Source organism: Crocodylus siamensis, chromosome 1, assembly GCF_052110815.1.
Source record: "Crocodylus siamensis isolate JL-2025a chromosome 1, ASM5211081v1, whole genome shotgun sequence".
NCBI classification, from domain to species: domain Eukaryota; kingdom Metazoa; phylum Chordata; order Crocodylia; family Crocodylidae; genus Crocodylus; species Crocodylus siamensis.
In genome coordinates this window covers 218,450,316-218,594,494 of record NC_143395.1, presented here as the reverse complement: position 1 = coordinate 218,594,494, position 144,179 = coordinate 218,450,316, and the positions used below count along the sequence as shown (strand labels likewise).

Sequence of the window (144,179 nt, the reverse complement as noted above, 5' to 3'; positions counted from 1 at the left end):
GCCCTGTCCTCCGAGCGCTACCTGTTGAGCTTTTGTGTTGCATATTCCAAGTCTTCCTTTTCTAGCTTCTATGTAGCAAAGCCCTGTTTCTGTGTTCTAATGGCAGCTTACCAAGGTCTGTTGTTCCCAGGTCAGGATTTTGAACATCCAGGTCTGTGCTCCTGAATACTAGCTGTAACAGGGGACTCTGCTTGAGAAAATAAACTACAGTGAGTTACATACCAGAGATGGACACAGGACTCGTGGTGCAGCCTATTCCACCGGTTCACTTGGTGAGCTGTTTCAAAGTCATCCGGAATCATCCATGCAAAAGACAGCGCTAAGTGGTCAGCCCGACCAGAATGACCTATAAAAGAGGTAACACTGGAGAGTGTCACTGCCTCATGAAGGGACAGTTGGGCAGCCATGTGGGTTGCAAACAGTCTAAATGGAGGGATAAAAGCAAATTGAGATTGATGGTGCCATAGACAACATGGCCATGTGATAGCAAAACAACTGACGGTGAGGCACCAGGAATGGGGCAAGAGAAGGGAAGGGGAATGAGGGTGTGTAGAAGCACCTGTGCCTATCCCAAGAGGCACATCTTAATGTTTCCACAGGATCTTTTAAAGTCTCAGTTCTTTTATGAGTGGACAGTGTGCTCCTAGCATTGTAGAACTGGAACTGGGGGTAAGGGCAACCACTCTCACCTGCCACAACTTGATCTTCACAACTTGGAAGAAAGGTCTTAGCCCCCGTGGGTGCTGTCCTTAAGTCAGCCCTGCCACCATCTTTTGGGGCTCCACCTTCCCTACACCCCACTTAATGCCAACCTTCTAGATCTCCAATAGGTGTTCCAGGCACATAGACTATGATTTTATATCGTGCCTTCTGAGGTAGGTAATGTATATAAACCAAAAATAATACGTAAGTCAAGTATCACTCTGGGACTTAGTCCCTTTTCACAGTCCTCTAGCCTAGAGTTGGACCACCCAGGTCCTTGCCTTGCAAGACTCTTTTGTACTTTAGAGTTCGCAGTAAGAACGGCCCCCTGTGAACCACATCGGTCTACATATCCCTCCCGGGGCTTCCAGACTTCACTTTCAGTCCTCTGGTCTCCTTGGGTCAGGCTGCTTTTAACTCGTGTGTAGGGTTCCTGCCCTTTAAGTGCTGGCAGCACGCACTTATAAAGGGTGACCATGCCCATGCTGGGGTTTCCCCAGTGCTCGTCTTTTCCTTCAGCACCACTGCTCCACTGCCTCACACTGACTTGGCAGGTCAGGTCTTTCTCATCACAGGGTGATATAAAGACGCCCTTCTGAGCCCTGCTACATAAGCATCCACAGTAGTATGGAGAGACATTGATGACTGGGGGACAGGGGTCCCTGTAGGAACTCCTGAGGACCCAGCTATGGGTCACTCGAGGATGTGGGAGTGAGCTGCTTCCCTGCTGAGGTCACAGGGAATTGACAGCAGAACAAACGTTCTGAAACTGCAAGCTGGGTGAAGGGTTCACAGCCACCAAAACAGCAAAATCTCTGAGACTTGAGTTGGTCGGGCATGGACAGGGTATGAGGGGTGGGGGAGTCCTGCAGTGGAGGTTAGCACACCAGGTACTTATCATCATACATGGGGTGGCTGTTCCATTTTTGGTACATTCTTTTCTGCCTTCAAGGCATGGAAGGGGAGTCCGAAAAGAGGACAGCAGCTAACAGGACCACTAAAGGTCAGCAAGGTGCCCTATAACACTAACCTATGAAGATCCCAGTCTCTTCCTATTGCTACCCTCTTAGCTTCCACATATTGGTGTTCCTGCCCCTGAAAATCCTCCTCCATGTTCCTGAATCCCACCATCTGTGTATGCAGGACCCTGCTTCCATGCAGCTATGTTTGAGTGTCCATGGCTATGTTCCAACCTGCATGTATTCATCCCTGTGTTTGCTTGTTCCAGCATGTGGGTATATAAAAGTCCTTGTTTGCGTGTTCCTTTGTCTCTGTTTTGAATGCACACTTCTGGCATCCTAGTATTTTGGCTTGAGTTCCACTATATAAGGATATCCATGTCTGTGTTCTAGCATCTGTGCCTCCACTGACAAAATCCAATGTCTGAGTCTTCAGGTCTAGTTGACACAGGTCTGTGTTCTCATATCAGTCCCTTTCCAGACCCCTACTGTAGTGTCCAAATGTGTTCAGGTCCCTGGTCCAGTGTCCACGTATCCTTATTTTAGGTTCCTGCCTCCAGTATCTGCATATCCAGGTGTGTATTTCTCTACTACAGTGATGGCATTGACTATCAAAGACCACATTTCCTATGTACCAACATTGACTATTCAGTTCCATGTTTCCACGCTCCAATATCTGTATTGAGTTTGTTTCTCCATGTTCCAGCATCCAGGTATATCCATGTCCAAGTACCAGCATGGGAAAATCTCCAGGTCTGTTTTTCTGTGTTTCTGGCTCTGAATGCCCTGGTCTAATTCTCAGCATCTAAGTATTTGGTCCCTCTTTCTGTTTCCATTGTGTGTATAGACAGTGCCACGTTTGTGAGTTCTTGCATATGAGTCTGTTTTTGTGTGCTCCATCATCCTGAGGCTTCAAAGCCACAATCCAGTGCCTGAATAGCTAGTTCCACACCCAACCTTCTGAATGTCCACTTTCACTTTTCTGTACTTAGACCTTGATGTTCAGAGTCTCAAACTCCTAAGTCAAAGATTTTGAGTATCCAGGTCCCAGTTCCAGCATCCAAGAAGTCTTGGGAACAATACATGATGTAGGAATGACTTTGGCGCTGCTACTTGCCTCCTAAATGTAAACATTAAGATCATTATGGCAGACAAGAAAAGGAGGTGAAGCAGAGACTATGGAAGATTGTGATAGGTGGCTCTGGCCCCGGTCTGGATAGGCTCATAGGCTAGAACAGGGTCCTGAACAGTACGATGCCAAAACTTGGACACAGCCACTCAGATACTGGAGCACAGATTCGGATAGTCAGACAATGGAACTTGGGAAGATGGAAACAGAACTGGATATTGAGGCTGAAATTTCACAGTAGATCTTCAAATCCTGACAGACAGAATTGTACTTTGAGTCTAGAGCATACAGACATGTTACTGGACACTTAGGGACAGATTCTATTTTCCCTACTAGGTGCCTAATATTCTTAAGTACTATTCCAACCAGCCTGAGTCCTTGGAAAACTGTTAAAGCCGGAGGTGGGTGAGTGTTCCTCCTCTTCATAGCTTTGTGTGATTTAATCGTAAAGCCAAGACATCATGTTGTAGAAGCACATGCATTAGTGTATTTTCAAGGACCCAGACAGGGTAGAATAGGATCACACTCAAACGCCTAAGTTCACTTAAGCACTAAATAGTTTGAACAGGATCTGGCCCTTACATGCTGCAACACAGCACTGGATATTGAAGCAAGAGACTGCAGAAAAACAAAACTGGATGCCAAGAAAATGGAACTCAAAACCCAACATACTAAGAGTCTGAGACCAGGGCACAAGTTACTTGGATGCTGGAACTGGGACCTGGATACTCAAAATCTTGGACTTAGGAGTTTACCTGGCATCTGAGTTCGAGCATCCAGCTTCAAATGACTCAGGTAATCAGAGAAGTTCTTCAGGGCCTGAGTACCAGAGACAGTCAAGAAGATTGCACTGCCAGGTCTGACCACCCACGTAGGTTCCTAGCAAAGTTACAGGACCTCCACCTAACCCAGGAGGTGCACAGCGTCACCAGGGGAAATGCCTTGTTGGACCTGGTCCTGGCCACAGGCAACAACCTGGTTGAGAGGACTGCGGGTGCTCGACCACCTGGGCGACAGCGATCATCGCCTGCTGGGATTCACTATCCAGCGCAAGGTGGCAAAGGCCTGCAGCAAGGCAGCAGCCCTGGACTTCAGGAGGGCAGATTTCAATGAGGTAAGGAGACTAGTCAGGTAGGCACTGAGGTCCCAGAGGGGAGGGGAGTTGGGAGTCCAAGAAGAGTGGTTGTCCCTACGGAGATGATTCTCTAAGCCCAAAGGCATGATAATCCCCATGCGGATCGAAGGGGGCAAGAGTGCTCAAAAGCCCCCACGGCTCACCAAAAGCATCTACAAATGCCTCAAAGCCAAAAAGGAGGCATACACCCAATGGAAGGGAGGGGCCATCACCAAGGAGAATTATACCTCGTTGGCTTGAGATTGTAGGGGGGCTATTAGGAAGACTAAAGCAGAGATGCAACTGGGACTAGCAACCCAGATCAAAGATAACAAGTCCTTTTTTAAATACATAGGGGGTAAAAAGAAGATGCCAAATAATGTGGGGCCTCTGCGAGACATGCTTGGTAATCTGGTGGTAGCACCAGATGACAAAGCTAATCTCTTTAACAGATTCTTTGCTTCCATTTTTCTGAGCAGGGACCGGGGCATCCCCCACATTGGGATTCTGGACAGACTTAGAAGCGCAGCCAGGCCCAGGGTCAGTGAGGACCTAGTCGGGGAACTTCTGGTGGGACTGGATATGTTCAAATCAGCTGGTCCTGATGACCTCCATCCCAGAGTGCTTAGGGAACTGGCAGAGGTGCCAGGAGTCCTGAAATGACAGCTTTACGAGAACTCATGGTGCTCTGGTGAGATGCCTGATGACTGGAAAAGGGTCAATGTGGTCCCCATTTTCCAAAAAGGGAGGAAGGAGGACCCAGGAAACTATAGGCCCATTAGTCTTACCTCAGTCCTGAGGAAGCTCTTTGAGAAAATTATCCAGGAGCACATCTGCAAGGAACCAGCAGGGGAGATTTATGCTTAGAGGCAGGTCCTGTCAGACCAACCTGGTGGCCTTCTATGACCAGGTCACAAAATCCTTGGATGCAGGTGTCACGGTGGACGTAGTCTTCCTGGACTTTAAGAAGGCCTTCGACACTGTCTCTCACCCCATTCTCATTACAAAATTAGACATCTGTGGTGTCGACACCTACACATTCAGATGGGTCACCAACTGGCTGGGGGGGGCCGCACCCAGAGAATGGTGGTGGACGGGTCATTTTCAACCTGGAGAGATGTGGACAGTGGGGTCCCCCAGGGCTCGGTCCTCAGCCCTGCATTGTTCAACAACTTCATTGGTGATTTGGATGAGGGGGTAAGAACACCTTGTTCAAGTTCACAGATGACACTAAGATGTGGGGGGAAGTGAGCACACTAGAAAAGAGGGAAAAGCTACAGCTAGATCTTGACAGGTTACAGAGGTGGGTGGATGAGAATAGGATGGGTTTCAATATGGACAAGTACAAGGTGCTGCACCTGGGGAGGAAGACCCAGCAGCATACCTACAGGCTGGGGAACTCCCTTCCTGTCAGTGCAGAGGCAGAAAAGGATCTTGGATCTGCTATTGATTCTAAGATGAACATGGACTGCCAATGTGAGGATGCAGTCAGTAAGGCCAACCACACCTTGTCATGCATCCACAGATGCATCTTAAGCAGGTCCGGGGAGGTGATCCTCCCGCTCTATGCGACACTGGTCAGGCTGCAGCTGGAGTACTGTGTCCAGTTCTGGGCACCGCACTTCAGGAGGGATGTGGACAGCGTGGAGAGGGTCCAGAGGAGGGCCACCCGCATGAACGGGGGCAGCAGGGCAGGCCCTATGAGGAGAGGCTACGGGACCTGAACCTGTTCAGCCTCCACAAGAGAAGGCTGAGGGGGGACCTGGTGGTTGCCTATAAACTTGCCAAGAGAGACCAGTGGGCAGTGGGAGAATCCCTGTTCCCCCGAGCACTACTGGGGGTAACAAGGAACAGCGGCCAAAGGTTGACTGAGAGTAGATTTAGGTTAGATATCAGGAGGCGCTACTTCACAGTCAGGGTGGCTAGGGTCTGGAACCAACTTCCAAGGGAAGTGGTGCTCACTCCTACGCTGGGGGCCTTCAGAAGGAGGCTAGACATACGCCTAGCTGGGGTCATTTGACCCCAGCATCCTTTCCTGCCCAGGGCAGGGGGTCGGACTAGATGATCTGCTTAGGTCCCTTCTGACCCTACCAGCTATGAAACTATGAATCTATGAAACTGAAGATACTGAGACAGAAAGGACTGGTAAGAAAGGCTGAATGTCCTGGTCCAGAGACAGACTGTTGTGGCAGAAAAACCTGGAAGCTTGGTATTGCTGGGCAACATTTCATTTCAGCTCCTATCACACTTCATTGTAAAAAAAAAAATAAAAAAAAATTGGAGAGTTCACTTTGTTCTGCATTTAACCCAGTATTGGCAAGTGACCTTAGAGGAGCACATCAGTAATCATAGAACTGCACTGCTCATCAGAACCAAAGCAGGAACATGGCAAGCAAACTAAGCAGTTTGGCTGCATGGTGATAGTAGTTCATTCTGTTACAATATCCAGTTCCTAGTTCTCCCTTTTTTTTTTAAATCTGTGTTCCCATGTTTCAGTATCCATGTTCCCAAGTTTCATTGTCTCTGGTTCTTCAGTCCCACATTCATGCACAGAGCATCTTCTTTGGTGCTCCCAAGTTCCCAATTTCTGATTTCTTAACATCCAATTCTATGCTCCTGCCTGTTCCATGTCTGAACATTCTGTGTTCCTCAGCTTCCAGCAACTAAGCATCTAGTTCTGTATTCCCTCATTTCTAAGCCCCAGCCCGTGAACATCTAGAGCTCAGATACTGCTGAAGTACTCCATCTGAACACCCCAGCCTCTAGGTTCATCGGTCCATGTTTGTGTGTTCTAGTGTCTGAGTATCCCATCTTCCCAGGTTCAAATATCTGAGTTCTATGGAGCCAACTGAGCAATATAGCTGGGGTGTAGGGCACTGTACAACCAGGGTGGCTGGGAAAGTCTGACAAGCTGTTGTGACAGTCGACACTGCCAAAGGAGACCTAGTAAAGAGTATTGCAAGTTATAGTCTAAAGAAAGACTTGTGGTAGTGACAGTTAAAATCCCAAAAGGATGAGACATGATAACTTTCCTACATACCTCTTTTCCTGTTTCCTTTGGGAGGCAGCATGTGATCCTAAGATGTGACCTACCAATCATGTTGTTGTGAAGAGTATGGAGAGTTCAGATGGCCCTGTGTTTAGACCAGTATCAGCAAGGCGCCCAGAGGACCAAGTTAGCAGAATTGCACCGCAGACCAGAAACTCCCTCTAGAACTATATCAAATACAAACAAACAGATGTGTTCCCACATTGGAGTGCTCAGTCCCAGGTTTCTGCATTTCAGAGCAGTCATGTGGGTATCCCATGAATGCCCTCACCATTCTGTTTCTGGTTTTGCAGTAGGTAGAGCAACAATGTGGGGGCAGGACTGACTTTTTGACAGCAGCAGTCTCAAAAGTGATGTAGAATCAGCGTAGGCATCACATAATATTCTTGTTCTGCAGTCCAGAGTCTAAGTATCCAATTCCACAGTTCTGTGTGCCTTTGCATCAGATGCAGCTGGTCTGCCATACTTTTATATCTTCAGGTACCACACTGGCTGCAGAAACCAGAAGACGTTTTATGTTTGTACCCATTCAAACTATTGAAGGAAACACACAAACACTACATGCTTTCTCACAGAGAATGCACTCCTGTTTTAGTTTTGTTCTCCAAATGTGAAACAGGTCATTCAGAATGGGCGTGTATATTGCTTTTTTGTGCACCAGCAAATATAACAGATTTGATCTGGAAGTCTTAGTGGTGTCTTTATTTTGTAGGTGATTAGAATTTGGCTTGCTCTTGGGTGTCTGTGAAAATGTTTATGAACTTCTGACATCTGATCATTCACACCAAGAAATGCACCATTTTTCCATTCACTATTTGTCTTCTATGACTTACCACATTGTTTCAACTTAAGATGCATGCAAATTTTATGACTTTCAATTTAAGGAGAAAAGCCCAGCAAATAAAGACACATGTACAAAGATATAACCTCTATAATGCATATAAGAGTCTGTTCCTTTTTTAATCCCTAATTTAAGAATTGTAGAGGAGCTAGTTCTCTTTAGAGAGTGCCCCATATTTGAAGAAATAAGGTCCTTAAAAGCTCTGTGGGACAGGGGCCATCTTTTTGTTCTATGTTTGTACAGCATCAAGCACAGTGGGCTCTGCTCCATGAGTGGGATGACTGGGACCTACAGTATGGCTTCTGCTGCTATTAATAATGGTACTTTACTTTGTACTAACCTACTACTGCTGCATTAGTCTCCTGGTTAAAAGGCTTCAGTTGCCCACTTAATGGTATGAGTAAAAGTGACTGGGGTCTCATACTTAACAAAGATAAGATATGTTGGCCTGATCTGTGTGATCTTGTTTCCCTCTAGTGGCTGATCCCAGGAGCAGCAGGAGTAAAGAGAAAGGAGCAAAGGAGAAATAGAGGAGAGATGCTTGAGAGCCTTCTGTTTCGGCTGCTGAAGTTGCTGCTTTGGTTTTCTATGGTTGACCACAGAGTCTGTAAGTAAATCCAGCCATGGCTTATTATAAATGGCTTCCCAGAAAAGGAGACTTGATGAGTTGCAAGTAAGTAAAAGCAAATAGCTGAAGCAAAGATTTGGTGAGCCACTATTAACTGGTGGACAAATACTTCTGAACAGCAAATACAGTCACAGAAATCGGGATCACTTCACAAACTAGTCATTTATGGGGGGAAAAGGGAGGCTTAATTCACAAGTATTAATTGCAACAAAGAACGTGCCCATCTGTGTCCAGTATAACCCAGAAAGACTTCACAGTCCTGATTCAGCAAAATGTTTAAGCAAAAGCTTAACCTGAAGCCCCAATGGGCTGCAGTCGCTAACCTAGTTGTGTCTCAGTGGTCCAATAGGGCACAAAAGCAAGCACATGCTGATGTGCTGTGCAAGTACTTATGAGAAGCGCAGCCTCCTGCTGTATGGTTTCAGGTGCTCCAGGCCAGCTTGACAAGTGCCTGGTGTTGTTTCCTGATTTTTCCTTATCAGGGATGTCAAAAATCACACTGGGCCCTAGGGTCAGGTTTAGACTGTAGAGCTTTTTCCAGGCCAGATCCATAGGACTGCCCTGCACAGCCCTCACTCACCCTGCTGTTGCCAACAGACATCGCCATTGGTGGCTCAGAGGCCTCAAATTCTTTTGGAACCCCATCCTGCGGCCCCGGCCTCCAGGTCATGGGTTTGAGGTGGCCCAAGAGCCACACGTTTAACACCCCTAACTCAATATTAAGCTTCCTACTTATGCTCATTAATTTGCACAATAGTGTCCCAAGCCAACCCAGTGCCAGGGTTTACCGGTAGAGCAGCAAGTGGTCATGGCAATTGGTACAGGTGGGTTCAGTTAGGAAAAATCTTGCAGACCATTAGAATGCCCAGCTGGACATCAGCCCATTGGCCATCAATTTTAACACCGCAGTTCCCCAAAGAACCAGGGACAGATGTTTGCAGTGGTCCCCAGCCACACTCAGAAGGTGCACAGGTGATAAAGAAACGTAGTTCCTCTCAGCATCTCCCTCCCCGTCTCAGCCCAGGACAGCGAAAGCACCAATCTGGCCCCAGAAAGCCTGGGATTCCATTGTCCGCTCTGTTTTATTTCCCCGTCTACTGGTAGTGGGAACTGAGAACAAGCTGGTTCCAAGGTCTCTACATATTTGAACCGTAACATCTAACGCCTGCTAGAAAGCATTTGTAGAACTTGTTTCCTCCTTGCCCTGCAAAAATGGGGTGCTCCCCAGGAGCTCATTGTCAGCCCTTTGGAACTCAGGTGCTCCACAAGACTGAACTGGAAGGCTCTGACAAGGGGCAAAGGAACTGGCTTTGCGGACCTTGGGCTGTGAGAATTACGGCGTTGGCTGCAGAAGAGAGGAGCCTGTGAGCCAGCTACCAATAAGGCTGACCATCTTCCTTACCCAAAACTCATTGTGCCTGCTTCCTGACCTCATTCTGCCTCCCAAAATGGTCTCTCTACAACTCTGCTAAGAGCTCTCCAAGTAACATTAGGGAACTTAACTGGTCTTTGATTGACCTAAGGATTTGCTAACAGGAGTTTCACTAAAGAGGGTTTGCCCATGCTTTTGAAAGATATGCATGTTTCCGCAGGCCACTCATGAGCAGCTAGAGTCCTGTTTGTCTTCCTGCTCTTCCTGACACCCCCTTCACAATGCTTCAGTGCCCCCAAACACAATGATCCATTGGCAGATCTACTGACAGCTGGGAAGCTGCTTGTAATAACTAAATGGCAAAAGCAGAACACTCTGTACTTGCTGTGGAATGGCTTCACTTTACTTGGTGAATAGCTGACCTCTCCAAGCTGGCACAGAGCAGGGAAGACAAGTGTTATAAATACAAAAGCAACCTAGGAACCCTTTATGGAAGCCACAATGGAGCTGCAGCTTCAGGGGTGCAGTCAGAGCTTGGGGACAAACAGCACATTTGAAAGAAACACAAATATGCCCCACAGCCCTTTATTTCCTGCTCCCCTGGCCTTTGGGAGACCTACCAAAGGGCTGCCCAGGTGCCCTGTGGCTCAGTTCCTCTCATCGCTTTTGTGAGAACGAGAGCTGTAGCTGCAGTGTATCTTCTGGGCTCGAAGGGACTGAGCTAGATTCCAATGGATAGAAAGGGAATTGTGGCAACTGGGCATGGCGAGTATCTCTCTCTCTTTCTCTGTGTCTCTGTCTCCCTGTCTCTCTTGGTATTTCCAGGACAGATTAGCATGGTTTGTCCTTTTAGGGACACCTGTATCTTGGCTGGAGTCAGCAGCACAGAAGGGGCCACTGACCACACTGAAACAATAAGCACCAGTTTACATTACACCGCCCCGCCAGTGCAATCTGGCTTTATAGCTAGTCTAGCCAGCTCAGGGTGGGAATCACCCAAGTGTAGAGCTGATCATGCTATGACACTGAGATGATGTACACACAACCCCTTTCTGAAATGAGTATTGCAAAAAAATAAATAAATTCCTTAGCCAGAGAAAAGGGCTGTGGCCGGTTTGGTCCTGAGCCATACAAATTCTTGGCTGTAATGTCAGCTTCTTATGGCTATTTACCAGCATAAGGTAGAGCAATCATCAGGCTGCTAGGACTCAGGACAGGAGGACCAGCCCTGTACAAAATCCATAGCAAGACTAGAGGAAAGCACAAGTAAACTATAAACCACTTTTCCACACTACCTCATGGGCTAAACTCTGCCCCATCCAGTCCTAGACCCATATATCCCAGCTCCTCTTTGGCTTCTACCAAGGACATAAAACACATCTGCAGGTGTGAGTAAATGAAAAATTGTGATCAGTAGCATTCTCCTTCCACTTTGCCCACACTGTGCACACCTGCCAGTGATAATGCAAGGGGTACTGTAGATGGGTGTCTGGTCCAGAGAATGTCAGGCTTAGTTGGTTCCCATCCAGTTTTGAACATTATGCCTGAAAGTTGTGTATTAGCATTTGTTCCTGACATTTTTAAGAACAGGATAGACGAACACTTATCCAAGATGGTTTAAGATAAGGATGTTCCTGCCCTGAGCAGGTGGAGGGACTGGATGTGCTCCTACAAGTTCCTTACAGCTCTACTTTTCTATGATTCACACTGTAATGCATGTGAGCTACCCTAGATGAACTCCTCCTAAGAACTGCAGTGGATCAGAGATCTCCAGGGGATGGCTCAGAACAAACTGATCTGGAAAGCATAATTTGGTCTCTGTGATACCAGACATGGGGACAGACCTAACAGTACAAAGCCCTCCACATCCAGCAAATCCAAGCAGGTGCTGCCAACCCCAAAATAAAACAATTGTGATTCAGATGTCCCCAAACTCGTGAGGTGTTTGTTTTTTAAGCAATTGGACTTTAGTCTGTGTTTTGATGCTTAAGCTCCTCAGGCCATACCCAGTGTGTGTGTTGGGGGGGGAAGACAACAGTTAGAGAGTTACAGTGCTGTTTGTTCTCCTGTCTGGATAAATGAGGTGATTTCTGATGTCTGCTGCAGGCTGTCTCATGGTGCAGAGCCTCCAGCTGCTCTATAAATCCCCACATTCTCATGAATAAATGTCACCCTATCCCATCTGTTCTTCTAGCAATGCCTCTTCACACGTTTGCACACAGTTGTACATACATGTATGCATACGTCTGTGTGCACACAGCCACACGCACACCTGTGCGGAGGCTGGGAGAAGGCTGCTTTTTCACTCTCCCCAAGCATTGCAAGGATAATGAGGAAATATGGGGAGGGGAGAGACAAACAGACCCATTGTTTAGTGGAGGAGCAGTGGCTGTGGTAGGGGGGCAGAGCCACTCTAAACACTCGGGCTCCTAAGGCCCTTTGTGAAAGCAGCAGGAGGAATTCCCTCTTCCCCTCTCTTACCCCAAACTCATCCCATCTTCTAGGGGAAAGAGCAGAGAGTTCTGTTTCCCCACCACTCCTACAGCATCCTTGGTTGGTTGCTTATCCCCAGGAGGCAGAGACATGGGGAGGTAGCTTTCCTTTGGGTAGGGCTGGAGATACCAGCACCCACAGGGCCTAAAATCCTCAGAGGGAACATGCTGAGAGTTAGCAACACTGCATCAGTGTGGTGGGTCCTACATGGTATAGAGCCCCACTAGGAGTCCCTGTGGCACCATCACTCCCCAGTAAGTGACAGATCCAAGAGAAAAGAGAGCATGGATGCCCATTGCCCCAGCAACCCTTGGCCACTGGAAGGACTCCCAGGGCCATGAAGCCATTCTAATTTACACTGGGACTCCAGCTGCCATGGGGCAGCCTCACACTTAAATGGGCTTTAACCTCACCTTTGCATCTCCCAGCTTCAGTGCTGGGACAGGCCCCTCCTGCGCAGTTATCAAGGAGCTGGGCCCTTGTCTGCCTTCTGCTATTGCTTGCTGCTGCCTCTTGCAGCTTTATCAGGCTTAGAGTTCAGAGTGGGGACATCTTCAGCTTCCTGCCACAGGAATCCTCTCCTTACCTGAGAATCTAAGATTCCAGTTTTAAACAAGGATATGTCTACCCACCCCTGTGTATACAGACTAAAGCTTGAAATTGAGAGCCCTGGAGCCACTGCACCACAAAACAAAACATGCGAGCTGTGCATTCATAATCATATTATATATTTTCCCAACCTTGCGATTTGAGGGAGGGCTGACTCATGAGTGTTGAACACCAGGGACTGGCATTGGTGTGCGGACTTTCAGCAGCTACACATTGGCTGTGTCTACATAAGACACTTTACTGTGCAGTAGAGTAATCTGCTGCACAGTAAAGTGTCACCATCTACAAGTACAGGCACTTACTGCGTAGTAAATTAGTCTACTGTGCAGTAAATTTACTACCTGCATGCTACCTGCAAATTTACTGCATAGTAAAGCCAAATAGCATTAATTGCATGTGTAGATGCACCCACTAATACCTAAGGTGACATTGCTGTGATGAGATATCACTTACCAAATAACTTTTAAAGTTAAATGTTAATCTTAAACAATCACCTTTCCTTCATTCCAGAGATCTTCCAACCTTTGCTGAAATCTAGGATAGAGAAGTGTCTTGGAGACACTGGAGCTTATCTGGGAACATACGCACCACAGAAACAGGCCTGCCTACTGGCTCTGTCTACTCCTCATGGATTCTATAAAGGGCCTCAGGACTGTACTGGACCACATAAAGTTCGGGTGGAGGAAGGAGAGAGAAAGAGGTTAACAAAGAAGGGAAATTCAAGAGCTGCAAATCCCGAAGTGAAAGAAAGTGCTAAGCTTGTTCAGTCCATCAGCCAAATGGAATGAATTCCCTCCACTGTGGTGAGCTCACTCAGACACTTCACTGTCCTTGCCAAATGTGCCCAGTGCCTCCCACAAACGTCATGTTCCTGGGCAGCTCAACTCAAGAGAGAATGTCAAGCGTGCTGTATGTGGGGAGAGAAGAGGAGGGAGGAGAAAAGCAAGCCAACCATTTCATTAGGACAGGGACTGAGCTGGACTCAGACCAGGGACAGATCCACAGATATACCCCCTGATCCCCAAATTAAGCCATAGGTTCAGCTAAAATGATCAGGACCTTGTAAAATGGTTTTCATTGCAGAGAACATGCCAGCAAGGCATGGCTGTGACAGAGCCAAAGGAATGAAGAAGAATCTGGCCACCAAGTATCTGGCCTCATAGCCTATGCCCATCTCTAGCATAAAGAGTCAGAGCAGAGCAACTTCGTGGTTACAATGCTCTGCCCCACCACTTAAACAGGGCAGCTTAAATGGCATTAGCAACAGAGTAAGGTGCAAGGTGTAACCTAAGATGATCTTTATGGAATGAACAGACTTATTCCCCAGTCAGATGTTGAATGTTGTAACTCATTGAAATGGCCTCCTTTCCTCCAAGCTCCCCAGCTAAAGTAATACAGAAGGAAGCCTTTCTTGGGATGAGACTGGGCTTGACCACTTGTCACCAGTTTAACAGGATATGGGCAGGGGAGACTGATGGAATATTTATATGACCCCTGGTTTGCTGTAATTTCCAGTATGAGAGGAGATTACAGACACTGGTAGCAGGGGTAGATGCAATTCCCCCATGTTTGAATTGGACAAAATTCCAGAATCTTGCTTGCGATTTTTTTCCAAACCATATTTGTCTGCAAAAATGAGTCCTATTTCCCACATATCCAAATAGCTGATGCCAAGTGAAAACTGTGGACATAGTATTTGCACCCAACTCCCATGGATTCCCCATGGACAGAGCCATAGAAAGGGCATCCTGCTGTAAAGGGGACATAGTCTTTGTAAACTACCATGTACACTGCTGTTCTAGCCCCACCACGTCTAGTATAGATGACTCCACCCCTGGCACTGGTGACTCATAGGAGAGTTTGGGGGGCATGTCCCCTCCCCAAGATTGGCCACTGCCACCACCGGCTTATGTAGGCAGTCACCACTCACCACCCTGCACCTTCCCAGATGTGCTGCCACCAGCTTTTGTGGGCCGTTGCTGCTCACCACTCGCCACTGCCAACGCCGCCACCGGCTTGTGCAGGCAGTCACCGTTCACAACCCCCCAGTGCTGATGCTGGCTTGTGCGAGTGGTCGCCACACACCACCCTACCACGGCTGACACTGCTGCCCACATATTGGCAGTGATGAAAGCTTTTTCCCATCCTGTGGCAGGTGTATGGAGGTAGCTGTCATTAAAGTCTTTAAAGTGCCATCAGCTGAAGGCTGCGCATTTCTGAAGCAGCATAAAACCAGGAAGGAAGATGCAGAAAATCTAATAGGCCTGAGTCTTCCCTACCTCATACCTGTCACCAGTGTGAAGGAGCTGCAAAATGGACATAATATGATTTGATGTTAGACCAGCAGCAAAGGAAGTGAAAGAAACAACTGAAAGAATCAGGCCTAGCGTAGCTGTAGAATTGCCTCTAAAAGGAGAATGTTCCTTTCAATTTCCCTAAGGTCCAGATCGTTCTCTGCGGCTCTTGTGCTGATGATAGTAATAGGCTGTGAGTTATTACAAGCTATGACCTTGCTTGACTATCTAGAGTCTCTGTAATGAGGCCAACTTGAGGCGAAAGGCGTATTTTCTGAATATTCCTATCTTGGAAAACACACAAGGTCTTAGCGGCTCACAGAGAGATTAGCTAAGGCAGAGCCTTAAATCCCGAAGACTTAGAAAAAGGCAGCTGGATTCACTGGTGCTGCCTGCATCTGAGGAACTCATTTGGAGCTCTGACTATCCAGGGAAATGAAAGGGAGAGCACCCGTGTGGATGGGGGAGTAGGGGTGCGGGACCTGAGAACAGCTTCCTCATAAGAAGGCAGCACAAGCAAATGTGGAATGGGCCCATTTACTGGGCAGATGCCCTTTATCTCTGCATGGCTCAGGGGAAGGGATGGGAGGGCTATTTTGAGAACTTACGTTAATATCGCTGGCTTCTCTGGATCGTATAGTGAAGTAACTGAGAGGGGGAAAGGGAGGGGAAACAGTTTTGTTACTGACTGATGCAGGCCACAAGACCTTTCCTGCCTCAGGCAACAGGTTGGACTAGATGACCTCTTGTGGTCCCTTCCAGCCCGACTTTTCTATGATTTCTTCCTCTCTATGTCTTGGGAAGGAAGGATTTCAACTAGTAAGCATACTCTAAGCTGCGCAAAGACCACTGTTGTGGATTGGAGCCCAGGTGCGTCTTCCCCATGGCCACCCTTGTTTTCTCCTCGTCCTCTCCCTCCATTCTTCATCTTCTAATTGTTCCATGAAAATTGGTGCCAGTTGATGATGGGAGATTTATTGATGTGGACACCTGTTTAGTAGGACCTGGGCAGAGGCCTCTCAACATATTTGTATTGGGTCATTGGACAGGTGTCAGATGGAAGGCTGGTGTGATGATCAGCAAAGGCAAAGGATATTGTTTCAAATCCTGCAAAGCAGTACACAGAATTGTGACCCTTATGGAAGCTGAGGACCTTAAAGTCTTTGATATAATCTCCTCTCAATAACCCTGTAAGGTAGGGAAGTGCTATTTTCCCCAGTTTACACATGAAGATCTCAGGCAAAAGGAAGCTTCTCTGTGATATTCTGTAGAGATGAGTTTGAGCTAACCTTCTGGATCCAGACATCCGAGAACTCTTGGGAAAATTTGGCGCAAGATGCAAACTTCTCTGGTTGTTTTCTCTACTGTGGGTCAAACCAAAAAGCCCTGAGTCTAAAACATCCTCTGGGCTCTGGGGTGTTTGTAGTCTGGGTTGGAACATTGTGAGTTCAGACCTTCTTTGTAATTTTGATGTTTCTCTTTCCACATCCATCTGGAGAGGGGGGAAACCCCAAAACAAGCAAGCAGGGCAATGCACAGATAAAAAAATCTCATCTGATGGGTTTAAAATTCCCAACAAACTTCCTGCACATGGACCAGACGGCTCTGCATATTGGTCCAGGGACACAGAGAAAAGAAGATGAAGTGGGAGGAGAATTCAAGGCTTTCCCCCAATTTATGAACTGGTTCAATTTCACCACAACCAAGTCGCTTAGCACACCAAATTTTTAAAGGTATTTAGGGAAATAACTCCAACTGTGAACTCCCCAAGATTTCAATATGGGTTTTTGTCTGGACCTGTTTCAACCAAATAGTAAGAAGGAGCCAGCTCTAAATTTCCATGTCATCTAGAATCAAGGGGTTTACATTAAACAACATCCAGATTTCAAGGAGCTTATCCGACCTTCTAAACTTTAGATGACTTTGCTCCTACCTAGTTTTAATACACAAACTCCACAGCCAAAGAGATGTGTGCAGATTCCAGCTAGTCCCTATGAGAGAGCAAGTTTCCAGAGTTCTAGCTGGACACTTTTAGAAATAGCTAATGACAAAAGTGGCCACTCTCATTAGTGTAAATTCTCTGCCTGCCTGGCTGACAATCTCAGCGGAACAGGCCATTGACAGTGAACATTTACAGCAGTTCCAGAGAAGCTATTTCTTTGAAGGTAAGGAATGGGAAAGTCTGTCCACACCACACAGCCAGACAGTGTCCTGGCTGGACTCTTCTTGAACACTCCCCCACCATCAAATCCCAGTTGCACACTCCAGACCAGAAAACAGCTGTGAGGTTGCTCCAGGCTTGTTCCTGGCAGCTAGTCTCAGGCACGCTGAAGACCAAGCCTGTGAGGCAGTGCCCCTAGAGCAGCTTTACTACTACATGTCTGGGTTTGAAGATAAACCCCTAGAAAGAGAAGATTGCCCTTCTGCTACCCATGGTTAGGTGGATACAGAGGCAGAGTGCATTGGTGCAGTTGCACCACCCCCCCACCGCCCATTTTGATTCCTTCTCCACACAATGTTTAAAATCAACTGCTTGGCAGTGGCAGCAGCCTTTCTAATCAGGCAGTGCTAAGGGAGTTAACTGAATTCACGGCTCATTCAAATCTACCTGATTCCTTCTAAATTCTTCATTGCACAGGTATTAAGGACCCTCTCTCCTCTTTAATGGCCTTGACATTCCACCAATCAAGCTAGCCTTTCTTGTGCAATTCTTCTTTCTGTTAACTGGTCCTAATAATGTAGCTACTATTTCACAGCCCTGCCCAATGGCTTTAACTCATTCTAATAATGTTATATTTGTTTTTGCTTTGATCTTAAACTGAATAATAGTCATTGGCCCCTGTCATATTAGGAGTACCATAGCAAAGGGAGCAGGGGGGTAAGCAGGGCAACCACCCTGGGCACCAAAGCAAAGAAGCCCCAACAGGTGAGTCATGAACCGATATTTTGTTATAAATATTTCCAAAAATTTTGGCTGATGTGGCTGATAAATGCCACGTGCATGCATTCATGCATGCAACCGCAGCATGCACACAGCCAGCACGGTAGCTTGGAGAGCATCATCTGGCTGGTGAGTCTGTTGAGGGAGAGAAGGGGGCAGGCAGAGGGAAGGGGTGGGGCAGGCAGATAGAGGCCCTCCACTGAGGAAGGAGGGGGGCAGTGACTGGGGCAGGAGCTGCCCAGCCAGGGCAGGGCGCAGGACAGAGCCACAAGCAGCTCGTCTGGGGGGTGGGGAGCTCCCACTGCTGCATACATGTCCAGGCAAGTAATGGGGGGGGGGGGGAAGGGGGCCCATGTGCCCCCAGGATCTGTGCACGGGGCAAGGGTGGGCTGCCACTGTGGGCTTGCCCCAGGCAGCAACCTTCCTTGCTATGGCACTGATATTAGGAAAGCTGATAGATAGATAGATAGATAGATACTGATTCCATGGCTAATAGAGCAGCTGCTTTTGCTAGGACTAAAATTACCTTCAAAAAATGTAAAAGAGGAGGGGAAATTGTGAATTGGGTTTCATCTATTATTAGGCCACTCAAAGTTATTCAGACTGGAGAGAAACCACTTAAAAATAGCTTGTGAAATAGAAAAAGTGGAGCAGTCCCTCAAGATCTATGATCTGCAAAGATAAAAGGAGAACAACATTTGGGAAACAGCTTTTGAAAAGTCCCAGCCCACAAATTCGAGCAAGTGTTTCATTTCACAAGGCATTTGGCTCCATGTTCTGAAACACACAGAGTTACCATCCAGGCTTCAGCCAGCATCTTGTGCAGTTCTAGGTTCTAAGGAGCCCACAACCATAATGCCACTTCTGCAGCTTAAGCCTCCAGTGTTTACTGAGCCTGCTCCACCAGCACACTCATCAGTGAGGACACCAGTCTTGCAGGTCTTTCTAAAATGGCCAGGTTTCCACCTCAGGGAGATTCTGGAGGGAGTTTATTTCAAAGGTTTAGGCCTGCGACAAAGACCACCTTGTACCCAGCTCTCTCAGGCTCCAGCTTTAGGACATTGAGTTGCAGACCAATGTCATTTACATGGGAGGCAGGAAGTGATGGAAATGCTGAGGAGCTGAGACAGATCTAGGATTTGGTAAAGGAGGTGACGCACACCACCCTTCTGACCACAGTAGGAGTTGGGAAGGAGGCATGATTGGAGCCCCTGGGCCAGCAGGGGATGTAGTGGGGGTGTGGCAGGAAGCAGGTATAGGAAGGGGAGACCTGTCCCCCTCCACCACTGTGCCTGGCCCACTCCAGTTTTCCCATAGCTGCTTCCTGCAGTCCAGCTGGAGTGGGCCAGGAGCAGCTCTGGGGCTCCCCCCATGCCTGCATCAGCCTAGGACTGTGGTGGCAATGTAAGGGTGGGTTTTCTCTTCCAAACCCTGTTCCCAGCCAGCAGGGATACCTAAGGGAGGCAGCATGGAGCAGGTGCAGAAAGAGAAAACCCACCCACAGCTGCTGCTGTCCCATGTCAAGTCAGACTTCCCACACAGCTGCAGCCCACAGTTGGAGTGGGGCAGGAGGGTCAGCAATGACAAGTGCAGCAGTAGGTAGGTCTGCCCTTCCTGTACTTGCTCCCTGACCAGCCTCACAGTGTCCCCTGCTGCCCTGGGGACTTCAGTTGTAGGGAGAGGCTGCACAGGGTGCTGGGCTTGGCCAGAGACAGTGGCAATGGAAGTGAGGTGTGATCATACAGCTGCACTCCCCTAAACCCACCCCTGCTGAGGAGGCGCTATGATAACACAGGCCTCAGTCTTTGAGGCTTTGCACTTGGACCTTGAATTTCAATCACCAGGCCATCAGCAGCCAGTACACTGAGCAGAAACCAGATGTGCTATGTTGTCACTGTCCTGCCTCATTCAGAAGGTGGGCAGGTAACTTTCCCACATAGACTCATGCGCACACTGCTGCAACAGCCCAATCAAGAGGGGTGAGGCAAGACCCGCATCTGCCACGAAGTGTCATATGGCCATTGTGCCTTTGTCCATATGGCAAAGAACACTGTTCTGGTGGCTAATGCAGCCTGCAGACATGTTTCTATGGCTACCCTTCCAACCCTGGGCCTGCTGCCATGTAGACACCTACCTCAGGAGAGGCCCTGAGTGGCTCAGAGTGGAGCTGAGCATCCTCCTCAGTGCCACTCTTGGGCTCTTCTGAGACAGTGTGCTCTGGATTTCTCTGACCCATCAGCTTGGCCTTTCTGTGCATCTCTGGTACATGTAGTGGGAACAAGTGGGTGGTGGCATATTCTCTGTGGCTCCATGACCTGTGGGTGGCAGGTCCCTCCAGTCTTGATGAGGCACATGCCCTCAGCTGAACTGAATTTTCCAGGTCCTCAGAATGCTTCCTCCTGAAGATCAGCTTCACCCCCATCTTGGCAGGGCTGAGCTGCAGCTAGCTGGCTTTCTTCCAGGCCCCACTTCCTGCCAGACATGGGGTAAGGATGGCAACAGTAACATCTGGATCAGAGGGAGACACAAAGGAAGTGTCATTGACAGTGCAACTCACCTACTCCTGTGTTCTCAGCAGCTTCATGTAAATGGAAGAGGAAAGAGGTACACCTAGGACCCCTTACTTGAGAGATCCTAGGGAGGAGGAGCTGTCAGCCAGGACTACCTTCTGGTGAGAAAGAGGAACTCATAGGGACAAATTTTATGGACTACCCACCCCACCTCTGGAGGTCACAGTGTAGGCAATGCCCCATAAGGAACAGGGTTAGAAGTTGCCCTGAGGGGGAACAGGATCAGGAGAAACACCTGGCCTCTGTCCATTGTCCTGAGGGCTGTGTTCACCCCACGCACAAAGCTCCCCTCCTACTTGACACACATGTAGGCATGGGTACCCACCATTGAATCCTTTGCTATTGTAATGCTTCAATCAGCTACCAGTGAAGTGTAAGGTAAGTTTCTGCACACTTCCAGATCACAGGGATATTGAGGCATGAAGGACCTAACTCCACTGACAATCCAATTCCCTGCAGTGAGGAGAACAAACTGAATGGCTAGGGTGCATGACCCACTGAACCAAACTGATCACCCTTGCTTAACATCCCAGAAGGAGGAGAGGATCCCAAAGGTCTTCACTGTGCTTGCTCCCTGAGGGCAAAGGGATGTGGGGTTCTTCTTGATGGAGTGACCTGATGGAGATGGTGGTCAAGCTCTGGAATGGGTTACCTAGAGAGGTGGTAGAAGCTCCATCCTTGGAGATTTTTGAGGCTCAGCTCAACAAAGCCCTGGCTGGAATGATATAGTTGGGCTGGTTCTGCTCTGAGCAGAGGGTTGGACTAAATGACCTCCTGAGGTCCCTTCCAATCGTCATTTTATATGATTCTATGATTTTATGACTCATTCTTACACATTTCATCACAATTCTGCTGCAGGATTGATCAGCTTGTTCAGTTCTTTCCAGAATCCAAACATTTCAATATCTAGGCATGAATCCATGGTATCTAGAAGGAAAAGTATCTTTAGTGCCCCAGTAACTATTGTAAAAAGTCCTACTAGGGCAGATTGTACTTTGATTCCTATATAATTGAACGCCTTTCCTTGGTAAAATCTGCCTGCGTGTGTTCTCAATAGCAACATCCTCCCATTCTCTCTCTCTGTCTTACTCACTCATTCCCTCTCTCTCTTTCTCTCAGAGGATGCAGAGTGCCAGCAAGTCCCTCAATGGTGTCATATCTGTCCTTTTTATTCATTGCAGGGTTTATTTTTAGCTTGAAACAACTGCTTCCTAAAAATGGAGTTCCTAATGACACAGAAGCCAGGCAGAGCTATGTAAGGTATCCAGGGGCTTGGCCTCACAGCTTCTCCTGTCTGTCTCTTTGTCTTGAGCCCAGGATTGCAAAGTTTGCTGCTTCCCACTTGGCCTTGAAGAGCTGGACTGGTCATCTGGAAGGCAGAGGAAACATAAGCTCCATTCGTTGTCTCCCTCCACAGATAAACAAGAAAAGGTTGGACACCCATTGCCCCAATGAAGGTGGCTTTCTGGCTTGTGGCAGGTTTGTGCCTGCTTTTCTGCTGCAAGGCAGAAGAAGGACTGAATTTCCCCACCTACGATGGGAAGGATCGGGTGATTGACCTGAACGAGAAGAACTATAAGCAGGCACTGAAGAAGTACGACATGCTCTGCCTGCTCTTCCATGAGCCCATGAGTTCTGATAAAGCCTCTCAGAAGCAGTTCCAGATGACAGAGATGGTTCTGGAGGTAAGTGCCAGTGCACGCATGTCTGTGTTGGGCTGTATCCCTGTTTGAGCTGGGGTCTACAGCTGCAGGGCAGTTTGCAGCTACTTGGAAAGAGACCTTGGGAAGGTCAGATGGGACAGGGACCCAGGGGCTGGGATGCTGGTCTGGATGTAGGTGGAATCCCTGGGACTAGAAAGCTTAAGAGACTAGGCTTTCCAGCACTACCCTCTCAGGAAACATCCATGCTGGGTTGTGTCAGGATTTCTGTACCCAGCCAAAACCAAGAAACCCTGCAGAACCCAATAATGGGTTGCACACTAGATCACAATCTTCCAAATCTCTGGAAGACTGGAGGTTGCAGGCTGAATTCAGAGCAAATGTCTGGATTGCTTATTTTACACAAGCAGTTTCACTCATATGCTCATATGAACCCAATGTTCTACTTGTCAAGGAATCATCTTGGGGGGGGTAGTCCTCATCTGCAGAGGAGCCCTTTGTAAACAGTGCCACAAAGACATTATTTGCCTCTTATTCTTAAAAGCCCCCTGTCCACGCTGGCACAGAAATTGTCCTGTATTTCTGGTACTGTTGCCTGCTGGGAGTTCCTCTGTAGCTGCTCGTTAGTGACCTCAATATAACTGTTCCTTTCTGAGCTGGAAAACATACAATTAATAATTCAGGGAGAGGAAAGACCTAAGTAACTGATCCTCAGTAAAGTGGAATGAGGTAAGAATTACCTGACGGACTTGTAGCACAAAACGCTACCTGTAATATCCTGGATTATACTGCAGTGTTTGGATTTGGGAAGAAAGGAGGCTTTAGGTATTTATGTTCCTCCTTGGACTCAGGGCCTTGTTACATGGTAATGTCGCGCAGCTCCTGGAGCTCTTAACCCCTGGATTGTCTGCACGTTAACACCTTTAAGTGGCTTAAAAAACCTGTTATGCAGCAAAAATTTATACCACTCCAAGGCAGGATTTCTTAATCTGCATAGCCCCACTTCTGTTCCATTAAGATGCAGCCACTCCCCACAGATGTGCCTCCCAAATTGAGGGTGTGACTGCAAGCTAGCACTAAACTGATCAACGTTTGTGTGACTTACAGTGTGGCATGTAACAAGGCCCTTAGAAATGCTGTCCAATAACTGAATATTTCTGTTTGGAGAAATGAAGGATTAAAGGGACAGTGACACTTTATCTTTCAGGTGTGGGGTTAAATATGCTTCATCATAAGAAAATAGCAACTGGATGTTAAAAGGTTAGCCCATCCTGAGCATGTACTAACTCAGGTCCAAAATCTCCAAGTTGACTCACTCAATTCAACACTGAAGATGACTGGAACACCAAGGAGATTTTATTTGCATAATAATGATGATGATGATGGTTTGCCCAGGCAAACAAGGGTATAGAATTTCGCAAAGCTAAGTTAATAGCAGTGCCACAGAGCTCCTGATCTCTGGGTGAAATGTTTGTCATTGATGCTACCAAGGCACTGCTATTTAAAAAGGTAACCACCAGAAGGTTATTTGGTGCTACATAAATGGCAATTGATTCCTAAACATGTATTTATGGAAGTTTGACAGATGACAGTATCTTTTATGTTCCCTGGGCAATGTTCCTCGTGAAGTTCATGTCCACAGTAACAATGTCACCTATTAAACATGCAATAGCTATCTTGTTAAATGTCCTTGGAAATATTCATTTTTCAGGACAGATCCAGGGCTTAGAGCAGGAGTAGCCCTAGTTTAGAATTGTGGAGATCTATGGGTGCTGCTTGCTGCTCCTCCACAAACTTCCCATGTCACCTGGGCAAGCCATTAAGGCTTAGGTCAACAAGATGACTTGGGTCCCTGGCCTCAAACCTCAAGACCTCACCCAGCTATACCTAAAAGCCCCTAGAGCCCACAGACCTCTCAGTTTTCAATTTTAAAGTGCAGCTGGGCATGCCCATAAGTGCTTCAGGTTTGACAGGTCTGAGCAGCTTAGCTCCCAGCCTGGTCAGGATTCCCAAACAGGCCATACCTCTGCCCGAGCTATTAGTAGATCTTGGTCTCCTATGTAAAGAACTACCAAAGGACAATAGGCTTAAAATACTGCACACTCCCAAAGAGGCTGAGGGGGCACAGAGAGGTGGGTTGATGAGGTTCATTCCAGGTCTAGAGCACATTACACCTACACCTCTCTCTGGTAATCTAAGGTATGAGGCCAACGGCTGAATGAGACAGGAAGACTCAGTCATCTGTTCACTCCTGCAGATGATTTCTGCAAAACATATTGATGGAGCAGTAGATGTTGCTAGTGCTGGGGCAGGGGCGATGGGGTCTGAGGAGAAAGGAGTTAGTGAGTGACTGGTCTGGACTGGAGGGCATTTCACCTCTTCCCAGCAACTTCTTTGCTGCCTGTTCACAGCACGTAATAACACTGCCCAGGAGCTGGGGCATTCACTCCTAGAATCCATAGGTGGATGGGGGCGATACAGTAGGATAGGCTGCATCAGCCCCTGAGCCAGAGAAACACTGGTGGCCCCTGACGAAATTTAAGCACATGCATAAGTGTTTTGCTGAGCTGTCAGCAGGAGGAACACAATGCACAGCAAGGCGTTTCCAAAGCAGGCACTGTGCAGCAGTGTCGTGGGCACAATCTGCCCATGTGTGTCCATGCTGATGCAGGCCTTCTCAAGCTGAGGAGATAACCAGCCTAGTGAGGGAGCATCAGACATATCACTGCACATGTGCAGGTAGCTACCTGAGTGTTACAGACCCTAGAGTAAGCAGAGAAGTTTGTCCCAGGCCCCTCTGTGTTGCTGTCAATATGCAAGGTTCCAATAGATGGCAGTCCTCTCAGAGGGTCCACGCACCTAGTGCCAGCCTGCTGAGACACTCTGGACCTGGACATGGCCACAGCCCACATACCTCAACAGATACCACTATAACCAACAGCCATGGAAGTTTGGGATTTGTTAGGCCTCCAAGTCCCTCAACAGAGTCCCCCTCTGAAGTCCTGCCCTGTGGTCAGGGGTTTCCTACTCAGGCTTTAGTCATGCAAAACCTGCCTCTGGGTGACCTTACTGCTCATAAGGGGGTAAGCTCTTGTTCTTTGGCAGCAGCTAACTCGTCCTCAGTGCAGGCAGGCAGCCAGTTCTCTGTCAGAGGTGATAAAGCTGCAGCATTTCCTTGCATCTGCCCATCAGTTGCTGCGTGGCTAGGAGGGGGCCCTGGTTCCAGTTCCTTCAACCCTCCTCCTGCCCATTGCAGAGGAGCCAGGATTGGCACTGTTCTCTCTGCCGGCAGCTGCAGGGAGCGTCCATTTAGCTCCATCTTGTAGGTTACTGCTGGGCAGGTGCCCTCTCAATCTTTTGTGCTGTTGGGGATGCTTGGCCACTGGTACCCATATGGAGTGGAGAACAGTGCTGTAAAACAGCAGCACCTCATAGTGGTCACCGAGCAGCCTCTGGTTGCCTATTGGTGGCTTCCAGGTCTTGGCTACATGATCCTTCTCTTCTGCCCTCTCTCGCTGCCTAAGGCCTGCTGCTATAGTAAGCTATCAGCCATGGGTATTACTTGTAATAGCACTGGGGGAACCATATGTCCCAGTTTGGCCAGGTCAGTCCCAGATTTCAAAGGCTGGTCCCAGACAGCTGGGGAAAATTTAAATAAGAATCCCAGGCATGGGGCACAATCCAGCAGAGAGGTGGAGAGGCATGGTGCACCAGGCAGCTCCACCTCCCCTACAAACTGTTCCTGCGTTTCTGATGGAGGGCGTTTTCCACAGCCTGCAGCAGTGCTTCTGACTTGCGGGGAAGTAAGGGGACAGTGTCCTTAACTGTCCCAGATTTCTTTATGGCCACTCTATTTAGCACCCACAGTGTGACACAATAACAGCTTCCACCTTAGCTGACACCAGGGTATGAAGCAAGGACCCTCAGAGCTTACAGCATGAGCCAGCATAGATTAAGCTAAAGAGTTAGAGACTGTAAGAGACTGCTGACCACTCTGGACAGGGCACAAAAAGAGAAGACCATGCACACACATGGATGGACACACGCAGACCAGTGCTTCTTTGTTATCCCCTGTTCATTTCCTCCTGTCTCATGACATCAGCTCCCAGACCCTTTCTTCATTGGAGCTGCCTCCTCCTCTCTCCAAGCTCGGCAGCAAGCATTGCAAATTGAATTATTTCTCCTTTCAGTGTGCTGGCACTCATCTCAAGGAATAATGTAACACCGGTAATGATCAGAGGGATTAGGGGCTTTGCCTCTGAAATGGGAGCCTTTAGCAAAGAGCTTGGGTTATCTCACACACTGATGGGGCAGCCTGCAACCCAGCAGGTTCTTCATTCTTGTTCCCTTCATTAAAGTCTCTTGGATGTGCTCCCCCTCCATTGTCCCTTAGTCCCACCTGCATGTGCAAGTGCCTTAATAAAGAAGCTGAGCTAGCCTGACCATTTTTAGCTCTGCAGCAGCAGCAGCCACAGGCTGACATTTCATGGCTTGCTGCCCCACCTAAAACCAGTCTCATTTAATGTAAGAGAAGAGGTGCATTGTGCTTCCTATTTCAGATCAGGTCTGGTGTTTGGCATTCTGCCCCTGGCAATGGTCAACCTCAGCTGCTTCAGAACAAGACGAAACCCCATAACATACTTGGCTGGTTCTGAAATACACTCCATGAAAGGAAATTCCTCCTAACCACCTGGGGGAGATCTGCTCATAAGATCAAATAACCTCTCCCTGGTGCCCAAGAACCACAACTATTATTAGAGAGGCGAAGGTAGGCATGAGATCCAAGCCCCAAGTTAAAACTAAAGTGGGGAAAGGGTCAAGGTCTAGGTTCATGGCTTATTTGGGAGAAAAGGTTTGTGCTTTGGTTAGATGGTGCTGAAATCTAATAACCTATGAGCAGGGGGGAGACTGTTGAGAAAGATTGGTGGTTCCACCAATAGTCTAGGATCTCTAAGATACCATAACTGCAAGGGAATAGGGAACAAATGTGACCCCAGTGCCTAAAGAACTCTGCTGTCTACAGAAGTTCAAGCATTCAGCTGGTCACTGGCTTCATCCCAAGACCAACTGCTCTGCAGGCATCACCTAGAGACACAACAGAGCCCTGAGGGAGAAGAGCTTGTGCCAGTATGCAGACACTGTGCAAAGCAAGGGCTGCTCTGAGGTCTAGGTGTTATTACATGCCTTTCATGAGATACCTGGACAGCAGGAAACCATCCAGGAGATGCCGCTGCTCCAAGCCCATCACCCTTGGCCAGTGAAGGACCGGTGACTATGGAAGCTTATGCCTCTGACCCAGTCATTCTCTAAGGTGCCACCCTGCCCTAATTTCTGCCTCTCTTCCACAATGTTTGTCTAGTTTCTTTGGAGTCAGATCTGGGATTTCCACTCCTTACCTAGCGAAATGAATCCACAGGCCATGAGAGCTCATCCTTAGGAAACAACACATCACTCTTCCCCAGTGCCTCAAGGGTCACAAAGGGTGCAGCAGATATTAATGAAGTAAGCTTCACCCTCTTCCATGGGTGCCATGAGTGCAGACAGCTGAATAACTGTTCTGATGCCACTTTGTGATCAATCTGATACTGCCTGGGTACTTCAGATGCAATTAATGAGAAACAATAAACTCCAGAGCGCATTGCTGCCAGGCGCACCATTTGAATGTGCATCTAGGAGCTCAGCACATTGAGCCGGGTTGGAGCAGCCCCAGCTGGCAGGGAACCCAAGAGGTCAGCCTGCCAGCCCAGGGCTACTACTCCCAGCTCAACATGCTGGGATGGGCTGGCTGCATGAGGGTGCTTCAGTGCAGGGCTAGCTGGCAGGCAGCGCCTGCACTCAAGCACCCTCATCCATGCCCCAGCCATCTGGGGCAGCATCTACACATGCACCGCTGTTGAGTTTTTTACTTCACAGCAGGATGGTACTTGTACTTACTAAGCAGCTAATTAGTCTGCTGCTCAGTAAATGTCTCATGCAGACCCACTCTGTGTTACAGAGGAAACACCCGTTGTGCCCTGTCCCATGGTGACTTCATTTCTCTTCCTTCTACATTCTTTACCTCCACATAAAATAAAAATAATCACCAACAGAAGTGTATGGTTACTCTTCACATGTGAGAAAACATAGCATCTGGAAGAGCTAAGCTGACTGCTGTCTATAAAAACACTTGAGAGGGTGGCAGGCATAAATGACCTGGAGGGAGGACAACTATTTCAGCCAAAGGACAATGCTGGCATTAGAACAAGAGGGTATCAATTGGCCTTGAATAAATTTAGGCTGGACATGAGAAGAAGGTCCCTGACTGTCAGAGCAGTGAGAGTCTGATACAGTCTCCTAGGAGGAGCCAAGGGGACATAAAACCTGACCAGTGTCCTCTTTCTTGATTAAAAAAGCCTACCTCCCCCTACAAACTCCCCTGTTACCTTCCCTGACTACTTGGCCTATATAGCCATACCTAGGTTCAGTTGTGATCAGAAGCCCGGAGCAGCAATCGCCCCCATTTCACTCATTATATCACAGTGTTCCCTCTTACAGCCTCCACAAACTACCATCATACCAGCTTTCAGCACCAACTCCTTGGCTCACAGGGGCCTCCTTCTTTCCCAGGAAAAGGCCCCCTAAGGCAGCCCACTTTGTGAGCCCCACTGTTTCCAGGTTGAACTAGAGTCAGTGAGCAGGGAAATCCTCTCCAGCCTTGTGTTCTTACATGGATCATGGTTGGTTAGTGAAAGGGACTATACACTGGAGTTGTCTGTAGTGGAAAGGGACTAGGCTCAGTCACCTAGGAGGTTCTGGCCAAGCCAAAATTCAGTATCCCAAAGTATCCTTATCTTCATATTGAAGCCAAGGAGTCTGTGGTGCAGCTTGGAAGATACCTCCCCATGGTCACACAGTGCCCAGAACCACCCAGCACTCCATCCTATGCTTTCTCCATAATCCTATCAGACTAGAGACAATGTTTCCTCATATCCCTCTTGAAATTGTCTTGGATTTACTTCATTTCACTCTTCCTGACTATACGCTCCTCATTATATAACTGTTTCCCTCATGCTCTCTGGCACCCATGACCCCTCTGAGACCTGAAGGCAGCTTCCATGTCCCTCACCCCTGTGTTGTACAGCAGAGCTCTGGCTGAGATCAGCTGTCAATATATGATAAATTCTCTCTCTGGGAACTTTATCCTGCCCTGGCAGGAAGATGCAGCCAAGGAGCTAACAAGTTTCCAACACCTCTAATCCCACAAAGAATTAGGTTTATCCACATCTTTCCTTACAAGTCACTTCCTACAGCCCCTTGCACATTTCTTTTGCTTCTCTCTAAATTAAAAGGCCCATTTTTCTCTTGCATGTCTCAGTAATTCATTTCGTACACTCAGGGCGCAGTTGGCTTTGAGTATAAAAGAAGATAAGCCTCAGTGGGGAAGCTCAGAACCAGATCCAAAGTCCTCCAAATTCCCAGGGGTTTTAGATGCAGGGCTGGGCCTCAGGCCTATCTGGAGTACAAACAAAAAAAGCCAAATTTTGTAGCTAGGAACGAGGGTGAGGCAGGAGGGGAAAGGAACAAGGTGGTGCCACAGCCCTGACACCTGCTCAGTTCCAGCTCTGTGGAGAGAAGAGCGTGGGCTGCAGTTTTCTTGGGGACCATGCATTACTTCTATCCCCCACGTCATGCTGAGGAGCAGGAGTGGGGGCTGTGCTTTCTGAAACCAAGCTTCTCCCTGAGCTGCCAGCCTGACTCCGTGTGGGCTCATGCCTTAATGATAGAGACGGGCCCTGAGCATAAAGCCGCTGCCCTTCTGGTTAAACAAAGCCAAGCAGCAATGGTCTCAGCCCCACCACTGACTTCCTTCCCCCTGCGCCTTCCAAATTCAAGCCCGGTGAATCAGGATTCATCCTGCCAGGTTGCTTGAGAGTCCCGAGGCAGGTGTGGTTCCAAGTCACCTAACAGGGGACAAGGTCAGCACAGACAAGCGATGTGCCCATCTGCTCCTGGAGGTTCGGCCCATGGTCTGCCCACCTGAGTCGACAGGATCGCCTTCCCGGTGATGCTGACTAGCAGTGGTTAATGGAAATCCCAGGCAATCAAGCCACCACCCCCGTAAACATCAGGAGGAGAAAGTGCCAGACTTCCCACAATACCTTGCCAGCTCATGGATTGGAAACTTGTGCCTTGGCTGATAGCTCACTAAAATTAGGGATGCCTAGCTCAGATAAAAATACAAGATTAAGTTAAACCTTTGGCAAGGTGTCCAAAGAGCACACTGAGTTTCCATTGGGCCAAGCTTTCTCCGCTGTATGTAATTATTGCCCATGATCTGTGCTCCTGGCTCATGGGCTGAGAAATCCATCTTCTACCACCAGAGAAGAGACTCTTCTGAAGTGACTTCTGTGTGCTCCATATGTCCAGGTCTGCCATTAGACTTGAGGGTACCATTAACCTAAGGGGGGAGACTCCAGGGTGAGTGACCTCTGATGTTGGAAAGGACACTGGTTAAGTTCCCTCTGGTCCCACTGCCAGAGGGTGTGTTCATTTGCCAGAGTCTCTCATCTGGGCTTCCCCACCTCTGCTCAGCCCCAGTGACAGTCGAAAGCATAACCAAGCAGCCAGATGTCTAGGGCAGCATGGCACATGGGAGCAGCAGGGACTTGTGGTTGCCACCATGCTGCCAGCACACATGCATGGCTGTGCAGCAGCTGATATTTTTCTGCACCCCACCCCCTGAAGTCAGTGCCCAGGGCAGCTGCTCCAGCTGTGATGCCCAAGTTACGCTACTGACCCACACTACAAAAGCACCAGAGTGCCCCTAAAAGAATTATAGTGGTGGGTGCAGCAGACAGACATGGGAAAGAAAAAAGAGGGCCCCCAACAGGGGGCCTTCTTGTTCTAAAGACAGAGCAAACCCACCGTGGGGCAGAAATACAGGTAGCAAAACAGTCTGTCAGCCTACAAAGCTTCACTGTGACCCAAAGCATTCAGAGGAACAGTCAGTTCTTTGTCCACTTCTGCAAGTAAAAGCTTCTAGCATCTGGGGAGGGTTTTTTTAAGGCTAATTATCAACCAGGCCCTGGCCTTTAACATGTGCTTGAGCTTAGAGGAGCCACTAGGAAGAGCAGGGAAAGTTAAAGGAAGAATACTGTCGTTTGGGAAGTCTCCCTCCATGTTTTTCTATCCCTCCTTCCTCTCCAGTCTTTCGCTCTTTCACTGCCTCCAGTTAGACCAGAAGGAAACTGTCCTTGCTAAGTAATGGGCTATTAATGCCAAACTCCCTCAGACACCCAAACATGCTGCCCCTTCCCTCCCTGCTAGTGTCAAGGGCTGAATAAAGACAGCTTCAGAGTTTGCGGGATCCGAGGCAAAAGCTACTGCATGAAGCTGAGGGAAGGTGAAGTGACAAAATGAAATGCCACCCTACACTGGAAAGGGACTGGCAACAAAATTGGCTTCCCATATGAGGATTTGTGTGAGCATTTTCATGTATATCAGGAATGGAGTTGTTGTCTGGTGAGGCTGGTCTGGGATGCAGACCTTGAGAACCACCTCCCCATGCTATTGCTACCAGAACACCTCTCTTCTCCTCTGCCCAGTGAGGCTGGAAACAGCCCAAAAGCTTCCTACTGCAAAGTCTGAGACTAAGTAAGCATGGAGGACTTAGCATGACACAGCTGGAAGGATCTGACAGGGACATTTTTCTTTCCGCTACTGGAGACAGGGATTTGTATCACTGTCCAGTACTGAGCAGCCCACAGGACTTGGCACTTATGTAAGCAATTGCTTTGGGCTGATTTACTAACAGATCTCCAGGAGCTTTGCTTCTCTTACCTGTGAGCTCTCAGCAGTTCCACAGGCCTCCATCTGATCATCCCTTTTATTCACCGTCACTGTAAGACGTCTAGAAGAATTCAAGGGGGCACCATCAGCTCTGCTGCCCTCAGAGTGCCAGGAAAGCCCCTGTCTCTCTCCCGCTTCCAGGCCTAAGAGAGCTGTCTCCCAGCTGTCTCAGTGCTGAGAAAATCAGGAATTGGCTCAAGCAAACCTCAGGGGAGATTGTAGTGACATCAGTAAGGAGGGATAATGATTTTGAAGCAGTGTCAGAAGCTAAGACTCCAGCCCTCACAGAGGGCATGTTCCCCCTAGGATCCAGACAGCATGCTGGGGTTGTACAGGCCCCCCAGACATACCTGGCTATTCAGACTACTTGGCACCTGGAACCACAGTATCTCAGAGTTAACAGGGACCTCACAGGCCATCTAGTCCTACCCTCTGCACAAACTCAGGACATACCATTCATTACCTATCCCAGACAGATACCTATCCAGCCTGTTCTTGAAATTAAGGTAATGGCACAACCTCCATGGGCAGTTTGTTCCACTGTCCTACTGTTCTTCTAGTTAGAAAGTTTTGTTCTAAGAGTTAATGTAAACCTGCTTCATTGCCATTTAAATCCCATAACTGCACTTCATCATCCACAATGGGGGGCCATCCACAATGACCAGTTAAGCCCAATTCTTCACTCTGCTTGGCTCCCATCCCTCTCACCATGCACCTGTTAACGTTAAATTACTCACTGTTGATGCAGGCTCAATGACAAGGGCTTGGATGGACACAAGCTTCACTGCATTTAAAAGAGGGGATATGCTCGGGATGGGGTGGGGGGTGGGAAGGGAAGCTGTTCTTGCGTTACAGCTCCTTCCCTCCTGAGGTCCTGAGCCAAAAGGATTGTCGAGATTAGAAACGTTATCTGCATTCAAATCCCACTAGCGTTACAGAATCAGAATATACTGTAAGCAGATACATAAATGCCAGATACTGTATTTGAGCAGGGGGCAGCCAGCCAAGCTACTCTGTTTCTGGCATTCTCTGTGCTCTGATATTTTGATGGCAACTCAAGTGCAGTGACAAGAACAAGGTCATACCTAGGTGCCACATCAAGCTCCCCTGACCAGCTGAGGGCCGAGCAAAGATAGTCATGCTTGTTAGCTCCTGAGCGGCTGTCACTGGGAAGGCAGCACCCTCTTCAGATGGGCCCCCAACCACTTCTGCCACAATGGGAAGTGATGCTAGGAGAGATTCCCTGATGCTGGGCCCCAGTGTGCTGTGCATGGACACACACTGTACTACATGTTTAATATTATCCTATTAGCAAGGATGTCCCAGCGAAGATTTCTGATTGCCTGCACAGCTCACTACTCAGGACTGTCACTCAGACCCCTTCATCCAATGCACACCCTCCCCAGAACACCTCCACTCATTCCTATCCACTAGCAGCACACCTCTATCCAAGTTCACATGTACATACACACGTGTGCAGACACATACACTCTAAGAGACCCAGTGCTAATGTATGTGAGCACATATGCACTTGTATACACATACATACACATACACACTGATATGACACACAGCTCCAGACACACACATGTACAGCTCTCTAGACACACACCACATACATATACACCTCCATACTGTATCATTTTCTCCTCTTATATCCAAAAACACACACACACACACACACACACACACAGACAACCAGTCAACCCCCCCCAACACACATACACATTGTCCTACTGTTTCACATGCAGCTCTTTTCCTGTCTCCCACATTTCCTATGGACATGTATATATTCCCAAGTAGCTACTCAAACAGTCTCCTGCCTGTTCTGTACCTCCTCAAAACCTCAGCCATGTGAACCCAGGTGTTCACACACACGCACTTGTGTTCACAACTGCATCTCTGTGATCTCCCACACCCATCTACAACTGCTTACACTTCAAAACATGAGGACACATTCAAGAGCAGAAGTACATACACTGTGTGGGGGAGCTAGAGAGAACTTCAGGCATCAAAAGAGGCTTCAAAAATAATATCACAGCTCTAAGGCAGGCAACTTTCTGCCCAGTCACTTAGGTTGCCTCTTCTTGCCCCAGAAGTGTTAGCAATGGGCTGAACTGCTACTAGTGATTGCTGAGGTCTCCACTTTGCATCCCCACCCCCACCGCCCCGAGAAAGAAAGTGAGAGAGTTCTGTTATTAGTATTCATTCTCTCTCTTAATCTCCTGTTATTTTCACCTCCAACAGGGTTTGGGTAGAGGCTATTTATAGTGGGAAGTTAGCAGACTGAACTTCTGTGGGTGAAGAACTATTGTATGACATTCATGCCTGTTTAGAGACAGGGTGTGGAGGGCACATAGTGTCTGCACCATGATAGACCCCAGCATGGCTGTGCCTTGCTCCTAAACCCTGTCCTAATCTGTCTGCAGTATTTCTTCTTCCTTCATCTTGTGGCTTGTAGCCATATCCAGAAGCAGAGCCCACAGCATGCCCTAATAGAGACACTTCTTCTCCAGGGGCCCTGGGGCTCCATTCCTGCTTCCTGACCCACATGGGATGTGGTTGTGTGGCCGTGGGTAGCTTATGAGCCACCTCATGGCAACTGAGACATTTGAATTCCCAAACCATGTGTTCTGCCTGCCATTCCCCAACCTGACACCCACCGGGACAAAAAGGTCACCAGCTCCAGCAGCCTCCTTTGTGATTCTCTCTTACAGCCACTCTGCAGCCTCTTTTGAGTGCTCCATTAAGGCCAAGGACAGGGGTAGGCAACCCCCAGCACATGTGCATGTTAAGGTCTTTTGCTTGACACTCACACTTCAGGAAAGGGGTCAGGGCTGTGCTGCCACAACAAATTGGGCCCTTTGTGGCTCCCCTGCCATCCTCCCCTGGCACGCCAACTTCTTACAAGCCAAGATTGTGGGTGCCTTTGGCTGACCCCTGGTCCTGCGCATTCTGCAAAGCAGAGCTGAAAAGGATTTTCATTTGGGTGGTGATTGGCACAGATGTGAAGAGGAGCTTGTTGTGCTTTGCTATTAGGAGCTGTTTCTGGAGCTGATTCGCTGAGGCTGGTTGTTGTTTCACTTTGCTTATGGTTGGTGTCCCACTCATCTCTGCCTTTCATTGCAAAGGTTTGATTGGATCCCAAAACACAGTAATTAGAGTGATAGAGAAGCAAGGCTGCAAGAGACCTCCACAGGCCATCCAATCCAACCCCCTGCCCAAGGCAAGATCATCCCTACAAAACTATCCCATACAACCATAATCTAAACTCTACATAAGACTACCATCAACCCTGATGCAACACCTTAACCTGCCACAGGTGAAGCAGGGTTCTCTGCTTTCCTCTCTTTGTTAAATGTCTCCTAAACATTAGGTCTGAATGTTGTTGGTTTTGTGTTTCAAGAGAGGCATAGTTGAAACAGGCCGGGAAGGGAGACAGAGAAAACCCAGTAACAAAACGGAGGAATGTCTAAGGGACATGGTACTGGCCTGCTCTCTTCCTCTATTTCTGCTATCCATGTCCTGTGAAAGCCCCTGGCTGAGACATGACATGTTCTCACAGTGAATGTGGCCCTTCATTTCCACATGTCATTGTCTAGCATTTAGCAACAATGAGGTAAAATGCCTGCCAATCCCCAAGACTCACATTCCCACTGGCCTTGGGAAAGTGTTTGTTTCATGTCAATACACCCAGATCTTTTTCTAGCTGTGTCTCCTGTTTCGGTGTCCCTAGTTCAGGCTGTGAATGTAGCACCTGAATATCTGGGAGCAATCAGCAGCTCAGGGCATCACAGTTTAACTCAGCTCCATGACTGCAGGGGAGGAAATACAATCACTGTGACCTACAGGTAGCACGTCAGATAGTGTGTGATACAACCCACCCATCAACCCTGCCCGGGACCAGAATGTAGGTCACCTGTTGCTGAGGTGACATCCCAGCCGGCATGGTGACTTTTTGCTATCTTGCAGTGCCCATGTCATGTATGCTCCTCTCTCTGGATTTCCTCTACAGCTTGCAGCCCAGGTCCTGGAAGAGAAAGGGATCGGCTTTGGGATGGTAGATTCCAAGAAAGATGCAAAGCTTGCCAAAAAACTCGGTAAGTGTGGGGAACCTTCACTGGTAGCAGGTGACATGCATTCTTGCAGCTCAGCTCGGTGCCACCAGAGTAGAAGAGAGCAGCTTAATTGTGTAGCCTGCTTCTTACCAAGGGAAGAGACGCAATAGATCTGGCTTTCAAGAAGCCAGTCTCTCTGTGGCTTATATTCATGGGAGCACATTTATCATACGAATCATGTGGATCTGAAGTCATGCTATTCCTCTATCATGGGATCCCTCAGACTAGATGTGAACACCGAGGGGTGGTCATGTGCTTCCATTTGGGAAACACTTTCCTCACCTAAAATGGTTTAGAACTGGTGGCCCACTACAGAGATAAGCAGCTGATGTGTTCCACCCCAGAAGCAGCTGCATTTCTGTGGAGGGACATTTCTTCATATATAGCTTGCGGGGTAGTATTCTATGTATATGATGTCACATAAATGTATGCCGAAACTTAATGAGCCTCAAGCAGTTCGGGCTCACTTTGGCCTCCTAGCCAGTTTTTATTCTATGCAAACTTGATCTCACCATCTCTAGGTGGGGGGACCACCATTTCTACACAGATAAAATCCCAGGTCTGCATCCGAATGAATTGTCCTAAAGTTAAGGGATGTTCAGATTTGGGATAAGAGTCCAGTATTACTTGTCGTTATCATTTGCTTTATACTTGCAGTATGAATGAAAAAGCTACATCCTGTGCCTACCTCAGCGTTCTTACGATTGGAAGGAGAGTCATAATCCCTGAAGTTCCAGCCTGTGTAAGAACCAAAATGGTCACACGGTTTTGGTTCTCAGCTCTGGGTCTCTATTCAGCTCTGTCCCTAAGTGTAACATCTCCCAGTAGAGCATTCAGAGAAGTTTCCCACTAGAAACTTGCACTGGACTGGCAAATGGGCCCACGTGAGCAGGCTACTGACCATGTTTTCCCAGAACACCTTGGGAAATAAAGGCCCTGTTACACCTTACACTGCCCCACAAATGTTGATCAGCTTAGTGCTGGCTCAGAGCTTGAAGCAGTCACACCTTAGAGCTCAAAACCTTCTCGGACTGTCTCCCACATGCACAGCTGTGACTTCCCACTAGAAGCCTAGTGAGCAGGGCTGGTGAACTAGGACAGGCTTTTATCCCTGCAATACAGGCAGGGATGTGAGCAATGGGTTGCGGGAGCGAGGGGGGGAAGGAACATGTAACCGCCAATGTCACCTGCCTCCCCTGGAGCCTGGCACAGGCACAGACAACATGCTGGTGACAAGGCAGCACCTTCCGCTCCTCCTCCCCCCACCCCACCATCACCACTACCACGAGGGCTGCTAAATGCTCCTGCCAGCCATGGCATCCTGCTGCAAGAGGAACCCAGTGGGGCAGTGCAGACCAGTGTCAGAGCCCCCCAGTGCAGTGCCCTCTGCATCCTCAGCAATGCCTCATGCAGCTTTCCTTTTTCTCTTGTGCTGGGCCACACTTTGCCTGCCCTGCAGCAGCATCCTGGTGCACTGGCTCCGCCCCACCCCTCCCTCTCACTCCCCTCTGGCCCTGACCTGCCTCAAGCCTGTTGCCATCTTCAGCTGCACACAGAAACACCATGTGAGGGAAGGGCCATGGCATCCTGGGATACTGGTGGACTTCAAATTTAGAGGCACAGCTGTGGGGAGTAACCACACTTTAATGGAACAGGAGCAAAGTTATGTGATCAGAGATAACCCTGCCCTGGAGTGGCATAACTTTGAGCTGCATAATGAGTGCTTTAAGCCACTTAAAGGTGTTAACATGCAGCCAGTCCAGGGGTTAAGAGCTCCAGGAGCCATCTAAAATTACTATATAACAAGGCCCGAAGGGTGCCTATACACATGCTCTGATGCAATCTAATTAAAACATGTCAGAGCAGATTCAATTAATCAAATCTGCTGTGTTCTAATTAGCATGCTTTACCATCACCACCGTGTCCCATGTTTAAGCCCCTGTGGGTTTAAAAATGGCCACTGGGACACTTTAACTAAAGTTTGTTGAATGAGCTTTATTAAAGTATCCTGTGGCCATTTTTAAATACATGGGGACTAAATATATGTGTTGCTGCAACATTTTAATTAGAGTGGCTCTCCAGGAACCACTCATTAAAATGCACCCCACTGCCAAGCATGTGTATAGACACCCTAAGAGGCTTGAGCCTCTGAGTAACATCTTAACCCTTTCTGTGGCCTTCTGACCTTGTTATACCCTTTTGTCTACTTCTTCCAGGGTTGGTTGAAGAAGGAAGCCTCTATGTCTTTAAGGAGGAGCGTCTGATTGAGTTTGATGGGGAGCTGGCCACAGATGTCATAGTGGAATTCCTCCTGGATGTAAGCACAGATGAGACCAGGTCTTGGCATATATTTCCCAAAATATGCAAATATTTGCAAATATTCCTTTTAGTAGAAACCGTTAAGGTAAAATAAACCAGTGTAACTCCACAGAACATCACAGCATTGTACCTATGTGAGTGAGAGGAGAATTTGGCTTGTAGAATTTAGACCTATTGGATCACTTAGTCCTTTACAGATTCATATATGTAGGGTTGGAAGAATCTATGAATCTATAAAGGACTAAGTGATCCAATAGGTCAAAATTCTACAAGCCAAATTCTTTAGAGCCTGTTCTCAACACAATACTGGCATTTGCTGCAAAATACAGAAATAATGTCACTCACCCAGCTGACTTTCTGTATGTTTTCCCTCTCGTTATTGGAGGGACATGAGAATGAAACAGGATCACTGGTTTAGAGAAGGACTACCTTGGCCCATTGTACTCTGAAGAATTCACAGGGCTTTACTAAGCCCGGTGATTATCATTATCTGCTTTTTGTAGCTGGAGAAACGGAGGCACACAATGGTTTTATGGAAGCCCTAAGCTTACCAGCGGAGGCAGTGAGGCAACTCACGTCTCCAAATGTATTACTCTACAAGATCATTTGATTTCATCCAAGAAGATTTCAGATCCTGATGTTTGACACCACCTGAAGTGAGACTCCTCTTACCCGTGACTTATAATCCTCTTCATCGTTTTGTCACAGACAAGAGGGGCCTGGCCTCAGAGGGGGAAATGATTGAGCAGCAGACTGGAGGGGACTTTCAAGATAGAACTGTAGTGGGCATATGGGTTTAGTTTTCTGGGATAGTGGGAATAACTGCATCTCAACTTAAAAAACAGAGTAGGTGAGATGATGAGTTGGTAGCAAAGATATGGAGCAGGGCTTAATTTCTAACAGTATATCCCAGTATAACTCCCTGGACTATCGTGGTGCCCCTTTCAACTAATGCTCATATAAAAGAAAGACAAGAATCATGGCCACAGCATGTTCATCCCACGGACCCCTGCCGCAGACATACTGGGGTCCTGGGTCAACACAGACACACTAAGACAGTCATTGCATCCTGGCTTCCCACCAGCCTCCTGCTTCTGGTTTTACTCAGAGCTGGAGTCAGAGGAGGGGAAGTGTCTCTCCAGGATCCCATCTCTGAGCCTATAATGTATCCGTGGCAACATACAGCAGAAATTATAGTCATCAGCTGAACCTCATACAAGCGGCTTTAGGGAAAGAAGCCAGGACCTCCCCTGTAGCACACAAGCCCCAGCTGCCATGACAGGGTTTGTATTCTCCATAGGCCAGCCGCTAGGGGGCAACTCTGTCACAAGCACTTGAGCATTGCAAACCTGGATTTCCACTTATGGGAAGGCCAGAGCAGCACATGCTGAGCGTACAGGACTTGTTTATCATCAGCCCAAGTCACTTTGGGTGAGGGCTTGCTTGCTCTATTTTGTTGTGTGCATAAAGATCATATTCAGTGACAAAATAAAGAGAACAAAGGTTTCTCTCTTGTCTCAGGAGGGAAAATCCAAAACAAACTAGGGACAAGAAACACAGAAATTATGCAGTGCATAAGCAGAAAGGGCTCTCAGAAAAATGGGCTCGATTTTCCCTCCTGGACATGACTTGTACGCTGGTTTAATTCCTCTGGGACCATTGAAGCCACTTGTGATGTAGGCTGGTGTCACTGGCAGAAGAGTCGCACCAAGTCTTGCTCAAGAAGACATGAGGTTGGGGCCTGAACAGTTTTGAGCCTGGGCCCCATTTCCCCACCAAAGCCTGGATGAGTGTGCAGCCAAAGCGCTAGTTTAACTCATTTTACAGACAGGTGTCAGACACAAAGATCCAGATCCATGCTCTTCAAGAGTCTCTGGACAAGTTTAGCCTCAGCCCTGCTCACCTTTTACATCTCCCTGGCATCTAGCATCTGTGGCTTGCTTGTAACATCTTCCCCTCTCAAATGCAAGCATCTAGAACTCTTGGGTCCCAAATGATACCTTTTATTAGACCAACTGAGAAATTGCAAAAAAAGGATCTTTTTCTGCAAGCTTTCAGGGTCATCCCCTCTCAACTGGCATTTGAGAACAAAGATATTAATCACACAAAAGCCACTCAAGCCACCACTATTCCAGCCCTCTCAGTTGCTTATTTCCTCTCTCTCCCAACACAAGGTGCCCTGCCACACTGGCCTTTAACTCTGATCTCCCCTGCAGTATGTTTTCGGGTATCGTTAGAGCTGCTGGTTGCTCTTACTGCCTTCACACAAATGACCCAGCACTTTCCCAGCTCACTCACCCTCCTGCCGCCCACTGGCTGGGCTTCAGACTACAGAAGGGGACTATACCCCACTACCAACTCCCCCCCTACCCCCCACAACAGCTTTCTACCCTTCCCTACTGGCAGCTACCTCTGAGAGTGTCCCAGCTATTCCACCTCTGCTGGCTTCCTGTCTTGAGGCTGAGTTGGGAACTTGGAGTAGGGTTTGGGTACGGGAAAGCAGGCTGAAATCTTCCCCCCACCCTCTGCCCCAGTTCACACAGCCTGTCAGAGGTCAGTGCTGCCAGGTGTGGGTTTTCTTTAAGCTATGTTTGTTGTGGCAGCTGCTGGAGGACCCAGTGGAGATCATCAACAGCAAGCTGGAGCTCCAGGCCTTTGACCGCATTGAGGAAGAAATCAAACTCATTGGCTACTTCAAAGGAGAAGACACTGAATGTGAGACAGACCTGCTTCTTGGTCTAGATAGGCTTTGGGAAGGGAACAGAGGGATTCCTGACTGGGGGTTGTAAGGATCTGTAGTCTCAAGGGCTCTCCCAGCTGGGAGGCTGGGGGGTTCCATTGTCAGCTGAATCCCTTCACATGCCAAATAGAGATCAACTCTGTAGCTAAAGCATAAATCCCAGCTGTTGGGACTGTAGGAGCTGCAGTACAGAAACAGACTGTGGCCATGTTTAGTCTGGTTTCCTAAGCCTTCCCTGCTGTACCCAAAGAGAGAGCAGTCCATCTAGTCCTGTGCTGATCTCTAACAATGACCAATGCCAGATGTTTTCAAAGAAGATGTAAAATCCATGTGATAAAGCACTTAAACACATAGTACTCACACCTGCTTGAGGAAGCTGCCTCATCTGGGAATTCAGTACCAATAGTGGTATAAAATAAACTCAGTGCATGCACCAGGAGAGCTTGCATGGTCCTTCCTGGCAAATGCCCAGGGACTCCTCAGAACCACAAACCCTAATTCAGCTGAACAGGACAGTCCAGCTGAAATTTTATTTCCTGGATGAGTCTGCTGCTCGGTGGTGGAGAGCGGCTGTCAACATCTCTGTCTTCAATAAGGAGCTGTTACCTGGGAAAACAGCAATACGTACAGCAGCTTTTATGAGAGAAGCTGCATTGCAACACTACAGAATAGGATCTGCAGTTCCTATAGGCCCTACAGCCATTAAATGACTCTGGTAAATCTTGGTCGTGTTAGAGCAGGGGTGGGCAATTATTTTGGGCAGAGGGCTGCTTACTGAGTTTTGCCAAGCCATGGAGGGCTGCATGACAGGCAGCCAGGGACAGATAAATATAAATTTTATAATTTTTTTAGGGGCCCTACGGGCCAGATAGAATGGCCTGGTGGGCCACATCTGGCCCCCAGGACACATTTTGCCCACCCCTGTGTTAGAACGATGTTGTCACTGTGATGGTCCAGGAATTATGCAAGAGGAAAGGGTTTCTTAGGGAGATGTCTTTCATTAGACTAACTACATAGTTAGGGGAGAGTTAGACTAGAGGTCAGCAGCGTGTTTGGGCAGATTGCCAAAAACACCCACAACCTTGACTTTTAAGGTGTTGGTATGCCGGGGGCAGATGGTAGGGGGAGCCATAAGGGGCCCAATCCTTGCTGTGGCAGTGCAACTCTGGGCCCTTCCCCACCATCCACCCTGAGGCACGTGCACCAAGCAAAATTCCTTTGCGTGCCACATTCTGGAACATGTGCTGGGGTTGCCTACCCCTGACTTAGACAATATTTCAAATGCAAGACATTCTTCATCAGGTCTGGTAAATTGTGCACATTTGTATAAACTGTAACTCATTCAAGTTCTTGTTTGTAAGTCACTTGAAGTTAGAAATGCCTCAGTATTGTTATCTGCAGCAGAACCTGATAGTAGAACTCTGAATTGCCTAGAACCTCTTGTATGAGAATCTCAGCATGCCCCACAAATATGACAGACCTCTGCTCTGCAACCTGCCTAAGTGCATAAGAATAATTTTCACAATAGTATAAATGAAGAGGCTGAGGCACAGAGCACTGAAAAGATTTGGGCAAGACCACAATAGTTGACCCAAGAATAGGCTGCATGACCTCAAGGCCTTTGTCTTAAACATTACACCAACCTTCCTCCAATGTAATCAGAGCCCTGACAAGTCCCACGTGGTCAGACACTTTTAGACTGTTTCCTTTAATTCCCTTTCTGATCTGTTTCATCTTTTAGATTACAAGGCATTTGAAGAAGCAGCTGAGCACTTCCAGCCATACGTAAAGTTCTTTGCTACCTTTGACAAAGGGGTAAGTCTCCAGAGACCCCTCTTGAGAGTCCACACTGTCCCATGTGTTTAGCTGAGAGCTCAAGTCCAGGCTAACAAGGGAGCTGAAATGCAAAGCAATGACATAAAGCAAACTCACTGCAAATGCAAGGGTAGCTTCCATAGGTCTGCTTGGAGAAGGGCCTCCAACTGGGAAATGAAGATAGTAATGACTACCAGGGTTGCCAACCCAAGCAAATTTTTACTGACAATCTGCAAACTTTTTACTGGTGGTCAAACTTTTGTACAGACACATGTCTTTACTGATATATGTTTTACAGGATGCAAATGTAGCTCTTCTGTCAGGTCCTCCCCTATTCCCAGCTCCCAGTTAGAAGGGCTGGATTCAAATCTAGGAGTTTAACACTAACCACAGTAAAAAAGTAAAAAAGCATTTGGTTGTCAGTAAAAAGTTTGCAGTAAAAAAAAGTATTGAGTTGGCAACTCTGTTCAACTGCAGCAATAGTTTTACACTGCGCTGCCCCTCCCTACCAGGGACAACCTACTCACCCTCATACCCTGATACTCTTGACTATACCCCACATCATGCTGCTCTCACCCAGCCTACCCCCTAGCCATAATCCTGCCAGACCTACTCCCCGCATCCTAGCATGGATCCCCGAAAGAAGACTACCTTCTTATCACAATTCAGATGCAGAGCTTGGTTTGGATTTGCTAGTTCACCAACTGAGTTTGAAGTACTTCTTTTCTGGGTTAGGCCTTACTCTGACTCAGGCCATTGCTGTCAAAAGCAGCAGTTGTTTGCAAGGGTTGGTCTACATATCTGACAGATACTCTACTAAGGGTGTCTTTACATTTACTCTGGGCCTGGAGAGAGCAGGGATGGTTTAACTAAAGCTCATTTGATGAGTTTTAGTTAAAGCAGTGGTTGTCAACCAGGGGTATGTGTACCCTCAGGAGTGCTTAAAAAGATCCTAGGGGATACTTGGGTATAATGTGGCAGCATTGGGTATAATGTGCGCAGCATGCAGGTGGCCAGGAGAGCAACCAGGTCCAGCTGGTAAGTATGTTGTGAGGGAAGGGGCCAGGGCAGGGGGAGGGGGCAGCTTGAGCCCCCAGCAGTGAGGGAAGGAGTGAGACTGGGGCAGGGGCTGCCCAGCTGGGGCAGGGCGCCGGACTGAGCTGCACAGGAAGCAATTCCCACCACTGTGCACACCCCAAGAGGTCATGGGGGGCATGTGCCGCCAGATCTGCACAGGGCATGGAAGGATGCTACTGCAGGCTGGGCCAGGCTCTTCCCAGAGGCAGATGGGCTGGGTTGTGCTCTGGGCAGGTGGCAATGGTGCTACGAGAGGGCTATGAAAGGCTGTAGCCACCCCAAAAATTTGCTGTAGCCCCCCCCCAATAGTGCCTTCTCAGTGCCGCTGCTGCCTGCCCTCAGCACAGCCCAGCACAGCACAGCCCAGCCCAACCACTGCTGGGGACAGCCCAGTGCCAGCCTCAGCCCGCCCCACCCCATGTGCAGATCTGGGGGCACATGCCCCTGTGCCCTTCCAAGGGTGCACTTGGAGACAGGAGCCAAGGTAAAGCCTGGGATGGAGCCAAGGCTCATCTTGGGGGTGGGAGGAGGTGGCTCCTGCCGCTGTACGCACCCCAGGAGGGCATGGGGGTGTGTGCCCCAAGATCTGCATGGGTCAGGATGGAATATCACCGCGGGCTGTTCCCAGTGGGGGCTGGGCTGAGCTGTGCTCAGGGCAGGTGGCAGTGACACTGGGAGGGGGCTATGTGGGGGGCTGAAGCCACCCCAGAATTTGCTGTTGCCCCCCCCATAACCTCCCCTTCCAGCACCACTGCTGCCCACCCTGAGTGCAGCACAGCCCAGCCCAGCCCCTACAGCGAACAGCCTGGCACTGGCCCTAGCCCGCAGTGGCAAGCCCAGCCCTCCCCAACACAGATCCGGGGGCACACGCCCCCCCACACCCTCCTCAGGGTGTGCATAGCTGCAGAAGCCACCCCCCATGCAGCTCAGCCCTGCGCCCTGCCCTGGCTGGGCAACCCCTGCCCCTGCCGCAGCCCCACTCTCTCCCACACTGCTGGGCCAGCCTGCCCTTGTCCCGTGGGCAGATTTGGGGGACATGCCCCCATGGCCTTCCGGGGTGCATGCAGCAGTGAGAGCCGCCACCCCTTTCCACGCCCTCCAGACAAGCCACTTGTGGCTCTGTTCCCCATTCTGCCCTGGCTGTGCAGCCCCAGCCCCACTCCTTCCCTCCCCCTCCTCCCCCCACCCCTTAAAAACGATACAAAAATTATAAAGGGGTACCTGAGCTGGAAATTTGAGAGAGAAGGGGTACACTAGTTAAAAAAGGTTGAAAACCCTTGAGTTAAAGCACCCCTGTCACCATTTTGAATCATAGGAAAGCTGAATACATGTGACATTGCGGCTGCTGGATCATGCTAATTAGCATGCTCCAGCAGGCTCAGTGAATTGAATCTGCTCCAAAGCACATGTCAGAGCAGGTACTGGGCACATGTGTAGGTGCCCTAAGTGTGCGCAGGGCTATTGCTCTGCCATGAGGAAGATGTGTAGAGGCTTCTGATGGGCAGAAGCATGTTGTACTTACACCCTCATAACATCTGTGATTAAAACAGGTTGCAAAGAAGCTTGGTCTGAAGCTGAATGAAGTAGATTTCTACGAGCCATTTATGGATGAGCCAGTACATGTCCCTGACAAACCTTACTCGGAAGAAGAACTAGTCGAATTTGTGAATGAGCATAAAAGGTACAAAGACAGCTGAGCCATTCAGGCCATCAGCACTGGACTAAGAAGGCTATCACCTCAGGTTGCCAGGCCACTGCCACTAGTTCAATATAGATCGGGGCGGGCAATTATTTTGGGCAGAGGACGACTTACTCAGTTTCAGCAAGCCATCAAGGGCCGCATGACAGGCAGCCCAAGGCAGATTAATATTAATTTTCTAAATTTTTTAGGGGCCCGGCAGGCTGGATAGAATGGCTTGGCAGGCCGCATCCAGCCCCTGGGTTGTACTTTGCCCACCCCGGTATAGATGGAGATTACTACCACCTGCCAGCCGTTTGGTGGTTAATGAGACATTAACTGGGTGAGTCTCTGCTGCATCCCTGGCATACAAAGTGTCTCCATCACAGTTGGCTTGGAGTAATACTGAGATGAATTACAGACTGAATTGGAACTCAATTCCCCTTCCCAAATGCAGTCCTTCTCAATCAGAAGTAAGGCAAAGTCACTGTGTGGGGAAGCCTGTACATTTCCTGAAGAGAGGCAAGATGGGAGGTCGACATCAGGTCTTCCTCTCTTTTTCTCCAAGTCCTTCTCTTCAAACAGGAGAAATAGGAATAGGAGGCAGAAATCACTCAGCCAAATGCCAGGCTTAGAAAGAAGATCTCTGTCTGCTCTTAACCATCAACAGTGAAAATGCAACAGGAAAAAAAGATCTCTGAACCTCACAGATTTCAAGATGACAGGACAGGTTTGGTAGGAGAGAGGGGGAAACCAATAAACCATGATTTCTATCTGTACCTAGAATCAAAAGGGAAAAAAGAGGCAATTCTCCTGACATCAGGTGTCTGTAAAAACCCAGCCCATGGAGGTCTTGTCAGCTAAGGGATCTTACAACTATGCAAAACACAGCCTAGAGGAGACTTCAGCTGGAAATGGAGATGACCAGGACTGTATGAAACATTAGGTTAAATTAGCAGTAGAATTTTATTTCCCTTTCCATAGCTGAGGAAGGGTACCTCTATCTTGGTAACAGATGGAGTATCAAACTCCTCCTCCGTACCACAGGCCCTCTGACACTCTCCCAGCTGAAGACCCATTTCCCACTCCACTAAAGAACAAAACCCTCCTAGCTTGCAGTCTCTTGACCCCTCACAAATGCTCTAACTTTGACTCACCTCCTTTTTTTTTTAGGGGTGCAATATCATAGGGAAAATCTGTCAAATATACAGAAGCACCCAACACTTATTTTCATAGATTTCATAGATTTCTAGAGTTGGAAGGGACCTGGTAGATCATTGGGTCTGACCCCCTGCTCCTGGCAGGAAAGAGCGCTGGGGTTAGGTAATCCCAGCCAAATGCCTGTCTAATCTCCTCTTGAACACCTCCAGGGTAGGGGAAAGCACCACCTCCCTTGGGAGCCCATTCCATATTTTGGTGACCCTTACCATAAAGAATTTCTTCCTTATGTCCAATTTTGTATGCTTAAAAATCCTTCCTTCAAGGCTTCTCCTTCATCTCCTGGCCCAGCTTCATCATCTTACTCTACCCCATGAACTAGCAAAATCACAACATTCTTCACTAGTGCAGAATGAACTATTCCACTGAAGCACTGAAAGAAAGAGCCAACTGGACTCATAAATTGAAGTGTATGTTTAAACCCTAAGAAAAACAGGGCAGAGAATCAGAAAGAGCCTTTACTAAATTTGAGTCCAATTTCTAAACAACCCCCGCCCCCCTTCCATTACACATAAATGTGTGGGAGCCCAACGAAGGTTATTCAGCCTCAAATGCACAAACTCCACAGAGTCATGACTAAGCCTCACAATGTACCCATGAGACACAGCAGGGAAGTATGGCCTCCACTGAAAGGACCAGGAAACTGTGGTAGGGAGCAGTGAAAAAGTTTAGCAGTGATGAAGCTTGGCCAAGATCAGACAGCAGATTAGTGCAAAGCTGAGAACAAATGCCAGGAATTTTTATAACCAATCTTCATATGATTTCATGATTTCTAGAGAAGATCCTTGTTTATTTATATGCATTAAACTGGGAGCAGAATTTGATCCAGCGTGCCATAACTGCTAGCTAAGTCCTCACTTTCACATCTCTGTCCTTCCTAGTCCTGAGAAGGTAAGTGTCAGAATACCAAAAGAAGAGCAAAATCTGCATAACAGCACTGGTATAGTGGTATAGTGATATGTACAACATTATGGAGCACTATGTTCTCCCAGGCTAGTTTCACAGCGCAGGATTGTTCTAAGGTTTGCATAAGCATCGACTGCTTATCTGAATCTAACCTCCCAGTTCTTTGGGAATTCTCATAGAGGTAGACTGGGCCAAATTCTGCTCTCAGTTATTTAAAAAAAACTCACACCAGCAGGACTAAAGAGGGAACGAGGCCCATTGGTGATCCCAGGTCTGATGCTTGTCACCTTATACTTTGTCTTCTTAAAAATGTAATGGGCTAAATTAGTTACATGCAAAAGGGACAAAATGTGGTGTCTAGAACCAACTCTCCTGAACATCCTAAAACTTAATGGCATCCTGAATGTCACTCTCTGAAAAAGTGATGCTGTAGCATGATCGTCCAGAAATAATGTGAGGCAAGGATTTCTTAGGGTAAGATCTTTTATTGGACCAACTATGTATTCTTCCTCAGGAAAATGTCTTACATTCAAATGACTGTCTAACTTTATCCCAGCTACATAGTTGGTTCAATAAAAGATCTCACCCTAAGAAATCCTTGCCACTGTCTGAAAAACACAGCCACAGTGACCTCAGCAGGGTGGTGTCAGTATAAATGACAACAGAGTTTGACACAATAGGTGCCTTCTGCACACACCCAGAGCAAAAGGGACTAGGGAGCTAACCCAGGCCTTCTCCACTGGCACACAAGACATGAATATTCTGCCTGCATCTGATGATAAGGATCCTTTGTTCTTTTCAGAGCCACCCTGCGGAAGCTGCGTCCAGAAGACATGTTCGAGACCTGGGTAAGTACATAAAAGCAGGGAAGGTATCAATCTTCTGAAGCCTCTGGCTTTCAAGCTGCTACATGACAGCTCCAGGCTGATCCTGCAGCATCGTTTTCCCCAGAACCTTTTGCTGGGCTTACAGACTCACTGGCCACATTATGCAGCAGGGAGAGCTTCATGCACACCTCCCAGCATCTAAGTCTAAATGGTATTTAGAAGAGCTTTGCTGCATAGAAACAGATGGTTGGACTGAGGCCTTGATCAGACAAAGGATAATAAATGCATAATGGTGAGAAGAGATATAAAATGTAGTAAAACAGTATTAATGGCAGGAACTCAAGTGTTCCCATATAATCACAGGTTATTCTGGGTTAGACAAGCAGTTCTTCAAGCCACAAAAACAATTAAACTGCCATTTCTACAGTATGGAAGAGGAAAGGCTACTCTCAGGCCTGAGCTGGTTTAATTTATAACCTAAGCTGGTTCAAGTCATAACTCTTACTGAGCCTCTGGCAGCGACTGCAATACAGTTATATTATACATCCTTGAGGAAGGAATTGTCTATTCAGCCATATTTTGCAGTGCAGGTGAGTCAGTCATGCGGTGTTGTTTCCAGATGGTATAAAGAACTTGAACGTTGTGAACTGTGATGTGTTACAGTCAAATACACCATTTGAAATTCAGGCTGGCATGGTTAGTTAGGTCTCTCACCTCAGCAACAGAGCAACTATACCTTGATTGTAAGAGCTGTAGCATGACTAAGCTGCAATTGAGAGGTTTTGGAGAAGTTAACTGCTGATTTGAAATATAAGAACACAGGCAAGAATTTCATACTTTGTCCTTCAACAAGACAAAAAGAAGATCAGGGAAAGTGTGGGTCCCTTCCTGAATGGGAGAGGCAACCTAGTGACAGTGGATGCAGAAAAGGCTGAAGTGCTCCATGCCTTTTTTACCTCAGTCTTCATAGGCAAGGTCAGCTCCCAGACTACTGCACCTGGCAGCACAGTTTGGAGAGAAGGTGAGCAGCCAACACAGGCAAAAGAACAGGTTAGGAACTATTTAGAAAACCTGGATGTGTACAAGTCCATGGGGCCAGACACAAGGCACCTGAGGGTGCTGAGGAGTTGGCTGATGTGATTGCAGAGCTGCTGGCCATTATTTTTTAAACTTGTGGTGGGTAGGAAAGGTAAATGATTCGAAAAGGGTAAATATGATGCCCATCTTTAAGAAAGGGAAGAAAGAGGATCCAGGGAACTACAGACTGGTCAGCCTCACCTCAGTCCCTAGAAAAATCATGGAGCAGGTACAAAAGGAATCCATTTCTAAACACTTGGAGGAGAAGGTGATTAGGACCAGTCAGCATGGATTCACCAAGGGCAACTCATGCCTGATTAACCTGCTTGCCTTCTATGATGAGCTGACTGGCTCTGTGGATGCGGGAGACCAGCAGATGTGACAGACCTTGGCTTTAGCAAGGCTTTTGATACGGTCTCCCACAGCATTCTCACAGGCAAGCTGAGGAAGTATGGGCTGGATGAATGGACTGTAAGGTGGATACAAAACTGGCTGGAGCATCAAGCTCAGATGGTAGTAGTCAATGGCTCAATGTCTGGCAGCTGGTATCAAGTGGGGTGTCCCAGGCACTGGTGACACGTAGGGGGTGCACACAGGTGCATGTGCACCCCCTGAGCTTGGCGGTGCATCCCCTGCAAAAAGCATCGCCAACACCGCCGGCAACATCTGTGGGCAGTCCCCAATCGCCACTGGCCACTACTGATCCTGCCGGCGGCATCTGCGGGTAGTCGCAGGTCAGTGCTTGCCACCCTTCCATTCCCTCGCTGCCAACACCACTGCGGCTGCCTCCAGGAGCTCCCTGCTCACCACCATCACACCCCCACCACTAACACTGCCATCGCTGCCTGCAGACGGTTGCCCTGACCCCCCAGCCTCCAGGGGCACACGGTGTTCATGGTCCCAGGGGTCAGTGCTGGGGCCAGTTTTCTTCAGTATTTTCATCAGTGACAAGGAAGATGGCATACAGTGCACCCTCAGCAAGTCTGCAGATGACAGTGAGTGGGGTAGGGTTAGGATTCAGAGACCTAGAGAAATTGGAGGATTACATCAAAAGAAATCTCATGAGGTTCAATAAAGACAAGTGCAGAAGTCCTGCACTTAGGACAGAACAATCCCATGTACAGGCTGCAGAAAAAGACCTGGGGGTTACAGTCGACAATAAGCTGAATATGAGCCAACAGTGTGCCCTTGTTGCCAAGAAGGCTAATGACATACTGGGCTGCACTGGTAGGAGTGCTGCCAGCAGGTCAAAGGAAGTGATTCTTCCCCTCTATTCAGAACTGGTGAGGCCACAGCTGGAGCGCTGTGTCCAGTTGTGGGCCCCCCACTACAGAAAGCATGTGGACACATTGGAGAGAGTCCAACAGAGGGAAACGAAAATGGTTAGGGGGTTGGGGTAAATGATTTTTGAGGAGAGGCTGACAAACCTGGGCTTATTTAGTCTGGAGAAGAGAAGACTGAGGGGGGGATTTAATAGCAGCCTTCAACTACCTGCAGGGAGGTTCCAAAGAGGATGGAGCTGGACTGGTCTCAGTGGTGGCAGATGACAGGACAAGGAGCAGTGGTCTCAAGTTGCAGCAAGGGAAGTTTAGGTTAGATAACAGGAAATATTTGTCATTAGGAGGGTAGTAAACACTGCAACAGGTTACCCAGAGAGGTGGTGAAATCTCCATCCTTGGAGGTTTTTAAGGCCCGGCTAGACAAAGCCCTGGCGGGGATGGTCTAGTTGGGGCTGGTCCTGCTTTGAGCAGGCGGTTGGACCAGATAACCACCTGAGGTCCCTTCCAACCCTAATTTTCAATGATTCTATACACTTTGACTTTAGCAAGGCTTTTGATATGGTCTCTTGGGTTTAGGGTTTTTATTTATTGTTTAAATATAGTTTAGATATCCAGGCTGAAATACTGCATCTGTTGAAGTTAGTGGAAGTTCGGGGCCAGATTTTAATGTTGGTCTATTATTACCATTCTAGCTGAAACCCACAAAACATTTGCGATTAAATTTTTATTGCAAAAGTATTTCTTTAAATACAAGATTTTTAGTTATCCTTTGACTGAATACTTTAACAGAATCAAAACTTCATACCCTCAAAAAGACTACATAAAGCTGTCCATGTGTAAATACAGGCTTAGGAATATAAGTACATATTTTGTCAAAAGTCTGACCTTGTGACTTGTTTATAGTCATGGAATAAGAAGTTCCTTGTACACATGAGGAAATTGCCCCTTTTAGTGGTTTAACTGCCCTTTTTAATGATTTAATTGCATAATAGTGTACACGTTTGGCAGCATGTTACAATTAAATTTTATAACAGTGTACACGTTCGGCAACGTATTTCGATTTAAATGTCTTTTTCACGTAGCAAATTAAAATACATCCCGCGTAGTTCAGTTTGTTATGTAACAAATTACAGTGATATTCCTCAAATATACAAGGGCTCTATCTGAAGAGGGTGGTGGGGACAGTGCACAGGGCACTGGTAGCCCGGGCATGCTCCGGGAAGCTCAGGCTTGGTGGGCTTCCACTGCCCCATGCACTGTCTCCACTGCCTGTGGCTGCCAGCATGTCCAGCCACCCTCCTGCCACCTTCCTGGGGCAGACATCCCATTCCCAGGCAGTCCCCGGTGGTGGAAAGGCCATAGGGACAGTGCACAGGGCACTGGAAGCCCACCAAGCCCAAGCTTCCCCAACCATGCCTGGGCTTCCAGCGTCCCATGCACTGTTGGATTTGGCAAGTGGTGTCTGTGAGCTGAGGCTGCATCTGTGCAGGTAGCACCCTGCCTGGGCAGCCTCAGGGGGCACTGCCACTGCAGAGGTTAAGCACCGGTCCTCCCCGCAGCTCAGGGGCTGAGTGACCCAGTGGCAGCTTGTGCGGGCAGGCTCTGCCGAGGCAAAAAATCCCAAACAGCGATGGGCCTGATGTTTGTTTGTTTTTTCTCCCAGAGCCTGCCTGCATTTACTGTGGAGCAAGTTTTTGGCAGGTTGCACAGCTCCCGAGCTGTGGGGCACCCCGGTGCTTCCCTCTGCAGTGGTGGCGCCCCCGGGCAGCACCCACCTGCTGGCACCCTGCCCGGAGCATCCCAGGGGATGCCACCGCTGCAGAGGGAAGCACCACGGCAGCTCCCACCCCAGCCGTGGTAGAGGCAGGCAGGCTCCAGGGAAAAAAGAAAGGATTGGGCCCCTCACCACTTTTTTTTTCCTTCAGTGGAGCCTGCCCGCTCCATAGCGGGGGCCCCCGGTGCTTCATTCTAGCTTTGACTTGCCTGCATATCTGTTTGAAATGCCCCAGGATCTATAATAATTACATGCTTATTCAGTCTGTCCGGAGCACTCCAATTGGTTGTTTCCATAAGCACTATGATTGGCTGCCAAGACAACAAATCAGAGTGCTCTGGACAGACAGAATAAGCCTATTACTATTATAGATTTACTTGAATATAAAATGAGGTTTCCCCCACAATCAGCAGTGAGAAAGTAGATTTGTCTTACAATTGCATACAAGGAACCTCATTAAATGCATTGTTTATCATTGAACTGCTACCCAAAGCAGAATGCGCTCAGGAATGGAAAACAGCTATGAAGTTGATCAAAACACAGCCAGGACTGAGTATGACTACAAAATATGTGAGCCACACTGGGCAAATATACTGATGGAAACCATTTCTTTGTGGTCCTTAAAAAAAACAGGGAGTTTCCCCCAGGAGGGAAAAAGCACTGGACCTAAAAGTAGCTCAGTACCAGGCTAGCACTTAGAAAGACTGGAACAACCTCCAACATACTCCCCTGGTACTAAAAATGCTGAAGGAAACCTTTTTTTTTTGAACCATTACAGAAAAAAAGAGCAGATACTCCATCCACAAAGAAGTAGCTCAGGCCCTGGAGGTACTGCAATACTGGCCAGCCCTGGTACTCCCTTGGTGCCAGAAGACAAAGATGCCAATAAGTATCTACTACAAGAATAAGCCAGTACAACCTATCTGTAAAAGATATATACTTTAGTGCTCCATTGTGCTCAGTCCCCCTCTGCACTGATTCTTTTCCAAGTCATGGTGAGCAACTACACTGAATACATTTTGACCTCTTCTCTACTCCCACAGATGTCCTAAATGTCTGGCAAACAACACCCAGCTGGATCCCAAACAGTTCACCCAGAATCCCTCTATTGCCCCCTCTCGCAACTGGTCACATATGATTAGTGTGGCCTCACCCTCCATGAGGTGAAGCCAGACCAAGTTGCACTGAACTCCATCTACATATATTTTTTTGGAGAATCCCAGCACTCATGACAAGACCACCCAGTTCCAGTCTTGAATGGAGGGTTAATTAGCAGATGAATCTTTTGTGAGGAGCATATGTGGAATACACACATATACTAAGCAGTGCTGAGCTGTGGGGTAACCACAGCTTGAAATGCTGTTGTCTCTGCTGGGGCCCAGCCCAGCGAACTATATGGTAAATCATGAGCCTTTTGGTTTTGGACTAATGTCATGCATAGTTTGTACTTTATCTAAGGAGATACAAAAGTTCTGCTTAAAAGTATGTTTGTGAAGTACCCATACTAAGACCTGTGTCAACTTAAAAAAAAATAGATGAATTGATGCATTTTGTCATTTTCTTCATATATTTGCTGCTTGTTTACATGTGCTCAGGGAAAGCAGGGTCTGACAATAGGAGAAGAGGAGAAAGGGCTATAAGGAGATGAAGCTGAGTGGCAGAGGGCAAGGTGGTTCATCTGACCCCCCAGATTTATTTTCCCTGAAGTAGTAGTGTGGAGGGTGCAAATCCAAGGCAAACATCCAATAATTAGATTGTACACTTGGAAAAATATAACAAATTTGTAAATTTCCCATATCTAGAATCTAATTACTGGGGGGGGCATCTTATAATCCGTGTCATCTTATATTCAAACAAATATGGTAAATATATTATAATTAGGCTTGGCAGAATCCCATTTTTATTTTTTTATAATTTCAACATGTAATATCAATGTTTATTTTTAAGCATTTATTTTGATTTTTATTTATTTAAATTTTCAGGATTTCGTAAAATTATGGGTGTTGGGGCAAACAATTTATTAATGGCAAATGTAACTACTGTAGGACTGCTGCCAAGGACAGAGTTTGCTGAGCGACAGAGCTGCCAGCAGTCTAGGCTTTGCTCACCTGTAGCTCCCGCATCCGTTTTGTCATTTCATCTTCTTTTGTTCCCAGTCCCCTGGGGTTTCTGGGACTTGCAGTCCAAACTAAAGCCAGTATGGTTCTGCACGACTGCTCCCCCTGTCATCAGCAGAGATCCTAGGGGTTTTTTTTTCTGATTTAAAAAAATCCCCAATTTTCAGTTAAGAACAAATATCCCGAAACACACCTTTTCCCATGATTTAAATGAAACTCCACTCTATATAAATCTATATATTAGTAAATCACAGGAAAATGTGGACTTGGGGCTATTTTTTTTAACTGAAAATTGGGGATTTTTTTAAATCAGAGAAAACAGGATCCCCGGTCATCACATGCTTTATCAACAATCATTTTTCTTACATCCCTCTTCTATAAATTTCAGTTATTAGTGATTCAAATATTTTTCATTGGTCTGTGAGTGTGTGGTGAGCTCAACATTTATAAACATTTACCAATAAAAATTGAATCCTGCCAAGCCTAGTTATAATAATGAATCTTAAGGAAAGCAAGGATTGTCAGATTACTAAAAAATACTTGAATACAGAATTTACATGCACTAGATCAGGAAATATTATCTGAAAGAGACCGTGACTAGATTCGGGTCTCAGTCACCCAGATGTAATTCCCAAATAACTGCAGTGATTTCAGTGGAGTTACTCCAGGTTTACATCAGGGCCTCTGAGATTAGAATCTGCTCCCATTTGATCAGTGATTTTCAAACTTCCTGAAGTCATGGGACCCTGTCATTTCACCACTTCTGCCATGGATCACCTACCCCCAGGTCCGCAGGCCTTGTGAGCTGACATGGAGCTAGGCAACCTGGCGTGGCAATGGCAGCACACTGCCTCCTGGCCCACACTGCCATTACCCCCCAAAGGCCATGTGAACCTGCCGTGGAACCCCAGGATTCTGCGAGTGCAGTTTGAAAACCTTGTCTAAAACAGTGATTGTTAACCTTTGTAAAACTCAAGGCACCTCTCAGTAGACTCAAGGCACCCCTTCATAAGCACAAGGTACTCCTTTGAAAATGTCAGATATTAGTTTTCACTTGATTTTTGACTACAGAAAAATAACAGAGCCATTCTTCTCTTGTAAAGAACTCAGAAGACCCACAGCAGGTCAGAATGTGTTTAAAAATATGGATTCCTATGGGAAATCTCTGGGTTTATCTTGTGAATCATATTATTTCCATCGCTAACCATGTTAATATTGCGTGGGATCTGGCAGCACCCCTGGAAGGATCTCAGGGCACCTCCAAGTGTTGGAGCACCCCAACTGAGAATCACCGGACTAAGTTCTAAGATTTTGGTATTCCATCAAGATATGATCCTGCTTACAAATAACAAGGAAAAAGCAAAGCTACGTAGCCTCTGATCTGATTCCTGCAGTAAATCTGTTCAAAGGGTCCCTGTGAAATTGCAATTTCCCCAAAGAAGCTAGCAAAAAGCCAGCACTCGCTATTGTTTTTAAAGATAATGTTTTCCACTTAATCTTTTAGCACTTTTTTTTTGAGTTTTTCATAGTGGTTTTGTCACCTCTGGACTCAAAGGGGAAAAAAATTAGCATTTAGATGGGAATTCTTTTCTCACATTAAAATCAATTGAAATGGAAACTGGGAATGACAGAGGGTGAGGAAGATGCAGTTCTTCCATGGGATAATTCTGAGGCTATATTCAGAGCAGGTACATGACAAACAGCCTGACAGACATGTCAGCCTTTGCCAACCCCATTAGCTAGGCTCCCACTGACAGCTCTCAGGCAGAAAACCATTCTAGTTCCTCTGGCTGTTCTCATATAAACCTCCTCCAGGTCTGTCAGAGACACTTTCCACCACTCCCATGCCACCCTCAAGGACAATCCAATTTGAGTGCCCTTGCAGAGCCCCCAACCACACTTTTTATTTGGACCACCGCACTTCACACATTACACAGAAGGCTGGATTGACTTCTCTGATGCCAGTGGCCCCACATTCTGGCCACCGGCAGGAGAGACGCACTTGAACAAGCTAACAAATAACTCTATACTAACCATGTTTCCAGACGGAAGGAGGTCCTCTACAGAAACAGTGCCTCTCTCCATCACTCTTAGAGGCTCATGGAGCCACGTTTACTTCTCTCTCTTTCACTGGCAAGATGCTCTTCTCTTCCTCCTCCTCCTCATCCAAGCACTCCTTCTCATAGCATCTCCTTATTTCCAAATGCATCCCACATCAAGCCAACCACACTCTCACATTGCCTTCTCCTCCTCCCTCCTGACAGGTCAGTAATAGTCTTGTTGTCCACAGGAGGATGACCTGGATGGAATCCACATCGTGGCCTTCGCTGAAGAGGATGACCCAGGTAGGAGACCCATTTTCCCTTTCCTGGCTTTGCCCACAGAAAGAAGGAAGTTTATTAGGATCAGCTCTGACTTGTATTGTGCTTGATTGATGGGAGCCTCACACATGGTCTCCCTTTTGAGAGCCCAAAACCTTAATCATCCTACCTACTTTTGCTGATCAGTGTGTGAGCGTAAAAGAATACATGGAAGTGACTCACCTGAAGACCCTATTGCTCTCTTCCTTATTCCTACTTGGAGTCTGCCCTGCCCTGAACACAACAGGACATAGGGAAGTCTCTCCCCATCAGAAAAGCAGCCATGAAAAAAGGAGGCTTGTCTTCTGCCTTTCAGTTCAATTTTAATAATTTACCTGGCATGATAACATTTTCCAGAGCAAATGCAACCTGGCAGAGGGCTAGCCTGTTGAACCAGCTCAGCAGCCTTGCCTCTCTGGAGCCATGAGAATCCCACACCCAACCTAGGAAGCCAGAGACATGTCTTGCAGTGAACCAGGACATTCCTGAACTTTTAACTGGGGGAATAAATATATGCCAGCAGTTGCCCTCACTCTGATTAAGCAGCAAGGATTTTCAGTCTTCGTGATTCAAGACTTAAACTGGTCACCGGCAGAGGTCAGGAAGAAATTGCTCTTCTCTCTAGTACAGCATGGCACAAAGAGGTGGTTCATGATCAGACTACCTCTTCTATATTTTTTAACATTGGCCACTGTTGGAGATAAAATAATGCACTATATGGGGAAATGGTTTGTTTTGCATGGCAGATACTGCCCATTTACTGCAAAGACTGAGGAACTTGGCATTTAGGATTCTTATTTAGGTTTCCCACTCCTCCTGCCAGCTCTGCCACCAATTTGCTATAGGACTTTGAGTGACTCATTTATGGTGAGTTTTTGAAAGCACATAAGTGATTTAGAAGCACAAGTCAACAAAAGTTCATTGGATTTGTGACACTAAATGGGATAGGTTTTATTTTAAAAAAATCATCCTTTCAATCATGCCATGCCTTAATTTGCCCTTCTACAATAAGGGGATAATGATAGTGACCCATTTCATAGAAGGATTCTAACACTTCATTTATGATTTGAGGAAAGGCCCTCGAAAATTTTTATCATGGAGCAGCTATTATCTTAAGACATACAAAGTAGCCAAGAGCTTTATAAATGAACAGGAGATTTGTCTATCCTCCTTAGCCTGGGGGTTGTAAAAGCACAAGGAGTTTGTATCCCTGTCTTTGTGTGATTGGGACATATTGGTTCACGTATCACTTCAGATGGCTATGAGTTCCTGGAGATTCTGAAGCAAGTTGCCAAGGACAACACCAACAACCCTGACCTGAGCATTGTGTGGATTGACCCTGATGACTTTCCTTTGGTGAGTGGCAGAGGGTCGTTTCCCTCTTTAGCTGAGTGTATGTGAACCTGTCCATCACCACAGAGCATGCACAGAATGTAGAGGAGGAGAAAAAAGACATGGGAAAAAGCTGAGAGGTAATGCATCAAACTAGGAGTGACCCCTTCGCATCCATGTTCCAGTCAAATCTGCATGCCAGACTTGATGAAATTGCTCTTGCTTTCCTACTTGTAAATGGATGCTGTAGGGGCAACCCCAGTGGTTGGCACAGTGAACTGCCAAACAAAACAACCTATATGGGATTGCCAATGCTAGACTCCAGATTCAGTGCTGCATGGTTGTTTTCGCCATCAGCCAGCTAGGTAGATTAGTAGGAAGAGGTTGTTTAAAGAGCCTTGCCTGAGCTTCTCTTTCTTTGCTGCAGCTTATCACCTACTGGGAAAAGACCTTCAAGATTGACCTATTCAAGCCACAGATTGGAGTGGTAAATGTCACGGATGTGAGTATCACAGGCACAGTAAATCTGATAGTTGTAGACTCAGAGGCATGAAGAGGGACAAGACTTAGGGTGAAAGTCTGACTCATTGAAGTCAATAGGAATATTGCTGTTGGGTGCAGTAGGACAAGGATGGCACCCCTATGTTCTGAAGAGAATAACAAATACTTGGACTGGTAGGGTGGGTGAAGCTGGATTTTGAATATCTCAGGCACATTCACATCTAGAGAATTGGCTTGGTCACTATTCTCCTATGTAGACATCTGAAGACCACCACTGTCCTGTGCAGAGTTGTTCCCTACAGCCTGTTTTTCATCCATTTTAGTTTTAATGACTCATGCAGTGAAATTCCCATCATTTCCCTTTAAGTCTTCCTCCACTGGTCATTTGTAATAAGGTCCTTATTGAATGGCATTTTGCTGGTCTCAGCAGAGAAACAGAGCAGCAAAAAAGAACTTAAGGATGGAAAGACAGAAGAGGGTACTTGTAGGGTAAAAAAAAGAAGGCTAGAGTTTGGCTGTGCAAGGAAAGATGTTCACTAACAGAAAATAAGGAGCAGCTGCATAGGTAAAATATCTTTAAGAAGCTTGAGGAGGCAATATAAGCTGATACGGGTGGGAACACCTTGCAAAGGTATCATATAGCAAGGATACTCTTAGGCTTCCACCCACTGGGATACAATGGGGTCCACTGGTATCTTGGAGAATCTGGTCCAACAGGTAGTATAGCATCAGTAGGTGTACCTGCCTTTACAACCACTGGCAATCTGAGACCTCCACCTGAGACCTCGGCATGGGAGGTTTGGGGTGTTAACGCAACAGGGAACAGAAGCACTGGACCAGGACACACCAGTTTTATGGAGTGACATGTCTGGTAGTAACCATGCCATCCTAGTCTCTCTCTTTTTAATGGGCTTTTACTAAGCCCCAGTTTTCCACAGGCCTTACATATGCTGTAGGCACAGACTTTCCTCCCCAGCTGCACACATCCTGCAGCCCAAAACCAAAGGCCCTTTTCAAGCCAGGTTAATGTTCAATCACAAAAACATTCCTGACTCTTAAGAGCTTGAGTTGCGACAGGGAGAAGGCATAATCTTGGTCAATGCCAGAGGTAGGCAGGGGGACTGAGGAGGGGAACTCCTGTCCTATCTATTCAACAGGCACCTCTAACACATTCCACAGTCCAGCCAGCTTGGCATGCAAGGGCTGGGCCCTGCCTTCATCCTGCCTAAAAATATGCCCTAGGGCCTTAGTGCTGCCAGCAGCATTAACAAGTCCCCTCTGCCACTTTGCATTGGCTGGTAAAGAGCCCCACAGCAAACCTGGCACAGAACAGGTCATGCAGAGGAAAAGGTGGAGTTCTCTGCAGCTGCTTCTTTCCCTGCACATGCACGCCTGTGTACAAGGTGGCGGCAAGCACAAGTTAGCTCTGGGTATGTACAGCAAAACCGGAAGCAGAGCAGAACCATCTCTCAGCACTCCACAAACACGTGGAATTTCCCTTCTGAGTTGGCAGTGTTTTTAAGCCCTGCCACTGTGTTACCATGGAGAGTGCAAATGAACTCAAAACATACCCATGTGTTACCACTGCAGCTGCTGAGTCCACGGGGCTCAGCACCTAAGAGGATCAGACCTTGGGTGACTCAGTCACTGCTGTTGTGTTACTTACTGGGGTCTCTGGAGCATTAAATCTTAGCATTAAAATGCTTGTTTTTCTACTATGTAAAGATTTGTTCTAGGAACATGTAGCACTAATGTCAGGTTGCCAGCTCTTTGTGCATTTTTTGACAGTCGCTTAGGGGCACGGTTCTACTCCCAGATCAACGATCAGCTGTAGAGTCCTATGTACATCATACAAAAGAGCATGATAAAAGATAATCCTTCTGACAAGATTATCTAAGAATATCTAACATTGAAGCCAAATTCACAGGCTTTTGCAGGGAGGGCAGTTAATATCACTAAAAGGAGACTGTATATAACGTGAAGAGGAGCCGTCTAGATGAATAGTTGCTTTGGAATCACAGTCCCTTTGAATGCACCTGTTCTCTTAATGTGATATCTGTAGTTAATGGCATCAGTAGGAATCTAAATGTTAATTTGAATGGGGGGGGGGCATCCGCACGTGTGCTTTACTGCAGATGGTTAATTAGCTCCACGGTAAAGTGCCACCATTGACATGTGGCACCATCAGACTGGAGTAAACTAATTAACTCTGCTGTAGGATAGTACTGCCTGACTCAAACATTATCCTACGGCAGAGTTATTTACTCTGCTGCAACGCACGTGTAGATGCTGAAGGGGCACAACGGTGCTTCAGTGCAGAGGCTGCCTGCCAATTAGCCCCACACTGTAGCACCCTTGTGTCCCAGCCAGCCCCTCTACAGTACATTGAGTTGGTGGTGTGGGCAGCTCCAGGCTGGCAGACTGACCCCCCAGATCCCCTGTCAACTAGGACTGTGCCACCCTGACTCAACGGGCTATGGACCTTGGGTGCACATGTAAATGCTGCACCCAGGAGCAATAAACTCCAGTGCAAACTGCATTGGAATTTATTGCATCACATTGGGCATTTATACACATACTTTTCTGTCCTACGACAAGCCAGAGATCCACCACTTCGGAGCAGACTCGATTAATCAAGTATGCTCCGCACACAAGCTGAGGCAAACTATACTGTGCTGCATGCAGTTGTATAAGCAGGAAAATGCATGTCAGTGAGCAGAAAATGGCAGCAGTGTGCTTTTGAACTAAAGCCTTTCCAATGTGTTTTAGTTCAAAAGTGCGCCACCACAATTTTCTCTGTGCTGACATGCATTTTGCCACTTATAGAACTGCAGACTGCAGGTGTCACAGCCAGACACTTTTCAAAGTGCCCAGCACTGTGGTGCTCACATGTATAGAAATGCCCATTAATATCATGTGTAGTTGCACCCAGGGAGAGATACAGAGGGACTGATGGACATGTAAAATAATCCCACCACTCCGAGGGATAGACAATAGGAAAAAAAATCTCATCCAATGGTGTGGTATTCTCTGGCTGATTCAGGCACTTAAATAGCTTTAAGAATAGTTTAAGAATGCAACTATCACAGATTTACTATGTCAGCCCTCTTTGTGGACTAATTCTGCCAGCCCCTGCTGCACATCTAAATAATCCACCATTCCTAGGGATAGACACAAAGTAATCCTAGTGCCTTCTCAGAGAAGTGAGTTAATCTTACCACCCCATGAAGTATATGAGCTAATCCTAAAACTGCCCCATGTTAGAAGTGAGCTAATCCCACCTTCATTCCATGTACATCCCTCTTCTTACCTGTCCTTGCAGGCCGACAGCATCTGGATGGAAATCAAGGATGATGATGACCTGCCCACAGCTGAGGAGCTAGAAGACTGGATAGAAGATGTGCTTTCTGGGAAGATAAACACTGAAGATGATGACGATGATGATGACGACGACGACGATGATGACGACGACGATGACAATGATGATGATGACGACGATGATGATTAGATTTGACTCTGTATGATCTGAGTTCAGGATGCTGACCCATTCTCACTTGGGGCAGGTGCCTGAGTAGCTGTCCCATCAACTAGGACATCTAAAGACTCTTTCCAAGTATCATTGGACATCGTTTTGCTCTTCCTTTCTTCCCCAACCCTGCTCTCAACCTCCTTGCCAAAACGCTTACTGGCCTGATCTTCAGCAGTGCCGAACAACCACAGAGGAACATCCTCCACCACTGCCCCACCAAGCAGCATGGTTAAGATCACAGAATCCTGAAAATTCCACTGCAGGAGTCCAGCGCTACTTCATGGACAGTGCCATCAACAGCAAGTTGGTTTTTTGTTTATTTTATCCCTATAACTTTTCAACTATCCACATCACAAAGGAATAGTCCCCTGGTACAGACCTATGGAAAACACTCCCACCCAAACACATGAAGCCTGCCCAGATTGGAGAGTGCATCATTGCAAGCTCCAAGCTAAGGTGAAGTTGGGAAAAAAAGTAGAACACCAGATCTTCAGGCTCCTGAACTGCAGGAGTTCAGGTCTAGGTCTGAATCCACACTCTGAGGCTCAGATTCAGTGAGTCTGATCTGAAACACTGGTGGCTTTCAACCCCAAAGCTTTGAAGTAGTCATGATCCAGATCTAAACTCTACTACTCTGACCCAGCTGTGTCATAGATGGAACCAGAACACCATATAAGAGCTCCATGTGGGAGATTTGCATCTGGATCTGAATTCTGTGGGTCAAGTCTATTTCATCTTTCAAATGAACTTCGACTGTGTTATGGTTGTTGCACTGAGACATGCAATTGGAAATATGATCTGAGAGCACAAACCCCTGCAGTTACAAACCAAGAGAAACATCCCTAGGGAATCCATCCCATTCTGCATGACTACAACTCCAGAGGTCCCTGTGTGACATCTTTTTCCATGAACAGTGCATTACGGGCAGAAAGATCATTCCAGCTGTACCAGATATACTGGTTAGCTGGATAATCTTGATACGGCACCTTGCAGTGAAAGGATTCAGGTTGTTTGGCTTTTAATTAATCATGACCGATTTTCAAAATGATATTCCACTTAGATGCATTCATGTATTTTTGGTGCTATGGGTTTCTCTCCTTTTTGCTGCCAACTCTATGGGCCACAAGAGCACTAGTTTTCAGTCCGGGGGTCATTCACAATGAGGTCCATGTGACCAAGGTCCAGTGCTGCTATCCATGTGAAACCTGCATGCTGGCCCATTTGACATCTTTAGGTCTCCCAGTTCCCCACACCCGCAGATTTCCATTGTCCTAGTCTTATTGGGTTCTATGCAAGCACAACTCATGGGCAGTCTAGGGATACTTTTGCCCTTTTATCTTCAGATTGTTTTGCCTTGTTAGCTTAGTTAGGGTTTACTTCTAACCTTATCAGAGAAACAGCCTGTGGTTCTGATCTTACTTATGCAAGAAGGAATCCAGAGTAATGATTACAAATCTGTGAAACTGATAGGGTAGAATTCATGTAAGTGGGCTCAAAATCAGAAATCAGTGGGCCACTGTATTAATGTAAATTAGCCTATGGGTTGCTCCACTAATTTGTCCTGTGTAGGTGAACTGCGAAGCAAAAAGTTACATATTGTGAATTTGCCAATGTGTGTGTGTATATTTGCCCTTTCCCGCTTCTTCATGTTGTCTAAAGACTGATCCAAAGGTTTAAAATGTATCTGTTCAGGAGAGAGGGAGGGGAAGGATTTTCTATGTATTTACATCTGGAATGTCAGGATTTCAAACTTCACTTTGCTTTCAAGGCTGAAAGGCTTGGTAAAACCTTTGTAGAACCTACGGGAAATGTCACGTGAGGCTGTAACGTGAGTTGTGCCCCTTATTGCTTGCTGGATTGGGGTGGAGAGGTTACATTTTAGTCCTTCTCTGTTAGCTGAAGGGAGGGATGCTGCAGCTCTGTCTACAGCTACCAGCAATCTTCTTATTCAGGTTCTGCAGAGTTCTGCCCAAGGTCCTCCAGCACAAGAAATGAGGATCTGAGGATATGGACAGACAAATTGTAGCAAGTTAAAAGGAGGACTCACTGCATGTCAGCTGCTGTGCTGTAGCTGTTTTGTGCATCTACTTCTCTCCCATGGTAAGTGAAAGCTAAAGCAGGGCAGCTTAGCCTTGAATGAAAGAGGGCTGAGCTACCACAATTTAGCTCCCAGCTACTGCAGGGTAGTTGCAGACACATGCAAGTTACCAAAGAGTAGTTGATATGTAGTACCCCTCTTTTACCTCATTCTAATTTCTTCATCTCTTTGAAGAACCCAATATTTAAAAAAAAAAACCAAAAAACTTTTTGCATCTGAGGCCAGCTTTATGTATTCTAAGTATAGGAAACAGCAACGCCAACATTTTTCAGCTTTTCCACTTCATTCGCTATTAAGGGACAAATCCCTCTTATGTTGCTCGTGTAGAAGACTATATATTTGCCTTTAACAATTCTCATGAGTAAGGTAAGTGGGAATCCACGCTTCACAGTTGATCTGTTCGCCTTATAGTTTACAAGGATCATAAGCATTTTTGTACTCACAGGTGTAGCTCCCAAGGATTACCCTGGTTATAAAACATATTTTAGTCACATAGAAACAAACTGCTTGCATCTTCCTGCAATTATGAAGTGCTCTCATGAGCTGTTGAGGGATACAGGCTACAACTTCTTACAATGGTCTGAATTGGCCCATGGAAGCATTTTAGAATCCCAGAGGGAAGGCTCCTGAATGAAGATATTATTAAGCACAGACACAAATTGGCAATTTTGAAGTGAAATTAATTTTGGTAAACAGGAAGAATAAAGGAGTTAGTTATTTGAACCGGGCTGAAGCCATTGCCACTGTAACAGGCAATGCCAAAATGCCCGCTAGCTTCCTCTCTTCCAAACCTTTTCTACTCTAAGGATTGGGCTACATAAAGGTGATTTGCAATTGGCAGTGTATGGCAAGGGAAGTTCCAAGGTCCTCTTACACTAGTACAAAGGCATTTTATAGCAACACAGGCATTTTTCCCTTCTTCTGGAAAAAAGGGCACTCAGTTTTCATCCTGTTCTTGCAGAGGTCAGCAATGGTGACTGGTCAGATGGGTTTCAGTGCTTTGTAAATTGGAACATAAAGCTTTTGCTTTGTATTATAAAATAAAAGGCTAATTCTGCAAGTGTCCTCCCCATTGTCCATGCAATTTAATGGGGTTTTTTGTACTATCTTTTCCTCCCCGCTCCCAGTTTCCCTAATGTGGCTTCTCCAGTTCTCTTCATCCACGGATCAGATCTTTTAAACTTTAATTAAAAAGCTGAAGATGTTTAATCCTCTCGTCTCACTCTTCTTTTAAAAAGGAATGCAATTTTAAATGAAGGAAGAAACTCTAGTCAGGATTGAAAGCCAGAAACATTTAGAATCCCCCTAAATATTCAGTAGTTTGCAGTCTCTTTTCAGTGGTTTTCCAACTCTGGTTCAGTCAATGTCATTTTACAGCATAGGACAATATCTTATTCTTTTTTGGGAAGAAAAGGGGGATTAAAATATTGGTGTGCTCCATGTTGTGCCCCACCAGTTATTAGCATGGTCTGAGCTTGGATTGGTGGGAGATTGGTGTGCTTTGTGCTGTGACTGGTAGGACAGTTAGGCAATCTGTGTTGTGATTGGTGGGAGGCTATGGGGTGCCGTGCTGGGATCAGTGAGCGATTGGTGTACCCCCTGCAGTGACTGATGAAACACCGGTGCACATGCAGTAGTGTGTTTGGTGGAATATGGGATAGTCTCTGCCATTGACTCTACCAAGCTATGCTATGCTACCTGTACCACTGACAGGAGGTTGTTTGTGGTGCTGTGCACTGTAGCTGATGGCTTTTAGCCTCTTGCTCCTATAATTGCTTCCTTGGTATTGACCGATCATGCATTAAACAGCTACCATTCAGCTTTCCTGATTAACAGCTGGAAAGGATTGCCATTGCTCATGGATGGGGGAGATGGTGCCTTTACTCTTGGTTCATTAAGCGCTGGGCTGCGTGGGCTTCTGTGAAATAGGATTTGTGGTCTCATCCTCTTTCCCCAACAACAAGGACTCATAGCGCAAAAACCACCAGTTAACACTAAAGAGACTTTTTGTTGTCAGTTGCAGCAAAGAGACTGAATAGGTTGTGGGGAGAAAATTGCTGGACTTGGAATTGCTCTAGTTGTTTTTTTCTGCCATACCACTGAGCCACAACAGTGGTAGCAAAGTGAGTGAATTTACCCTTTCACTCTTGCTGCCTAGGTGGTACATGCTGAGGACAAAAACAGACAAATCCACCCCCTGGCATTATCTTTCTAGGAGTTTTTGAGTGGTAAGATAGATTTATCCTTCATTTAAATTAGTAATTTTTTTAATCAGTATGTGGTAATAAAGAACTCAGAGAAGATTTTAAAATGTTTTCCTCTGAATGGGTCTTCTAGACGTCACATAGGCATAATATGTTAGCTCTCATATTTTAGCAGTGAGCTCCTTTCTCCAGAAAATTAACTGACACTTTTAAAGAGGTAATAACAAAATGCAGAAAAATGAGGGGCCTGTGATTCTGTGTCCCTCTTTGTGGCTGCTTCATGCTGGTCAGTTAATTAAAAAAAAAATAGAAAACTAACTGCAGCAGCTACTGCAGGGATCTGGAAAGCCACCCAGGTGGCAATGCAGTTCCTTGGCTACCTTGTCTCAGTCCATAGATGAGAAGCACAAGGGCAAGGAAAAATGGTGTGGTCATCGAGCCACTGCATCTTGTTTCTAATAGTCCCTTGCCTCCTCATTTGCTTAGCTTTTGCTCCTTTGTCATCATTTCCCTGGCACTCCCATAAAGACCTGAATTCTCAATGTAACCAACAGGCAAAGACTACCCTATAAAACACAGCATTCCTTTCAGGCACTTTTATACTTGATCATAAAGATGTAAAAAAAAGTGACCTTTCCACATATCTTGGAGATCCTAAGAGAAGGGACCAAAGGCCCAGCGAAGTGGAGACTTATTATTTTGGGGCAGTGTTAAACCACTTAAAATTAAAAGAGCAAGGAAAATCCATGGGAAAAATCAGACATAAAAGACTACAGGATATCCAAGGGATGTGTTTGCTCCTTCCCCCTATTTTGAAGAAAAATTAATGTCCTCAAGAGGACACAACCATCTTGGAGGACTTCCTTTTCAGAATGGTGCTGCTCAGACAGGCACATGTGTGTGCACACGCATGTGCACACACACACACGCACACAGAGCCAGGATCCTGAGTACCTTTCTGTGTCTCTATCTGTGACTATCTGTACCCCATGCCTAAGAAATAACTCTCTGGTTTGTTACTGAGAGCAAACAGAAGTGCTGTTTTATTTCTGGGCAATTAATTATCAGACTGGAAGGTCTCTGATCCTGCTACTCAATTCTAGAGTCCCAGGAAGGATTGACTGGTTTTGGAAGCCCAGTCCATGGCCACCCCCTACACCAGGAGTGAGCAAAATAGGGCCTGCAGGCTGAATCTAGCCCATGGAGGGGCTCTGTCCAGCTCACAGCAAGCCCCTTGGTCCTGCCTGGCCCAGGCACCACCTGGCTGTGGTGCGTCCTGTCGCCTCCTGGACATGCAGCAGGACTGGGGTGCCTCCACAGCAGGATTGCCTTCCTAGGCAGCCCAGGCAGCAGTGGCTCCTTTTGGCTGCTGCCGCCACTGCTGCACCCCAGGGTACCAGCAGGGACCCACACATGCAGCCCTGACCCAGTGCACCCCACACCTGCTCCAGATTTGCCCATCCAGGCTCAGCAGTGGCAGCAGCAGTGGCACCAGGCAGAAACCATTGCTTGGCACAGGAGGAAAGCAGCCTCTGCCCCTCGCTGCTGCTGGGCAGTTCTTGGTGCAGGCGCCCGGAGTCCATGCTGCACTGAGCTGCCCTGCACTGTCACTACTGCCACGCTGGGCAGCCCAGAGGTGGTGGTGATGGCAGTGTAGATGCAAGGCAGCCCGGCATGGTACAGGCTCCAGGTGGCTGCAGCAAAAACTGCCCAGTGGCAGGCAGGGAGAGGGGCACTTTCCCTGTGCTGAGCAACAGTTTGTGCCTGGAGCCGCTACTGCTGCTCAGCCCGGACGGGCGAGCCTGGAGCAGGCACGGTTGGGGCCGCATACATGAGTCCTCACCAGTACCACAGAGCTTGGGCCAGAGGCAGCTGGAAGGAGCCACCACCACCTGAGCTGCCTACAAAAACGATCCTGCTGCAGAGCCGCCCCAGCCCCAAAGCATGCCCAGAGGTGGCAGGATGCACCACGGCCAGACAGGGCGAAGTGGGCACAGAGGGTAGGGTGGGGCTGAATCTATGCACTGCTGGCAGTGGTGGGGAGGCACCACAGGTGCATGGGCTGTTGGGGGGCAGAGGTGGGTGCTGACCAGCTCAGGGGGGTGTGCACAGGGGACTCCCATGCACACCCCGCCATGGCCACAAACCCTCTCCCACAAAACTCACAACTGTTGCCTCTCCCACACAAACATCCCACAAACATCACACCCACCCACACCCTCCCCCACAAACCCCATACACCCACCCATGTGCCTCTGGAGGGAGCTCCGCTCATTGCTGTGCACCCACACCCCATCACACACACATACCCACATACACTCCCAGGCACCCTCCCCCTCCACACGCCCCACAGGTCCCACAAACCCCATACCCACACATACACACACACACAAACCCCCCCATACTCACCCAACCACACATACCCCCACACCCCATATGCACACATATTCACACACACCCCCGCAGACCCGCACAAACCCATGCTTACCCACCCACCCACACTCCTCAATATACAAAAGCAAGACTTCATTTTGAACTATTATGCAATCACCTCTATATACACTGCACAGACACACACAAATCAGGACAAAACATTTAAAAAAAATAAAATTAATATGTGATTGTGGACGTTTGATTTTCAGTATATAATTTGGGTTTTTTTTCTGGTTCCAGGATGGCAAACCCCTTCCCAAAAGGACTACTTCTGGGGGTACAGGGAGGAACTTCCAGTGGCAAATGTCAGAGGTTATGGGGCAGGACTTCTGGTCCCAAGATGGCAACCAGGGGGTGGAACACTTGTCAAAGGGTGGGGCCACTTTTATAGCCCTCCACAATTCACCAAAACTCATTAAACTGCCCTCCAGTTAAAATAATTGCCCGCCCCTGCCCTACACCATTGCTTCTCAACCTTTTTAGACTCTGTGTACCACTCAGAAAATGCCAGCTCTTCGTTTTCACTCAAATTTTGACTACAGAAACATAACTGAGTAATTCTTCTGTTGCACAGAACTCAGAAAGGCCACAACAGGGCAGAATGCTTTTAAAACTACAGATTCCTTTATGAAATCTCTGGGTTTATTTTGTGACTCGTGTTTGCACCCTTAATAGTACTAACATTGTGTGGCACCCTTGAAAGAATCTCAAGGCACCCTGGGGTGTTACGACACCCTGGTTGAGAATCAGTGCCCTACATAGAGGCATGGGTTAGGAGAATGGAAGCTGGCCAACCATAAGGTCACATGCACACCAGGCCTTCTGAGGGAAAGCTGCGTGCTTGCTTTGGACACAGCACCTTGCATCGGGATTTGACACCTATACACAACAGACATCTTTTCCGATGTGTACTAGTTAGCATTTATCAGAGCATTCTCAATCAAGTCTGCTGGAACGTGTTAGTTAACGCACTCCAGCAGCCTCTGCGACGTGTATTCAGTGTCCCCACACTTCAAAATGGTGGTGGGGGTGCTCATCGAACTAACTTTAGTTCAAGTGCCCCCACCACCATTTTGAAGGGCAGGATGCTGAATGATGCTGCAGGTGCTTTAATTAGAGCAGCTCTTGGGGCCTCTCTAATTAAAGCACCCCCCTTCTACCCCAGAGCATGTGTATAGACATCCCTTGTAACCACTGCCTCGGCAGACACTGGGCCTACCTACCCAGTGCCATGTTAGATCCACTGAGATATATGGAAGGGTAGTTAGCCATGTTAGTCTGAAGTGGGTCAGAAGGCAGTGTAGCCATACACCTTTATAGACTACCTAAATAAGACGCACAGAGGGAACACAAGGTCTCCTGGGCCAAAGCTCATTTAATCTAGATACATGCCAAATGGTATCCCCACCACCACCTGGTGTGAATGTTTTGACCCCTACTTGGTCCACGCATAGTTAAAAAAACTACCATGTAGGGGAGGCCCAGGCAAGTTCTGCCTTGCTGGCCCCCCTGAGGGTTTTCGTAGGAGCCTGACAAGGGGACAGCAAACCGTGAAAAAAAAAAAGCTACAGCACTCCACTGCAGGTTGGTGTCTGGAATGAGGTTATACACAGCTCCTAGGACAAAGCAGCCACCTTCTTAGCTCCCAACACACCTTCTTGTATTTCTTTCTGGGTTGACTCCTGTCCCTCTCACCCTGCTGCCAATGAGGTCTTGGCAGTCACCGAGCTGGAAATATGACCGTTCCTTTCCTTCTCTCCGTTAGCTCTCTCTGTCCACATATCAGTCCTGCCTCCTCCTCATGATGTGGTGTCAAAGTCCATCTAAGGGCAGGGCTATAAACAGCCCTTCCTCCTTCAGTTCATCCCCAGACTGTGTCCCTGCCCGAGGAACCGCGCTGTGGCTTAGCAAGTCACCTGTCTGGAGAGTGTGCTTCTCAGATAAGTGCTTCCCTCGCTTCTGCTCACCCCTGAGGAACAAGGAGCCTGCCTGCAAGGGAAAAGCCCATCCCTCCCTCCCCACCTACAACAGAGCTCAGGTAAAAAAAAGCCGCCTTCCACCCCAGGGCACCTGGTACCTATATGAAGTAGACAGGCCCTTACTCCATTCTCCCTTGGCTGTGAAACACCCTTCAAGGCAATCAATTCCACTCACTGGTACATCTAATCTGGGCTCCAGAGGATGCCACAAAGAGGGGCATGGCTACCTAGGCTTCACTGTTCCTGCCTGAATTGACCTCTCATTAGTTTTGCCCTAGCACAGGCTGGGCTCTGTAGAAAGCCAGGGAGAACTCCTATAAGAGGGGATCTTTTTCCATGGCCTCAAAGCCCTGGTCAGTTTTATACAGCAGGGGAGCACAGCCTGCAACTATAATGAATAAGTAAATGGAGCTAGTACCCAGAAAATTGCATATTGTAAGTGAAGAAGGGAATTACTCCCAGGTCAATACCCCGCCATGCTGAGACTACTGTCTGTCCAGCTGTGGCTCATTGTTCTCGAGTCCCTCATCTGTCTCCATCCACTTGCTATCTCATGCACAACAGGGTCCTGGTACATAACAAGAGCTCCTTAAACACTAGAGTACATATAAGTATGGCAATAACAAATTATGTTCAGATAGAGGCCTGAGAATGAACCTACCCCTCACATTGCCCCCTGCTCCCAGAGTTTGTTTTCAACTTTGAATCCAAGGTTGCAAAGTTTCTGGCCTAAATTGCCATGGAACTGTGCACACTAAAGAACTGTAACAAAGCTGTGCAAGGCTGCTTCTTTAAAATCCCCTCCAAAGCCAAATTACTGACAGTATGGCAGAGCTTGTTCCATCCTAAAGCTAGTTATCTCATTCCCAAAACATCCTCCCAAATAGTGACAAAACAAGCAAGCTGTAATAAAGGTAAGGCCTGTTATTTGGAGTGCTTACCAATTTAGTTTGCAAAAACAATATCAGCCTGCTGACAGGGCTCCACTTTGTCTACAACCACAGCCCCTTCCCCAGCTTTTAAAGCTGCCCCCAGCCCATTCCCACACTCTTCTGGAAACATATTATGCAGATCCTGAGCACCATGAAGAGTGGGGTGTAGATATGTGGATGATGAGGGAAGAGGCCTGCCCTGCATTATCTGTCAGGGCCGGAAAGGGCTGTAATCTGAGCCCTGAGCCTTTCCAAGCCAAGATAAACTCTGATCAATCTTTCAACACTACTCCTAGACACTGTGCTGGCCAACTCCCAATGTGTCTACCCTTCCTGCATAGCATGGTGATACATAATATCCGGGGGGAGGGAGAGAGGGGGAGATCCTGTTCCCAGAGGTACCCATTCCCCCAGCACTGCAGGACCCCAATATTCAGTATGCTGCACCCATAAGGTGCCCCTCAGCTCAGGCACAACTGAGGGCCCCCATCCTACTCCAAGAAAACTAGCGGCTCGTTAGGGTTGTAGAGCAGGAACAAGTGAGCCAGTGATATGTAGCAGTGGCCTGATGCCAGCAGTAAAAGGGCACTGACATAAGCCGGAAGGCCAGTTCTCCAGCCTTGAAAATCTAGACCACTAGCACCAGGTGTTTTGCCAGCAGAAAAAAAAAATGCCAGGCCCTTGATTTCTGGGACCCCATCTCAGGGATAAGCAGGGCTGTCCCACATCAATAATGTTATCAGGGTCTGTGATGCTCCGGTGCATCTAAATTAGAAATCTGCCTCTTGTGAAGTTGTTCAGACTTGTCTACACCTCACTACCTTCCCTCCCTTCTGCTTCTCTCCTGCTCCTGAAAGCTGGTGATGTGTCCCGTACCCCACACCTCCCAGCGCAATCCTCCAGAACAGTTGCTTCCTGGACCCCAACAGTCCTGAGAGCACTGCAAACTAAACCATGCATAAACCACTGGTCCCATGCAGACTGAATGCGCAGTTTCAGCAGCTGGTTCCATCCCATTTGTCTACACCCTTGGAAACTATCCCAGGGGTGGGCAAAATACAGCCTGCAGGCCAGATCCAGCCTCTGCCAACTGATTCAGCCCACAGGTGGGCGGCTCCAAAGTCACAGGATCTGGCCCACAGGGAGCTGGCAGCTCCAGCTGCTGTGTCATCCCAGGCAGTGAGCACGCCCCAGCCCCATTTGTAGCTTACACCAGATCTGCCCTGTGTGCCAGAAGCAGTGCCAGACAGGCACCAGCATCAGCTATAGATGCAGCTGGCAGGTTCCCACTAGGTACTGGGGTGCCTGCCCAAGCCCCTCCTCAGGGTAGAAGAGTGGCTCAGAAGCGGTGGAGGCCCTGGCTGTGCTGCTCCTGCTGAAGCTGCCATCTGCACCCACACCAGCTTCCCAACCACCCGCAGCCCCATCTCACATAGGAAGGTTTGGCTGCAAGGGTGGGGAGGGGGAGGCAGTGCTGACCTGGCCTGTGGGCCCAAATAAATGCCTACCCCAACTTGGTAAAGAGGAGAGGCACTTGCTTGTCACCATTTTGTGAAATCAGATGCCTGAGTTTTATTCAGAGCTGCATTTCAGAGAAAGACACTCTGTAACTTTTCCATGGGAGCTGGGTAGAATGGAAATTACCTCCATCTAGAGGCCCCGTGGCCCTCCCCAACACTAGATGGAGGAGGCTGGATGAACACATTGCTGGGGTCATTTGACCCCAGTACTTTTTCCTGCCATGACAGGGGGTCCGACTTGTTGATCTGCTCAGGTCCCTTCCAACCCTACCAGCTATGAAACTTCCCACACTCCCATACCCCAGTTAAGGAAATCCCCTTTTGAAGCTCACTCTGCTAATGTTTCCATGCTCCTTATCTCTCCAGCCGTTGCACTGTAATCTTCATAGCACAGGAGAATCCTGTGGATCTTTCCAGCAGCTGAGTGCACATGTGGGAAACGAAGGAGTGGCTGCTGGCAGGAGGAAGCTGACAGGCCAGGTAGCACAGCCATAGTACTTGCAGTGTCTGTGGAATCCATCCATGATGTTATTCCCAAGACAGGATAACAAAACAGGGCAGGCAAAACTTGCTGGGGGGAGGGTGGTTTCCTTACATCAGCTTAGCAATGGATGTGTAACATCTGGGCACGTGCGTCTGCAGATGCAAGCAGCTATAGTCTTCGATAGTGGCTGACACTGTAACCATGGATGGTGGCAGTAGCTCTTCATTCCTTTATTGTTGGAAAATGAAAGTGCTTGGGCCAGCCGTGGCTTGACTAAAATTGCAGGGAACTTGGAAAGATTCCCTCGGCAGTCACCTGTTTCAAATGCACGCAAGTTTTTCTTCTCTCCAGTCTCCAACTCCAGTCCCACTGACTGCATTTCCCCTTCCTGCAGTTTCAGATTTAGAAGTATTTAACTATGGTGACCCACAGGTCTCACTTTTCAATAGTGACAAATGAGTTTGCATCCTATTGTGGCAGGACAGATTGAAAAGGTCCAGAACACGGCAATGAGGGACACTGCGGTTTGGCCTCAAGAGGTTAAACCACATGTGCAGGGTAGCTACAAAGGGGCACAGAAGGCTGAAACAGGGAGAACATGTTATTTTTCCAGTGTGACAATCTGAGAGAGAATAAGCAGGACTGTGACATTTCTGGTTTCAGTTTATTTCCAGAGTTTTACTGTACAAAATATGCAAAGTGTAAAATGGTTTACGTTTCAGTTTAAAAAACAAAAATCCAGCTATAACTTAAGAGAATCCAGCTTGGAACAGAACAATTTGCTATGCTAGACACACAGTGCATTAAAATCACAGACACCAGGAATCTGCTACTTAAGTCCACAATCAGAAAAAACAGTAAGACCATGTACCATTGCAGTTAAAGTCACATGTGCAGATAGTGTGATGCTGGTTAGTGTCTATTCATTAGAAAAATCCTTGACAAAACCCATCTGACTATATGCAATTTGTGTAGAAAAAAGTATTACACAGTGATCAAAAGAGGTGTTGGCAGGGAACTCCCACCCCGATACATAATAATGCTGATATCAAGTACAAGATACAGGCACAGAAGAGAGTGTAAGACTCCTTCACAGCTAGGCCTCTGTGCAGGTAATGAACCGCAGCAGCCAAGTGAATACATCTGTGTGTACGGGGGTGCTTCCAAGTGAATTATTTAGTGCTGGTGAAAAAGTGCCAGATCAGCAGCCCTAGAAAATGAAGTCCTCCACCCACAAAACAGGCATAGGACGGGTAGCAGCAGCTTACAGCTTTTAACCTGCCAATGTGCTTTGCTATACACATAGGTGAAAATTCTGCCCTGGTAGCCTCCTGGAGAGATGAGGGGCCAGTTATTACATGCCAGCTGTTGTCATGGTGCAGCTGGGACCAGGCTTAAGAGTAACCAAACAGATCAACACAAGTCACACTGATAACTGAACAGCTGTCAGACGGCCATACGTTGGTGGCAATCACCATCACCTTGAATGAATCCCAACTCAGTCACCTGGATGCAAAAGGACCTCTGAACCATCACCAGCCTCCCCAGCCACACAGTCCCCTAACAAAACCATTGTTGGACTAAATGCCAAGGTGGCTTTTCTTTCTCGACAGTCTTAACAGGCATTAGTAAATAACCAGTCCTGACTTCAGGCATTAGACAAGTGTAACATTCACATCCACAAAGGGGGAGTACAAATATGAGCAAACTATAAAAAGAAACCATTAGATTATATTTATACGTTCAACTAAACTCACGTGAGTCAGAACTGCTAAAGACAATCTGAAGAAGACACCCTGGTGCCAGACAACAGATCTCCCCCAAAACCCAAAAAGTTAGTATCTAAAGGGACAGGACCAATGTGCAGGCTTTTTGAAATGCCTGCAGATCTCGAGAGCCAGACTGACTTGAGCAGGCTTCAATGTTCAAAGGTAAACAAGTTACTGAACATTCAAGCTTCTTCAAATTGTGGTTGCCATTTAAGTAAGTACATTGTATAACTTCATTATAATGAACCCATGGAACTTGGAGAAAAAAGTCCATTAAAAAAATGGTGTTTGCTACAATAAGGTTAGTCAATTTGCTGCATCAGAATAATGAGAAAAAATGATTCCCGCTGTTGGCATTGTTAAAAGCAAGAGGCTTGTTATAATGGAGGTTTGCCCTCTATGTCAAGGTGACTTTAAAACAGGTCACAAATCATTTGCTTTTAAGAAAGTATTACTTTCCCAGGCACCTGGGAAGCGGCCAACCCCAGAGAGGAAAAGCGGAAACTCTTCCACATGCAAGTGAGAGGCAAGATTGGGATTTAGTCAAGAGCCACACAAAAGCCCTGCCATCAACATAGGCTCTTCTTGAGCTCCCGATAAAGCCCATCTCACCTACGACTTGCTCCTCAGAGGACCCTTCTCCTGAGAGCCAGTGAGGGGGAAATTTGCTGCCTCTGGTCTTTATGCCTCCTGCACCAAGTGGAGCGTGCAAGATGCCTACTATCAACCACTCCAAACCAGCAGTGGAAGAAGTGGGAGAACTAATACATGCTTGTAACCAGCCTCACTAGTGGCAACAATAACTGGGTGGGGATTATCTCTGCTTTGCTCCCTGGTCCTCTATACAGAGGGAGAGCTACCACCAAACAACTTGCTCACCGAATATTCCAGAAGTGGCCAGCATAAATCCCACAAGTGGCACTGGCAGCCTGTGTGGGACACAGCAAATCTGGGAAGGAGCAAGGAACACAGTGGCAGATTAAGGCAAAAATCAGAAAGTAGAGCAACAGGACAGCAAGCAGAAAGCAGAGCAACAGATGGGGCAGGGGAAGGGAATCTGAGTGGTGTTCAGGGAGGGTGCGGGGCTAACCTTGAGGCACACCTGCCAAAAAGGTTGGCCCTCACTTCCAATCTGTCCCAGCTCATGAGACTGGCAGAGGGGGCAGCTTGAGGGGTCTGCACGTAGGGGAATGAGATGGAGCCCTGTTTCTGGAGAGCTGTTCAGACACATTAATATCCCAGTCCCTTTCTCCCAGCCTGACTCCTAATGTTTACCCAGTTCACGCTACAACACATATACACCCACACACACTCCATTGCTATAACAAAGTTTAATACTGTGTGGAAACCACCATTCTGACAGTGCTTCAACCAATTAAAGAGATCCTTGCTTCCCTTACTTGGGAGGTGCCCTGCTACATCCTCAAGGTGGTGACCCAATAGCAATCAACACACCAGGACTAACTAAGTACAGACAGTCCAAAAGCCTGAGGCTGAATCGATTCAGTCTTTGCACGTTAGTTTAAACTGCGTAGATTGAACTGATAATCAAGTGAACAAACATTCACTTTTGATTCCAGAAATGCAGCCACATGCCCGAAGCAGCCCAGGCCAGAAGTCAGGGGATGCTAGAGCATGTCTCTCTGCCCTGCTGGAGCAGACTGCATGAATCTGGAAGGGATCTGGGCCAGAAGTTCAATAAACTGATTTAACCTAAATCAGTTAAGTCTGATATTACATCCAACCAGGTTTATCATCTGAAACCAGTTTCAGCCATTTTGAAAGCGGTTTATGTGCACTGAACTTGTTGGGTTACAAATTTGAACCGGTTTCCAATTGCTTATACCAGTTTATGTGCAACTTCTGGCCCTAGCCCAAGTCTTTAGATGGTCTGTGCTACACAGGGGAAAGTAAGGGATACGGCAGCATGCAAAGTAGGATGGCTTACCCTTGGGGAAGGAGGAGGAGTCCTGTCTGGAAGGAAAGGCTCAGCCTTCTAGTCAGTAACATCAGGAAAAGTCTGTGAGAGCTTCCTCTGAGAAGGACACGGTTAGGGCTGAGGACCAAGACTTAGGAACCTTGAGAACTCTTTTACTTAGAGTAGGTGCCCCCTGCACTTTGGCAGCTTCATGCATGATTTCTCTGCAAGACAAACCCTGCATGCCTCAGCCATGTTGTGCTCCCCGTGGCCTTCCCTGAAAGTTTACACAAGCAGGCCAAGCCCTGTAGCACAGGGTCCCACCACTGGACCCTCCTCTGTTAACTGCCTAGAAACAAAGTGAAACACCTTGGTCTAGTTTCACTGCTCAGTACTTTATTAGGAGAGAGATCACACCTTCCAGCTGAGAATCTCAAAAGCACTTTACAAGAAGGTTAAGATTTAGCCTCACAACACCCCTGTGAGGTAGGTATGGTCACAGTCCCTCATTTTTCTTTTTTTGCGGGTGGGGGGGAGAAAGGAATGGAGGCTCAGAAGTGGAGTGACAAGTCCATGGAAGAGCAGGGAACAAGATCCAACAGTCTGGGTCACCAGTTCCTCTACTCTTAGCACTAAGCCTATCCCCAGCCTCCTGATCTTAGTGAAGTACAAAAAAAAGTAAAGTAACTGGGTTAGTGTTGAAGAGCCATCCATGCGTGTCTCTCTGTTAAGCTGAGTCAGCTACGGTATTTGCAGAAGAACAGGTTAGGAGCATTCAGTTTAAAGCAACAGGACACAGCCAGTGTCCCTTCCACTGACTGACAGAAGCAGTGGCACTTGGAGCCTGCTGTTTACTGCTGCTGGTCCAATACACACCGCTTTTATTTGGTTTTGTGCTAAATCCATATACACCTACACAAACACATGCATAAAAACTAAAGAGAGATATGTTTCCTGAGCAAAGTGACCATCAAATAAATCGCAGCTCTGGAGAGGGGGGTAAAAGGGGCTGGAACCATGAGAAGAAAGTCATACTGAGACACTGGAAGCAATGGACATTCACTGGTGGGGCTGTATGTGATCTGAACTCACAATGAGCCCCTGGCAGAGAAAGCCTGGATGGCAGACAGCCCATTCAGCTGTGACTGGGGCTCCAGCAAGTCATTCCCAGGCTCTCTGCCTCAGAGCCCAGTCCCCCACACTCTCAGTTACAGGCATTTCAAAGAGGTTAAATGCACACACGAAGTTTTTATGCACATAACCTGCTATACAACTGTTTCCTTTTAAAAAGTCATAAAATCCCAAATTTTGCTTTTAAAATTAAAATGCTGCAATGGCCATTAAAAACTAAAGCAAGTGCAAATTACTAAGAAGCCTTACCAACCAACCAACTCACTCCCCTGTGCTTTGGGGACGCTATAGACATCTTATTCTGTGATGAGAAGACACCATCTTTTGCCTCTGCTTCCCTGCCAGTCTACAACTCTGCTTAGACAACTTGGCTACTTCATAATCCTAGCTGGTGTCTAAGTACCAGGAAGGTAGTCTGTCCTTAGAAATACTTTATCTCATAGGACTGGCAGGAAAGATTTGGCAGAACACAACTAGCAGATGGTCTCACCACTGCTGTTCTAGGCCTCAGCCTGGGAACATTTGTAAGTAAGTGGGTAGTTCAATCGATTTTAGTGTGAATGCTCCGAGGCTTAGGGTTAGAGTCACACTTCAGTACTTGGCTGAGAGGGGTCTTCATGTGTCAACACACCCATTTGCCAAAGAAACAAGGATAAAAGCACATGCTAAACAGATCTCTGTATCATAGAGGATTTTCTCCCCAGGCTTCAGGGTGAACAACACTTCCCTGCTGCACGTACTCAAATTAAATTTAGAGGTGGGAGCCCAAGCGATGAAGCTCGCTTCAGATTTGGACCCAGATTTCCCCAGCATTTGCAAGGTATTTGGATCTGCAGGTCTGCTTTTGCTCACTGTTAAAGCAGCAGCAGTTAGCTTCAGAGCAGAGATCAGGACCCAAAACACTTTTCCTCTCCTCCAAATCTGGGAGGGTCTTCAGATACAGGGGTCCTGTTTGAGGCCCAACTTTAAATTTTAAGCCTCTGTCTTTTTTTTTTAAAAACGTTGAAAAGAGAGCCTTTTAAAAAAATAACACACATAAAAAAACAAGTTTAAGAACTAACACCCCTTGCACAAAAGAGCAGAGATGCCAGGCTACTGCAGTGTCTAGTATCAAAGAGAACAAACACCAACACAGTGGAAAACGGTCAAGAAAGAAAGGCAGTTTCAGCATTCAGGTAGAGTTTGGTCTCTCAGCAATAGCTGTGGGGGAGGAGGAGCAGGAGGAAGGGGAACATACTGAGTGTATTTAAATATACTGTGTTAAGGGACTATGGCACTCTAGTAGTTCTGCCCTGTTCAGATTCCTTCTCTATGAGAAGAGGGGTTAAGTGTTTCCCTTTCTTCTTTCCTAGAGGTGTGTTCGAAGCCTTCTGGAGTGCTACATCCAAATTCCTGTACGAGAAAGGGGAGTGCCCAGCAGGGCTGTCAGACATAGGTAAACTCCACACCCTCTCCCTAAGAACCATCCAGCTCAACCACTCGAACTGTGCAAACACATAGCAACCCTGGGTGGGGACAAGGCAATAAAACTGACCCCTGGAGGTACCGTTGCTAGGGAAACGCATTTGGAAAGCTGTGAGGCAGGGGTAGCATGGGACTGCCCATCGAATTAGCGGGACAGGGATCAGAGGTGAAAAGGCTGTGGGAGAGAACCATGTTGGCCAAAAAAAAAATCTCTGAAGCCTCATTAAAATAACCTGGTAAAAATCCAAAACAGCTGCAAAAAAGTAGTGTCACAACAACAAATTGACAATAGAAGCAACTTCAGAAACTAAAAATAGTATGGAAAAAAACAGCCCTGCTGGTCCAGGGCTCATACCGGTCTGGCATCATTGGAGAAGCAAAAAGATTAAGGGAAAATTCTTCAGTCACAGGAGTGCCTTATTTGTATAATAACCTCCTCTCCGCCTGTGCACCACACTTTCTTAAATGAAAACGAGTTACAAAAAGTCTCCTAGATTAACACAGGCTTCCATAAACACGAGCCGGACAATGCATTCCCGTAGAAACTGACCTGTGCAGGAAGCAGATGCGCACACACACACCAATCACTGTAATGCAGGTTTCCAAACAAAATACAGATGCTGCATTTGTTCAGAGAGAGAGAGAGAGAGAGAGAAAGAGCAAGAGAGAAAAAAAAAGGAGAGAGATCTACAAACACATGGGGAAAACAAGAAAGAACGCGTTCTGTCTCCAAAGGCCGAGCTAACCAAGCCAATGTGTCCTGTCACCTCTTAAGATATTTTTAGATAGCTATTCCAACCTCCCCTCACCCTTTCCAAATAAAGTGCAGATGGTCAAATATTACTGGTCCATCATCTGCCAGTTTCAGTCAGCGTTGGGGAAACAAAACCCAAAAAAAGCACAACTAAAAAAACCACCTCCCCCCCCACTCAACCTCTTTAAACTGAAGTCTCAGACTGTAAGCGAAGAACAAATTTGTGAGACTTAGGGTCTACAAACTCTTCAGAGAGCTTGATGAAGGGGATTTTCTTCACATTAACTACAAGGCTGAAGTCCAAGCACTTGAGGACAAAAACAATCCCATCCCTTAATCCACTTGTGACAGCCTCCTCACTAACGAGTGTCCACTGCTTGGAGAACCAGCGATCCCTGTCGTACTGAAGAGTTGGGCCTGGGTTGAGGTAACGCTCCAGGAATGCCTAAAGACAGAGAGAATGGATGAATTAGTGCTGGAGGGAGCTAGTCCTGCAACTCAGGCCTGCCGCAAAGTTCTCTTTCTATTGTAGGATGTTCCTGGCCACCAGGCTACATCCCTGGCACTAGACTCATTTTGGCAACTTTATGCTGTTCTGGCATTTTGCATGCCAAGATGCTGTTGAATAAGTGAGACAGACATGGATTTAATACCACCTCAGACACCTGCGTGAGTTACGGTATCCAAAACTGTCTTTTAAATATGAAATTTAGCTCCAAAAGGGCCTACTGTCAGAAGAGAACAGGTCTCACTACTCCCAGAACAGGGTCAGCCAGGCAGAGCAAGAATCACCTTCCCCTAAAAAACTCTGTCTACAATTTGGAGAAAATTTTAGTGCTCATGATTCCCTTGGTCCTGGGCAAGTATTTTTATTGAGACACTTGAGAGAACAAGCCTTACTTGGAGGAATTTGCTTGATGCCATTTGCACATCAGAGTTTCTATTAAAGAGTGGACAGTCCTACTGTCAGCCCACTCTGTGCCAAGCTCCTGCTGGGATTCAAACCCCCTTACAAAAGGTCACAGCAGACCCCACCCCAAAGGTAATCTAACTTGTCTTCTCTAACCCCACAAACCCTCTGCTGTTCTCGGGGGGTTTAATGCAGGGTAAGCTGGAAAGCACCTGCACTCCTAGACCTGGCCTTCATCCCTAAAAGGAGTTCTGCATATTAAAAAACCTTTTGTAGGCCCCATATCACCCACCACTCAAGTGCAGCCCCCTCCAGAAAGAACTATAGCAGCAGTTTACATAGCTGCACAGCTGCTTTGAACAGCAAGGGAGGAATGACTGCTCAACTGGAGGCTGAGGGAGACAGGAAGTAGTCGAACAACTGGGACTTGGCCAGGACATGGCAGGATGAAGAGACAGAGAGAGAATAAACAAATTAGTTTTAGGGGAGCTACTCCTGCCATTCAGGCCTACTGTACATGTCCCTAGCCACTGGGCTACTTCCTTGGCACAGGACTTATTTTGGCAACTCTAAGGCGCTGGTCAATGAATGAAGACCCCAGTTTGACATCCAGTGCACAAGATGGGACCTCCAACATTGTTCCACTGGATTGGCACCAATAAAGATCTCTTACTGAACCACCTACTCCAGAAGTACCACAGGCCAGGGACACACCTCTAAACAGGTGACTCCACAGTTACCAGTATGACTTCCCGCAGACATTTGTGATAGGCTTTGGAAGCTTCCAAACAAGGGTCTGGAATTGTTAGTGATGCTGGGGTAGGACCTCAGCATCAGTGACTGCTACCTATGAGGGCAGGAAGGGGAAGAAGCAGGCCTCATCCTATGAACTGAAGCCAGGTAAAAAGCAGCAAAGCATCACTGATAGCAGCCTCGCCCCACTCTCCTTTTCCCCCCCACCACAGTGCTGAATGACCCCTGTCTGTTTCTACAGCACCCTGGTTCTGGCCACATCACCTTTGGTGTCATGCTGTTGGCAATGCAGAAGGACAGATGTTGCAGGATGCTCTCCATGCTGTGGTAATGCTGTTGCCGAGTGGTGCGCAGGTATTTCTGCAGGGCTCTTGCCATGGATGGGAAGATGGCCTGTGCAGCCTCCCGGGGATCCATCATCTCCCCTGGAGCTTTCTGCTGCTCTTCCACCTGGAGGCGCTTGATGTGAGTGAAAGCCTCTTCAACAGCCACCACAAGCCTGCACAGAGACAGAGAACAGCACAATTCACAACCAAGGAAGTGCAATTGGTTCAAGCTTATAGCATTGCCCAAGAGTCAAGTGTCCAGCTCTACTGCCAAATCACTGCATAACACAAAGTAAGTTACTGAACCCCTTCTGGAGATCAGAAAGAGGTGGGCCAGAAGAGGAGGTGAACAGGAGATTTCCTTTGAACACTGCTGTGTTCCTGAATGCACAAGGCAGGATCAGAACCCTGAAATCCTGGCCCCAATCCTGTGCTCACTTCAGTAGGCGGAGCTGCCAGTTATGTACCTATGACCAGATATTGAATGTGGCCCACAAAGCTTCATGCAACACACAGCTGCCTTCAGACTGACAGCAGATGCACAAGAACCAGGGTCCAAACATGCACTGCTGCCATTCTGAGCTGCTTGCAGGGTCCTGGATTGAGAACTGCTCACACTGAGGCTCTTGCTGCTCCCCCACCTCCTCCCCCCACCCCAATTCACTTGTTCATCACGATCTGCCTGGTAGTGGGACAGGGTTTTTGTACAACCTGGGTGCAGTCCTTGTGCTCCTGGCAGATGGCCCCCACCCCTGTTAAACAATGACTGGGTTCCCTTCTGCTAGCACTCAGGGCCAAGAACACATCCTATGCAAACCATCCCCACTTCTGTGCAGCTGAGCAAACAAACCCAGACCACACCATAGCAAAGCCAGGCAGATGCCATAGGATGTTTGCAAGCTACCTTAGCTGAGTTTAACTAGCAAAAGCATATTAGAGTTAAAGGAAAAGGAGAAAACAAAAGAAAAAAAATCTACACACCACTGTACAGCAGAATATTTGTGTTTCAAGTCAACAGAAACTAATGGCTCTGAGAGGGGCACAGGGGGAGGAGGAGGAGGAGAAGGAAGGGCTTTAATTAGAGTGACTCCGAGAGCTGCTCTGATTAAAGCATCCAGAATGTCATGTGCATCAGTATCCCTGTGCTGAAAAATGATGGTGGGGCACTCTAACTAAAGCTTGAGCTTTAATTAAAGCACCCCTGCCGCCATTTTCCAGCATGGGATACCAATATACGTGACACTGAAGTCTGCTGGAGCACGGTAATTACCACGTTCCAGCAGACTCAATTCATCCAGTCTGCTTTGACACGCTATAAATGCAATGTGTCTGAGTAGCCTCCCTGCACATGTATAGGAACCCTAAGTCACTAAATATTCTTCTAAAATTCCCTTACATGTAAAACATCTACACATTAAAGCAGCACTCTTCAACTGTGAAGCAAAGAGTTTTTCCCCCCGGGATAGTATTGGCCCAACCCTTGGATTGCTCAGGGTCAGAAAACCCCAGACCCAACAAGGGGAAAACTGGTTTTTCCACAGAGCTACTATGGGATTGTCAAGCACGGGACTCTTCCTTAATCTACAATGTGGTGCTAGCTTATCTGGCATGTGCCCTTATGCTTTTTACACACACACACACACACACACACACACACATTCTCTGGCACTAGCCCCTGACACTCCTAACATGTAACATACTTACTCCAATACGAGACAAAAGGTTTTGTCTTATAGTCATGTACAAAGAAACCTCATTAAATACATAATTGATCATCAACCTGTTGCCAAAAGCAGCATGTGCTCAGTAATAGAAAAACTATGAAGTTGATTAAACATGACCAACACTGAGCATGACTATAGAACACATGGCCCATATTGGGCAAATATACTTATGGGAACCTTTTTTTGGGGGGGGTCTTTAAAAAGTCCCACCCCCCTGTCCCCACTCCCTCCCCAGCAAAAGAAAAAACAAAAAACAAACCACAAACCAAAAAACAAACCTACAACCAAATGGGTGTTCCCTCCACTAGGTCTGGAGTTTCTGCAATGCCAAGTCCACACCAAGAAGGCCAGAGCCAGCCTTGACACCCTCCCCTTAGTGCTAAAAATGCTTCATCTTAGTCAAAATTCCAAGATGCTGATGGGAACCTACTACAAGGACAGATTAGTGCAGCCAGTTAAAATAAAATATACATTTGTGCCCATTAATTACAGTCCTGCTCAGCACTGACTCTTTTTCCAAGTCATGGTAAACACTACACTGAATAAGTTTCAGTTTCCTCTTCTCTCCCACAGCTGAGCTGTGCCTTTCTTTCCTGTTTCCAAGGATTCCTGCTTCTTCACCAACCTTAAATGTCTGGCAAACATCAACAAATGGGGCCCCAAACAGTTCACCCAGAATCTCTCTGTTGTCCCCCTCTCCACCTATTACGTATTACTGTGCTCCACCCTCCATGAGGTAGAGATGCAGAGCAGCATTGTGGCCGGAGGCTCCCCTGCACTTCATCTGCATATAAATTTTGGGGGGATTCCAGGACTCATGATCCTGAAACTCGTGAAACAACTAGTTTCAATCATGAGTGGGGATCTAATTAGCACATAGATTCTTCTGGGGGGGGGGTGTAATCTGGAGTACAGACACACACTGAGCAGTGGGGTCAGCATGGCTTGACATGCTCTTGACTGTGGTGGGGCCCAGCCCAATGAACTCTATGGTAAATCATCAGTGTTTTGGCTTTGGACTAAAATCATGTATAGTTTGCACTATATATGAAATAAATACAAACGTGTCCTGAAACTTGCAGCAGTTTCAAAAAACATACAATTCTTCAAGTCTGGATAAACCAAGTCCATGACTACTTGCCTATATGCAAATTGCTAAAGGTATGTTTATTTCAGTGTCATTACAGGCAGCCCCTGCTTAAAGCTGTTTTGTTTAGTGCTGTTTCACGATAACACTCATCTTACATTGATACCCAGTTCCACTTAGTGCTTAGTGAGTTTCGTTATAATGCCCACGGGCATCGTACAGCTGGCAGCAGGTTTTGCTTACTGCTATTCTGCTTAATGCTCTGTTTTTCAGGAACCAATTAGAAGTGCTAAGCAGGGGTTGGCTGTATTTTCAAATTTTCTCCTCACTTCCATGTGCTCAAGGAGAGCAAGGTCTGACAGTAAGGAGAGAGGAAAGGGGCTTTAGGGGGAAGAAGTTGGGGGGGAGACAAGAGAGGGCAAGGGAGCTACTTGACCTCCAGATTTAATTTTCCTTTGCTGTAGCAGTGGGAAGGGTTCAAATTCAAGGCAAACCTCCAATAATCAGATTCTATACCTAGAAAATTATAATACATTTATAAATTTGCCATATATAGAATATAATTATGTGGGGGGTCATCTTATACTTGAGTAAATATGGTATTTTTTCCTCTGCTTTTGTACAGAAGGGATTCTGCTTACATCACTTGCACACTCTCTCTCACACATCTCCTAAACAGAAGTTATTCCCTCAATCCAATTCTTATCTTTTTTACTGCATGCCTACAGATTTATTTTGGCATCCGTCCTATCACACGTCTCCCCATGCTGCCTTAGGGAGGTTGCATTACCTGGCTCGACGCTTTCGAACCCTCCGTTCATGGTCCGCTTCTTCATAGTAGAGCTCGTTGTGGCTGGAGTCCCTGCGCCGGGCAGCAGCAGCTATCATGGCTCGGGACTGGCCAGCACCATTGTTACCAGGGCCTTCAGCGGTAGGAAGAGAAATATGTTAACCTTGCAGATTTGGATAGCTTCCAATTCCAGGTCTAAGAGTGCCCAGAACAGGGAACTGGCAGGCCAGGTGGGGCTGTCCCTCCCTACTGTCCCCAGAAGAGAGGGACGCCATCCCAACACCCCACAAGGCCCTGCATCTCTTGCTCTGGGACAATACGTTGGGGGGAATTTGGTCTTCACTCCACACAGGACAACCAGTGGACACAGGGGAAGAGAGAAAGAGAGACATTTCAGAGACCACAAAGCATCAGGACATGTTTAGTCTACACAAAGGAGGAGGCAGAGGGCTAAGGCTGTGACTTACCATCAGCTATATACATTTTCAGCTTGGCCACAAGGGTGGCTGGCACACATCACATTTCAGCCACAAGACAGTGAGAGAGCACAAGAGGAGAGGGGAGCCGGGAGAAAAAGACAGACAGAAAATAAGAACCTCAAGAGACATGGAGACATCAACAAAAAACAAACAAACAAAAGAGCCACACGCAAAAGGAGCAAAGAGCTGTGCTGGGATGTCAGGGCCAGCGGCAGTGCCACCAGGACATAACACAGATGCTTCCCAAGAAAGCAATTACTGTCAGGGAAACAGCTCTGCAGATTGTAAGCCTGGGCTCCGCATATCAGCTCCACGTGAGGCCAAGAGCCACGGATGCCTCCAGAGCTTTTATTCCTTGTCAGTGGAGTCCACACAGCTGCAGGAGCAGGAGCTGGCATCTGCTCTGCATTTCACAATAACAGATGGCCATCTATTTATCTATCACAAGATCTTCATTGCGAGGGCTGCCTTAAAAATGAAAGGAGGGCTCAATGAGGCTCTGGGATCCTTTGCTGCCTGCAAGGCCACGTCCTTGTTTAAATAAGTGGAGCCTTTGGATCTGAAGTCATACAAGGCAGTCCCCCCCACAAATGCATGTGGTTCCAGGAGCCACTTTTCTGACTATAACACTGCTTTAAGAGCCAGCCTACACTGTCCAATGGGAAGTGATTAGTTCCACAGGGGACAGTTGCTCGCAAAATATTTTGCTCCCAGAATAAGGGCTGCCCCCGCTCTTCAAAAGTACAAAGCTTCCAAGAAGCAAGCTGGAAGCTCGGTGGTGGATAACAAAGGAATCCTGGACAAGCCATTTCTCTGGAATCTAAAAATGCTTCCGATTTCATTCAGTAGGCTCAGTATTGAGAGGAAATGACTCGGGAGGGGCAGCTCCCAAACTGGGCTAGAGCTATTTTCTGCGTCTGGTTTATCATGCATGGCACCGCCAGCACAGCCCTTGGACTAACCCTAATTCTACCAATAGTATAAGGGGCCAGCACCACACAGGAGCCAGCACTATATGGCCTTCAGGCTGGACCCAGCCCATAGAGCCATTGCATTCGGCCCATGGAACCAGAAGGCTTTGCCTCTGCCCAGCCTGTGCTGGGACTGGCAGCAATGAGCTGCACTGGGGCTGGCCAAATGGAAGCTGCACCAGCATTGCCATTTCTTGAACCCATTACTTGCTGCAAAGCAACTGTAGCTCCCAGCTGATGGGTAACTGAGCTGAGGCTGGGCAGCTTCTAGATGCCCTGCACGGCAGCCAGGGAAAGGGAAGTGTGCGGGGTGGGGGAACAAGGAGAAATGGCAGCAGAAACAAAGGTGCAGTTTCCAGCTGTCTGGCCCCATCCCAGTTCCCCTCTGGCTAGAAACTGAGCCCACACCCCAGCCAGGGAGGAGAGGGCTGGGAAAAGCAGTGTCAGCACAGCTCCCAGCTGCCTGGCCCTGCCATGGGCGCAGACAACCCCTCCCTTGTTGCTAACATGCTGTCAAAGCCACTGGCCTGCACCAGATTGGAGCCAGGCTGTTCTAGTCCAAGGCTTAAGAAGGTTGCCGGCCCCTCGTACAAGAGATTTCAGTAAGCTGTGTTCATTCTTTTTCCACCCCACTCCCCCTGCATCCCTCGCTGCCAAACAGTGAATGCCCCTATGATCCTGTCATATGGAAGCAGCGTAAGGCTGTGGGATTGTTCCATTGCCAGAGTTTTGGCAAGAACTATACAGTCTATTTAGCATATCTATGGGAATTCTTCTGAAGGATATGACTGTTTGGCCCAGGTTTCAGCATGTGTTCACGTACACACACACCTCCCCCAAAACCCAGTTCACAGCCCCTCTTTCACACATGCACACCCCACCCCCCCACCCCCTTGCCCAGCCCACAGCCACCCTTTCTCTCACCCCCCGCCCCAATCAGTGCAAAGCAATCCAAAAAGCACTGCACAGGGGTGGAGAGTGGTTTAAACCCAGCTATATCCAGGATGCTCAAATCGCACTAGTTGATACCAACAGACCAAGGAACCTGTGAGTCTTAAGTTCAGTACAGGAAAGCACTGGAGCTAAAAACACAATGCTCCAGGATACCAAGAAGCTGGATGTTCCCATTATCTGAGCAGAAGACACTTGCTTTCAGCCCTGGAAAGCTGCAAGATTTTGACACCAGAAAGACATGATGCCATCCAGTTCAGTTCCCCAGGCTGCTTTTGCCCACTTGAATTTCTACATAATTCTAAAAGCTGCTAGCTCACACAGTGCTGATACTGGAGAGTACTGGTTTTCTTCCTCCCTCTCTCAAAGCCTGGACCCGCAGATTTCCAACAGCATAAACAGTTAACAGCTGCCACAAGAGACTTCCTGCCATCCCCAGCCTAAAGTTTAGGCTACAACTAACTGCAGGGAGAGAGAGGGGCAGGAGCATGTCTCATTTCTCAATCTGATGGGACAAGTAGCACTTTGCCAAAGCCTTCAGGGCCAAAAAGTCATCCTGCCCCCTCAGTTTCTTTTCCCATGCCAACCCCTCCCCACCCTAGTATGAGCCCGGACCCAGAAACTAGAATGAGAAAGCAAGCTTTCACCCCTGCTAAACCAATGCATTTTTCTTTACATCTCTCCCACAAACCTCCCATTTCTAGACAAAACACAGGCCAATTGACATTCCCTATCATCAGCTTCACTTGCTAGTTCACATCCCTCTGTCCTTCTTAATGGCAGCCAAGACCAGAAGTTCTACCAGAAAGGCTATTTTTGGCCCCCACCTGTTAGTGCAAGGAGGTGACTGCTCACATGATGTTTCCTTGTCCAATTTGGCAGCCCCCCTCCCCACTGAGTTTCAGAGGAGGTTTGGAGAAGCATTCCAGTAGAACTTCTGGGCCTTCTGGGGTTCCTAACAATGCAGAGCACAAGCTACAGTGGTTTTTGTCTAAGGCAGGGCAAAAATGACATATCTCCCTGAAAATAAGTACGTCAAAGATTTTGCCTGTTTACATGCACACCAAAAAAAAGGGCACCTTCTATGTCATCAAATCCCAACACACACCCTTTATAGAATCTTTCAGTATGAGCCCATTCACATACTGGGCAGTTCAGATTTTCCAGACTCAAGTTAAAATTAATGTTGGCTGTTTTCCCAGGGCTGCCAGGTGGTAAGTTCGTCTCACCTCTGTGAGATGCTCTATCCTGAGGAGCTGAGAAGACTCCAACTCAGCTGAAGTGCCCAGGTTACTGGAACCCCTGGTTTTATGAAAGGCCATGGACACACTGCTACAACCCCTGGTTACTTAAGCTAGGCGTGTCTAGATTTAGCTTAAAACTGGCAAAGAGGCTCTTCTAGTCAACATAAAGCCCTAGATGGGCCTACCACCTTCCATAGACCAAGGTCCTTGGCTTCTTTTCTGGGGTCTCAGAGGCCAACAACTGAAGCTACCTGCCCTGTGATATTGCCCACCAGTCCTGGGAGCTGGGGGACAGGAGAAGGGAGAGAAACAGGTCTGCCAAGTGCAGTTCCAGCTCTGTGTCTGCCCACCCATTTCCAGCAGAGCACACTGCTCAGAGAAGGGGCATGCTGGCACAGGTACTTCTAGGCAAGGGAGGGCAGCAGTCCCCAAAAGAGCAATTGTAAGCACTGCTGGGGTGGGCACAATGGCCCCCTTAAAGGGCATCCCAGAGTGCCATGGCACCCCAGATGAGAATCACTGCTTTGCTACTCATCTTGGTGCAAAACTGCGGCCAGTTTAATCAACTCTGTTTTTAAGGGGATAAAGTGAAAGGAGTGTGAAGACCTAAATGGACACTTCAAACCCCTCAGAAGGGGCCCTGCTTTTAGAAGGTGGCATGGCTACCTAGGTGGGCATCACACTGACTAGGAAGAGCTGTTGGATTAGGCTCAAATAACCCATGCTAACTTAACTCAACCTGAACTGGGCTGCTTTCCCTAGTCAGGACACACAATATTGTACCACCTGTAAAGGGATCCAATGCCAGCAGATTAGCATGATATGGAAGATCTCCACTGAGAGAAACGGTAAGAATGAGGCAAATAATGAAACATAAGAACAAATCCTTCTCTTCCCCACCCCAGGCGTCAGCAAATGACATCACCTCACCTACCATCAACATTGTAGACTTTCAGGCCAGCCATGTGCTTGGCTGCACGGGACTTGGAGGCAGTTAACAAAGTTGGGTTATAGACCGTGAAATCTCTGTAGTAGTTTTCCAAAACCACCAAAGCGGCTCGCTGAATGCTGAAAAGAAAATTCAGTGAGAGTTTATTTAAAGGAAAAAAATGAAAAGATTACTGTTTTATGGAGTACAACAAAATAGCCCTGTTAACTGGAAGTTGATAGTATTTCATAGCACACAAGGCGATGACAGTAGCTAAAAACTTACGAAATGCCATATTGGATTGAATCACAGGCCTATCTAACCTAATCTCCCATTTCTTACAGTAGCAGAGAGAAGATGCTAAGCAAGAGAACATTTATGCAGGATCATCCTATCCAGGATGATCCATCCCGTGTCCCTCATCCCTTATAGCTTTCAGCATTCAGAGGCTTTGGAAATCCCAACTGAGAAGTTATGCTCCTAAAATGTTTAACGCTCACCGATGGACCTATTCTACAACTCAAAAACCACCACAGAGTCCAGCACTCACTGCACAATTGCTTTCTGTGAAGTAAAGTTTTATTTTTGGAGGCAGGAGTTGGGAGGAGAGGAACAGGCTGCTGCGGTACCTTTAGTATGGCCAATAACACCCACATGACAGCAGGATGTAAAACAGCTACATCTTTCAGGCAGCACAGAACAGCACCCAGTTTCTTTTAATGCAACAGTCACCACAACACCTAGGGCTTACTTGGTCCAGACATCAAAGTCTACTGTGAGTGCAGCCATGTCAGCCAGCCCCAGCAGAAGCAGCTTTGCTTTTCCTCCCAGTTGCAATGATCAACTCCAGCAGTGCCTCACAGCTCTTCAGACTTTTTCCTGTCCAAGCCCAAACAAGGCTCAGTCTGTCCAGCCAAACCAGAGATAGTCCAGCTGGGTAAGAATAACTCCAATATCTGGTTACATATTGCACAAGGACTGCAAGTCACCTCCTCTCTTCATATTAAAAGGGATCAGTCTTCAGCACACAGGGCAAAACAAGCAAAGACAACATGCGTGCCTAGCCTGATGCATGCATCCACAAGGCCTCCTTTCCTGACAATCAGCTTTCCAACCAAGTGGGAAGACAGGCAGCACCAGAAGCACTTGAGCAAGCCAAGACTCTGGCATATATCATGCTCCGTACAAGGAGGTGCGCTACAAATTAGCCCCTATCGCGCATATGTCACTGCCCTTCAGTCCTAAGCACCTCCTACAGGAGGTGGCTGGGGTTCTTAATGTCACCAACTTGCTACTCAGGGAGTTAGCCAAGACTCCCTGCTCATTCCTCTTTTAACTCACCAGGATTTGAGCTCAACTGTCAGCATATCAGCTCTCTGCACCAACTGAGGTAGTTATGTCTAAGCATTACATTCATCAGCAAGCTGCAAACTCTCCTCTGCATGGAGAGCAGCAGAAGCTTTTATATATTTATTATAAGTAGGCTGTAGGATCTTTGAATTAAGCTGCGGAAGGGCAGTGCTACAGGACAGGCAAGCCACAAGGAGAAACAAGACCTGAATTCTCTTCTCAGCACTGTATAACCGTGGACCACTCAATTTATCTCCCTGTGCCAATATAAGCCCCATGACACCAACTGCCTCACTCAACCACCCCAACTCCTGCGGGTTAAAGCCACAGCCCCGACCCCTGCTCAACTGCTATTGTACAGTCAGGCACAAGCTGTGCCTTCGCTGTGTCTAAGTATTCACTAAATTCAGCTAATGGTTCTCCTCTTCGGCTGTCTGCCTTCAAATGCTTATAAATCTAACCTAAGCTAACTGTGATTTTTGAAGCAACTTGATTCTTGTGTTTCCAACACAGATAACTGAAGGAAGCCAGATTTTGCAGAAGGCAGGTGCTAGGCACTTGCCTTCAAATGGGGCTCGTTTTTGGAATCTCACCTTGGGTACCCAGCAATAGACACATCGAAGATTACCATCCAGTTTTGTATGCATAGGACTTTAGCGAGGAAGTTGTACGAAAAGAAATCATGCATCCAGAACACACTTTTCGAAGTCTCACACTATTTTTGCCAGACGGTGAAAGAGGATGCAGATAGCCATTTCCCTGTGGCTGTAGGAGACAGAGCTAGGCGCAGTGGCCCTCAAACTTCCACAGAGGATATTTAGGTTGGAGATTAGGAAGAACTTTCTGACTATGGAGGGAGCTCAAGAACGGGAGTGGGCTACTTAGAGACGCTGTGCAATCTCCAACCCTTGACATTTTCAAGAGCAGTTTGGACAGACGATTGGCTGGGACAGTTAAGTAAAGGATGAACCTAACATGAGTACAGAGCTGGATTAGATGATCTCATGAGGTCCCTTCCAGTCCCACTTTCCTACTTTTCATGATTTTATGAGGCACCTCTTTTTACTGAGAGCATTCCCCAGACAGATTTCTGCTTTTTTTCTACCCCTATCTTTTGCAAACTGCAGAGCTTTTTAAAAATTATTTTACATTACAGTGTATGTTCCCTTCCTCTCATTATTACCTAAAGCCCAACTGATCTCCCACCACCAATAAACTGCCTCAAAAGCTTTACCCTCGTGCTAAGGAACTTTCATGCCAAAGGGAAACTACTTTGGAAAATGTAGGTACAACTGGGAACAGGGCATTAAAAAAAGATGACCATTATGCTCAAGTTTGACTTGTGCACTGGGTGTTGCTAGCCTTGGCCATTTTCAAGGTGCCGAGGCCAACATGCAGAAGCATGGCTAAGCAGAATGCCCCAAAGCCTGTTGCCTTTGGCAGATGTGACAACTAGCTTGGTCAGCAAAGTAAAGGCAGCCACCCACATGTTTAACTAAAGCAGTAATGAGATACAGTTAACAAAAGATATTTTGTTTTGAATTTGTTTTGAACTTGTTGAACAGTTCAACAAAGATAAATGTAAGGTACTCCACCTAGGAAGGAGGAATCCCCAGCACACCTACAGGTTGAGGGATGACCTCCTCAGCAGCTCAGAGGCTGACAGAGATCTTGGAGTCATAGTTGATTCCATGATGAACATGAGCCAGCAATGTAACAAGCCCATCAACACAGCCAATTGCACCTTGTTGTGTATTAGCAGATGCATGACCAACAGATCGAGGGAGGTGATGCTCCCCCTCTATGCGGCATTGGTCAGGATGCAGTTGGAGTACTGTCCAGTTTTGGGCGCCACACTTCCAGAGGGATACGGAGAATCTGAAGAGGGTTCAGAGAAGGGCCACTCGCATGATTAGTGGTCTCCTTGAAAGACCCTACAAGGGGAGGTTAAGAGATCTTGATCTCTTCAGCCTTTACAAAAGATGGCTGAGGGGTGACCTTGTTGCCACCTATAAAAGTTTATCAGGGGAGGACAGCAGGGGACTGGGGATTGACCAGAGCGCCCCAGGGAGTAACTACGAACAATGGGTGCAAACTAGTGGAGAGTAGATTTAGGTTAGACATTAGGAAGAATTTTTTTTACAGTAGAGTCTGGAAGGGGCTTCCAAAAGAGGTGAAACCTAGGGCTACCACCTAACTTGGAGGTCTTCAAGAGGAGGCTTGACAGTCACCTGGCTGGGGTCATCTGACCTTGGTCCTCTTTCCTGCCAGGGGCAGGGGGTCGGATATGATGATCCACTGGGTCCCTTCCGACTCTATAATCTATGAAAATACAAGGCCTGAAAGGAGACGTTATAAAGGTAGACTAGGGGTGCACCGAGAGATTTTGGGGGCCAATACCAACAACTGACTTTTAAGGAGGCATATCAGCTGATATGGATCTGACTTCCAATACAGCCCCCCAGTGACCCCCCTCACAGCATCACTGCAGCCCACCCTGAGCCCAACCCCTGACAAGAAGAGCCCAGCGCAGCCCCTGCTCCAGCCCACCCCATGCCCCCTGTGCCCTCCCAAGGTTTGCACAGTAGCTGGAGCTTCCCCACCTCCGGGGACCCCCAGATGAGCCATGGCTCTGTCCCACATCCACCCTGCCCCGGCTGGGCAGCGTCTACCCCACCCTACCACACTCCCTACCTTCCTCCCTCCCTCACAGCAGGGGGCATTGATCTACCCCCCCCCCCCCCCCCCCCCCCACAACATACTAATCGGCTACACATAGCTCTCCGACCTGCTGAGCTGTACTGTGCTCCTCGCTGCTTGTGTGCTGTGCTGTGCTGTGGCTGTGTGTACACACGGGCATTTATCACCCAAATTATGGGCCGCATCAGGCCAATTTCCAAGACAGCCAAGTTTCTTTATATCAGTGCCAATCCATATCAAACCAATGCATCAGTACACCTCATTAAATAATCCAAATACGCTGTATCATAGCTTTGTTTTAAATATTAGTAGTAACAACTAACATAACCAAATGTATTATTTGTAAAGATGCTTAAATAATTTGTAAAAATAAAACAGCCTTGTCAGAGAACAGCATAAACTAAGGTAAAGAAAAAACAGGCCAGTGCTGAACAGCCTTCCACAAGTGGAAGGAAAGGAGATAAGAAACCCTCCCTTTTACTTTCGAAGGTATAAATCCCAACTAATTGCCACCTCTCCCAAGTCCAAGAGAGATCTAGCTCAGTCCGGTTTCAAAAGTTTCAGTGAAACAAAGAAATTTAAATAGAAACAAATCAGAGATTGTTTATTAGAATATTAAAACCAGCCATTTATATGGGCATAGACTGGAAGGAGATTTGGAGAACTCACCAAATTCAAGACCTGCTACCAATCTATGTGTCACTCTCCTCCCACTTCTCAAGTCTCCTCAGCTGGTATAGGTGAGAAGCTATGTTGTGCTCTCATGGGTAGCCAGGCAAATTTTGGGATGAATATTTGTTTTTATGTTTTAAAGTGCAAAGAAATAAAGATTGGGCTGTAGACCTGTTTGCCTTTCAGTAGCTTACCCACAAAGTTACCTGTAATTTGGGTAACAGGAGACCATCTAGGCTACATAACATTAATGCATCTCCTGGAAGGTACTGTGGTGAGTGACTACCACCTCTGGCAGCAGGGACAATACTGCACCCCATAAATCACTGACTTCCTGAACAACATATTCCAATCAAGACACTCCCACCGTCCTACTAGTGTAAAAATTAGAACCTACAAAATACAAAAAACCCCCTTTCACGGCTACCCTGGAAACTTCAGCTACCTTGCACTTGTGAGAGAAGGACATCAGCCCTCCACCCCCACATTGATTATACAGATGTCCCCTTCAACTCAGTCTGTTCTTTAGCTACAAAGCCTTCCCTGAGCTGGTACCGAACATGTCATTAAGACGCAGGCTGTTCCTCAATCCTTTCATCAGTCCCTCCCTGGCTTGTATACAGTCACATGCACAAACAATTAGAAAACAGCTGGAATTTCATTTTCTTGGGAGGATTTTTTTTTTGGGGTTGCATTTTTAAACTAAACTTCTTTTAAAAAATTGAAGGGTCGCAGTAATTAGAAGAATGAGAGAATGGCTGAATCACAGCCTCTGGGCTGTATTGCTCAACCTTTCTACCCACATCAAGGGGAACCACCGCCCTTTACAGAGCAGAACCCTAGGGGGAGAAAGAGAAGCTCTTCCCACCCTGTATTATGAGCTACAAGGCCCTAGCACCACTCCTTCCCTTCCGAGAGGTGTGAGAAGACAGCAGAGATGTAGGGGTGTATTTGTGCTGGTGGATTGACAAGTTCTGAATGCATCTGGTGCAAAGTACTGTGTTTAAGGTCCCCCTGAGCCAGCTGGGAGCCTCAGAGTGAAAAGGGTAGCAAACGGATGCTACCACTGAAATCAAGAGCAACTCTGATTTTGCACTTGCTGGGACTTTCTGCTCCAGACCAGCTTTGTGGCATCATTAGCAATGCAGAGAGAAGCCAAGCGGCTGCTACACACAGCAGCGAGCCCTCTGCTCTCCACCCACACTCTGTAGCGCTCCAAAAGGGAATGGAAACTGGCAAAGTTCCCAGGCTGGGGCTCCAAAGCTTTTTTCCTGGCAAAGCATCTCCACGACGAGTTCAGCCCTCTGTGAACTGGCAACGCTTCCCCCTGCATGTCTGCAAAATGACTTTCCTTTCCATGAAAACAAGAGGAAAAGTAAGGAGAAAATTTCAGTGCCCTGCCACAGGGCTTGTGTATTCAGAGACATCCAAAGCTGGGCATTGCCTCTCAAACCAGACACTGTCGTTGGCAGAACAGGATGCAAGCTATTCAGTATACTGCAACATCAGGCTAAGGAACAGCAGCAGTGCGCAACAGATTTCAGATCATTTTCCAGCAGCAGCGTAGCCTCAAGGCACTGTCATGACATAACCCAAAATCCTTGGCCTAAGCTGCCAGGCCATGTAAAAAGTGAGTTTGCCTAGTGTAGATAAGGCCCTGGGTACTGTAAATCAAAGCAGTCATGTTGGAGCACGTTACTGTAAAAGTAAGCAAACAAGCAGATACAACAGTACACTGTGGTTCAGAGATTTGAAACACTGGTAGAGGACTTTGCTATTCTCTGATAGCAGTAAATTTAACTTTACAAAGCCTCTGAGGAAGAGGAGAAAGGGAAAAAGATTGTTTTTGGCCTTTGAGAAACTACTGCCGTGCTTTCTCCTCCTGCCAGAGGTAACACAGGAAGAGTTTCACTTCCAAATCTGCTGCTCTCGGTATGGATTTCAAGGGGGTGTTTAGAAATCTTGAAATACTTTTCAACTCACAGACCAAAACGGCCTTAATCTTGGCTTAATCTTGGCTTCTGTAAGCAACTTAATCACAGTGTGACAATGCAATCTGTCTGTCCAAGGAGGGGGAGAATGGAGGGGGGAGAGACACTTCTTGTTGGAGGCTTTGCAGAAAATAGAAAGTGCTATGCTGTAGCTTAAAGCAAAGAAAGACAATCCTGGCATTTACAACCAACAGCTTGGCCTGGGGGATTGCAAGCTGGAAAGAGAAGCGTTTCTGGGCCTTCTGAAGCAAAGTGGGGGCAGGGTTGAAAAACGCATCTCTCCCAGTGAAGCTGCCATTAAATGCACAAGTCTCAGATTTGGCGGACTCCAACAGCTGATGTTCACATGGCTTCATCGATCTGACTCCACCCTTTGGAAAGACAGTGGACCCCATTAAGGTTCACCCACCCTTTCCACATTTCTCACTGGGGCAGAGAGACTGTCCTGCATCAAAGGCAAATCCAGTGCTCTGCAGGCAGCAAGCAGTTCTGCTAATCTTTCAGCCAGCAGAGCCCTTCCCTTTCAGGGTGCCTTATGGGAGATCCCTTCTGGCCTCAAAGCTAAAGGTCCACAGAGTTTTCTGGGAAGAAAAATAAAAGGGTCCTGAACAGCACACATACTGAAAAAAGACTGGAAACTGCTGCACCTAGTGTGAAGTTAGCCAGGCAGATTGGGGATGGTCTGACCAAAGGTATCCTGACATGCCGTCACCCCTCCCCAAAAAACTGACTTTTAATCCTCTTAAGTGCTTTGCAGCCAGGCAAATTGCAGTCTAACAGCAGTAGGTGCTCTGGTCTATATATGCCACAGTCATGCAGGGGACCTGCACTCAAGCTCTGGGGTCTCATGGAACAACTCCACTGGCAATTTTTGCACACCAGTTCAGCTCAGGGGGAAGAGCGTACGATCCTCGTGACCATAAATGTAGAGGGCGGGCTGGGGGGGGGGGGGGGGGAGGGGGGGGGGGGCGCCTAGGAGCGGCCGTGAACTCCCTAGCGCCCCCCTACCGTCACTCAAGGCTGGACTCAGCACCCTCAGGTTCTCGCCCACCACGACTTTGATAACAAATAAGTTTAGATGGGAGGCTGCCTTTATCCCCCTGGTGAACGGTACATATGTTCCTACCCCTACTCCATATGGGGTATCTCTGTGCACCCCTGACTTAAGGGCTATGTGTGCCTCTAAACCACCCCTTTAGCATGCCCCAAGCCTCGCAGCTGTTCCCCAGGACGTTGTGTGGTCCCCTGCCCTCTGGTGCTCTCTCTGGTACCCTGGGCTCATCACCCACCTGGCGCCCCTGGGCCTGGCTCGTAGCTGCCACTCCGTTACCGGCACCCCTGGGCCTGGCTCACTCTTGTGCTACTCCTCAGCTCTGCTGCCCCACTCTGGAGCCTATCGCCCACCTCCGGGCTTCCCTGCCTCTCTCGGGGCCTCTGCCGCACCTCTCGCGGTCTCTGCTGCGCCTCTCACGGTCTTTTGCCGTGCTCCCTGCACTTGCCACCCACTCTCAGGGTCTTGGCCGCGTTCATCGCGCCTGCCGCCCACTCTCGGGGCCTCGCCCCCTCTGGGACCTATACCGCGCTCCTCGCGCTTCGCCCCCTCTGAGGCCTCACCCCGCTCTGGGACCTATACCGCGCTCCTCGCGCTTCACCCCCTCTGGGGCCTCGCCCCGCTCTGGGACCTATACCGCGTCTCTCGTGCCGGACGTTTCCTGCGCTTGGGGCTCAGGTGGCTGAAGCCGTGCCTGGCCCAGTGACCCTTTCTTGGGTCGTTTGCCCCACTGGGCAAAACACCGCCTTTACGGGCTGGGGTCCAAACCCCGTACACCGCACCACTCTGGCACAATCAGTTGTGCCCCACTGGCACTGTGCCCCTGCTGGGCACCGGGAACCCCCAAGCTGCTGGGGAGCTCCCGCAAGGCCTCCTCTCACCCCTACAGCCTCACCTGGTCCTCCGATGTAACTATAACACAAGCCAAGCCCAAACGGCTGTAACAAAACCAACAAAGAGCCTTCCCGCTCGTAATGCAAACTCCCAGCCCCAGCAGGGCTTCCACCCTACCTCCTTTCAGGGTTCTCTCCTCCCTAGCATCATTGCGGCCGGTCAGCAAGGTAAGGCTGCAATCACCAACTCAGGCCGCTCAGCTCAGCCACAGAGCTCCAGCTCCTGTGGCTGCCAGAAGGGAACTGCTGGTCAGGCTCCGGCCTGGGCTGTTTATAAAGGCCCGGCCCTGCCCACTTCTGGCCACCTGACCCACCTGGTCGCCCTGGCAACCGGCACCTGAGCTGCCCTGGTGATTGGCAGCTCTGTCAATCTCAATCCCAGTCACCAGGCACCTATGTGACCCCATGACAGGCTGCCATCAATTTTCAGTGCTCATGGGATCTCTATATCCAACCTACAACTAAGGCCATTACCCAGGCATCACCCACCTGCTTTGAGTTCAGCTAGGGTGGGGAATCATACAGTCTAAAATACAGAGATCTGCTGGGGTAGGAAGAGAAACCAAGCTACAGCTCCTCCCAGCCTGTGACAGACCTTCCAGGGGTGGGTGGAGGAGCTGAAGAAAATGCCCCACAAATTTCCCTTTTCTACCTAGACTTGACACACTCATACCTCCCCCTCAAATCTCCTTTGCAAATCCAGAGCCAAGGTGGGGGATGCTCAGCCCTACCCTGATCAGGCCTATTGAGAAAATTGAACTTTAACATTCCCAGAATTTAAAACACGGGAAAACCTTGCAATGTAAAATTAAAAAGACACTTCACACCCAGACTCAGTTCTTCCCATGTGGATGGCAACAGGACCTGGGAACAACTCCACCATTCGCCGCTGAACAACTCTGCAACCATTGCTTGTATTTACCATTGCTAGGTGACAGCACAATTTATAGTCTAGCAGCCCCTTACTGGCGAGCAACATGCAGTCAGGGTACATGCTGCTGGTTGGCAGTGGTTGAAGAAAGGAAAATGGGACTGTATTCTTTAAAAACAACCCTGCAGAGCAAGAATTAAGTAGTAGCAGGGTCGAGTCTCCATGGCACTGCTCCCAACCTAGAAGTGGTGACAGCAGAACCTTGCAGTTTTTGTCTTCTCAAGCAGAAATCAACCAGAGATTGAGCAAGAATCAGAACGCGCCAAAAACTGAGCCAAGAACCTCCAGCTATTGCAGCCAAACAAGCAATTCAGAGAAATGCCTTTACAGCCTCACAACTGCAACATCGTTACAGGTTTGGTTACTGGAGAGAATGAGACTGCAGTCCCAGAGTTAGGAAAACCACAGTTTCTTGCCAGACCACCATGTTTCCAGCCATCTATCAGAATTCCCACTCTTCCTATCCATGCCAAATAAGTGCTGGGGCTACCAGAGCTTGGGAAGTTTGTTTCACAGACATAACCCCAAACAAATGTTGAATCCACTTCCCAGATGAGCAAGGACACTGGAGAAGCCATGCCTCAGCTCCCAAAGTCCTGAAAGGGAAGCAATGCCCTCATCTGCTCTGCAGGAATAAAAGAGCAGGTCCCGTTAACATTTCCCCTTTGCCTACAGGCAGTGCACGCTCCTAACTACAGCACCAATATACTCACACTACAACATACAGGCATAGTATTTAAAGGTTCAGGCTGACTATCCATTTTTTCCCCTCTTAAAATGCTAGATGTGTATGAACGCAACGTACTGCGCTCTCCAAAATATCCCAGACTGGTCTCAGGAAATCCATTAGTTAAATTTCCAGCAGCAGGAGTCTCTCTGCTGCATTAGTCCTTTATGGCTGACATCAAGCGTATTAAGTTACATGTTTAACAAGATAAAAACAGCAATAAAAATACTATCTGTGAAAGATGGCTATGTTAACAGTTGAGGAGGGACTTTAAGGCTGTACAGTTAAAAAGACCAGGACATACAAAAGTCAACCTCTCCCACATCCAACATGACCTTAAAAAAAGATATTGGGAGTCTAACCCAATAGGCTCTAAATAGCTCTTTTTACTATTTAAAAACAAAAGAAAACAAACAAAAAACTATAATCCACACCGGAAATTAACAACAGAACAGAAAGTTAGTTTTGAAAAGCTTCTCTATAAAATGGTATCAGCAAACCTTTAAAAAAGGCTTTTAAATGAAATAGCCAAGCAAGTCACTGAAAAAAATACATATTAAAAGCCTTCCCCCAAAAATTATACAAGTATTCCCTGACCAGAATGCTGAAGGAGATTCTGGTTGTTATTCAGTCCACTGCTTTTTATAAAACTCTGTGGGCACATCTCCACGTGCAAATAACCCAGAAGCAGTTTACTCTGGAGTAAATTATTGAAGAGTAAACTCTCCCAGGCACGTGTCTACATGTACAGGGACAGGGGAGCAGATTTGCTGCTCCTGGCAGTAGACTCCTCCTTCTCCCTGTGGCCCTGTAACAGGCCCCTGCAGCAGCCAGGAGGAGTTTTAGGCTCCCCCAGGGTGCTAACTCAGGGGCCAGGAGACAGCTGTTTCCTGGCGGGGGTTGGGACATTGCTCCTTGCCCCCAGAAGCTGCTACCTGTTGCTGGGTCAGGCTTCGCCATCAGAGGCCAGGAGGGGACAATGTCCTCCTGCCCCAGCAGCAGGTAGCTCCCAGGCCCCACTCTCTGATGGCAGGCCTGGACTGATAGATCCTTCTTTCCCAATACCAGGTCCATGGTCGTGGAGCTGGTGCTGGGACAGAAGGATCTCCTAGCCTGGGTCTCACAACCGTGAAGTGAGGCTTGAAGCTCCTTCCTGCTGGGGCAGGAGAACATTGCTCCCTGACCACGGGAGCTGCCTGCTGCCAAGGCAAGCTCTGCCACCACAGCCTGGGTGGAGACAATCTCCCACCACCACCTGCCTGGGAACATATTTGCTCCCAATCAGGGGTCTACACATGTGCTAGTGCACAGTAAGTAATCTTGAGTAAATTTGCTATTTTCATTTGCAGGTAGCATACTTACTCACAAATAGAGCCAACTGCTGCACAGTAAGTATCTGCTCAGGTAGATACGATGCTTACTGCGCTGTAAGTGGCTCTACAGTGCAGTACAGCAACTCATGTACACTTGCTCAGTAAGAGCCAGATCAGAAATCCCCTTGAAACTCATTCTGAGAAACTGGCCAGGCCAGTCAGGTTAAGTGTTTTGCTGTTTAGTGTAGGGGTGCTTAACCTCTGGCCCACAGGCAAGATCCAGCCCTGGGGGCTCCCCACAGGTCTGGAAATTTGATGGCAGGAGGGCAGTGCCACTGCTCCCCTGCTGCCAAATCTCCAGACCCATAAGAAGTCCCAGGCCCTGCACACTGGACCCAGTACCCAATTTCAGCATGCAGGGCTAGGCGGTGGTGGCGCTGGGCCCCAGGGCCAAATCCCAGCGTGGGAAGCTGGGAGAGGGTGGTGCTAGCTTCCCAGGACCCAGTCCCAACACATAGGGCATGGGAGGGAACTGTGCCAGGCCCGCAGGACCCAATCCCAGAATATTGGGGGAGGGGAGTAGGAGGGGCAGTGCTGGGCCCCCAGGGCCCAATCCTGGTGTGCAGGGGTCAGGAGGGAGCAGTGCCAGGCTCCCAGGTTTCAATCCTGACAGGCAGACACAAGGTGGTGGTACTGGGCCACCAGGGCTCAAATTTGGCCTGCGTACAGGCCCTATACCACTTATCTGGCCTGCGGGGCCAAAGGATTGAGCACCACTGGTTTAGTGTGCCTGAATACATCCATTTCACCATGCCATTTTGCCGGGTAATTCTTATAGTGGAGGTTTTAATGGGAGATTTTAGGGAAGCAGATTTTAAGATTAAGGTTTACCTACCACTTGTAAAATAAAATACAGGTTCCCATCATGTGGCAGGAGGATCTAGTTTTAAGAAAGCAGTAAGTGCAGTCCCTCATGCTGTCGCTTAAGGTATTCTTGCCAAGGAGGCAGGAGAAGATCTTTTGATATATGATTTAGAAGGTCCAATAAAATGACAGGTCTAACTGCATAACGGTGCCACACTTACTTTTCTGTTCCCTCACATCTAAAAAGCACATACATGTGAAAACTATCATGTCTAACAGAGGGGTCTGTAACCTAGCAGACAATGGTGTAACAAGACAGACCCAGTGTGTAAAAGCTGAATTCAGTTAAATTCCACCTACAAGTAAAGCATGGATAATCACTCATTCAAACAGCTTAGCAAGGAATGCAATGGATTCTCTTGCTTACAGTCAAGATTAGACATCTAAAAGACAGACATTCTCAAGTAAAAGTCATAGGCTTCTGATAACAAGAAAGAAAATCACTAGGCAAATTTTCTCGACCTGTTAGTTTGGAAGTGACAGCAAGAGAGATCTTTATGATCAAAATTCACAGAATAATGGAAGCAAATGCCCCTTTACCAGGGCATGGTTAATGCACACAGGCACAGTAAGCCTCTCCCCTCCTAGGGAAGAAACTATGTTTCCAGAGCAGCCCCAGGAATTTTGTTTTGAAGAGCTATTTGCAAAATGACTGAATTTGCAGCACAAAACTCACTGTTTACCTAACCAGTGGTAGATGATTTCGGTACGGGTGAAAGGCCCTGGACTGGGAACCCTAAAAAACAAACTCTTTTAATTAACTATAGAATAGCTACAGCCCAAAGGCAGCAGTGGCAAGCTGGGTGTTGCTAGATGGGGGACTATTCACCAAGGCAGCACGCACAACCTACTAAACTTAGCACACAGGAATGACTTTCACACACTAGCCACCCAGCCTGAATTTCAAGTGCCATCATAGAAGCTAGAGACTCCGCGGTCATGTGCCCACTAAAGACATCAGTTGTCCCAGGTGATATAGATATGTATTTTAAAAATCTGTCCTAAACAGCTAGTGTCTGCATAGCAGAGAGCCAAGCCATCTTGCTGGTGCCAGTTCACACAAGAGCCTGGCACACAGAACAGAAAAGAGAAGCGGGTGCCCTTTGGCAGGCACATAGCCACTAGATCCCAAACCCTCAGCATGAACCGAGCTGGGGCCAGGCTGTCCAAGCCCTACTCGGTACCAGTAGGAGCTGGAGCAAGACTACAGGAGCTGGGTAGAAGGCTGGGAGGTGGCACGGGTTGGATCACAAAGCAAGTTCTGCTCCAGGTCTCTCTCCAACATGCCAAGCAGACTGTCTCCATGCGGCAGTCTTACAAAGTGAATTACCGCCCCCGCAGGAGGTAGTGAAGACGCCTAACTTGTTTATTTAATTAAAACCACCAACTGAAGCAGACCTGCACAGTGAAAGGCCTCCATTATCTATTGATCAACGGTGCTGGGAGAAGGTGGGGGTGCAGCACAGAAATGCCAATTTGAAAAATGAACAGATGACTTCAGAGAATGGGTCCAAAGCATCTCCAAGTTACCAGCTCAGCAGGCACTAGGAACCTGCACCGCTTTGCTGAACGCATATAGATGCAGGTGCATTGCACAGCCCACACAGCTGTCAGTCTGGGTCCCTCAGTGCCACGTGAGCCCAGATTCCCTTAGCTACCAGGATTCCTATAAGGCTCAATTTATTCAGAGCAAACTCCCAACATGCATCGGAGCTCCCCTAACAATGTCCTCTATAAAACCCTGCTCTTACAGGTAGGGTGGATTCAATTTAAATCAAATCAATTTAAATCATGCGTTTAAGGGGCATATCAGCTGATACCAATGCAATACAGCTGGTCCAGATAGTAAGTCTGGTGTGGTGGAAGGGGAGGAGGGAGGGAAGGGGTATGGGGGGCAGATGAATGCCCCCTGCAGTGAGGGAGGGGGCAGGCACTGCCCAGGAGGGTTGCAGGGGGGGGGGTGCACGGGACAGAGGCGTGGCTTGTGGGGTGGGGGTGACTCCCGCTGCTGCTGCTTGTACCCTGGGAGGATGAGAGGGCATGTCGCCCCGGATCAGCACGGTGCTGTGGGCTGCAGTCGTGAAGCGGGCTGAAGCCAGGCTGTGCGGGGCTTTTCTTGCCGGGGCCTGGAGCTCCACTCCCAGCCCTGCGCAACCAACGACCACAGCCGCAGCTTTTCCCAGCACTTGGGTGGAGGCAGCTACCACTCGCCGTGCAGATCCAGGGGCACATGCCTCCCTAATCCCATCCTCCCAGGGTGCAAACAGCAGCAAGAGCTGCCCCCACCCAACAAGCCATGGCTCCACTCTGTGCCCCCACCCCCTGGGCAGCCTCTGTCTCCACCCCCTCCCCTTCCACAGTGGTGGGGGGTGTTGATCTGCCCCTCCATACCACTTTCCTCCCCACTCCCAACAAACATTCTTGTTGTTTGCTAACCTTTATTCATGTAAGTAGGAAAAATAAGCAGAACAAAACAGGATGCAGTTCAACAAACACAAATGCAAAGTGGTGCACTTGGGCAAAAAGACCCACCAACACACTTACAGGCTGGGACAGGACCTTTTCAGCAGCACAACAGCTGAAAGGGATCTTGGAGTCATAGTTGACTCCAAGATGAACATGAGTTGTCAATATGATGAAGTGATCAACAAGGCTAACCGCACTTTATCATGCAACAGGTCCAGGGAGGTGATGCTTCCCCTCTATGTGGCACTGGTCAGGCTGCAGCTGGAGTACGGCGTCCAGTTCTGGGCGCCGCACTTCCAGAGGGAAGCAGAGAATCTTGAGAGGGTTCAGAGGAGGCCACTCATATTGTCAGAGGCCTGCAGGCAAGGAGGAGAGACTGAGGGACCTAGATCTCTTCAGTCTTTACAAGAGAAGGCTGAGAGGTGATCTTGTGGCTGCCTATACATTTATTAGGGGAGGGTAGCAGGGAATAGGAGATGGTTTATTTACTAGGACACCCCCTAGAGTAACTAGGAGCAATGGCCACAAATTGATGGAGAGCAGATTCAGGTTGGACATTAGAAACCTTCTTCACGGTAAGGGTTGCCAGAATCTGGAATGGGCTTCCAAGGGAGGTGGTGCTCTCCCCGACCCTGGGGGTCTTCAAGAGGAGACTGGACAAGCACCTAGCCAGGGTAACGTGACGCCAGTGCTCTTTCCTGCCCAGGGCAGGGGGTTGGATTCGATGACCTGCTGAGGTCCCTTCTGACCCTAACATCTATGAATCCCCTTCCAACTGACCAGCTGGACGCAGCTCTCCATGCTGCCGGCTCTGATCCATGCTGTGCTGCGGCTGCACGCAGCAAGGGCATTTATTGGCCAAATTATCGGCCCCATAGGGCTGATATAAATCATTTTCTTCATATCAGCACTGATCCAATATATTGGTGCACCTCTAGTCAGGACATCTTGATTTAATCACTGTTTTCTACAAAAAGTGCATTCATGTTGTTTGCTATCCTTTATTCATTTAACTTCTTGAAACTTTGCACTTTTAGAGAGAGGTAAGGGCTTGACCCCATGTAGACAAACTTGCAGAGAGATAACGGGGCTGATGGGTAGGTAATCGGGCGTGTTCTCTCTCATCTCCACATACTGCTGTTAACACGGATGTTATCTCTGGAGACAGAAACCCACAGTTTGAGAACTGAAGCTAAGCATCACAGAAATGTTTAATAGGATCTTCCAGACTGAGCACTGAGTTCCATTGAGTAGAGCAGTTTTCTTAAATCTTTACTGATCTATAGAGGATCCTCTGGGAACCCCATAAGAAGGAGCCCCTAATATGTCCATGGCCCCTTATGACCCATTTATAAAATTTTTTTAGAAAAGTTACATGAATATATGGTCTCAAACAGTAGGGGTGCACCAAAAGAAATTTTGGGGGCTGATAGCAGATTTTTAAGGAGGCATATCAGCCGATACCAGTCCGATTTCTGAAGAGCTGCATGCAGCTGGTAAGTCTGTTGTAGTGGAAGGGAGGGGGAAGGGAAGGGGCTGGGGGGGTAGATCAAGGCACCCTGTGGTGAGAGAGGGAGTGGGGCTGGGGCACGTGCTGCACAGTTGAGGCAGGGTGGGGTGCAGAATGGAGCTGCGGCTCATCCAGGGGGCACAGGGGGGCAGCTCCCACAGCTGCATGCATCCTGGGAGGCAGGGGGGCATGTACCCCTAGATCTGAATGGGGGCAGGATAGGGTGGGCTGCAGCTGTGGGCTGGGGCTGTGCCAAGCTCTTCCAGGTGGGGGCTGGGCCAGGCTGTGCTCAGGACAGGTGGTGGCAGTGGCAGTGGCACTGGGAGGGGGCCATGAGGTAGGGGGGGTGCAGCCACCCCAAAATTTACCATAGCCTCTCCACCCTCTCCATCCACCCTGAGTAGAGCCCCCCCCCCCACTGGGAAGAACCCAGCACAGACCTTGCCCCAACCTGCAGCAGCAGCCCACCCCACCCCACCCACACAAATCCGGGAGCACCCCCCCCCCCGGTACCCTCCCAGTGTGCGTGCAGCGGCAGGAGCTACCCCTCACTCCCCCAGACAAGCCTGCAACCTGCCTCAGCTGGGCAGAGCCTGCCCCAGCTCCACTCCCACTCCCTCCCTCACTGTGGGGGCCTTTGATCTGCCCCCCAGTCCCTTTCCTTCCCTCCGACCCTCCCACCACAACAAACTTACCAGCTGCACACAGCTCTCCAAGCTGCCCAGCTATGCTGCTTGCTGCCTATGTGCCGTGCTGCAGCTGTGCACAGCACAGGCATTTATTGGCCAAATTATCGGTCACATCAGGCCGATTTCCGATACAGTCAATTTTCTTTATACACACAGTCCTCGATTTACAATGTTTCGAGTTACAACATTTTGCACTTACAAGGTTTATAAATTGACACCGTTTTGACTTTACAACACTTGATCCGATGCGATGCCACACTAGCTAACAAGTTCACTACATCACCTGTCTCTTTGGAGAACATCTGTCCAAACTTTCTTGGACACTTTCTTTAAGAAAGCAGACAAGACTCCAGAAAAACCTGCAGCCAAGACTCCTGAGAAGACTCCAGCCAAGAGCCTTTCAAAAAGTCCAGCAAAAGTCACCTCACAGAAGTCCTTCCAAATCAATATAATTGCTATTTACAATATAAATACATGAATGTAGCTATATTACTGATCTATAGTTGATAAGAGCACAAAATTCTGGGGTATTTTTGGTGAAAATAAGGTGAACATCAACAACTCCTAGGGAGCCCGGTGTAGAATCCCCATCCTCGGCACCAAATTCAATGCCAGCATATGAACCCTCCCAGCAGTGGTATAAAAAGTTGAGGTGGTGCCTGGGGCAAAACCTACAGGAGAGCAGTTGAGGAGGGGCAACCCAGCCTGGAACTTCTACCAAGCAGTCCCAGCTGAGCTGCTTCCCCACGTGCTCTGCCTCCCTGGCACTGTGCAAAGCAAGAGCAGCCTGAAGCTGTTCAGATATTCCCAGAGTAATAATGCTTCTGGGATTCTATGGAGGTAGGGGGATGCATCAGTGCCCCAAGGCACTTCCTCTCACCCACACCCTAGTTACACTGCTGCTCTTCTGTTAGCTTCATAGCACCAATGAATTTTGGTACCGGGAAAAAAAGACACAGTAAAAAACAAAGAAGCTCTTACATAAGCACTGTAGCCTCTCCTACATGCCCCCTTTTCTTTTCTTTGATGGAGGGGAAAATATATTCCTTGTTACTCAGTAAGCCACCTCAATTTTAACACAACAGGTACATGGGCCAAGTTTAAAGATACTTCCTGTCTAACTCAAGAATCATGCATCTGCAATTAGCTGCCTGAAGTATCTCCACATGTGCTACCAACAATTTCTTCCCCTGTGCCTACACATTAAGAACTGAGAACATTAAGGAAGGGCAAAGAGAGTTTTAGCTTCAAGTAAACCAGGAGGAAGCCTTCTTAGCTGCAATTAGAAGTGATTTTAAAATTCACAAGAGATTTTGCATGCAAGAAAGGCTGTGTTTATTGGGGTGATGAAAGCAACCGCTTATCTTGCTGGAAAGGCTGCCAAGGAGCTTTGTCAGTGCTAATCCAGAAATGGGCTCTCCTTCCAGCAGGCCACATGGCTAATAGCTCTGGGACATGTCTTGGGACTCGAGACATTTTGCCGTTATCACTGAATCTGAGCATCCTTCCATGCAATTGTTTCATCCTACAGAAGTCTCTCTTGGCATCCCAAAACATGACAAGCAGTGACTCACTGCTGAGGAGCAGGTGCTGGGATGGATATGCAGCTAAAAGAGCAGCCTATCCTAAAGTGCCTTCTAGGCTAACTTTGTGCTCGCAGAGTCAGCTAATACTGATTCCTGGAACTACCCTGTTTCCATGCAAGTCTGTGCTAGGATGAGCAAAGCAGCAGACAGAAGTCTGACAGCGTTCACCACTTTCTTGCACAATAAGTGAAACCACAGACATGTGCCAGAGTGTTACAAATCCTACTTTGCCATTTTGGTGCAGGTCTGTGTACACAGTAACCAGGGACTTTTCAAGGCTCTGCATTAGCAGGCCAGAAACCCTACCACATATACACACACTCTGCCTCCAAACTCTCAGCTCCCCATGCAGGGTGTGCCCTCACTGCAGAGGCAACTCTAATTTATTCCTCACTAGGTAGCCTCACAGCATGAGATGAAGCAATCATGCTATGAAATACTGGTACTGGGCTCACTTGTCAGGAGTGCTAAGAGTGCTGGGAAGGGCCATATCCTGCAGTTCTTTGCACTGCAGTCAGCTGAACTGCTTTATCATTCCTTTCCCAAGGGTCCAGGGGAGAACTCGTCTGTCCTGGACACTGAAGAGGACCTGTGGGATGACCCTTGAGTTGCACTAGCTTGCCACTGCATGAGAGAGCTGCTGGAGTGAATCCAGTCACTGTTAGTTTATGCTCCTACCTGCTCCAACCAACTGGAGTTTTGCACTCCATGCACGTAAAGGGTTATACACGTGAAGAAGGGTGATGTAAACAGGCAGCAAGAGAGACTAGTCTCCCTTACAATTCTCCCCTCAGGGTGGGCTCTGTGATTAGCTAGTGGTTTTCTCTGATGCACGTTGCACAAACTTGTTCGTATAAAAGACAGTGCACAAGCCACTGTGAAGCCTAGGTTTGTACTTGAATATGGTTTATCATTTTGCGGCAATCTCAGTACCCCAGCAGGCTCAGTGGGGAGGCAGCGGTAAGAGACATGGGATGTTGCAACGTTCACAAGTAGGATGGCCTTTTCTGTGAATTTCTGGTCTGGCTAGGAGTGTGGGGAGGGGGGTCTGACAGTAGGTGGCATGTGGGCTGAGTTTTGAGGGCATGGACAACAGCAGAGGAAATGAGATGACAAACCGATAAGTACAGGGTAGGCCCCTGGTGCTTGTACTACTGTCCGCTCTTGGGTTGGTTTTGCAAAACCAGGCTGAGGAGCAGAATCCCAGCAGACTTAACCAAAGGCATTTCCTCTGCTACCTCTTGTTTCTGGAAGATAATGTTTAGCAGCCTGCCCTTCAGAGTTGCATTGTAACAGGCGCTGAAGACCAGGGGGATTAATAATTGACACTAACCAACCAAATACACTTGCAGACTTTTAAACTATTCAGTACAAGTATTCAAAAAATGCCAAACCATCACTTCCGGGAACAATGATTACTCTTTGCTGTTGGTCTCGGCTGCAAGAGCAGAGTGCGACTATTATATAAGCTAGTGCCCAATATACAGAGCTCTCTGCCCATCTCATCAGGGATACAAAGCTGCAGAGATGCGTGTTGCCCACCATACTCTGGAAGGCAGACCCTCTAGGGCAGGAGCTTGCAAGGACCTGGGGCCACATATTTTACTAGAGCATCCCTATTCAATGACAGCACTCTTCAGACAAGGTTCCTGTCATGCAAGGCTCCCATCACAAGGAAACCAAGGCATGGGAAGGTGAAATGAGGCGACTGAGGCCATGCAAGGAATGAGAAAGAGGCCGGGAGGTAACACTGGCCAGGGTAGCTTCTCTTTTGACCTCCAAGCCTCGTTGCCACACCAGTATTTGGGAGCCAGGTCTAGATGTAAAGCAATGTGTAATAGCCTGCTGTTTAGGTGGAATACCTGCTCCCAAAGGCAACTGATCAAACAAAGCAGGTTTGGGGGTGGGGAATAAATGTAATTTGAAAGAAGCGTTCCTGTCTGCAATAAGCAGCCCAGTGGCTCCCTGTATAGGCAGTTGGCTCTGAGGCAGTCTGTCCCATACCCTGCACGGAAGACTCATACGAAGAATTAGTGAAATGCTCTTACTGTACTTGATCTCCAGGAACAAAAGGGCCTGGGGTAGGGATTGCCAGCACAAGTGCAACGATTTCCAAGGAGCTTTGCTACATTCATTTCTGTGTCTGACTCTGAGGGGGGGGCAGGGGTGCTGCCTCACAGAACAGCAGCTGTGCTGCATGATCATTATCTAAACGTGAAGAAGACTAGCTAGGTCATAACTAGGACGGAGGAAGCAGCCTTTCACAGTTCAGACTTAGCCCTGGAGACCGACAACAACCCAGTGTTAGATTGCTTGGTGGCCTAATGCAAAGTGTTGGCGTGCACAGCACAGGTGTAGTGAGCAGCCTCCTGCAGCATATGCTGGCAGGCAGCCTCACTGCTGAGACTGAAGAGCTAGTCTCCAGTATTGCCATCCCCACTGTGTCAAAAATCATGAGACAAACTCTTAAAAACAAAAAACAAGAGATTTGGAATGTAAATCATGAGATGCTATTTTTGGGGAGAGAGAGAGAGAGAAGCCCAGGGAGTGGGGGTCCCCACACACCCTGGCAGTATGCCGGATACTGTGGCTTGGGAGCGAGGAGCCGCAGCTCCCTGCCACTGCATGCACCCCTGGGGGAAAACGGGGGGGGGGGGAGAGGAATGTGACCCCCAGATCTGGGCAAGGGACAGAAGCAGGCTGCCCACTGCAGACTGGGTCTCTGCGCCCTGCTGCCTTTGTCCTGGGAGCCGTGCACTGGCCATGCCACGTTCCCTGCCTGCCTGGCAGCTTTGCATGGTTGCCGGGGCAAAGGCAGCACGATGCAAAGCCCCAGCCTGCAGCAGGCAGCCTGCCTCTGTCCTGCACACAAATCTAGGAGGAAACATGCCCCCATGCCTCCCCTGGGGGTATACAGAGTGGCAGAGAGCCAAGTCCCCCCCCCGCCCCCTCTTTTTTTGCACCTCTGGACAAGCTGCCCATGGCTGTCACATGATCCACCCCATTCCCAGGGGCCCATTCACCCCAGCCCCTGCCCCACTCCCTCCCTCACCATGAGGACCTCCATCTGCCTCCTCCCCTGCCCAGCCCCTTCCCCTTCAGACTTACCAGCTTGGTGCTCTCAAAAATATGCCAGAGGAAAAAAAAAATCCCAAGATTTGCTCTCTCTATTGGGAGATCATGAATCAGAGTTAATTTGAGTTGGAAATTGAGAGAGTCTCGCGATTTTTTTTTTTTTTTTTTTTTAAATGAAAGTTGGCATTACTGTAGCCTCTTTCCTGGGCCTTGGCAAGGCGAGTCAGGTGGTATGTACAGGAGGCTTGCAGTCATTCTATGCTAGGCCTGTTCTTTTGCTGGAAGGACCTTAATATCCAGGTCATGACCCTGGCACCTATTACCAGCACAAAAGGCCAAATTGGGGCAGGCTACATTAGATTTACAAGACAAAGGGAACATCCAGGCCTCTTACTACTAAAAGTCAGAAATCCTTCTCTCAAATGCTCTACCCTGAATCACTACTACTACTGCTGTAGAGTCTCCCTTACTCACCTTTGGCTCCCCCCCCCCTTCCTTCCCCGCTCTACCTTTTGTCTTGCTTATCTCCACTTATTTACATTATTGCTGACATCCTGTCACACTTTTAGCTTCTCTCATGCCTTGCAGCCTCAGAACAGCAGAGACATCCTATCCCTGAAGAAGGGCGATTGCACCAGAAAGCTTGCAAAGAACTTTTTTCCAACTACTCAGTTGGTCTAATAAAAGATATCACATCTACTCAAAGAACCTGGCCTCTCTCAAATGACAGTGATAGAATTATGTTACAGCCGTGATGATCCAGGAATTGTGAGAAGCAAGGATTTCTTGGGGTGATATCTTTATTGGACCAAATGCATAGTTGGAGCAGAGTTAGACAAACTTTCAAACATTTAATGAGACATTTGAAAGCTTGTCTAACCACGTCCCAATGGCCCGATAAAGATATCACCCCAAGAAATCCTTGCCTCTCTCTAATGACACATTTATTGGCAACTGTATGTAATGGGAGCTTGGTAATACAAGCCATCTTTTGTCACAAAGGCGTGTGGTGAGAGACATGCAAGGTTTTAAGGTAAAACAAAGAATGGCATTTAAGGTTTTGTTGTTGGGGTTAGGATTTCCATCCTGCTCCCTGTGCCTGAACACTTGATATCACTGCATCTGAAGTAAGCTGTAGATCACAAAAGCTTATGCCTTTCTGAACTAGTTAGTCTTTCAAAGTACCATCCTGCCGGGCCTGAATTCTCCATGAAAGGGCAATGAATGCTTCCTGGGAAGTTCCCAGACCCGCTGTGGTGCACTGAGTAGAGGTGGGGGGGAGAACAGGGCTGATAAGAATTGTATTGTGTGCAAATGGGTGTGTTGGCTTAACACAGATTACTCCCAGCCCTACCAAGGCAAGGCTCCAAGGCCCCTGGGAATGCTCTGTGGAAGTGAAAAGGGCACCTAAATTCACTCAGGGTCCTCAGTGCAACTGCAGAACAGTCTGCATTTACCTGGCAGGGGAAATACTATGACCAAAGTAATGCAATTAAAATGGCCTGTGTAGTGCTGGGTAAACCCTCGTCTGCGTGCGGACAGGACTACCTACAAGAGCTTCATAGTGAGCTTCTCACTTGTCTGCTTCCAGTGGGAAGATCTCAGCTACACACCAACTTTATGGAAGTGGGAGATTCCTCCCCAGCTTGCTTCCATGGCTATACAGCTGAAAGCAAGGGAAACTCAGGGGCACCCGAACTGAACCCCAAGCCTCCAACCTTGGGCCTGCACATAGGATGCCTAGCAAAAGATTTGGAAACATCTGAAGTCCCAGGTTGAAAAGTTGTGGTGGATGATACTTGCTAGTAGTAGGGCCACGTTAGGTTCTTAAAGGACTTAAATGAAAAGATTTGGAACGGATCTGGCAGATTTGGCTAATTTGATCTGTGGCATAACAAAAAAAAAAAAAAAAAAAAAAAAATCCTTAAAAAAATTCCATTTAACAACATGTTCTCAGCCTGCAAGGCTTGCTGCCTCAGGAAGTCTGCAACTCAAATACTAAACTGAACAGACTCACAGTTAATAACAGAAACAGGTAGTTACAGATAAAGCTTAAAAAAGGTAAAGCAAACTATCAGCTGCATGGCAAAGATTTATCACTGCCTGGGGGCTGGAAGGAAACAACACATACAGAGGAATAACCTATTGCCTAGATGCTTTAAGGGCTTTCCAGCTTGATAGTGGCAGCCCCTAACCTCCAGCGAGAGGCACAACAAACTTAATGGGCAGCTGTTCTGACTCAAAGTAGTAAAACCTGTGCTGGAGAACGTGGGGGTAAGAGAAGGCGGTGGATGAGAAGGGAAGTGGGGACACTAAAAAGCCTGCAGTTCATGGGGACGTTGTTTTGAGAGCCTGGATGCAGAGACAGGCAGTTCTGTTGCATGTTTGAGACAATGAGACAAACAAAAACAGGCCTGAAAGCCAAATTAAATTAAAATGCACCAAGTGTTCTTGCCAACTGCGAACACGTCATCCTGGGTACTGGAGATGTCTTGAGAGTTGCCTGGTTTCAGCAAGCACAGGCACCCATGGAAAAAGTTCAACTAGGCAGAACTGGATTTGAAAATAGCTTCCTATGCCCCTTGCCACCCTCCCCCCCTACTGATTTCCAGACAGACTTCCAGCTCCTCCCCCACACATGCTGGCAAACTATGACCATTAAGGCTGGTGAAGGGGCCTGGATACAAGAGGCAGCTTATCAAATTAGATCATTAAGCACTGAAAAACCCTGATAGTAGTTAAACAAACAGCAAGCTAGGCACTTGTGAAACTTCCAGCCCTGGTGAAAGGAACCGATTGTGCTGCCAAAAAGTCAGATCAGAAGGTGTGTAAGCTTCCCCATATACAGCTCTGCCAGTGCACGTTTGTCCTACTTTGCATTGCAATCTATGAACAAAAAAAAGTGAACGTTTACCACGTACTCTTGATAAAAAAAGATTGTATCTTCTTCTGTAAAAAGGTTAACCTCAGGCCTTCCATTAGATATGGTAACTGCATCTGCTGTTTCTGGTCATTACATGCACAATAGTGTGTTATCTGCCAGTATTAGTGACTTCTGTAGGAAGCTTTATGGGGAAAGCATGGGTTGGCCATTCTGGAGTTGGGGGGTAGGAGCGCAGTCCCTTTCAAATGACAGTTGAGGAAAACTGCATCAGATGCTTAAACTGACCTTTCAGCAGCAGATGATATCCTGCATTTGCAGAAAAAAGTGAGTAAGGATCTGATAGGCATTTTCTGCAGACACAATGCTACTTACGCAAATACTAAAGCATCTCTTAATTACAGACAGCCCCAAAATACATGTAACAGACTACAAGTGCCACAGCCAGATTCATCCCGATCTTGGTTTGATGAGGAGATACTGGGTATGGACAGGCACTCATTTCTGTGTTGCCAATCTGTCAGAAATTTGCAGCACTTTGGAGGGAAATCAATCAAGTCATGGACAGGAGTGTGCAGGCATTCCAGCCTGTGTACATCCCCTCTCACCTCCCCCAGACCCATGTTCCCATGCCTTCCCCAGGCCAGGGTAAGTGGCTGCTGTTCCACTTCTCCAGAGGAGTCAAGCAGCCGGGAAGCATACAGGCTTTCATTCTACACGAGTAATTTGCGTACAGAAGAGATGTTCTTGGTTGAAAGAGGAAGTTCATCACGTTTCAGGGAGAAATGGCACAAAAACCTACACGCTCCCAGTTTATTGTAGGAGAATGGCACACCTCCTGCTACATATGCAACGTCTGCTCCATGTCCATTGGCAGACTCCTTTCAGAAGCAACTTGCTGCAAAAGGTGAAATCACTTCCCAACAGGTGGCAAAGACTGCTGTGCTCTCTAGGACTGACCTGTCACTGCACAACTAACTTTGGGTAAATAAACATAATCATCAGCCCCACTCCAACTGCACACCACCTTGTGCCCCTCCCACCCCTCCTTACCAAAAAAAGGAGTGGAAAACAACTCAATGACCCATTCATGGACTTTTCTAACCTGAAATACCTCATATTTTGTGTCAGACACCTGTGCATCCTATCAAGGTTTACAGACCAATAATTATCAGGTGCAAGTCAAAATGTGAAACCATTCATTTCCCAAGTTGTCTAGACTAGTAATGCTTTAGGATGGGGAAAGGATATTCACTCCAGAGGAAGAGACTAAATATGGTAGCCAAATTAAAAACCAAGAGGGGTTTTCTTCCTCCCTAGCAAGCTATGAACCAAGTCAGCCCATGATTCCACATGAACTGAACTGAGAGCAATGGATGCCTGGATGTGCAATGCAACAAATAGGTCAGAGGAGCTGGTAACTAATCTATCCACCCCCTTTCCTAGTGAAACAAGGATTTATTACTCTCTCACCCCACCTCCGTTTCCTTCTGTTTCTGCATTCACTCCTACCATTTGCTTTCCCGCCCACTCTCATGTTCCCAGACCATTTATTCATCTCTCATCAGCTCCCCTCACACACATTTTTGCTCAACTGTAATAGAAGTGGCCCTCAAACTCCTTCTGCCATCACCAGCCTGCAGCAAGTGTTGCTAACTTACAACATAAAGTAGGGATAGAAACTAGCTGTGTGATCCTGAAGTCCAACTCCATCTCAGACCGGCCACTGCAAATCCCAACACACCTCCCTAGTTGGAGAAAAATCCTAGCCCGAGTATCTTAACTTGGGCAGCTGAATCTGCTAAATGGGAATCTCCACCTTGGTCACATCCTTAACAATTCATCCAGCTTTCTGGCAGGTCACTGGCTGGGGATGAAAGCAACTTAGCACTGTCCAGCTCTTGTTCAGGCTAGTTTCAGTTCACGGTTATGCTGCTCATTCCAAAAGCCCTACACAGGCTTGTCCACACCACCAGTCACAAGACTCACATCTCTCTATTGCTGCTCTTTTGCTCTCCTCACACTGGCAGCCTCTCCGACCTTCCACTACTGATGCGAGGACTCTCTCTGCTAGTCAGCCCTAGAGATCTCTCCTTTCTGTTTTGAAGCAGCCACAACAACACTTAGCTCTTCTCTAACAATTTCATCTGCAGATCAAAGCCAGAGCAGTCATTGTTTTCTCTAATTTGGAAATGGGGAAACTGAGTCACAGAGGGGAAACTGCCTTGTCCAAAATGATCTGGCAGGCAGGGGCCAATCTAGGAACAGCACCCAGGTCCCCAGAGCTTTGCACATTAGGCAACACTGGCTCCCAACCCAGCAATGGCTTTCCTTTGCCTCCACAATACAACTCAGCCAAGCCTTATGGAGGTGTGGCCATGAAGCCTCTATGAACTAAACCTGTACGGTAGGAGGTTTTGAAATGACTGACCTTCCAACTTTTCCTGTACCTACAAAAAATTTCTAACTGGCTGTAATCTTTTCTTTTACATTATAATTTGGTTGGGTTTTTGTTTTTTTGGTTGGGGGGGGGGCAGAAGAAGAGGGTACATACCAGGTTCACTGCCTGATTGTCTGTGCAAAGAGCCACGCTCAGTGGAGTCTGGTACAACAAGATGGAGCATTCCTGCACTACCAACAGGTGATGCTCCCCACTTTCCCTCTTGGCATTTACAAGGGCAAGTCCTTAATTGGGAATAGGTGCTTATGAACACTGCCCTTGCAGCTGAAGAACAGCACTAAAATGGAAGCAAACTATGTGCTCTTACTATATGCTCAGGTGTGGACCCAGTTTTGCAGCTGGTGGTTCCAGATGCTTTAAACTCCATAACAAACAAGTTGCCAAGTGACAGTGGGAACTCTGGAACGCTATGGTGTCCAGGATTTAAAAAAAAAAGTCAGCCACTGAGCAGTAAGAAGACTTACACCTGTATTCGGAGAGATGCAAACAGCTGGGGGCCCCACATGCCACGGGCTGCATGTCACATGGACCAACCCCCCCGCCCACTGCAGCAGGTACCTGCACAGGAACTCCTCCCCACTGCTGCAAATGACTCCATATGGGTCTCTCCCACTGCTCCGCCATGTGTAGTGGCAGGCAATTATTTTGGACCGAGGGCCACTTACTGAGTTTTGGCAAGTCATCAAGGGCCGCATGACAAGCAGCCACGGGCAGATAAATATTAAATTTTCTTAATTTTGTGGGGGCCCCGTGGGCTGGATAAAAATGGCCTGGTGGGCCACATCCGGCCTCCGGGCCGCATTTTGCCCACCCCTGTGCTACACAGTCCTGACCTCACCCTGAACTCCCTGTACTGCCCTCTTGGAGAGAGGAAGGAGGGGGAGGCCTGGAGACTTCAGCTGTTGTTGCAGCTGGAGCGATAAGGGGAGCAGTGGCTGGGCAGGAGCCCCAAGATGCAAAGATACAGCAAAGCCTTGTCTTTTCACACTAACAGTAGAGATACCACCACAAATTACTGGTCCAAGTCTGAGCCTTGCAATCAAGTCTTCAGGGACTTACCTTTGGATAAACTGAAATGATAAATGCATGTACCTTGAAGGGAATACCACCAATATGAATGCATTTCTTGACAGTGAGAAGAAAAGGGGGGGGGGCGGGGTTGAGGAGACAAGGCAAGCACATGGTTTGATGAGGTTATACCAGGGGTGGGCCAGATGTGCCCCACCAGGCCATTCTGTCCAGCCTGCGGGTCCCCTACAAAATTTAGAAAGTTAATATTAATCTGCCCTGGGCTGCCTGTCATGCGGCCCTCGATGGCTTGCCAAAACTCAGTAAATAGCCCTCTGCCCAAAATAATTGCCTGCCCTTGGGTTATACTGTAACTCCAAATTCAGGCCAGTGTTCTTACCGGTTTTGATATGCAACATGCAACGGGAAGGGAAATGTAGCTCTTCCCAGAGAGCCACTGAACCATGCAAAAGTAGGGTGGAGACAGATCATTTGATACAATAAGAGACAACAGTCCCATTAAAATCTTGAAGCCCCAATCCTATAGAGGTTGAGGCAGATTCTCACCTACAAGCACTATTTCAGTGGGATCATTCACCTGCTTAAAAAGCTAAGGATGCAAAGTCTTTGCAGGAGTGAGGTCTCCATATCACACTGGAACCAACCTGCAATGAATCAATATTTGGCCTTCCAGCAAACTCTCAGAAGCAGAGTTTTCCACTTTTTAAACTTTTTTTTTTTTTTTTACTAGAAATAAACTCCTACTTTTTTTACTAGAAATAAAATGGATAGCCTAAACCAACTTTAGTTACAGATCTTGCTATCAGGACAGCAATTGCATCATTGCACCTTCAGGGCCTGAAGTACTAACATGCACTTCTCTCTATTGTGGCTCTGACAAAGGAGCTGGTGCTTACAAAAAGCTGATCTCCAAATTACTCTATAAGGTGTTATATGTAGCCCTGCCTTCTACTTGATTTCAGGTTAACAAGGCTAACACCCTCTCCGTCTAACTGTTTTGGTTTTAGCCACTTGTTCCTACATGAAAACCATTCCCTCCTCCCACCCCCACAAAAAGTCACAGCACTCTGTGATGCAAGGTCACCCAGGCAGGCAGTGCTCCCATTCTGCTGGGAAAGGCCTTTGGGTGCTTTACAAACAAAACAAACCCCATACTTCTCCCCTCCTCCCCTGGAAAGAGTCAGAAAGAGCAAGCCCCTGAAGCCCCTGGTTCCTTGTTTTGCAGAGGAGAGGTATAGCTTGGTCACTCTCACTGCGCTCCAAAGTTAGACAGTCAGCGGCACAGGCAGGAACAAGGTCCAAAAGTCTCAAAGTCTCAGGCTCTTGCTCTAACCACTAAGCCTACTTCAAAGCAATTCTACTGCTAAGCTAAGGGCTGCAAGAGACTGATTGCATATCCATATAAATCAGCCAACACTAAATCAGTCCAACTGCAATAGATCAGTGTGTGCCACCAGGGTCTGGACAGGATAAACAGAATAGCTGTTCCATGCAGCTCACAACTCCTCCCTTTCACACGAAGTCACATGGCTTTCCTCCTCCACCAACTCCAAAGCTTGGGAGACATCAACATATCCCAGACTATCAGTTGCATATGGCAAGGGAACCAGAGACCAGCTTCCTCTTTCCAAAGAGTGCTAGCCATATTACTGGACCTTGGAGGGGCACACTAAGCCTAGAAGTGGGGTGTTGAATGGAACCCAAGAGCTCCCAGGTCTAGCAGTTCATTATGCACCCTTACAACAAGTGTACCAGGCACCAACAAATGAAGCCACAGCCCCAAAAGTCAAATCAAAGCCAAACCATGCTGCCTCATTCCTGAAAATGCATCTACAGCTCACAGGTGACGTGGGGGGGGGGCACATGCTCCCCCAGGAGTGAGCACTCCAGCTGGTAGGGGAGTATGGACAATGCTCATGCCCCCCTCCTGAAACTGGCTCTGCTGCTGGGACTCCCCCCACCCCCAGCAACTGGCCACTGGGGGAACCCCCCTGGTTGCCACAATGGGCAGATGGAGGGGCACCCCCCCCCTCAAACAATCCCCCAGTCATGCCCAACTAGTGCCCCACCCCAGACTCGGGACGCACCAGTCGCCTATGCTAGAGCTCACATGTGGGACTGACTGTGGTTGACATGCAAGTATTTCTGAGCGCATGCCTTCAGCTTTCTCCAGAGAGCCAACTCTCAACAGCCCTTCGTGCCCCAGGTTACAGGCTCTGGGACTTGCATGTTGAGTTCAAAAAGGGTTCCCATCTAGTCAGCTGCTGATCCCATAAAATAAAAAGGACATCCTTCTCTTGCCAATGACTACAATGATATTTGGGGGTATTCTAGTCACTCTCAGCATCAGTTCTTAAGGAGAAGAAAGGGGAAGCATAGATTGGATTTTAAAACACATAGGCATGAGTCTGAGGAAATTGGTTTCCAGTTCTGCTACTGACTCTTACCTCAGATCAGTCACTTGGCTTCCATACCCATCTGTGAAGAGGAGACCTCTCTCTCCTACCTCACAGAGCAGCTGTAAGACTTACAGTCAGCAATCTTTAAAATGACTCTGGGATGCTCAGGGAAGGAAACAAGAATCCAGCAAGCCCTCAGAAAGTCACGCTTTCTGAAAATTTCTAGACCTACCTCATTTAAAGAAGTTGAAACCTACCTCAAGTGCCCCAAGCTGTAATATCGTGACTCTCCATCTGTTGACCGAACCACTTTGATGGTGAAGGTGGGCTGCAGCTGCCTCAGCTCCAGCAGCACGATGGCTAGGTAGTGAATGAAGAGGAGTGCATCCACCAAGGACACCGCATACTGCACTATGCCCTGGTAATTGGTGTCCTTGGAGTCCAAGATGCGGACACCATAGAAGAGCCAGTAGGAAAACACAAACAGGAAGATAAGGACCAGCAGGAGAGCCCGGAACACAAACACCCGTGGTATATCCGCCTTTGGCTGGCGGAAGAACAGGGCCCAGGTCCCAATCAGGAGAATAAGGAGTTTAAAAGCCACAGAGATGAACAATCCCTCACAGACAGTGCCACAAGGCTCCAGATTGTCCCGCCACAGGATCTGGGGTAACAGGATGAAGGCCACAGGGGTGAGGAAGACAAGGAGTCCGAGTACAGCTGCCACAGTTAATCCAAGGTAGCGTTTGCAGTCCAAACCAACGCTGTCCTCCAGATCCTTGCTGATCCTGGCGATGTCCTCCTGAGAAATGCTGTGCTCCGAGGTACCCGTGATAGCTGTGGTGGTCTCACCCCAGTTGTCATCCTGAAGGGAAGACAAAATAACCAGTCGTGGAGTGCTGGCACTCTGCCTTTATCTGCTGAAGAGCTACAGGGCTGCCCAACAGAACTGGAAGTTCATCCCAACTTAGCTCAACAGGAGGCCTGGATTCAAGTTATCTAGGCTGAATTATCAACCCTAACAGCCAGTGGCAGTGGGGCAAACACAGCAATCAAATCCAAAAATCTTTACATTGTCTAGAACTATGATCTTCCAGGCACAGGACAGGGAGCTCAACCTTCCAAGGCTGTTTGCTGTACAACACTCTAGTTCTTCCAAAGATTCTTAAATATTCAGCCGGTTCTAGCAGGGAGAAGAAAAGTCCCAGGTGTTTACATGTGCGCACATTCACAGAGGGCATAGCAGATCCTGCCATACAAGTAGAGTGGGAGTGCAAGCCATGTTAATGAAACCTTGAAGTCAGATCTAGGGAAATCTCTTGGGTACAGATTTCTTTATTAAGTGTGAAAAGCTAGTACCATTCCAGCCCACCAGCATTCCTGTAAGCTCACAGCAGAATCCACCCACAACAGAAACTCATCTCATTAGCTTGCTGCAAGTTAATCCCAACTGCTCTAGTGAAATCTACAGCTACCATAGAGTTGTGACAAACTGATTCACATTTGGAAGGTTCCACTATATTTCCATTAGAGAAAGGCTGTAAATTAAAGATGACCAATCCACAGCACACATGCCAAACGTGGCACAGGTAGTGACATGGGGCAGGTCAGGGATAGACCAGAAACAGTAGCGGATAAGGTAGGGAGCAGAAAGCAGAGCAGATCAGACAGGCATCAGAGGGGCATTCAGGGATAAGGAATACAGCCAAAAAAGGCTAGTCCCCACTACTATAAATACACATTTGGAGCAGCTCTGATTGATCTGGGTCAAACCCCAGGACAAGAACAGGCATCGCACAATCATTTACATGTGTTGCCCTTTCAAGTTGCATTGCTTCTCCTTCACCAAAGGAACCACAGCCTGCCTGGCTTGTCCCAGAGAGAAGAAGTAAGATTAAAAAAAAAAAGCACAATAACCTTACAGATGCACACAGCTATGCTGTGGGGGGGAGAAGCACCACATTTCATCCCACATACTTCAGAGTAACAGTGGAATTTATGTCTGTAGGATCCCAGGACAAATGCAACATGTACTTACAGCCAGAAAGGTTGGGAACATTTTCACTGTAACTAGCAACTGAGCACACCCTGAAATATTTAAAAGACAGATAATTAAGCATGTTAGGCTTAATTTGTGGAACCCAACCGTGCTAGTGAATTCTGGTATCACAGTATAGAAGGCTTTCTATCAGGAGCTGCTCAGACTGAAGCCACATCTTCTGCAGCATGTTGACAGACAGTCCAATTTAAGCATACAAAAAGGTTTCTGAAACCTGGCCATAAAAGAATTCCAACTTCAGATAATTTCTGCAAGCTGTTATTCCTACCCCCAACCCCCATATGCATCTTGCTTGGACACACCCACATTAGGTGAAGGTAGAGTTAAGCTGACATGTACAGATCTGACTTGGAGCTGCTGTTCAGTGAGTGATTCACACTTCTGAGGGCTCTTAATTTACCCTAGCACCTTTTCAACCAGCATTAAAGAGCTTCTAGAGAGTGCATGTCACCGGCTTACTCCATTCTCCTCAGCAGCATCTCAAGCCTTTATAGCTGGAGAGGTCATTAGTGTCCAACTGATTTTCTTTTGCAGAGGGATGCATTTTTGGAAAGCATGTCAGTGACTGATAAGGAGGGAGAAAGATACATGCAGACATCCTTTTTGGCTTCTCCTGCTGACTATGCTGACAAGAGACTTATTTATTTTTAAAGGAACTGCTTAGTTTAAAAAACTTAAGGTATGCCATCTTCTGAGGTCATACAGGGATGCCATTCTTGTTCTCTAACCATGAGTCCATAGTCTCACTGGGGCCATCAATCCAGTGAGTCCTAAGCACTATTAATTTTCTCTCCTTTGGACAGGAAGGGTTATGAAAAACAAAGAGATTAACACGAATCCTTGGAAAACGACTGGACCGAGACAGCCCAATAGCTCAAAATAGCTCCAGGAATTTAACTGCTGATGCACCATGAGATGCTAATCTCTCCACAGCTTCAGGCAGGGAGTTTTGAAAAAAAAGGGAGACAGGACACACACACCAACCACAAACAGTCAGCATCTTGCATTAGTTTCTGTGGTTTTTATCACTTTTCAGCATGATAGAGGCCCTGAAAGAGGTAGTTACACTGGAGCTGCTCTACAGTGAAAGGTAACGCTACAGAACTCCCCTCTGCTAGTACCTTCCATTTGAGCCAAGCATTTTACACACCAGTGAATTTGGAGACTTATTGTTTCTTCTGTACTATGGGGGTGGCTCTACATAGTTATCCTCATTTTGTAGATTGGGAAACATGTCACTTCTCCTCTGCCACCGAGGATCATTGTAAAATGGAGGCTCAAGCCAAGCCTAGAACCAGGGAGCCCTACTTCCCAACTTTAAGAGTGCTTCCAAGACAAGGGGGAAAATAACCAAATCACATTATCAGCAGTTCAGGCAGTCGCACACAGCTCCTGGCCTTGGTCTCTGGACTAAAGCACTGCTGGAATGACTCCAAGACATCACTGTCAAAAGTTCTTCATGCTCAGAGACAGCTTTGCTCATGTAAAAGTTTATCTACCCTGTCCCCTTCACTTCTGGATTTGCAGGAAAGCAACTGTGTGAGAGCTCCTAGCCCATTTTTGACCCACTTGAAATTATACTGGCCCCTGCTTCCAACTGACGAGCTTGTAGATTATGAAATCCACTATTTGGAGTGAGACAACATTTATGGATGCCTCTATTGAGCACCCTCTGCAGTTGCCCGAGTGCAGTTACAACTGCTAGCACATGCCCAGTGGAGACTCAACCGCTTCTGTGCACAGAAACCATCTCTTACATATAGACATGGACACAAAACCCACCATGAAGCATGAAATGTATGCCACACCAAAACCACAATGGTTTCCGAACAGTCTTGGTACATCAGCTGCTCCTTAAAGATCACCTCTCATGTCTGAGGAAACCTCAAAACTCCAGATGTGGAAGGGGCACCAATTCAAAACCAGAAGCAGTCTGAAAACAACATCTTGTTCCTTTTCTGACCAAAGGTCATTGGCCCTGCCATGTAAATTAATTTTTTTTTTTTTGTTGTTCTCCCTATTGCCTAGACTAGACTGGCTCCCCATTCTTTCTTACCTGCCTTCCCAAGCCCTGGTCTCTCCAACATTTTCTTTCTTTACTCCTGGAAAGAAGCCTTCTTAAAAAATAGCATCTCTCCTGAGAGACAGAGGCAAAATGAGGGTGAAGGTGACCTGGACAGTAATCCTGGATTAGGCAGAGGAACCAGCTGCTCTGGAACAGCTTGGCATGGCTCAGAGTCAACTGAGTAAAAGGACCCCTCGCGTGGCTGGACAGGGCACCGTGCTGCTGCAAGTAAGACAAACCCAAGTTCCTGACCAGCACTGGAATGCTTGTGATGGACAAAGAATAGAATAGTAAAGGTGTAAGCCCTGTTGTATGAGGCCAGTTCCAGGTCACTTCATTATGTACTGCCCTTGTACAAGCCTGCGGCCATTTAACTAAGAGAGCATTGCTCTCCACTCCTGATCCTGAATCACCTCACTAGGCTCTGAAAAACAGCAACTTCAGCTAGTGATGTGTCCCTATGCATAGGGAATTTTGCAAAGCAGTTTGAAGCTGTCCCTGCACAATTACAACAGCATCTGCAATGCTGAAGAGGGCACATAAAACAAACTATCCTGATCACAAGTAAACAGATAAACACATGTTCCCCAGGACTCGGAGCATTGTCTGCCCTCCACCCATCTGCTGTGCCCAGCCCCTTCCTGTTCCTTACCTGGCCCTCTTCTGTCCGAGAGGCCTCATTCCCCAGCAGTGGCTCTGCAGGGGGTGTCTGGATGGTGACCGATTTTTCTGATCGACTGCCATCTTTACTCCGTGGTGATTTGTGCCTGTCCCGGCTCCTTTTCCAGCAGGGCAAGAGGAGAAAAAGGTTACAGGGGGCTACATCACCGAGAAATATCACCAACTCAGTCCTGGAGCAGGTGCTGTCACAGCCAAGGCATGTTGTGCTCAAGCGATTTTGAATGGCTCTGGCTCAGACAGCTACTGGCTTCCTCCCGGGAATGTTTAATTCTCAAAGCAAACACTGAGTAAGCATATCAGCAGGCAGCTCTTCATCTTTTCCCATCCTCTCAAGAGTGTTCTTCTGAGCCTTCCACAGGAGACCTGCCCTCTATACCCCATTTCATTATTTGAAGCGTACACACCCACTCTAACCTCACAGGACAGAACTCCACTTACAATACTTGCAGAAGGCTGGGTCACATGCTAGTGTCAATTTATTTGCAGATAGTTTCTAGAAACAGGGAGTTTGAGGAAGAGAACTTGTTACCAGCAAGGGTTTGCATTTGCTTTTCCAACACAAGCCTCTTTACAAGCTTTTCACACCTTGATTCCAGGACCCACTCTACAGTCTCCAAGGATCTGCATCAGTGGGACTCAGAGCAGCCTCCTCACTTCCCCAAGGGCTTCTGAAGTTCTCTTGCTCAGGAAGCAAGATGTTTCAAGGGAATCACTCTTCTTCCAAAAGAAGACCATAAGGGAATGGTGGTATACCCCCTTCCTGTAACCCACTACTGGTCAAATCACTTGTCTAGGTGATGTGAAATGCAGAAATGATTTCCTAGATGGATTTCAACACGCCCCCAAGCCAGGGTCCTAAAACAGATTATTCAGGGGTAAGGACACTCATCTGTCCTTCTGAAGTTGCGCTGCTCTTCATGAAACAATCAGGTAGGAGGGACCCCGACTGGTGTGGTGTCTAGAGCATTCACCTGAGCTATGATAGACGTGGGTCTCCACCCTTGCTACAAGGACTGTCTCTTTTACTTTAGAGTCATTAGACATAAATGCATGAACACCTTGGAGAAGGAGCTGTGACCCTGGACTCTGGTTGCAGGACTAGAGCCACACACGCTCCCACCCTCTCTAGCCCCATAAATCTTCTATGCAAACTTGGCACTGCTTTAAAAGTTAGGATGGAAAATGTCCCACCACAGAATAGCCTATGATTTGACAGGTTGGGCATCCTCTAGAATAGAAGAAAATGTAATTTGAGGTCTGTTGGACACAGGAAGGAACTGAACCAGGGTGAATAATTTAACCACTAAGCTATGAACGGGGTGCCCACCATTAAGAGACAGTGGCTTCCACAACCACATTTTGGGTGGGACCCAGTCCCCATATCCATAGGATCTCTCTCTCTCATTGGGGATGGGCAGAGGATCATGTTACTGGGTCTCTGACAAACTCAGGTGCGACTGAGGTGCCAGGCTGCTCAGCACTGCTGGACTGAATTTTAAAGAACGCACAGAATTTTAAAGAAAAAAAAAAAAGAACAAGAATATAGAATTTAGGCACCAGCTGGGCAGGGTTTTCAGTATCAGATCTGGACAATTAAACACCACCAGAATTTTGCTTCAGGGGCCCAAACCTCTTTCCAGTGCTGGCTGCAGGGAATGGGAATCTTCACCCCTTCTTGCACATCAGAAATCATTTCAGGAAAGAAAGTTGGGGGCGGGGGGGAAGAGAGCAGCAAAAAGTTGCATGTGCAGTGGGGCAGCCACACTGGAGGGAGAGGCCTGGAGGCTTGTAGAGCCAGTAATACTATTCAGCATTACACAGCCTCAGTTTCCTAACCTTAAAATCAAGCATCTCATAGGTAGAAGTTGAGTTAAAGCAGACCAGTAATGCCAGGCAGTTTGGTTCCTGCAAAGCAGAGCTTTCCACAACATCCTAAGCTGAGGAAAACAGCTACTGATCTGGAAGTCTGAAGCTCCTGTTGACTACTGTCTACATCCCAACTCCAGGTTAAAATGCCCCCACCGACCTACACTAGAACTGCAAGTATTATCAAAGGGACTAAGATATCCTTTATGGGGCTTGTTCAATTTTACACATTCCCTGTACAACTTTTTCTTCTTAAGAAAAAAAAAAAAAAATATGCCTCAAGATCCACTAAATTTCCACCACTCCTGTGGCAAGCATGAGAGCACTGTTCCGACTAGTTTTATTTTCCTCCTGCTCTCAGTCTCAACAGCTAAGTGGTCATGTGTATATTCACAGAAAGGATCAGCACACTCCCCAGTTCTGCATCACACACTGATCTCAGCTTTTTAGTTGTGTGTCCAACCCCACTCATTTCAGTTTAACTGAAGCCTATTAAAGTTAAATGGGGTGAGACTTTTAGGGAGGGCAGCAGAAGGAAGGGGAAAGCTTGTCATCTTAAATAACAAATAAGATTCAACAGAGATACACAAAGGCTTTTGGAGTGGAACTTCAAGACAGCTTTATGCTGCATTCCAAGCTTTCAAAAACAGGCCAATTTTGGGGGGGAGGAGGAGAAGTGGAGAGGGGTGATGAAAATTTGGCCTTCTGCTCAAAAATAGGACTGAGGAGAAAGAAGAGCCTCCATTTTACAGAACTGGATTTTTTTCTCCCCTTCCAGCAAGCAAAATGAAAAAACTGTTGAAATTCAAAAGTTAGCTCAGCCAACCTCAAATCTTTGCAACTGGGGTTGGGTTTTTTTCCCCCTTTTGTAACTTAGGTCACATTTACCATGTGACATTACATGCTTTGTGCAGTTAGCCACCACCTGGGTGGCTAAAGTGTCTAGGACAGGGGTGCTCAACTTTTTGGTTCTGCAGGCCAGATGACTGGTGCGAGGCCTATTTGCACACCAGGACTGGTCCCTACAGGTACTGGCCCCCTGTGGGCCCAGCACTGGCCCTTTCTGTTCCCTTGCTTTGGGATTGGGCGATGGGGGCCCTGTGCCAGCCACTGCCACCCCCTGCATGCCAGGATTGGACCCTGGGGCCTGGCACTGCCCCCCACCTAGCCCTGTGTGCTGGGATCAGGTGCCAGATCCAGAGTGCAGAGCCTGGGGCTTCCCATGGGTCCAGAGGTTTGGCAACAAGGGAGCAGGGCCATCATTCCCCCGCTGCCAAACTTTCAGCCCCACAAGCCTGATGACAAGGCACCACAGGGCAGATCTGGCCCACAGGCCTGAGACTGAGCACCCCAGTCTAGAACAAAATATTTTCTCTTTATAACGCTGCTGAACAGCTCCAGCATTCCCAGGAAAAGGGGCTTTGCTACTGAGCTCTAAAAACCTGTTCTTTCCTCCAACTAAATCTGATAAGCGACTTGTGGTGGGCAGACAGCAATTACATGCATTGTATTCAGAAGTTAATAAGTGACAGCTGAATGGAGGGGGAAAATGAGAAACTTTGCTCCCAGCTGACAGAGATGAAAAGGAGTGGAAGAGATAGGAAGGTACAGCAGATGAGCATCAGCTTGAAGCCTGACTATACCATCTGGAGACTCTCCCCAGCTCTCTCACTCACTAAATGAGAATGCCAATCCTCTTCCATGACCATCTTCTACACTCCTACAAAGCTTCAGACATGGTTGACAAAAGCTAAGCAAGGGGCATAATTATTTCCAGTGTTCCCCTTTGCTGTTCCTCAAGGAGATGGTCCATCACTATGGAGACTGCAAGCCACAGCACATTTTTCTGATGGGGACTTCAGCATGATTTACAGAAAAGGTATTCCCTCCCCGTGACACTTGCCAGCCAACAGCATCAATTATGACTAATAACAATTTCCATACCCTTGTCTGTGGGCTTTTTTAGAGTGACCTGAGTAGTGGGAATATCCCGAGTATGTCGATTCAGTATCCATGCCACCGAAGGCCTGGCCCTCACCCAGAGGGAGGGACATAGATCTCGTTACTCAGAGGATGAAGAGGGGTGCCTCAGAGGAAGTCCTTATTAAAAGTGCTTTCCTGGAGACTCCGTGCTGCCCAATCATCGGTAGGTCTGACACACCAGGCAGTCAGGGACCTTCAGCAGTGAGACATTCCAAGGAGAGACAAGGAGGTGCCTTAATCCTCAGCATCAACCTGTGGGGAGAAAGATGGAAGTAAAGCAGACACATCCTCATTAAGGTAGCCCTTGCCTCTTTTACCTCTAAGGTCTGTCTACATTCACCATACTTGCTTTTTACTTAGACTGGAAGCTCTTTGCAACAGTTGTATTAGCCTCTTATTTGGTCCTGCATAGGATATAGTCCGTTATCTGAACGCCTGAAGGACATGGCATAAATTGTTGTTAATGACAACATCATTAACTATCCCGGAGCAATTGCAACTCCTTTCTCAGAGCTTCACCAGGCTTCATCCTCTATAGTTGTCACTAACCATGATAAAGAATAGGTCTGAAATGCCACCAAGTCAGAACAGTAGCATTTTACCTACAACTATACAAGGTGCAAGACACTGAACTATCAGACCTACCACATCTGAATTAGGCTTGGTTTTCATGACCAGCAACTGTGTGTGACCACTTTACAAGCGTTAAAATACTGAAAACTGAATAGAAATTAAGTCATTATGTCCCTTTGATACACAAAGGCTGATTTGGACCTTGAACAGTCAAGCTGTGTTCCAAACTTTCAGAAGTCATAAGAGAATCTTAAGTCACAGTAACATGTTAGTTCCCTACCATATGTTTAAGGCACTGTCCACATGCAACATCTTCCTGTATCTTTCTCTACAAAGGGCAAGGCATTGGAACAACAGTCACATGTCCTGTAAACTCTTGGAGTACTGCAAGATGGCCCAGTAGGCATTAACCCCTTTCAATCCAAGGGACCCAAATTCACATTCCAAACTGGGTTATAGGTGAACTTGATAAAGGGAGAACAGAGGGTAGGGGAAGGGAAATCTCTGCAGCCTTGCTTGTGCACATTACAAACTGGGTAGAGGGGCTACAGCTCAGATGCAAGATGCTATGCCAGAGCACTGTGCTTGGCACAAAGGAGGACTCTTAACATTTCCTGTCCAGGTCTATTCCTGTCTCTAGCCAGGGCCGTAGTCCCCACTTCCACTGGCATTCCATTCACTCGGTTTTCGTGAGAGAAGGGAGACTGCTTTTATTAAACCCTCCAATTATTTTCTTCTCACAGCAATTTTCAAGCTGCTTCTAATAAACATTTAACCTCCCCTGAAAAGAAGGAAAAAATTAGCACGTCACTCAGCGGAGCTAATCGTTTTAACTGTAACGGGCAGAAAGACTTCTCTGACATTTCACAAAACTAAGTAGCTGAGTAGGTGTAAAGCATGCAAGGCTAAACCCCATATAAAGCCTGCTGAAAAAAAAATACAACATCCTTGCTCCACAGGGCTCTCAGTCTGATGGTACAAACTGGAACAATACTACAAAATAGTACAGAGACCTTGGGGATTACAGGTATTTCCTCAACTTGGGTTTGCAGAGATTTAAAAGGATGGGCCTTTGTGCATATTAACTGGGAAGGTGTTACAGGCATAGCAGAAAGGTAGCACAAACTTAGGAGGGTCGTTACAAAGGTAGAGACAGGCAACAGCAGAACCATAGATACTTGGACTGCATGCAGAAGAAAAACAAAGCCAGGACAACAGTGCATATTTACTGAGGGAAGGAAAGCACTGTAGGCATAACTTGAGCAAAGGCGTCCCTGCTGGGGACATCTCCTATAATCCCATTAAGTCACCGAGACTTGAAGAGAATGGCTTAGTGACTAAAGCACTGCACCAGCACAGGGGACACATGTTTCATTTCTCACTCTTCCACCAACCTACAGGGTGACCTTGGGCAAATCAGCAAGTTACTGTGCTTCTGCTTACCCATCTACAAGATAAGACCAATACTGTTCTCCTTTGTGAAACACTTCAAAACCTGCTAATAAAGAGCACGCAGTGTTATTTTAGCGTAATAGAGCAGGGATATCTCAAATTCTACATAAGTTGCTGCTAAGCAGTATGGACTCTTACTTCTAACTACATACTATTTGGGGTCTTTGATGACAGCCAGTTTGTTATATACTGATCATAAGCCTCAGACACAAGGAATTACAACCCCCCTACCCAGTGGCCAGAGGGAGATCACTAAACATACAACAATTACTCTGTGTGTGTGGGGGGGGGGGGAAAAAAACCAAGAGAAAACTAGAACAGAAGTGCAGGTTATAGGTAGGGACCTGCCTAAATCATATCAGAAATCAATGGTGCAGTAACACCTTTAATCTTGCTCTTTTTACACCCCCCCCCCCCGCCCAAGAGACAATTAATGCTGCAATGTTTGCCTCCCTGCGGGGGGGGGGGGAAGAATGTGGTGAACAGTGGATTTAATAGCACCAAATTTCCACTGCAATTTAGGTAGGTCCCTATACTAATACTAGGGTGTCAAGAGGATACAGAGCAGAGCCTGAGACAGCCCAGAACTGCCACTGCAAAAATAGGAAATACTAAGACATCAGAGGGCCACATCCCCACAACAGAGAAAGGCAAACCACACACCTAGCCCTCAGTCCAAGCTGATCTAACCATGGAGCAAAATTCCTTCCCGATCCCAAATGTGGCAAATCTGTCTGGCCTCGAGCAGAAGACCTTCTAGCCAGCATCATTTAACGCTCAAGGGACACCTTTGACATGCCTGTTCCTTGAACACTAACAATAGTCTCTAGGGTGGGATGGCAGGAGACTGTGTGACTTTCTGCTTTGCAAGTATAACGAAGCACTTCAAGAGAGAGACAGGAAAAGCATGCAGGGTTTCTAGGCATGACCCACAAATAGGTAGTTCCCACTTTGAGGCAGGGCAAATCAATACCGAGAACAGACCATGCAGCAGTACTGAGAAGCATTTTTGCAAGGCTAGCGAATGAATACCAGGGCAGGTAGGATCACGCCAGCTTCCGTTTACTGTGTAAACAAGAGCAACAGTTTTGACAAAGCTCCATGCAACCCCCCCCCCCCCCCAAAAAAAAACAACAGGAGGGCCCCCAAGAAGGTAAACCTCCTGGGCAGGTGCCAAAAGCAATAGCTGTAACATGGGAATTTGGCAGTACCTCACAGCCTCAGTCACAGGACCCATAGTCAAATAGGAGCTCCCTGTCAAGGCAGGGCTGTCATGAATGGGCATCATATGTGCCTGTGTTTGGCTGGGAACAGGAAACTGCTCACCTTGCCCATTATCCAGCCCAGGGTAGTTTTCCATGAATGCCCAGATTTACTCCATTGAGGGCTGTGCTGGCAACTGGCCAAGAAACCAAGGGGTCTCCCTGAAGTTGGGTGCGATTTGGGGTTTTTTTCCTTTGGAATACAGAGATGCAACCTGTGGAGAGCATAACCTTACAGCGCTCCATTGAGAAAAAGTAGAAATGCCTCATAGCCACAAGAGATGGGAAGATGGGTGGCTTCTGCAAGGAGAGGCTTCAGCCTGGCTGGGGGCTAATGCAAATGTCCACAGCCTGGCTGTGGACAAAAGCCCTTCTAGATTTGGGTATTCCTGGTGGCATAGAGGCAGAGCTTAGGGGACCTGAGCTTTCATATAGTGCTTTTGTTTTCATCACAACCCACAAATGATACTGCAAACTTCAACCCCCTATCAATCAAGAGAGCCCTCATAAGCCCCTAAAGAGAAGAGGATTCAGGGCAGCAGGCTGACAAGCAAAACAGGAGCACCTCACATCAGGATGAAGCAGCATGGTCTTTACAGGGTGCAGGAGAGATCACCTTAAATCAGGGCCACTAAATAAGGAGTCTTGACCTTCCTGTTTTCACATGGCTGCAGGCTTCCAAAAATATTTCCTGCAAAACACTGGGCCCCAAAGCACAAGGAAACAAATCTCATCTCCAAGGAAATTAGTTGTATCATTGCCTCCTGGCTTCCTTGAAGTCATTCTGCAAAAAAAAGGTAAGTGAGAGATATACACCCTTTTAAACAAAAAAAAAAAAAAAAAGAGGATTTCACTACCCATTCAATCTCATCAACCTCTCCCCACAAACGCAGGATGCAATTCAGACACAGATAACTCTAGCACCACTCAGTTTGACGCTTCACCCTGATGCAGAATGAACTCTTACTCAGATATCAAACCTTTACCAAATTAGAAGGAACTCGATGGTTTGTTCCCAAAGTTCTGCACAGTTGGAAGATGCCATCTGGAGAACAAGTAGTTGCAAATGTCCACAAGTACGCACATGTTTGACTAAGCATGCAGTTGGCCTTGATTGTTAAATGGCACCAGCTGTCTCTTGGCCAATGGCTGCCTGTTAGCTAGCGCACTGGGGAACTTCCTCTCTATTTAACTTCCAACCTTCTTTACTAAATTAAATAAGAAAACCCTCGAGCTACATGAAGGCAATATTAGGGCTGCAGAGTTAGAAATAGTAGAAGAGCTAGGATATTCCTGCATTAAAGTGTTCCCAGAGCAACATTAACTTGGCTGCTTTGCACTTCAGTAGTATTTTCCTATTCTCAGTTTCCTCAAAGTTGAGTAACTTCAAATAGTAAAAATTACAAAAGCAAAGTGCTACAAGCAACACAGCCAAATGAATCTCTCAAGAATGTTCACTTTCTCAACTGGGCCCCAATCCAGACATTGGTCCATGTGGATCCAGAATTGGGGCCTTTCTGTTATTCAAGTTCTATATCCCATGAGGGCTTTTAGAAGAAGAATGCAATTAATCATAGAAAAGTAGGGCTGAGGGACCTCTGGAGGTTATTTAGTCCAATCCCTTGCCCAAAACAGTATCATCCCTATTCAACCAATACCATACTAATCAAAGTCTAACCCGTTACTACAATCAACCTTGCCACATAACTACAAGGCATAGCAACCTAACCTGCCAAAGGTAAAGTACAGGAGGATAAGGACTGTCAGAGCGCTTGCAGATATTGGGGCAGGGGGGAAAATAAAACAAAAAATGCACTTTACTTTGACCCAGCTTGCCCAGAGTCTGCATAGATTGGGTGCTTCAGTGGGACTTTATGACATTTTATGTAAAGTCAATTCAATCAGCTATTAAATGAAAGCACCAAAAAAAACCCCACTAAAGCACCCAATCTCTACAGATGTTGGGAGAGCCATGTCCAGCTTCTGGGCATGTGCTGGACTCCGTACCATGTCAAGTTTAGTGCGCCAGATTCCCCTCCCCTCCCCTCCGCCCCGTCTGCCAGCAGCCTCCGTGTCCTGCTACTGCAAGCAGTTAAAATAAGCGTGAAAGATCCAAGAAAGAAAGAGAGCCATGCCCCTGACAAAGAGAAAGACAAACCCCCTGCACAGTCCACAGTAACTTGACCTTGGGGTAAAGTTCCTTCCTGACCCCAAATGCACAACTAGTCTGACCTTGAGCAGAGGGGCAAGAACCTCCAGCCAGGAAGGAACCTCTGGGTTTCTGTAGCATGTTTGAGCTCTTACTTTCAGTCATCAACACACAAACTAGTATCTTCATTACAGGAGCAATATTTTTTAAGACAGAGATTTTTAAAGCATTTCCCCCGCTCTAGATGGGTAATAAATATGCAGGTGGGTCATCTGAACATATAATAGGGTCCAAAGATACAAGACTGTCATTTGCCTTGCAACACACAACTCTGCCAGACTGACAAAAAGCCAGATTCTGGGTCCCAGCCCAGAGGCAAGCAGCCAGCCTGTGTAGTAGAAAGCCTTCTGCATGATTCTGGGCCCTGTCCTCCCCCTCCCATAAACATGCACATTACATATCCAAAGCAGACCTTCTTTGTGACTCCCTCTCCCGCCCAAGGGTTACAACAACATTCCCCAAACTTTTGAAAGTTGATTCACCCTCTGGAAACTGAAACCAACTGCACCCTTGTAGCTCCTGGCCCTGCACTGTTTGAAGGCCTATTTGTCTTCATTTAAACATCTTCCATTCCACCCAAGTCTCATCCAGCTACTCTTCTGTGGCTTTCACAGAAAGTTATGTCCTGCATTTCAATAATTGCTTATTTAAGTCTAATAGGGATACGTGCTAGCATGCTTCAATGAGCAGACACAGCATTAGTTAATTATCTTGGCTCCCAAGTTACAGTACCCTCCAAACAAAAGGAGCAAGTCCTATCTCAGGAACTATTGTTTCAGACTCTCTGCAAATTCAGGGAGGCCTTTCTGAGTCAATTATATTTTTTAGGTTTGTCACAACCATAATAGCCAAAGGGTTGTGTTTTTACATCAAGATTACAGAGAACTGAGACATCTATCTATCCATCCTCCTCCAAGCTTTGTGACTCACACTTCAGAACATTCTGTGCCCCTGATGCTTTGCAACAAAAAGGCCCTAAATAGCCAAGGAGGAAGGGGCAAGAGTCACTTCTAGAGGTACGGTTAACTCCCTCTATTCAGATCTACTATCCCCACTGCTTTGAAGAGAAGGCAGGAAAATTATTTCTAAAATAAACAACCATCTTAAAGAAAGAACAGCATCCATCCCCTGTTCCTGTGCAAACACCCAATATACAGGACACATCTACATGTGTGCATTTACTGCGCAGTAACTGAAATAACTGTGTGGTACAGGCATGAGCCTACACATGCACCCGCATGTATTGTATTGCGTGATTATACTACACAGTAAATATGGCAACTTACACTGACTTGAACGTAAATTTGATACCTACGTCATATACTCCTGATTCGTTACTGCGCAGTAATGCACATGTAGACACCTTACTGCACAATGACACTGTGCGTGTGGACTGACTTGGGACTAACTTTAGTCCCAAGTCAGTCCACACACAGCATTAATGAGCTTCAATACCTGCACATGTAGATGCTGGACAAGTCCCACTTGCTGCGCAGTACATTTAAATCCACATAAATGCACGTGTAGATACACCCCCACAGCAGCAGCAACCATTAGCAATGTAACCACCATTTCACACAGACTCCAAAGATGGTTCAAAGGCCAGAATCCTCCTACCACTGACCAAAAGATGCTATGGATGCAGCTATACTTGGCAAAACAGGGGAAAAAAAAAAAGTGTCATGCTGGTTCAAGTGCACTTACAGGCACTGTTGTGTTACAAAGATACAAAGCACAGCTGTGCTTCAAACCAGGTGCCTTGTGCCAATATTGTATTCTAGCATGCTTTCACAGGACAAGCACACTTAAGCATACACTTTGCTTTAGCATGCCAGCAGCCATCCATAACCTGGATCACACTGGCCTTCCCCACCAATGCCCGCATCAGCAGGGGCAAAAAGAATGGGGAAATTTAGCTGAGGTATCATTAGCTTAGACACAGCTTGAGCATCTGCTTCACTTCTAAAGTTCCTGGCTGACAGCCACTGGCCGTTAAACTACCTCTGTGTGGTTGAACACTGGCTGGAAATCCTTCCAGAATTTTGGCTTGCCACAGGGTTTTCATATGGGAGGTTTTTCTGTAACTCTATTCACCATTTATTTTTTAAAATTAACAAGTTAAATGACTAGAAGGCCAATATTGGTCCCAGCGTTGCAGGCAGTTATGTATTCAAACCCCAAAGGAGGAAAAAAGCCAAGCCTGCTTAAAATAAAGATTCTTAGAAGGTTAAATACTGTGGAATGGTTTCTCATCTGAACAACACTTTTCCTACAAGTCTGAACACTGTCCCTAACTCCCCATATACCACCGCATCCCTTAACCCTTTGTTAAACATACCAGCACAGACACAGCCTTTGGTCTGAGAACAAATCTTTGCACTCAGGAATTAGGAAGATTTTTTTTCTGCACCCATCTGATGTTTGTGACTATACTGTAACAAAGCAAGTAACACAATAGCTCTGCCCTGTGCTCAGAATGCTTCAGCTATACATCATGGACCAGCGTTGCTCTAAAAGGACAGTCACCTTCAATCTAACTGCTAGAGACTGGTGCTTTTGGAGCAAAAGGATCTCAGACTTATCTCGAAGAGGATGAGGTTCCAGGCAGACATGGTCTGCAGCAGAGAGACAGTTTCAGTCCTGTGTGGCCATAATCTGCCCAAGGATAACCTGTAATAAAACAGCCTGTCTAACTCAAGTTGATCCATTAAAAAAAAAATTAAGAGGTCTCGCCTGAATAGCCTATTTTTGGCAACTCTAGGTACCTCGAATGCATGAAACTTGATTTATATGGCCCAGGTAACTGATGTATATTGGCAGACCCTTCTGCTCAGTTCTGCTTCGCGCCTACTCATTAATTAATAGCTCCCTCTTTCCTTTAAGCTCAGAAACTTTGCTTGCATGTGAGGGAAGCTTTCCCTGGCAGCTGTGCAAGGCAGAGCTGTCGGTTTCATCAGAATTCAGGCGTGTGCTCTTTTGACACACAAGACTGAAATTTTCAAAGCTAGGCCCCTAAGTGCCTACAGATGAACTGAGTGACCTGGAGTGGGTCCAGGCCTGCAATGCCAGCCTTGCTCGTGCTGGGAAGTGCATCTGGCAGACAGTGACCAAAGGGAAGCCACCTGCCCACCCATGCAGCTCCTGGCATCCCCCCAACACCCACTGTGCCAGAAGGGACACGGGGAGTAGCCTGGAAGCTCCTGAATCACAGAAAAAGTTAGGGCTGGGAGGGACCTCAGGAGGTCACCTAGTCCAGCGGTTCTCAACCGCTTTTGTACCGGGACCCATTTGTAAACATGGACGGGCAGTCCCAAACCCAGCCCCCTGCCCCCAGTGCGTGGGGCGGGTATCTCTGCCAGCCTGCAAGGGAAAAGCCAGAGTTTCTCCGTGCTTTTTTTTCTAAAGGAGAACCGACTGTTTAAAAGTTTGCTGATCCATTTGTAGTCTATTCGCTACCCTTTCATATAGTCTCCCCACCTGCTTTTGGGCCAAGACCCCTGGGGTTGAGAAGCGCTGCTCCGGTCCAATGCCCTACTCAAAGCAGGACCATCCCCAAGGAGATCACCCCAGCCAGGGCTTTGTCTAGCCGGGTTTGGGCTACCCTAAGGGCGCAGGCACAGCCCTGTGCCGCCTCCTCCACCTTGCAGCCCAGGCAGGGGCAGAGCTCCCCGGCCCAGGGACCCAAGGGAGAGGCACCCACAGCCGCGCCAGGCTGCGGGACAAGGGGCTGCGGGGGAAGAGGGGGAGCTGCCTCCCCTTCCACAGGACAAGGCGGGGGGGCTCGCAGCCGCCTCCTAGGTGCAGGCTGCGGGAGGGAGCAGCCACCCAGCCCCAGCCCGACCCACCTCTAGCGGCGGCCGCTCCATGCCGCTGCTGCCGCCGCCTGCTCCCGGCCGGGTCCACAGCGCTGCTGGTGCCGCCGCTTTCCGCTTCCTGTGCCCGCTCGCCCCGCCCCGCCCCGCCCCCGGCTCCAGCGCCCGGCGCGCTGCGGCCACAGCGGCCTCGGGGTGGGGGGAGAGGCGAGCGCTTGTATTAGGCCGACTAGGTCGCTGCGATGTATGTTTTTTTTTTAATGTATTTCCTGGCAAGCTTTCGGGCCCAAGCACCCAGGCGTAGGAGAAAGGCTTGCAATCCCATGAAATGCGAACTTTCATCTCCACCTGGGCAGTCAGGACTGGTGGTAGAGAGGCTAGCTTTTATTCGACCAACGAGATTTTTGCAAAAAAAAATACAAAAGAAAGCAATCTTTCTCTGCGAGCTTTCAGGCACAAACACCCTTCGTCAGACATGGGAGAAAACTGAAGTTTTCCTGGGTAGAAATGAAATACAGATGTACAAAAAAACCGCCTAGAATTCTTGGTTCCAAAAGGATACCTTTTATTAGAGCAACTGGAAAATGGCAAGAAAATTGTCCCTTTCTGCAAGCTTTCGGGATCAAAGTCCCTTCTTCGTCAGGCTCTGGGGAAAAGTGTAGATGGTACAAGATGGTAAAAAGTCCCCATAGGTAGGAAATAGGGAACCTACACCACCATAGGTAGGAAATAAACTTCATTTTTGCATGGAGGGAGCTGAAGATAGAAGGCCGTCCTTCTGGGTCCAGGAGAGTGTCTCTGTGAGCTGTGCTGAGTAGCTCTTCGATGTGTTGGTCAGGCAGAATTCCTTCCCTGGAGGTGTCAGATGGCAGGGAGAAAGGTAAAAAAACTTCTTTGAAGTTGTTCTGCAATTAAGTTTAAAATCCACAATTGGACTTCACAGGATAATCAACAGATGGAAAACTCCTCTGGGCAGGCAGTGCATAGCTCGTGTGAAGCCTCTCACCTGCGAGGGTCTGCAAATTACCTTGATACCTGACATCTCCCCACCTGGGAGAACTCTTACAATCCTTTTTCCTTCTCCCAGGTAGAAATGAAAGTTTGTATTTCAGAGGATTACAAGCTTTTCTCCTATGCCGGAGGAAGGGTGCTTGTGCCTAACAGCTTGCAAATAAAGATTTTTTAAAAAATTTTTGCGCAAAATTCTAGTTGGTCTAACAAAAGATAGCACCTCTACCACTGGTTCTGATTCCTTTTGCCTCTACATCGGGGGTGGGCAAAATGCAGCCCGCAGGCCAGATGATGCCCACCAGGCCATTCTATTCGGCCCGCAGGGCCCCTAAAACATTTAGAAAATTAATATTTATCTGCCCCTGGCTGCTTGTCATGCAGCCCTCAATGGCTTACCAAAACTCAGTAAGCAGCCCTCTGCCCAAAATATTTGCCTGTCCCAGCTCTAGATCAGTACAGCTACAACCTGGATACCATAAAGACAGTGGTGCACACTAAACAGTGCCATAGCAAGTGGGGGCAAGTGGGGTAACTGTGCCATGTGCCGAAGCAAAGGGCACCAACGGGCGGTGCCCAGCCAGGGCAGAGCACAGGACAGAGCCGCGGATGGCTCATTTGGGGGTCCCAGGGACAGGGGGAGAGCACATCTTCCTTCTTCCCAAGTGTGTAGAGTCCCATGATTCTGACTTTCCAGACAGTAGAAGGCAGGACCAGAGAAGACATGGTGAAAAGCATAGACGTGGCCCTCGTCAGAGAGTTGTTTAAAAAAGGTCTGTCATCAGAGTGACTTTGGGATTGCAGTTCTTAATACCCATGGCAGCCTCATCCTCAGGGGGTCCCTCGTATATCAGTATTTCTGACCTGTCCCAAGGTATAGGAGGTAGACAGGGATCATCTGCAGCAGAGGCTCTCTAGCAGGTAGCCAGCACCTCACTGCAGCTTTCAGCAGGGTTCTGCCCTCCTTGTCCTTACTATCCATCTTGATGTCTAGTTTCTCAGTCATTGTAGCTGTGTCGTCTTTCTTGAAGCTCACAATTGCACCAAAAAAACCCTTGAATATGGGGTCCAAGAGCCAGTGACAGAAAGTTCTGGGCAGTTTCTTTCTATTAGGGCTGGTGGCAGATTTGCTAAACTTGCCAGCAGCAGGATCAAAATATCTGTCTACCAACAGCTTCTTCATCATATCTTCTACAAGCAGAAGCTAGCCCTCCTAGTCTGAAATCAACCAAAGGCACAGTTTCATAGGCACCGTCATAGACCAACTAAATAAGATTATACAGTGATTGCACACAAGTTTTCCCTAAACACAAGCTCACTTTATCATCAGAATTTCATGAACCCAACTTGGCTTCATCATCACCCAGATATGAACTTGATTTCACAAAAGCTGGTGCCCTCTCTGTATTTTTCTGAGTTCATCTAGAAAGGCACAAAGCAGCCCTGCCTTTTCACCTGTAAATTGCATTGGCACACCAAAGCATGCTTGCTGTCGCATGGCAGCCTGCGGCATCCTGGAAAGGACCTCAAGGCATCCTCCCCAGGTGCCACAGCAGCCAGGTTGGGAATTGCTGCTCTAGACAGAGTTGGATCTAGCCTTTGAGGCCACACTGTGACCTCCTAGTATGTAGGGCACAGGGCAGGTTGTTTCAAGACTAGGAAGCTGCAGAGACACTTCCCCTTACTGTGACCTGCTGTGAGCAGTGAGGGATAACCCCCTCACTGGGGCATGAGGCAGGCAGGGGGAGGAAGGAGACCCAGGGAAAGACAGGCTGAGGCTTTCCTCCTCCTCAGTCCTTGGGCAGCTTGGGAAGGGAAGGGGGGAGGTGGCAGCTCCCAACTCCTGGGCAGAGGACACAGTTGTGCTGGAGGGAGCAGCTCTGGAGCAGGACAGTCCAGGCTGGTGGTAGCAGGCTGCCTGCCCACCCCTGCAGAGGGTTCTTGCATGGGAAGACCCAACTGGGGAGTGGGCCTGTGTGACGGTGTGCTTGGGCCTGTGCTGGACTTCCTCAAAGCTTGCCAGCTTCCCTGCTACAGCAAGCCTCCCTCTCCATCCTAGTATCTGGGCACCTCATACACAGTCTGGAGCATACTTATCTTCACAACACTCTGGGAGATGGGAACTGAACCACAGGAGACTGAAGTCCCAGTCCACAAGAGTAGGTAGGCTCCTGAAGACCTTCAAGGATCTGGCCCTAAGTGACTGGCCCAAGCTTACCCAGGAAGTGTTCCAAATCCTGCTCCTTCCAGAAACCACCCAGAAACCACCTTGTTGTGATCTCTGCATCCCCAAGAACCATCTCCCTACAACACTCCTGGGTTCCCACTGCAACCCTCTCAGTCTTCTACACCCCAGTAAAGACCAGATCTCTCCAACCCCTTGCACTCCCCATCCCAAATCAGGTCCACTACTCCTGGCACCCTGCAACAGCTCCCTTTTTCCACGTCCCCAGACTTCATAGATTTCATAGTTTTCATAGATTTTTAGGGTTGGAAGGGACCTCGGAAGATCATAGAATCCAACCCCTGCCCTGGGCAGGAAAGAGTGCTAGTGTCAGATGACCCCAGACAGGTAGTGGTCTAGTCTCCTCTTAAACACCACCAGGGTAGGGGAGAGCACTACCTCCCTTGGAAACCCATTCCGAATTCTGGTAACCCTTACCATAAAGATGTTCTTCTTAATGTCTACTCTGAATCTGCTCTCTTTCTGTATGTGGGCCGTTGCTTCTAGGTACTCCAAGGGGTGCCTTGGTAAACAGAGTATCTCATATTCCTTGCTGCCATGCCATGAATCTGTAGACGGCCACCAGATCCCCGCTCAGCCTTCTTTTATGGAGGCTGAAGAGATCAAGGT

The 144,179-nt window shown here is 47.7% G+C and overlaps 2 protein-coding genes and 1 pseudogene across 3 annotated transcripts; 1 reads left to right on the top strand and 2 right to left on the bottom strand.

The window, feature by feature from the left end:
- The first annotated feature begins 21,976 nt into the window (after positions 1 to 21,976).
- On the top strand, positions 21,977 to 66,165 carry CASQ2 (calsequestrin 2). The gene is made up of 11 exons (XM_090056871.1): positions 21,977 to 22,386; positions 36,206 to 36,290; positions 38,525 to 38,625; positions 41,231 to 41,342; positions 43,109 to 43,182; positions 45,810 to 45,940; positions 48,864 to 48,909; positions 57,427 to 57,481; positions 58,752 to 58,852; positions 59,256 to 59,330; positions 62,652 to 66,165. Exons 1-11 carry the CDS (start codon positions 22,153 to 22,155, stop codon positions 62,835 to 62,837), a joined length of 1,200 nt encoding a protein of 399 aa, XP_089912997.1. The 5' UTR covers positions 21,977 to 22,152; the 3' UTR covers positions 62,838 to 66,165.
- Positions 66,166 to 78,569: 12,404 nt separating this feature from the next.
- On the bottom strand, positions 78,570 to 140,427 carry VANGL1 (VANGL planar cell polarity protein 1). 2 transcript variants are annotated; one of them, XM_090056849.1, is made up of 8 exons: positions 140,351 to 140,427; positions 130,971 to 131,261; positions 127,132 to 127,258; positions 122,613 to 123,220; positions 91,714 to 91,847; positions 87,135 to 87,267; positions 83,472 to 83,706; positions 78,570 to 81,989 (listed from the first exon to the last, which is right to left on the bottom strand). In XM_090056849.1, the coding sequence occupies exons 2-8, from the start codon at positions 131,078 to 131,080 to the stop codon at positions 81,729 to 81,731; spliced, it is 1,608 nt and encodes a 535-aa protein (XP_089912975.1). In that variant the 5' UTR covers positions 131,081 to 131,261; positions 140,351 to 140,427; the 3' UTR covers positions 78,570 to 81,728. The 2 variants fall into 2 exon arrangements, with proteins under 2 accessions (XP_089912975.1, XP_089912983.1); XM_090056857.1 differs by lacking the exon at positions 140,351 to 140,427 and adding an exon at positions 139,032 to 139,149.
- Positions 140,428 to 141,576: 1,149 nt separating this feature from the next.
- Positions 141,577 to 143,625, bottom strand: LOC149874145 (elongation factor 2 pseudogene; annotated as a pseudogene).
- Positions 143,626 to 144,179: the final 554 nt, after the last annotated feature.

Coding starts and splice junctions, on each gene's coding strand:
- CASQ2 (XM_090056871.1), top strand. CDS start 22,153: ATGAAGGTGGCTTTCTGGCTTGTGGCAGGTTTGTGCCTGCTTTTCTGC. Junction 22,387..36,205: donor TGACAGAGATGGTTCTGGAG/GTAAGTGCCAGT, acceptor TTTCCTCTACAG/CTTGCAGCCCAGGTCCTGGA. Junction 43,183..45,809: donor TTGCTACCTTTGACAAAGGG/GTAAGTCTCCAG, acceptor TGATTAAAACAG/GTTGCAAAGAAGCTTGGTCT.
- VANGL1 (XM_090056849.1), bottom strand. CDS start 131,080: ATGTCCCTCCCTCTGGGTGAGGGCCAGGCCTTCGGTGGCATGGATACT. Junction 123,221..127,131: donor CTCGGACAGAAGAGGGCCAG/GTAAGGAACAGG, acceptor TCTTCCCTTCAG/GATGACAACTGGGGTGAGAC. Junction 91,848..122,612: donor TACAGCTTGGGGCACTTGAG/GTAGGTTTCAAC, acceptor TTTTCTTTTCAG/CATTCAGCGAGCCGCTTTGG.